The sequence below is a fragment of the Chrysemys picta genome, chromosome 11 (assembly GCF_011386835.1).
Source record: "Chrysemys picta bellii isolate R12L10 chromosome 11, ASM1138683v2, whole genome shotgun sequence".
In the NCBI taxonomy this organism is placed as follows: Eukaryota; Metazoa; Chordata; order Testudines; family Emydidae; genus Chrysemys; species Chrysemys picta.
The window spans coordinates 59,058,922-59,180,534 of record NC_088801.1 but is presented as its reverse complement, the minus strand read 5'-3'; the positions used below and the strand labels follow the sequence as shown (position 1 = coordinate 59,180,534).

The window sequence follows — 121,613 nt, the reverse complement described above, 5'->3', positions numbered from 1 at the left end:
CAAAAGAACTTCTTAGGGAGGACAGAAAGGCCATTAGCACCTGGAGAAGTGCTGGTTGGGTATACTGGGTATTCTGGCTCAAGCTGAGCTCTGCACTTAAGGCCCTTGTAAGATGGTTTTAAGATAAATGGGTTAGTTAAGCTTCGCTAAGAAAACATATGTTTTTTGTAGCTTGTGTAGTCTGTATGTGGTTAAGCAAATGTAACAGGGCCTTGAGAATAACATGTTAAGTTAGAAAGTGGCATCTAGCAAGACAAGATCTGGAGAGGATGCTGAGCTTGAAATATGGCTAAGATAAAAAGGAAGTTTCTGGAAAAGGGGCTTCTCAACTATAAGAAATTATTACAAACTGGTTCTAATAGACAAAGAGAAGTTGTCTTGTGATGTGATAAACTTATAGTAACCTCCAACATACCAGTGTTATCTTAAAATATGGGCTTGTGTAAGGAAGTGGACCTAGCTTTAAGATCCATAAATTTAAGATAATTTGAAAGAAAGAGGCCTCACTGTCATATCTTGTTTCAGCCAAGGCCAAGAAAGAGGTCAACCACAAACTGGCCAAAACCTGTTTTTTATAAAGGTCAGTAAGACATCACTTGTTTGTTACACTGTATAAAAGAACCAGGCTTGCTAGGAGTATTTATCAGATTCTTTCTGATATGCTGGAGCAAGCCAGGATAAGAGGGTTATCTCTGGGACTTACCCTTTTGTGAGTATTCTGATCAAATGCTTATGAATGTTTGTTACTGTTTGGGTGTAGTAACTGCTGATTATTTAGGCTTTTAGACATGTTCAGAGCAAGTGTATAAGTACCATTGGGGCTTTGGATTTAATAAAGGAATTGATGGTTACATTTATGTCTGGGGGTATCCTATATTACTATTATCTATAACAATAATTCCAACAGCCATATATTGACATTATATAGCACTTTTAATGCAGAAGGATCCCACAGTGCTATATAAACATTACCAATAGATTTACAAACTATATACAGGATTTTTTTCACCCAGCAGTGAAGTGGAGCAACTGTTTAACATTGCACAGCAACATTACATAACAGTTTAAGAAGTCCTTGAAGGAGATGAAACTGAAACTGCAGTTAATATCAATGGGAATTGTGTGTATATCTTGAATGCCATAGATCAGTGTTTCCCAAACTTGGGACGCTGCTTGTGTAGGGAAAGCCCCTGGCGGGCCGGGCCGGTTTGTTTACCTACCGCGTCTGCAGGTCCGGCCAATCACGGCTTCCACTGGTTCACTGCTCCAGGCCAATGGGGGCTGCTGGAAGCAGGGTGGGCTGAGGGATGTACTGGTTGCCGCTTCCTGTAGCTCCCATTAGCCTGGAGCAGCGAACCGCGGCCAGTGGGAGCCGCCATCGGCCGGACGTGTGGACGCGGCAGGTAAACAAACCGGCCCAGCCCACCAGGGGCTTTCCCTGCACAAGCGGCGTCCCAAGTTTGGGAAACACTGCCATAGATCAATGGTTTTCAAACTTTTTTTCTGGCGACCCAGTTGAAGAAAATTGTTAATGCCCGTGACCCAACAGAGCTGGGGATGAGGGGTTTAGGGTGTGGGAGGGGGTTAGGGCTGGGGCAGAGGGTTGGGGTGTGGGGGTGATGGCTGCGAGTTGGGGCTGGGAATGAGTGGTTCAGGGTGTGGGAGGGGACTCTGGGCTGGAGCAGGGGGTTGGGGTGTGGGAGGGGGTCAGGGCTCTGGGCTGAGGGTGCAGGCTCTGGGGTGGGGCCAGGGATGAGGGGTTTGGGGTGCAGGAGGGGGCTCTGGGTTTGGAGGGGGGACTCGGGCAAGGGATTGGGGCGTGAGCTTACCTCGGGCAGCTCCTGATCAGCGGCGCAGCAGGGGTGCTAAGGCAGGCTTCCTGCCTGTCCTGGCACTGCAGACAGCGCTGCACCCCAGAAGTGGCCCGCAGCAGGTCCAACTCCTAGGCAGAGGCGCGCATGCAGCTCTCACCTGCAGGCACTGATCCCCCCAGCTCCCATTGGCTGGTTCCCGGCCAATGGGAGTGCGGAGCCAGTGCTGGGGCGGGGGCAGCATGTGGAACTCTATGGACCTTCCTCCCCCACTCCGCCTAGGAGCCGGACCTGCTGCTGGCTGCTTCCATGGCACAGTGTGGTGTCAGAACAGGTAGGAACTTGCCTGCCTTAGCTGGGCAGAACCACCGATGGGACTTTTAACAGCGCAGTCGGCGGTGCTGACCAGAGCCGCCGCGACCCAGTGCCTTCCATTCTGTGACCCCAGTACTGGGTCGCGACCCGCACTTTGAAAATCACTGCCATAGAGGGCTCTAATTTGAGGAACTTTATATATTACCCTGAAAAATACTTGTTACAGGGGACCAGGACATAAAGTCCAAAAACTGAACGGTGTCCTGATCAGTGAAAAAAAAATTACAGAACAAAGCCAGTGGACAGTAATTTATTTATCAGACGCTTTTCTTTTCTTTTCTCTGGATAGCTAGAAGACTTGGTGATATCTTTTCCTTTGGGTCTTGCTGCCTAATTAAGGGCCTCTGCATACAGTCTCATTAAAGACAGTGGGACTACTCGCATGCGTGTATGTTGGCAGGGCTTTTCTAAAATGCTTATCATCATGGCTGTAGCCCATAGCCACAGAAATAATATTCTGAGATAACTTTTGTCATCAGAAGGTATGTTACAGTTTCAGTGTTGTTTTTTGAACTGTGCAAAGAAAAGTAGTTCTTAAATCTTCTACCAACTGCTCCTATAATGCAGTAGTTATAAATGTTTGAGTAACTTCTTACTAAACATTCTACTTCTAAATATTCAAATCACTATCCAGAATGTTATGGTTTATTAATATATCATTCGTAGTAACAGAATGCTGTCTTTATGTGTTTTTACTGCACTCGTCTTGTTAGGTTTTATTTGATAACAGATTTCCATGTCCTCCTGAGTTTAACTCTTTGTTTATTTTTCATAACTTAGTAGGTTACTGAACACAGATTCGCTTTCCTCTCACTAAAGGAAGAAAATTAAAATTAATTTACTCTGCAGTTGTGCATTCGCGTGGTGTCTCAACTGCATTTCAAGCTGGACAGAAACTGCTTTGCTTTGGAAAGATTATGTACACAGCCTGTGCGCTCTGTTTTATCTTGAAAAGAAAAAGCCTTCTTGAAACTTCTTTTGGGTTTTAGGAAGTGCATTTTCTGACTGTTTTCACAGATCAAATACCACATTTGTTCTTTTTCCCAAGAAATAAAATTAAAATAGAAATATGTGTTAATTAATTTTAAAATGCATCTGTACTGGAATACTGTATCCTGGCCCTGTTCCTGGAACTCAGGAAGTTTGAATTATGACCCTGGTGTATGAGTTGAATGTATCGCTACAATGAGTTAATTAGAACACTGATTTCAAATATCATGATATAACTGCATCCATACCAAGGGGATATAGTAATTATACTAGCATAGTTAAAGTGTCACAGTTTTTGTATGTAGACAAAGGCCTTGTCTACACTACGAGAGTAGTTCGATTTTACTTGCATCGAATTTTTGTAATCGATATTGCAAAGTCGAACGTGTGTGTCCACACTAAGGACAGTAATTCGACTTTGTGCGTCCACACTAACGGTGATAGCGTCGACATTCGAAGCGGTGCACTGTGGTCAGCTATCCCACAGTTCCCGCAGTCCCCTCTGCCCATTGGAATTCTGGGTGTAGCCGGCAATGCCTTCTGGGTAACAAAATGAGTCGAGGGTGCTTTTGGGAAACTGTCGTCATCCGTCCATCACTCCCGCCCTCCCTCCCTGAAAGCGCCGGCGGGAAAACAGTTCGCGCGCTTTTCCAGTCATTGACAGCGCGGACGCCACTGTACTCCGAGCATGGAGCCCGCTGCGACCATCGCTGCAGTTGTGGCCGCTCTCAACGTCTCGCAGCTTATCATAAAGGTTTCCCTGAGGCAGATGCAGAAAAGTCAGGCAAGGAGGCTACGGCACCGCGGTGATGTCCTGAAGTCTGAGAGTAGCACAGACCTGTCAGAAAGCAGGCGACCCAGCGCCGAGGACATCACAGTGGCAATGGGTCATGTTGATGCCGTGGAACGGCGATTCTGGGCACGGGAAACAAGCACTGAGTGGTGGGACCGCATAGTGCTGCAGGTCTGGGATGAATCCCAGTGGCTGCGAAACTTTCGCATGCGGAAGGGAACTTTCCTGGAACTTTGTGAGTTGCTGTCCCCTGCCCTGAAGCGCAGTGACACCCGGTTGCGAGCTGCACTGAGTGTACAGAAGCGAGTGGCCATAGCCCTGTGGAAGCTTGCAACGCCAGACAGCTACCGGTCAGTCGCGAACCAGTTTGGGGTGGGCAAATCTACCGTGGGGGTTGTTGTGATGCAAGTAGCGAAGGCAATCGTTGATGTACTGCTGCCAAAGGTAGTGACCCTGGGAAACGTGGAGGCGATCATAGATGGCTTCGCAGCGATGGGATTCCCAAACTGCGGTGGGGCCATAGATGGAACTCACATCCCTATCCTGGCACCGGACCACCAGGCCACCCAGTACATTAACCGAAAGGGATACTTTTCCATGGTGCTGCAAGCACTGGTGGACCACAGGGGACGTTTTACCAACATCTACGTGGGATGGCCGGGCAAGGTTCATGACGCTCGTGTTTTCAGGAACTCTGGTCTGTTTAGACGGCTGCAACAAGGTATTTACTTCCCGGACCACAAAATAACTGTTGGGGATGTGGAGATGCCTATAGTCATCCTCGGGGACCCAGCCTACCCGCTAATGCCCTGGCTCATGAAGCCCTATACTGGCGCCCTGGACACTGAAAAAGAACTCTTCAACTACCGGCTGAGCAAGTGCAGAATGGTGGTGGAGTGTGCTTTTGGCCGTCTCAAGGGGAGATGGAGAAGCTTACTGACTCGCTGTGATCTCAGCGAAACCAATATCCCCATTGTTATAGCAGCTTGCTGTGTGCTCCACAATCTCTGTGAGAGCAAGGGGGAGACCTTTATGGCGGGGTGGGAGGTTGAGGAAAATAGCCTTGCTGGTGATTACTCACAGCCAGACAGCCGGGCGATTAGAAGAGACCAGCGGGAAGCGCTGTGCATCCGGGAGGCTTTGAAAGCAAAGTTCCTGAGTGAGCAGGGTAACCTGTGATTTTATAGTTTGTGTACTGAGAAGCTAAACCTGCCCCCGTTTCTTTACCCAGGTAATGTTGACTATCCTATCCAGTTACATACCCCCTTCACCCCCCCTCCAACACACGTGTCGAAATAAAAATAGTTCTACTTTGTTAAAGCACACCGTTTTCTTTAATACTGTTTTAGCGGGAATTTTTTAAAACTGGGACGCAGACTGTGGTGCGGGGCGGGTCTAGTGTTGTGATGCGAATGCAGCTTCTAAACTCAAGGATTGACAGGCTCCGCTGCGGTGGGATGCTTGTTTCAACGGAGCCTGTCACCCCTCCTGATCGGGACTGTGTGTATGGGAGGTCTATTTGACTTTGTGGCAGGGGGAGGACGGTTACAGATCCCATGCTGTGTGGCTCTGTGATCCTGTCTAAGGACCGGCGCTTAAGATCTGTAACTGCCCTCCCCCGCCACAAAGTCACAGAGCAACCCACCCCCCCCAACATTACATCAAAACAACCTCCCAGACTAACCGGGGCAACTAGTCACTGCATCACTGCACTGTGTATGTGCCCTGCTGCTGTGCCTGCCCCCGACTATGTACCCTGCCAAAGGAGACTGTCCTGTCCAATTTCCAACCCCCTTTCCCCTCCTCCTCCAAAAGAACATGATTGAAACAGTAGTTAACAGAAACGAATTTTTTATTATCAACTACACATGGCATTGGGAGGTGAAACTTGGACGTGGGCTTGTGTCAGGCGGGAAGGAAAGAACTTTTCAAATTTTGGGAAATGAGAGCCTTCTGCTACTAGAGCTCTCTGCAGGGGTGGAGTGAGAGTTAGCAGGGACTCTGCCGCCTCTCCTTCTTTGCACTTTGGGTGAGGTGGGTATGGGACTTGGTGGCGGGGGAGGGCGGTTAGAGATGGACTGCAGCGGGGCTCTGTCCTCCTGCCTCCGTTCCTGCAGAACATCCACAAGGCGCCGGAGTGTGTCCGTTTGCTCCCTCAGTAGTCCAAGCAGCGTTAGAGTCGCCTGCTGGTCTTCCTGCCGCCACCTCTCCTCCCGATCCATGTTGGCTTGGTGCATTCGGGTCAAGTTCTCCCGCCACTGGGTCTGCTGTGCTGCCTGGGCTTGGGAAGAGGCCATAAGCTCAGAGAACATGTCCTCCCGTGTCCTCTTCTTCCTACGCCTAATCCGCGCTAGCCTCTGGGAGTGTGATTCCAGGCTAGGTTGTGAGACAGTCGCAGACGGGGCTGTGGAAATGGGAAAAAGGGAGTGAATTCCTCTGAAAGATAAATGTAGTTGTGAACAAAGAACATAGTCTTTCTCTGTGAACAAGACCATGCACAGCACCTTTCACATGCGCACTCAGCACAAGGTCGAATTCTCGGCCTTCGCATTCTGTGCCTGGGGTCTTGAACAGCACATTTGAGAAGCGAGGCAGCACAACGGAATTTCTGTTGCAGGCAGACATGGTAAGCCGTACACTTGTGGCAGTTTAAAACTTTTATATTACCACTGGCCTCATTTCACATTTAAATCAATGTCAGTCCCTGCTGCCAGCAATCCGGCAAGCGGGAACTCTGCCCCTGTCCCACCCCCTCGCGGCTGTCCCCGGGAACGATCCCTTTCGGCTGCCCCTCTCCCGCCTCCACCGCGTGGCTGCAAACCAGCGGTGACAGTTCTGTAAAGGAACGGGAAAGCAGTCCCAACACTAACATTCCCCTACCTAATTAAAAGCAGGTCACCATGGCCGACATCACCCTGATGAGGATCTCCGAGAGCGACAAAGAGAGAATGCTCCGGGAAAGCCTCCAAAGACCAGGGCCGTATGCCGCCCTGCTGTGCAGAGCAATGATCCCCGAGTACCTGATAATCTCGTGGCGCGGCAACGTGTCGTACTTCGGAGGACCCAATAAGGCCGCTCTCCCCAAGAACCTCATGCAACGGCTTTCAAGTTACCTCCAGGAGAGCTTCATCGAGATGTCCCAGGAGGATTACTGCTCTATCCCCGCACATATAGACCGCATTTTACTGTAGCTGCAGTAGCAGGGAATACACAGTAGAGCGGCTTGTGCAGGACAATCACTGAAAACCGGACATTGCTAGATTTCTTTTCAAAACTTGCACTGCCCCTTACTAAACCGTTAAGCGCCTAGGGCACACTAATCATGAACAACCCATTCTTTTAATTGTTAATATTCCTGTTTTGTTAAAAATAAATGTTTAGATGTTTACAACACTTACTGGCTGATCCTTCACCAGATTCTGTGTCCGGGGTAATGGCTGGGGACGCTTCGTAGGGGATCTCTGTAAGGGTGATGAAGAGATCCTGGCTGTCGGGGAAATCAGCGTTGTGAGAGCTGCCAACTGCCTCGCCCTCCTCATCTCCTTCCTCATCTTCCCCGTCCCCTAACATGTCTGAGGAACCGGCCGTGGACAGTATCCCATCCTCAGAGTCCACGGTCACTGGTGGGGTAGTGGTGGCGGCAGCACCGAGGATGGAATGCAGTGCCTCGTAGAAACGGGATGTCTGGGGATGGGATCCGGAGCGTCCGTTTGCCTCTTTGGTCTTCTGGTAGCCTTGTCTCAGCTCCTTGATTTTCACGCGGCACTGCGTTGCATCCCGGCTGTATCCTCTCTCTGCCATGTCTTTAGAGATCTTCTCGTAGATCTTTGCATTCCTTCTTTTGGATCGCAGCTCGGAAAGCACGGACTCATCGCCCCACACAGCGATGAGATCCAAGACTTCACGATCAGTCCATGCTGGGGCTCTCTTTCTATTCACAGACTGCATGGCCATCACTGCTGGAGAGCTCTGCATCGTTGCCAGTGCTGCTGTGCTCGCCACGATGTCCAGACAGGAAATGAGATTCAAACTGGCCAGACAGGAAAAGGAATTCAAATTCAAATTTTCCCGGGGCTTTTCCTGTGTGGCTGGTCAGAGCATCCGAGCTCGCACTGCTGTCCAGAGCGTCAACAGAGTGGTGCACTGTGGGATAGCTCCCGGAGCTATTAGCGTCGATTTCCATCCACACCTAGCCTAATTCGACATGGCCATGTCGAATTTAGCGCTACTCCCCTCGTCGGGGAGGAGTACAGAAGTCGAATTAAAGAGACCTCTATGTCGAACTAAATAGCATCGCAGTGTGGACGGGTGCAGGGTTAATTCGATTTAACGGCGCTAACTTCGACATAAACGCCTAGTGTAGACCAGGCCAAAGACTAAAGGAGAATCAGCCCCCCTGAATCTATCTCTAATTTAAATTATTTCGTGGAAGTACTAAGTTCTTAGATCATTTACTTAATTGCATGTGTACTAGAAAAGCTTTTTCATTCTTTGTTAAATATGTTAAATTTATATGTGTGTATTAATATTGTTTATTGATTATTTGTAAAATCATAATTAGGGCCCTACCAAATTCATGGTCTATTTTGGTCAATTTCATGATCATGGGATTTAAAAAATCGCAAATGTAATGATTTCAGTTATTTAAATCTGAAATTTCATGGTGGTGTAACTGTAGGGGTCCTGACCCAAAAAGGAGTTGTAGGGTGGGGGGGGTTGCAGTACTGCTACCCTTACTTCTGCACTGCTGCTGGCAGCGGCGCTACCTTCAGAGCTGGACAGCTGGAGAGCGGTGGCTGCTGGCCGGGAGTCCAGCCCTGAAGGCAGGGCCGCTGCCAGCAGCAGCAGCGCAGAAGTAAGGATGGCATGGCATGGTATTGTCGCCCTTACTTCTGTGCTGCTGCTTGCAGAGCTGGGTGCTCGGCCAACAGCCGCTGCTCTCTAGCCACCCAGCTCTGCAGGCAGCAGTGCAGAAGTAATGGTGGCATGGTATGGTATGTTATTGCCATCCTTCTGCACTGCTGCTGGTGGGGTGCTGCTTAGAGCTGGGCACCTAGCCAACATCTGCCTTTCTCTAGCCGCCTAGCTCTGAAGGCAGTGCAGAAGAAAGGATGGCAATACCGTGACCCTTTGCAGCTCCCTTTTTGGTCAGGACCCCCAATTTGAGATACGCTGGTCTCTCCTGTGAAATCTGTAGGGGGAGACCAGATTTCACTGTCTGAGATGCATTTTTCATGGCTATGAATTTGGTAGGACCTTAATCATAATGCTTTTTCAAAATAAGGAAGTTTGCCAGACGTGACTGGTTTAAAACATTTGTGTGTGTCACCTACTGGCTTCTTGAGAAAGTGCACCCTCACTCTGCATGATTGCATTTGACCTACTTTCATCTATATTTTGAATAACTGAAAGGCTGAAAATTAAATAAGAGATAAGGGGCCCAAGCCTACAGTCTTTTCTCAGACAAAACTCCCATTGACTTCAGATAGACTATTACCTGAGTAAGGAATGCAGGATTGGGTTCAAGGTAGGAATTAAAAAAGAAGGGGAAAGAGAGGTTCCAAGTGATGCCTATGCCTAATAAATTGTCAGACACTCACTACTCCATCTAAGGGGGTTTGTGTAATCCAGAACTCGATCTGAGTCAGCCACTATTTGAATTCTTATTTCCTGTTTCTTGAATAAGGAATACATGGTGGGGCCAATAGCCAGAAATCCGGTCAAATTCTGCATAAATAAGGGTCTGCTTCTGCAGTCATTCCATGGAAATTTTGTATGTGAAAAGACTTTGGCATTGGCTCCTCAAGATTAACAGTTTTCCTTTATATTTTAGTACCTTTAAAAAAAAAATTACCTGAATTAAACGGTGACACATTTAAATAAAAGAGGCAGGTGCTCAGCCTTTACAAAGATCAGGCCCCATAGACAAGTGTGTTTGTGAAGCTAAGATAATTGATGTTTGTAAGGCACTTTGAGATTCACAGATGGAAGCTGCTACAGAAGAGCAAAATATTATGTTAATTTATATTTTTCAGAGAAAAAATGATAGTATTTGAGAGTTTTGATCGCAATCTGACCCAAATTTTGACCCAGATCTGTTTACTTTATTCATACAGGTAATGCCACTGAAGGTAATGCAAGCTCTCTAATTACTAAAGTGATCATGATTTGTATCTTGATCATGATTTTTAATCACTCTAGCTAGGTTTAATTAGCACTGTGAATCAAGCAATATAGATTTATGGGGGAGAGCAAAAATAACTAATTAACTAATATATGTAAAAAAAAAACCCTCTAAAATTATCTACAATGGCTTCTAAAAAATAGTTAATGCCATGATTTTAAAATCCAGTATCTGACAGTCATCTAAGTCTACAAAAGAAGTTTCATTCCACTGAGAAGAGCATTCCACTGGTATAAAAAAGCAGTTTCTAGGCTTTCTGGTTCAAAAGGTTTTGACTATAACGGTGACCCTGGTTCAGCACTGAATATCACTCATCTTCTCTATCTATGTCAGGTTTTGTATGGGTGCCCACCACTATATTAGTATCTAAGCACCGTCCAGCTTTACAGGTTGGTATTGTGAGCTTTCTAGTGGGTCCCATACTAAAGATGAGAGGAACTGTGTGATGGAGTAAAGGGGCCAACACAGAGACAGGCAGGGAAGTAGTTAAAAGCCTTTCCCAAACAGTCATTAATTAGCCTTTGAATTCTGTAAATAAGGATAGGTTACTTGCTCATTGCATGAATGGTGATTAATCTTATTGGAATCAGGCAGCTGAATTCCCTACAAGATGGGGAGGAATAAGAATAAGAAGGAAAGATTATATATAGTACCTGGGAATGAACTGAAAGAGGGTAGAAGTGAGCTTACAGAAGAGGTGAGGTGCTGGTTGTGATTGTGCCAGCAAGGATTACTGTGGACATGGCTGAGAGAAACTGTTGGTTTGTATATTTGGTCCCTAAAAGACAGGGTACTTTTTGTTGTATTTTAGCTTTAAATGAAGTACGTGTTGAAGGTGCTTGAGCTCTAGCTGAGGTGTACATTGTGTAATTTGCCTTGATGTATTATTATCATTGTTCTTGGAGGCTCAGCTAATATCAAGACTCCATTGTGCTAGGCACGGTACAAACACATAGTAAGAAATGGTTTTTGCTGTAAAGAATTAATTTGTAAACAAGACGGGGCAAAAATATGTATTATTATTGCCATTTTAATGGACTTGCTCAAAGTCACACAGGAAGTGTATGGTAGAGCTGAAAATTGAACACACATCTAAATCCTAATCTAGTCCCATAGTCACAAAATAATCTGTTACAACTGTATTCATGGTGATTCTAAGTAATAGAACTTGGAACATGATTTGGTATCTGCTATTTTCTGTTAGTGTTATCTGGGTTAGTTTAAAGTATCCATATAGTTCAATTTTTGTTTATGGATTCTTGAGTCTCTTCTGTTCATTATGAGCTTTTACCTTTAGCTCTCATGTTGGATTGCTGCTTTTGGCTTTGCAGTCCAAGAAAGCTTTTCTAAAAAGGAAGAAAATGCATTTTTGTAGTTGAGTACGTGGGTCCATGTTGAACTTTTGTTTCTTTCAGACGCTTTTTGTTTTTTAATGCCACAACTAAATAGTAATTCCTTCTCCATTGATTTCATTCCATGAATTGTCATATAAACACTTTCTCAGAATTGTAGTAATGCACCCCCCAGTTGGTTGATGCAAGTCTGCCCCTTGATGCAGTGTTATTTCAAATAGACCTCAGTTGATTATGAAACACAGCAATGCAGATTTAAAGTCACATTCTGTTGTTCACCTTGTCTGTTCATTTATACTTGTGCAAAGTGAGTGTAAAAGACTACCACTCCGAGTTGGTAGGGTTTTGCACCAGGATAAAGGACTATAGAAGGGGCATGATGAATCCAGTCCCTTGTTATCAGAACTCATGTCCCTGGGAAGTGTGATTTCCCTGTTCAATAAATAGCTGTTTCAATCAAGTTAAAAGCCTGGCTAGGTAAAGGAGTTCAAGTAGGATTCTCATCTTTCATCGGGACCAAATTCCAGTGATTATATCCAATTTATCTGAAGAAGTACTTCCACCACCCCTTGCCAGTCAGCTCTTATTACATGTATTTTTACATGTAGTTAGTACTTAAAACAAAATATATATTTACCAATATAGTCTTCTCCACAGTGAGCATGTTCAGAAGACAAAATGGAACTGGAGTACTACTTTCATTTTTTTTTTTAAATATCTGGCATAAAAATACTAGTAAGTATTGCAGTCCAACCCACCAATGCTGTAGGTCAGTCTACATTAGAAGAATTTTCACCAATATCGCTACTGATGCATACCTCTACCATGGCTGTGCAGCACTGCCGCAAACCAGGGCTTGCATTGCAGTGGTTCAACATGTCTACATCCGAGATTTGCACTGGTGCAATGTAGACAGATCCTATTATTTACATAGCATTATATCTTTTTTTTTCTACACCTGTATACCAAACCTACTGTTACCTGAAACATTTTTAAAAGCCCATTGCCAAATATATATATTTGTTAAAATTTTAGTGAGCATAATGAAAGAATATTCAATAAAATTAATGTTTTTTTTTAATAGCAGAGTCATATGATCTTCAATCTAGTGGGTGGGACAATTATACAACTAACTGCTTTGTAAACCCTCATGATTCAGGTCATAAGCCAACCTCTAATTAGTGGTGGTCAGAATGAAACTTTTCTTGTGGATGCTTTATTCAGCAATTGCTTACTTCTTGCACCTGTCTCTGAAGCAGCTGGTACTGGCTGCTGTGGGAGACAGAATACAAGACTAGATGGACTTCTGGTCATTTGTTATGGCAATTCCTATGTTAATTAACAAGAGCTATGAAAGGCAACCTATTTAGAGACAAACTGTCTTGTCTGTCTTGATCTTGGTGTTAGAGTTCTTCTGTTCCTGCTGTTTTTTTTCATTGGTTAAATTAATGTTAGTGACATTTTCATTGAGCTCAATTGCCATGTAAAACAGATGAATAACCTTCTAGTGGGAAATAAGCGGCAAGGTTTATATATATATATATATATATATAATTAGTTGTATACAGAGTGCCACATTTATTATAAACCAAGTCACTTTGAGAGAAACTGCCTTGAAATGATGTCCTGCAGAAAGTTTGATGTAAGCTAGTGAGTGTATCAGATCAGTTTGGGCTGTTCCCTAGATCCCTGCGAATCTGCAGATACCTGCTTTATATCTGCTGACCATGTTTGTGGATCAGACGTGGATACAAATTTTTGATCTGTGTATGGCTCTTCTGCCCCCTGTGCCTTGATAGGATGTAGCTGTAGGGATTTGGGCCTTCATCCTGCACATACCTGTGCCAAGTTGTACCTGTATGATGGGCCTGCTGCTCCCCTGAGTACAGCTACACCTGGTTCCAAGTCCTTCAGGTGATGGTATTACTGCTTTGCTGTAAGGGTACACAAGTCAGCAAGAGACCAACTTGCATGAACACAGGTGTGGGTGTAGGCTGACCAGATGTTCCGATTTTATGGAGACAGCCCTGAAATTTGGGGCTTTTTCTTATATAGTAGCCTATTACCTCCCACCCCATCCTGATTTTTCACACTTGCTGTCTGGTCACCCTAACCTAAGGCAACTTTGACCGAACTTTGACCTGTAGGCCTGCCACTTAGTGGGCCCAGGGCCTGTGGTGAATGGGGGTGCGCGTTTGGAGCCTGTGTTCCAACTCGGAGCTGGCTCCGCAGAGGCTAGTGGGGAGATGGGTGCGGTACCCCGCTGGTCCCTGCAGCCGGGCTCCGAGGCCAGGCCGCGGGGCTGTGGGTTTAGTTTCCCGACGCTGAACTTGGCTCAGGGCGGAAAAACCCGGCACGGCTGACAAGGCCAGAAACCACTGTCCGCTCGGCTGGGGGCAGAGCGCAGCAGCGCCCCGCCGCCCCCCGGAGCTGCCGCCGCCGCCTTCACCCCGCAGGGCTGCCCCGGGAAGGACGAAGGGAGGGAGGGAGGCTGCCACGCCGGGCGGGCGGGAAGTGAGCTCAGCGCACAGGAAATCCCGCCCGCCTGGCCTGTGTTGTGCTGCCGAGGGGCAGAGAAAGGAGCCTAGCGACCGAGCGGGGCTGGCGCCGGAGACCACGGGCAAAGCCATGTCTGACCAGGTAGGGGCCCCCCGCGGCCGGCTGGCCGGGCTCAGGGGCCCGCGGCGGAGGGCGCGAGGTTCCGGAGCCAGGCCGGCGGCCTCCCCGCCGCTTCTCCATAGCCCGCAATGGAGACTGGAGGAGAGGGGGGGGCAAGAGGCGCCGGGGTAGGGGGGCCCTGCAGGCCCTTGAGCGGCGGGGGTTGGCCCCGTCTAGTGCCCAGACGCAGCCCCCTCTACCCCGCGCCTCCTCAGCGGGGCTCCGCCTCGCACCCCCCGGGAGAAGGGCCCGGACAGCGGCCCCCCCACACTCCGCGATGCCCCCACACTCCACTGCTCCCTCTCCAGCTGGGGCTGGGGGGTCCCCTCCCGTGACTGCTTGGCCCGGCCTCCCACCCTGCCTAGGCCCCAGGTCATACAATGGAAGCCTTCCTTGGCCTGCTTTAAGGGGGGTCGTTCGCTGGTGCCCCCGGCTCTGGCCTGCCCCATGACCCCCCTGTTCGGGGCCGGAGGAGGGAGAGGCAGCCCCAGGGTTTGCAACTTGGCTCGGATCTGACAGCAGGAGACGAGGCTGATAGCTGCAGCCAGGGTTTAAGCTTCTTTCCTGTTTAGGCCTATCCTCATGTTGGGGTGTTGTTTTGATTGTTTTTAGTGCCCCTAATTCAGATCACATCCTGGCTACGTTATTTCATTCCCAAGATTTGTTCAGGAAATATTAATGACGTTCATTAAATTGTAGTGTGTGTGGATTGTGAGTGTATATATTCTGTCTTTAGATGACACTCTCAACTAGTGTTGGCATGAAAAATGTGAATTTTTCATAGAAGTTTTTTGAAACCTAACGAGCAATGTGTGGTGTGTGATGTGTTTTTTTTTTTTTAATTTGGAAATGCTCTAGAATGCTTCTGTAGTGTTGAGAAATCAAGCACTGTTGGTATATGAGAATCAGTAAGTAAAACTGGCTAGAAGGGAAAGTGAAAATTGGGCCATGACATATCTCCAGTATGGACCCCATTACAGCTATTAATGTAGGTAAGGTTTAAGAAATCCCTAGTGTGGACAGGGAAAGTCACTATTTACACTGGTGGACTTTAACCCTGAGTTCAAGCAGAAGTAGACTTAACTAGCGCAAATAATGGCATTGCCTGTTGCTGCTAAGGGTTTACACTAGTGAAGCTCTGCAGGTGTCTGGCAACCGATGGCTGTCATCAGAATAAGTCCCCCAACAAGTAGACAAGGCTTAAATAACATGCAGAAAGTAAACTAGCAGTATAAATGGAGGAGGGGGAGAGGAAACTTTGGACCAGATCCTGCAGACCTTTGCTCACATAATTGCTCTTATTGATGTAAGTAGTGCTCTTTGTCATAAATTGAACTACTTGCCTGGGTAAGGACTATTCAAGTTGTTAATAGTTTGCAGTATAATGCCCTTTTTCTAAGAACTCTTTCCATTTGACTCTAATGTGATGCTAGTAATAGAGATAAGGAGAAGTTGTTCAATGAGGTGACCGTGTTCCATAATAACTAATCAGATTCCAACTAAGTCTGTTCAGAATAGCAGTCCTGGGATAAGAGGGAATGCCCTCTCATGGATCAGTAACTTGTTGTAAGACAGGAAACAAAGGATAGGAATAAATGGTCTGTTTTCAGAATGGAGAGAGGTAAATAACGTGGTTGTCCAAGGATCTGTACTGATACCAGTGCTGTTCAACATATTCATAAATGACCTGGAAAAAGGGGTTAGCACTGCAGTGACAAAGTTTTATGCAGATGACATAAAATTACTCATGATAGTTCAATCCAAAGCAGACTGTGTAGAGTTACAAAGGGATCTCATGAAACTGGGTGATTGGGCAAGAAAATGGCACACAAAATTCAGTGTTGATAAATGCAAAGTAATGCACATTGGAAAATATAATCCCAACAATACTATAAAATGATGGGATCTAAATTAACTGTTAGCACTCAAGAAAGAGATCTTGAAGTCATTGTGGATAGTTCTCTGACAACACCGGTTGAATGTGTAGCAGCAGTCAAAAAAACTAACCGAATGTTAGGAACCATTAGGAAAGCATAGATAATAAACAGTAAATGTCATAATCCCACAACATAAATCACTGGTACACCTACACTGTGAATGCCGCATGCAGTTCTGGTCATCCCATCTCAAAAAAGATATATTAGAATTGGAAAACATACCGAGAAAGGCAACAAAAATGATTGGGAATGTGGAACAGCTTCCATATCAGGAGAGATTAAAAAGTCAGGGACTGTTCAGCTTGGAAAAGAGATGACTAAGGGGGAGTATGATGGAGGTCTATAAAATCATGAATGGTTCAGGAAAAAATGAATATGGAAGTATTATTTACCCCATCCCATAACACAAAAACCAGGGGTCACCCCATGAAATTAATAGGCAGCAGGTTTAAAACAAACAACACACAATGCACAGTCAACCTGGGGAACTTGTGGCCAGGGGATGTGGCAAAGGCCAAAAGTATAATTGGGTTCAAAAATGAATTAGGTAAGTTCATGGAGGATAGGTCCATGAATGGGTATTAGCCAAGATGGTCAGGATTATTGATAGATTCTAGGACTGGAAGTGACCTCGAGCGGTCATCTAGTCCAGTCCCCTGCCCTCATAGCAGGACCAAATACTGTCTAGGATGCAACCCCACGGTGTGGGTGTCCCTCACCCTCTGACTGCCAGATGCTGGGACTGGACAATGGGATGCACTTCTCAATGATTGCCCTGTTTTGTTCATCTCCTCTGAAGCAGGGGTTCTTAAACTGGGGGTTGGGACCCCTCAGGGCGGTCGCAAGGTTATTACATGGGGGGGTCGCGAGCTCTCAGACCTCCACCCCAAACCCCGCTTGCCTCCAGTATTTATAATGGTATTAAATATATAAAAAAGTGTTTTTAATGTATAAGGTGGGTCACACTCGGAGGCTTGCTCTGTGAAAGGGGTCACTAGTATAAAAGTCTGAGAACGTCTGTAGCATCTGGCATTGGCCACTGTCGAAAGCTAGGATACTGTGCTAGGTGGACCATTGCTCTGACCCAATATGGCCATTCTTATGTTGAATTAAGCCACATATCTCTTACAAAAAGCAGCCTTCAATAAGTAATCCTTTGTTATGCCTCAAATCTGCAAAGATTTATGCATATGCTTAGCGTTATGCACTTTGAGTAATCTCATTGACTTGAGTGGGAGCTCTTGCGACCCATAAAGTGTAGCATGCATGTAAGCTCTTGAAGATAAGGGCCTTATAGTGAAACAAACATGTAAACACACGCTTAACTTTTACTTCCACAGTTAGTTCCATTGAAGTCAATGACTAGTTGACTAGAGTTAAACATTCATAAATGATAGTGGGAATGGTATCTAAGATGATACTAGTGCTCATCTTTCTATGCAAATAAATTTTCTTGGAGTTAGCCATGTTGCATGGAAAAACTACAGATTCTTTTTCTCCTATCTTGTGCTGGAAATAGTTGTTTCAGAGGACATTGTCCTCCAGGGATATAATCATTTGTTGTTGATGGCAATTACAGCTGTTTTAATATAAACAGTGAACATAAGAACAGCCATACTGGGTCAGACCAAAGGTCCATCTAGCCCAGTATCCTGTCTTCCGACAATGGGCAATGCCAGGTGCCCCACAGGGAATGAACAGAAAAGGTAATCAGTTGATCCATCCCCTGTCGCCCATTCCCAAAGTGGGATATAATCAGTTTAGTTTTCATTAGGATGAGATAAAAAACATCTTAGTGATAATAAAGAAAAAAAGGAGGGAGATACAAAAAGCTCATGGGTCCTAGGTAACAATCCCAGAATATGGGGAACAGACAAAGTCACAGGAGGGGTAGGTGTCTAGATTGGTTTAATAAAGGGGAAATTGTAGAATCTAATAAAGCAAATTTAACTTCTAATTAAATATAGAAGAATGAATCAGCATAATATTGGCTTCATGTAGCATTTCTTTTAGCTAAAATATTGCAAACTGTTAAGAGAATAGGCAGAATACATAAATTAGCACCACTTGTTTGCTAAATGTCAGCACTAATGGTTTGTGTACGAATCATCTTATAATCCTGATTCTAAAATCTTATTGCGTATTATGTTCTTGAAAATTGAAGCTCAAAATCTATAAAAAATTAGGTAACTAATTTATTGTTATAAGCAAATTACAATGCAGCATTTGGAGTGTTTTGTTTTGTGGTTCCGTTAGTTGCAGTAATAAATACTTGGCCCTTTCAGCACCTTTCATCCAAGGACTTCAAAGTGTTTTACAAGCACTAATTAATTAAACCTCATGACATAAGTGTGAGATAGGTATTGGAGAACATGTTTTATGCTGCTTTCTGTAAAACAGTGGCTGTAGGAACTTTTTATGGCCCTAATGAAAAGTCAGACTCTGATTCAGAAGCGGTTTTGTTTAAAATTTTTCTTTTTAACCGCTAAGTAAAAAAAACTTTATTTTCCTAGTATGATAGTAAATACCAGTCTTTTAACTGCATGTTAAGTGGTAGGGACTTGCACATGATCTGTTTGTGAAATGTTTAATTTAAAAATGAGTGATTGTAACTTAGTTGCCATCAAGTCTACCTAACTCTGTGCATTTGTTCTTTAACTTCTTCTGGTGGCTTTCCCATCCACCCATATTTTTTTTTCCTTAAACCTGCAATAGGGGGATCTCTTTCAGTTTTGCCTGCCCTTGTTTGGAGCCAGATTACTGGGATTTTACTTTTTAAACTTCAGTTGTTGGCAATGCCATTCTTGACTCTAACCCATTTCAGTCCCTCTCCCCCTTCCCCTCCCCTCCCCCCCCCAAAAAAACAAATTCCAGCTCTGCTTTTGCTCCAGTTTGGTGTATAGTGGGGTTACCTAAGGCCTTAATCTTCATCTTTGAGACATACTGATATTTTGATCCCAGTAATTCCCTTTTTATCTTCCTACTATCCCCCTTTCTCATTGCATTTGGCTTGCACTGCCTGAGTTTCGTGGAATTGAGGACAGGAATCAAGCCCCCTATGGGTCATTGCTTTCCACTCATATCCAACCAAGGAGGGCTGTCATAGTAGTGATGCTCTGCTTTAGACTCAAGAGCATGAACTCTGTGATACCCCACACAAGCTCAGAAACTCAGGTGAGGACAGCTAGATGGATAGAACAATGACAAGAGTTAGTCAGAATCCTCTGCATGGTAGTGAAGTCTTCTCTTATGAGGACAGCAGGCTGGCTTGCAAATTGGTTCTCTTGCATAGTGAACAGAGATGGTGACTACATACACTTAGAATTTAAATACCCCTTGTAGTGATGGATTTCGCATGTGTTAGCAAAGCAAATGACTAATCAGCATGAAGTTATGTTATACTTCAGTGGGTGTGCAGAAATTAGTCTCTCTCCTCTTTTGGAGAATTATTCTATCCAGTGCGCAAATGCTAAAAATGTTCTTTTTGCAAACCCTTTCTATAGTCACAGAAGAGCAATCGGCCATTAGATGAAAGAGGTCCATGATCTAGGTCTCCAGAAAATGTCTGTTTTTTGGTCCTTTTCTAGCCAAGAATGTGATCCAAACTATCCTCTCACTTCTACAAGTGGTCTCTTGAGATTTGGGTTGAGGCATGTTAATATGGCAGGACAGTGGAGGGGGAATGGCAGGGAGGGTGTAAGTCTTTATTGTGAAGAAGAAATTCTGGCATTGGGGAGCTATAACAGCTTTGATGATCTTGCCTATCTTGCTGGGCAACGGGATGCTGAAGAAAGGTGATTGAAACATGGCCTGTAGTTTGGTGAGATCCTCCTCTCTGAAGACTTTTTTTAAAGATTTCTCTATCCAGCATCTGCTTGAATTTATGCAGTGATTAGAGGTTAGGTGTAACCTTGTTCAATGCCATAATACACCACATCCATCAAAATGTACAAAACTGTAAGTCTAACCCAAAATATGCAATGACAGGTAGATGGGGCTAGATGTAACCAAATCTTTGACTTGTGTCTAATCTATCAGTAATTAATATGAAAGCTCTTCTGTTTAATGCTCTCAGTTCATGTATTATTCAGCGTATTTCACTCCTGTAGAAGACCTTATTGCTCAAGAGTTCATACATCAAACTTGCCTATAAAATGTATCCTGATCTAGTTAAGGTAGACATTACAATTCTTAACCATAACATATTTATACAGTAGTTTTAAAATTATAAAAGTTACTTAGTCCCACACAGTGTTTTATAAAATGGTTTATATCTAAGGCAACGTTTTAGTCACAGGTATTTTTAGTAAAAGTCACGGACCAGTCATGGGCAGTAAACAAATTCACGCCTGTGACCTGTCCATGACTTTTACTAAAATACCAGTGAATAAAACTTGGGGGGAGGGGGACTTCCCGGGGGCCCCGCTGGTGCTGGGGAAGGGCGACCCGGCTGCTTGGAGGGCGGGCGTGGGCGGCAGTATGCAGCCCAGGACCCCCGCTGGTGCTGGGGGGCGGGGGGAGGTTGGTGGGGAGGTTGGTGGGGCCGGGAGGCTCTCTACCTGGCTCCGTGCCTCCCCCGCAGGCAGCAGCAGAGTTTGGATGTGGGAGGGTGCAGGGGGTCGGGGCATGGGATGGGGTGAGGCGGGCTCTGCGTGGTGCTTACCTGAGTGGTTCCCCGGAAGCGGCGACAGCAGCAGAATTTGGGTGTGGGAGGGGGTAGGGGCACCAGATAGGGTGGTGCTTACCCAGGGATCTCCCCAGAAGCAGCGACATCCCCTTCACTCAGCTGCTAGGCAGAGGTGTGGCCAGGCAGCTCTGCGGGCTGCCTCCGCCTGCAGGCACCGCCCCCGCAGCTTCCATTGGCCGTAGTTTCCAGCCAATGAGAGCTGCAAAGCCAGTGCTCTGGGCGAAGGCAGCCTGCAGAGCTGCCTGGCCATGCTTCTGCCTAACAGCTGAGTGAGGGGGATGTCACTGCTTCTGGGGAGAGCACCAGGTAAGCGCCACCCCGTCTGGTGCCCCTACCCCCTCCCACACCCAAACTCTGCTGCTGGGGTGGGAGGGTGTGGGGGCCCAAGAGACTGCCCCAGCAGCAGCTTGGCACAGGGGCTGCCTGAGCTGCCCCTAAGCCAGGCGACCGGCCGCTGCAGAAGTCGCGGAAAGTCACGGAATCCATGACCTCTGTGACAAACTCGCAGCCTTACTTATAACAAACATACCATGACACAAGCTATTAATTGGGGATGCTGTTTACACATGGGAGTGAGGGGTCTGCTCATTCTTTGAAAGTGGTAGTGACTTGTGGTGCATCTTTACACACTGATGCTATTACACACAACAAAATCTGTTTACTTCTGCTGCTATCCTACCACATAGGACAGAGTACGATCTAGTACTGCTTTCTCCATATTTCTATTTTTGAGCTTATTTCAATGGAGTTAAACTGGTGTAAAATTGCATTCTTTGTTTTTATATCTATCTTCTAATTCATCCCTTCTCTCATCTGTTCCTCTTTCAAAGATGCTGTTAGTCACTGGTATAGTGCTGAATCACTGGTGTAGTGCTGATTCATTGTAGTAAGGGAGAAGTTGTACTGTCCAATGAAAGTTAAGTGGGATTTATCAATATCCCTGTGGAATGTTTTTATTTCAGGAAGCAAAACCTTCAGCTGAGGACTTGGGAGATAAGAAAGAGGGAGAATACATTAAACTCAAAGTCATTGGGCAGGTGAGTTCTTTTACATAATCAGTTACTGGTGGATATTTCATAGTTGTCCATATATATAGCTTGCAGATGGATCATTTCTCTTAATTACACACATGAACAGTTGAATTCTGGTACCCTAACAATTCTTTGGTCTGGAGTTTTCACCCCCAAATTACCCTCCTATTTACCAGTTGCCAATGGTGGTTCTCAGTACAGCTCTAGGTGTCTCAAAATATTAATTGTTATCCTTTCAACTCCTTTGTGAGGAGGGATGAAGGATTGATGAACAGAGAGACTAAGTGACTTGCTTGCGGTCATACCGGAAGTCTGTAACAGCTGGTTTTAGATAGCCTGAGTCCCTATCCAGCATTAAGCAAAATACCATCTTTCCTCCTAGACAGGAATGGGGTGAAGGTGCCATTGGTTGTTTACTTAACAATTTGTGGAGGGGAGCCCAATTCAGACTGTAGCCATCAACTTCTCTTTGGAGATAAAGGCTATAATTTTCAGTAGTGCAGGGAATGAACTTCAAGGCCTTCCTTCATGAGCTGAAGTAATTCTGTGTAGAACCACAGAGTACTGCGGGAGCTACTGGTTCACTTGCACTCTTAACATTAGGAATGTTAATACTTTATTAGCCTGGCAATTTGGTGCTGGTTGGAATCTGGGGACCAAATTCAGTCTAGGCATAAGATGGTGCAATTCCAATTAGATATTGTAATCACTTAGATAAGGGCTGAATGTGGCCCAGTGACACAGAAGCTATTTCAAACACTTGCATTTCTAATCATTTTGTCACCTCTTGCAGTAATGTATCTTTTTGTAGGACAAGGGACAAGTCCTTTACAGCTTCACTTTAACTTACCATTGTATTGCTGAGACAGCATGTCTACAATGATAGACACTCTCTAATGAGCAGGATTTTATTATGTATTTTGAAGTGTGAGCTTAACTTGCCTCTTCTGGAACTTGAGACCAGAGATTTGCTGTGTATGATGATATTTTTATTAGGCAGATAAGAGGATAAAGATGGAGAGACAGACTATTAATAATTTTTAAATTCAAAATGTCTTTAGCAAACCACAAACCATATCATACCATCTATTTTTAAGCAGAACTCTCCATGGAAGTGAATGGTGAGTTCTGCTTAATGTGTTGTAATATGAATCTCTAGTAGGATAACTTATCAAACATTACTGTAAGCACATCAATGGTCCAGCTGTCCGGTAAAGCTGGTGTTGGATACACTTTGTAATAATAAAGTGTAAAAATTAAAACCTGCTTCAAACAAAACAAATAGTTATTACAAAGAGGGGTAACTTCTTCCTGTTCTGTTCTTAGGACAGCAGTGAAATTCACTTCAAGGTGAAAATGACAACACATCTCAAGAAACTCAAAGAATCATACTGTCAAAGACAGGTTTGTGAAACAATGGCACTATCCTATTGCAAAAGCACTTTAACCTCTTCTTCCTCCCTTTCTCAAGTAAAGGGATCTGCTTGGACAGGTGAACTCATGTCAAATCTCTGTTCACCAGAGGGATAGGCCCAACAACCACAGAACAAGTACAGTGGACCTCCTAATTGAGTTTGACAGTCATTAGCATTTATGCTGGATTGCATGGTGTGGACCTTGTCCTGTTATAATGTGTTCAAATTATTGGTTGAAATTACAAGGTAGCTGTTAAAAGCAAATGCTCCCTTTTTTTAATATGCTCATGCACGTACTTATGGGTACTGTAAAAGACGCTTTACCTCTTACAGCTCAAAGTGAAATGCACTTAGAATTGTGGAATACTTTCACTATTGTGTGGGAGCAGAATTAGACTTACAACTGCCAATACTGTTAATATGGTGGTAAATTGACAATATGTGACTACTAAATTCATTGTATTAACACTTTGGTAGAAGGGCTAAACAGTGAGGTGGCAAAGTTGGGGATGATACAAAATTACTCAAGGTAATTAAGTCCAAAGCAGACTGCAGAGAGTTACAAAGGGATCTCACAAAACAGGGTGACTGGCAAGAAAATGGCAGATGAAATTCAGTGTTGATAAATGCAAAGTAATACACATTGGAAAACATAGTCACAGTGTTACATACAAAATGATGGGGTCTAAATTAGCTTTTAGCGTTCAAGAAAGAGATCTTGGAGTCATCGTGGATAATTGGGAAGCATTACTAGAGGACCGTGCAAGAAGGTCTTCCTTTCCTATGAATTTGCCTGCCTGGTTAACTTGCAAGCCATTTGTCTTTGAGGTACAATACACTACAGATTTTGGGTGCTTCAGAATAACTCCTCTTAAAAATGACACTGCAAGTTATTTAGTTTAGAAAAGTTTACTGTAAGTGACAGTAGCTGTGTATGCAGACAATTTAATATGGATTTAATAACCTGGAACTACTTACCTTTTGCTGATGGCATAAAACAAGATGAGAGTATGGGTTTGGTTATCTGGTGTAGCTATATTGGCAAATTTAGAGAGCAGCAGTATTAACTGCACAATTAAGCTTGGGTCTTATTTTGCACTTGAAGTGGGAGTTGAACCTGTAATGTATGAAAGATACAGTACATCTGGCCCAAATTTTCAAGCAGATTATCAAATATATCTGTTAATTAGACTGAATTCTAATCACTTTAAATTGGCATTTAAAAGTTCTTATTCTGTCTCTTGGTGGTTGCTGTGGAGTGGTGTGTTTCCCCCCCCCCCTCCTTTTCTAGCTTAACTCCAAACTACAGAATGTCAAAAACACATACATAGTGAGTGTTTGAGGTCTCTTTGGAGTAATGTAATTCTTTTTTTTTCTTTTAAATGTTAGTATTATTCACCATAACTGATCCCATGTGTGCTGCAGGTAGCAGATGAATAACATTTATGTCAACGACTTCCATTCTTCAACATGGGGTGCAAAAGCCTTTTTGAATGGTTCAGGAATGAATACAACACGGCCTTCTAATGCATGCCCCCAGTAATTTCCTTGCATCCATAATTGTGGCTAACGTGGTGCATAGGGAATGAATTTTGCTAATCTAAGTGTGTTTGGGGAGTCAGAGAAGATCTTTGACAAAGAACATTGTCACTTTGTTGAAGACTGGATCTTGGCAAAGCTGTTCAGTTGATTCAGGAGTAAAATTGAACAGTTTAGTGAAAAAAAACAGGATCTTCAACAAAGCAACGAGTGTTGAGGAGCCTGTTTTTTGAACCCAATCAGCTGGGTTAGGAGTTCTGCCACTCAACTAGTAGAACAATTCATGGAGATTCTGGTCTGTGAGAAAATTCAGTAGGTTCAGGAGTGGCACTCTTGAACCAGTGGAATAGTTTCACCAAGAATATAGCACCTTTGACAAATCGACGGCTTCTGACAAATATCAAGGTCTTTGTGCATGGAGCTGTTGTATTGGAGATCTCTTCTTAGGCTTTTAGTGTTGTTTGTCATTACTGAAGCTTTTGAGCAATGGTTAGCTGATGAAAAGCCAAAAAGTCTGTTGAAAAGGAAAATATAGTTCTGACCAGCCCTACTTTAGGGGAGCAGTACATTGCCTATTGTCACGTGCCCCCACTTATGTCCCAAAGTGGTCCTAATGGAAGAGCAGCAGGTTTTTCTAGTACAAGCAGCATTTATGTTGTGTAGTAGATGAAGACCTTTGGCAAAGCAGTGGCTATGAAATACATCTTTGTGAAGCATCGGTGGATAGGTCTTCTGTGAAAGCCCTCGGTAAAATTCCTGAGCCAGCTGGACTCTTTCACAAAAATCCTGTTCTTAATTAAGTCAGACATTGCTGTGTCAGAGATCCTCTTTAATCTGAAAAAAGCTGGGAAATTAATACACAAAACCACCGTGTTGTGTTTGTTAAAGCAGGCCCACACACATACCTAACCCAAATTCACAAAACCAGGAAAATAAAAGTTACGGTGTCTAACTGTTCATACCCTCTTTCTCCCCTCAGATACGTACCTAACCACTAGCACAACCACCATACACCACAGACAAAGCATCACCATTTTCTCATCCCCGTTAGAGATGCCAGCCTTCCAGCACCCCTTTTCCCAGACATGAGTGATTCCCCTGCCCCTCCAACTTGTGCAGAAAGGATAGTGGGGGAAGGAGTCTGGTCAGTTTGTGGTGATGCTGGGTGTGGGAGTGTTGAGAAAGGGGGTGCCGGAATACATATCATTGACAGAAACATTACCCAATTTCTGAGAACAAAAATCGTATTACTGTCGATTTGCAAGTCAGAAAGAACCCAGCTTGACTTTCAGATACTAGGTAGAGTTTGCAGGGTGGAGAGGCGTCAAAAAAACAAACTCTTTTCTTGTAAACTGAACAGACTTCATGTGGTGGTGGTTGACGACAAATACACAACTACAGTCTGCTTTCAGAATAAAATTGTACTTCAAGTTAAAATTCGCTTAACTATTTTAGTGCACTAGGTGCGGAATAAAATACACACAGCTTAGATGCCTGCACATCAGGGGCGAGTACCTAATCTTCAGTTTTCAAATTCTTTGCTTATATTGAAAATGTAATATTATTTGTGTATCAATTTTTAAAAGCTTACATGTGCTTTACTAAACATTTCTGTGGCTTGTTTTAGGGAGTTCCAATGAATTCGCTCAGGTTCCTCTTCGAGGGTCAGAGAATTACTGATAATCATACCCCCAAAGAGGTGAGTTTCTTTCCTTAATAGAAGGCAAGTGGCAGCTTAAACAATGCACCCTGGGACAACTAAAAAAATAGTCAGACTGTGCTTTGCATGTTAGGGATTTCACTGTGCAGTCAAAACCTCCGTTATCTGCTTGAAAACGTTTTTTTATACAAGTATATGTACTCATCTTTACCAGAGAGAGGTGGGAAAACACAAGTAGCTTGTTTTCTGTTTACCATCTATATCATGATTATACTTAACTGTTGCATAAATTTCTTCCTGGTATTGCAGAAGTTATAAAGACTGACCTTTTGGACTCAGGATGTGAATTATGCAGTGTTGATGTAATCATCTTTTGGTCTTAAACTTTCAGCTGTCTAGAATAACCTGTGTAAGGGGAGAATTGAAAACTTTAGATATCAGTTGTAGTTTCTGAGATGAAAGTCCTTTGTTATAACCAAGTAAGCTACATGATCTATAATTTGCATAGTCATTATGCCATTGGGACACAATTGCATGACAATCATGCAACAGCTGCACAAGAATAAAGTTAGAGAAGTTTTTTTTTAAATAGCCAATGATTTTTTGAGATCTGGAAAAGGATTTGGACTCCTCACAGAATATTGCCAGTTCTGAACTAGATGTGCTGCAAAGATGAAACAAGTGACTTGGGGGGTGGGAGAGCGGACTAAATAAAGTTGTTAGTGTTGACTAATAAGGCAGTGACAGAGGAGTATTTTTCCACCGCTTTGTCCTTTTGAGGAAATATGGCTGGGGAGAGGAAGAAAACCTTTAGCTCCCTTGCTTGTCCAGGAGCTGCTGTGCATTCAAAACATCTGATTTATAACAATTTTGTGTGTTTTTTGTTTTTGTTTTTTTTCCCTGTTCTCACAGCTGGGGATGGAGGAGGAAGATGTGATTGAAGTTTATCAGGAACAGACAGGGGGTCACTCGACAGTTTAGATCCTTCCGTTTGTTTTTTCTTTCCCCTTAATCCTTTTTTATTTTTAAATAATAGTTCTTTTGTAATGTGGCGTTCAACACTGAACTGAAACTGGCACCCCATCTCTGGGAACTTATTTTCAAACATTTGGTATCTTGAATTCTCGTGCTCATTATACACTATAATTTCTGTTTTCATTGTGCTGAACTCTTGTGATCCAGCTGCAGCCCTGCTCCTTTTCCCCCTCCCCTTTAAAATTACGTGTACACACATGCATTTGTATGTTCACTAGGATCGTGCATTTCAGGCACGAAGGTTGTAAGATCTGCCAGGTGGGCAAGTGTTCCTAATGACTTCCAAATCAGCCCTGAAGTTTTGATGTGTGACTGTTTCACTCCTGGACTATAACTTTCAGTGGGAGATGAAGTTTTTCAGAGAACTAAACAATGGAGAAATTGTGTGTCCATAATTGAGAGCTGTTTTCCTTAAGTTGTGCTGGGGGCCCAGGAAAGAAGATTGTCCAGTTGCAAATGAAAAAGATAGAACTGGTGTCATCTGTACTTTCCTCCAGAGATGGCTACACAGAAGACATAAAATTGAAAACCCTGTTGATTCTTAAATTTTGGCAGAAGAGCCCAGAAAAGTTCTTTCATATAGCAATTAATACACAGATATTCATGCAAGAATGTACACAGCAGACACTTGTAGTATTCTGACATTCTTGTTTGTACCTTTTGGCCTGGGACATGGGTTTTGAATGGACGTTGTCTGTACCAGCTTCATTAAAATAAACAAGAAAAACAATTTTATAAACATTAACAATTTGTATTTTCTTTTCAAATATTTGGAGATGAAAAAGCAAGAGATGTGCTTATTTAGTAAATATTGATCAGAGCCAGCAAATATTATACTCTTAAAATATACTCTGTAAACTAGAATTCTATTGTTCCCTGCTTACTCCAAGTGTTGAATACTCATTGATTTTTATTTTTTTAATAGTAATGTGCATTCCTTTCTCTTGAAACTATCAGCTGTTTCTGGTACCTGTTGAATGATGATATGTACTTGGAGCTTCAGTTTGGATTCTAAAACTAGAGGTTAGATTGAAACCTGTAACTTGGAAGGGAGAGTTGGAAGGAAATCGTTTTTTTTTAACCCTCCTGCCCCTCACCCCCCCCCCCCAAAAGTTAACCTTTTCCCTCTAGATCAGGGGTGGGCAAACTTTTTGGGCAGAGGGTCACAGCTGGGTGGGGAAATTGTATGCAGGGCAAGGGGTGGGGGGCTGGAGGTAGTGCGGGGTGTGGGAGGGGGTGCGGTGTGCTGTAAGGGACTCAGGGCAAGGGATTGGGGCAGAGGAGGGGTGCAGGCTGTATGAGGGGGCTTAGGGAAGAGGGTTGGAGTGCAGGAGGGGGCTCGGCAAGGGTGCAGGAGGGGTGTGGACTGCAGGAGAGGGCTCAGGGCAGGGTTGGGGTGCAAGGTGCAGGCAGGGGGCTTAGGGCAGGGAGTTGGGGGGCAGGGTGCAGGCAGGGTTCGGGCTCCGGCCTGGCACTGCTTACCTAAAGCGGCTCTGGGGTGGCGCCAGGGCAGGCTCCCTGCACGCCTGCCCTGTCCCCGGCCCCGCGCTGCTCCAGGAAACGCTGCGGCCCCTGTGGGGGAGGTGGGCTCTGCGTGCGCTGCCCTTGTCGCACCTCCAGGTACCTCCCCCGAAGCTCCCATTGGCCACAACCAAAGGGAGCTGTGGGGGGCGGTGTCTGGAGGCAAGGGCAATGTACAGAGCCCTTCCCCCTCCTCTTCCCCCACCCCCCCCAGGGACTGCAGGGACGTGGTGCCCGCCGCTTCTGAGAGCGGTGCGGGGCCCACGGCATCATGGGGGGGCAATCCCATGGGCTGGATCCAAAACCCTGAGGGGCCAGATCCGGCCCGCGGGCCAAAGTTTGCCCACCTCTGCTCTAGATCACTGCATCACATATGGTCCAGGTCAGTAGTGCCCCAAACTAATTACCATCTGATGGTTGAATGGTGTCCTATCTAAAATGAGTTGTGGGCTCATTGCAATTCCTAACCAGGTATCCGCATCTCAAGAGGTACCACCATTGTGGGTACCTGCCTGGGCCATCTCAACAGTGCATCACACAGTTATGAATGGGTCATACTCAATGTCACACTCAAATGGGTCTTACAGCTCAGGTAGGAGGTGGATTGGGAGGATGGTGTAGAAAAATGCATTGCTCTGCCTCTGCTTCACGTGACGTGCAAATAAACAGGACTTGCGTTTGCAGGTTTTTACATCAAGCACTTCTCATGAAAACTCAATTTACATTGCCATTTTGCTAAAATATGTTTTATGCTTTCACAGATAGGTTTTGAGGGTTTTTTATGGAGCTCACTGTACAGTTATAAATGCATTTCCTTTCATGCTTGTGGTTTGTGTCCCTTTTCCGATCTGGTAGTACACTTCTTTTGTACTCCTAGCTGCACTAAACAATTCTTTTAAAATTATTAAAATTTTGATTTAAAAGAGTCAGAGAATATGGAATTTTTTAAGTGTTATGTCTATCCAAATGATTCCTAGAAGAAAAATGCCCTTCAAAAGAACAAATCACTATTATAACACATGGTGGAGCAAAATACTGTTTCCTTGAGGTGTTCCCTATATGCTTTCCAAAATACCAAAGATTGCTATATCTTAAGTACTCACATGCCTCTGTAACAGCAGTATCTGAGCACATCTCCATTTTTCTAATAAATACATGCTCACAACATCTCAGTGCGGTAGGAAAATTACCACTATTCCGGCTTTACAGAGGAGGAACTGAGGCAGAGAGAGACTGTAGCACAGCTGGGAATTGTACCCAGATCTCTTGACTTCCAGGCTAGCATACCAACTGCTGGACCTTTTTCCTCCCAATCTACGTTTTATATGCTGATTTACCTTAACTTCTCAGGTGAGGAGGGACTGCATAGAACCCTCTTTTGAGACTACTAGAGAGTTTTAGCTAGGTGGAGAGCTTGCTGCACATGGCCTTCTCTCACCCCAGTGAAGATGAAATGGTGAGGTCTTTTCTATACTAGACTTTTTTTTGCTCTTCTTTCAGCTGCATACATATGATGCTGTTGGGCAGCCATGTTTTATCTGGACTTGCTGTGAGCAGTTAAATAACCTATAGTTAACACTCCTCTACCATTGTGACCATCAGTGGAGCTGCACTGTTGGGAAGATTTAGGGGAGTGTACACTATAGTCTTTCTCATCCCCCTCCCCAAGACTAATCTTGGAAACTCAACCCAGGCTTCATGTAGGAAGATACTAAACACTGTTCCGGTGTTTCTTTAATCTATGGTTCTTAGTATCTAGCAAAGTTACAAATCAAAGGTCCCAGGCTCATCTGTGCTAAACAATCTGTTACACCTTGGATTTAGCTGTGACACGGAGTACGTTTCACAGAGCTCTCTGTAAGCTCAAACGTTCGTCCTCTCACCAACAGAAGTTGATCCAAAAAAGATAATCACCCATCTTGTCTCTCCCACCTAATCACATGCAGATACCTGTTTTGTGGTTTTGACATGTTTTTCCATGGTCCCTTGCTCCCTGGAAGGAGTTAAGGGGCGTGTGGAAGGAGCATTTCTGGCTGAAAATGGAGTTCTGTAGGAACAGAATTCATAAGTTCTTATGCAAGCTGCATCCAGGTCTCTTTTACCTGGAGAGGGGGACTGGGCTTTGCTTGCATGTTGCTGGTAAGGGGAGGAATCAAAGTGAAAAGAAATTATCTAAATTCTGCCCTTCCACTCAAAATCTCTCTTGATATTGTATGCCAGGCACAAAATGTAATACATTGTTTTAAAAAGCCTATAACACACACTGCATCTATGTAAAATAAGGATATTATTCATTAAGAGGTCTTCTAACATTCAGATATGATGAAAAAGCTTGCAGGTGGATACTGTTTTATTATAAGAACGCAGAAAGGGAAAATTATTTTTGTATATGGAATATTTTAAAAAATCTGTGCTGTGTATATCCACTGAGTGCAAACTATGCATGGCTGGTGCACAGCCAGACATGCTTATTAAGGATCAGCCACAGGCAATATATACAGAGGGCTAAAGGAGCTACATACATTAAAAGACACCACTCAGTACCATTTTTTTTTTTTTTTACACAGGAAAGCTCAAGTACTGTAAATCAATTTATTTTGCTTCTAACACTAGTAGTTAATGCACATTTAATTAAAATGAAGTCCAGCTCCAATTCAGCAAGAGCATAAAAATATTTGACAGAGTTTTAAATCTATTGAAAATGTGTAGTATGGTTTGCACATATAAATTTAACTTTGTTACATGCTATAAAAGAAAACAATGCAGAAGAAAACACGATTAACCTGATTTTGGGAAATAAGAATTGTTCTCTTAGTGGTAGCAGTCTTTATTTGACATCTTTGTTGGCTTCTTGGGATTGTATGATGCTAATATGCATAAAATCTAGGTGTTTCTGGATCTGATGAGCATAGGTAAGTCAGTTGGCCGGAGGATCCTTCTGCCAGTCGGAGAGGCCCTCATACCCTCCACAAGATTGTGGAAAGCTACTGCCCTGCTTCTACAGAATGGTCCTGAGAATCTGGGAGGGGAGCACAGGGTAGGAGAAGTCTGCTCTTATAAGGTCCACAAGAGACTGTAAGGCTAACTCAGGCTGGTAATTAGGTTGTCTATTGGTTAACTATAGCATCTTGAATGCTTGATTTCCCACCTATTGGATGAGCATATAAAAAGTGTACTTATCTACTGGGGAAGTGGATTTAGAAGAGAAAATGTCTCCCCAAGAAGGAATAGGGAAGTCTTAGGCCATGTTTTGTACTTCCCATTGGGTCAGACGAGTTCAAGGGAACTCTTAATTGGATTCAATGAATTGGAAGCGTCCACTGCAATAACCCCGATCCGTTCAGTATCCTCACATTTATTTGTTTTCATTTGCTGTCTCCAGGCCTAGCATTTGGAGCAGCTGAAAATAAGAATAAACCCATGGCCGTGAAATTTGCTGTGTATGTTCCAGTCCACTTGCTTCCACTAGCAACTCCTGCTGGAATCGCAGGTGCTGCTCCAGAGCTTCTCTTTGCCTGCAAACAAACAGTGCTAATTAAAATAGTTAGAGAGAAATGAAAGGAAGGCAGCTAGTATTCCTCAATTCACTAGGAGGGGGCTAGGTCAATATTTTTTTGGTAATAATTATAAACTCAGCAATTTAAATTCATTGCTGGTGTAACTTTTTACTTCAGCCATACTATAATTTCAGCTGTATTGGGAAACTGGGCATTATGCACCACTTTGTAGTATAGATGGGATATTTGCTGTGTCCCTGAACTATTCAAAAACCTGGGAGCCATGTAAAGCTTTAGCACACAGTTTGGGGACGTAATGAAAACATGGTTGAGTTTTGTCTACACCACAAAGAATCATTTTGTAATTTGGAGTTCTAGAGTATAGAGGACCCAACGTTAGAATTTGAGGTTCGTTACTGGAATTCCAGTAGTGTGAACCAGTGAAGATATTTTCACTGAAATAGTTCCAGCCCTAGTAGTGATTTTGTTTAGGTTGGCCCCAAGTGACTGATGTTAACTACTGATGTGTTACTAGTCAGCAGGAATAATTTCCTTTTGTGAATAAGTCTGTTTACCTGGCTAGAAGTTGTGCTTGTGTCTTTGCTTCCTCCAAAGCTAATCTAGCTGCCTCTTCCGCTTTCTTCCTCCTTTCCTCGGCCTCACGCCTTGCCTGTTCCTCCTCCTCCAGTTTCCTTCTCTCATACTCCAAGCGTTGTTCTTCTGCCATCTCTGCTAGCCGTTGTCGTTCCACCTCTAGCCACATTTCCCTTTCTTTCTGTCTGCGTTTTTCTGCCTCTAGGGGGTGGATGACCAGATAATTAGTAGCTGCCAAGATTGCCTATTTAGGAAATGGTTGTTTTACTGTATTGAAAACACAAAATGATATTGCTGTTGCAGTATTGTCAACCCCAAGTGTTTAAAAACCCCAGGCTCCTAAAATTGAGGAGTTTTGCTTTTTTTTAATTTAACTTCTCATTCAGCACATTTTCAAGTATTTGTTTTCAGCTATTAGTGCTAAACTATTACTTACTTTTTTAAGGCAAACAAATTCTGATGTAGTTATATGGCTCCAGGGAGCGTGGGTGGGCGGGAGGCATCGGTGGCGGTGGCAGGGCTGAAATAGCCCCAGCCCGTAGCTTCCCAGGTGGCGGGGGGACTTGAGTCCCGAGCCCCGCCCTGTTCCAGGCTGCAACCCAGAGCCCTGCATCGCACCTCGAGAGGGGATGAAGCCCCATGCCCTAAGAGCATCTGAAGCCCTGAGCAGGACTGAAGCCTCAAACCCGCAGCCCTGACCCAATATATAGAACCCTCCCCAAAATATTTAAATAAATGGTATTCTAATATTAACAGTGTGATTAAAACAGCAACTAATCACAACGTTTTAAATCTCATGATTAATTTTTTTAAATTGCTTGACAGCTCTATTTTTTCATTCTCTGCTCTTGCCTGAGGGCCAGGGCATCAAACCCAACCTTTGTATTTCTACAGGGCCTTTCTTCCAAGCATCTCACAGTGCTTTACAAACTTTAATTGAGCTATTAATTATCACAAGACACCTGTGAGTAATGAAGTATTAATTTCCCCTATCTGTAAAATAGGGGTAATGAGGCACACTGAGGTTAAGTGACTTGCATAAGATTATGGGTGCAAATCACTGGCAAAGCTGGGAATAGAACCCAGAAACTAACCACTCCCTCTTACAGTAGCGCTAATATCAAGCAAATGGACTGGAGTGCATCATGGTTGATTATGTTTAATTAAACAAGATGAGATGTTTCCCGAAAACTTTACTATAAACTGAATTTCACTGTAACCGGAGAGGGCCAATATGGCAAAGCTCCCCTTTTCAGCTGTGGCTGGGGGAGGGTCTGTCTTCCACCCACCCCCCTGCCAGAGGGGGCACTAGCAGCTACACAAGTGCCTCTCAAAAGCCATGTTTTCACTTCCAGCAGCTGCAGCCAAAGCAGAAGGTAAGGATTCCTTTGCCTCTCACCCACCCACACAGTAGTGGCAGCTTCTTTTCAGTCAGAACAGGGATGGTAAGAGTGTCCTTGGAATGAAATATTCCTAGAGGATTTAGAACAATGGACCCACCGCTGGTGGCATGAAATTCACTCCAACTGCGCTGATGCAATTTGGGATTTTCACTCCACTATAAGCAGATTCTCCTGTATTATGATCAAAGGGGACTGCTTGAGAAACGTCTCTGCTGCCTCATTGGATACTAGGCCACCTGTGGTGAATTTCTCTGGATCCCTTATTACTAGAGCCATGGAGGAATTTAATAAAGAAACTCCTATCTAGGTTCTTACATAGATGGCCCTTATCTCTGTAGTATCTGGGTGCCTTATAGACATTCATTAATTCACTCTTTCAACACTCCATGAAGAGGGAGTATTATTATCATCATCATCACCATTGTACAGATGATGAGGAACTAAGAGACTTGCCATAGGTGTCTCAGGAATTCCAGGGCAAAGCCAGGAGCTCCTGAGTCTGAGTCCTGTGCCTTCACCAGAAAACCACCCTTCTGGGTGAATTATCTGCAGATACAGTAAGTTTTAGTCCTTCTTTAGAGCACCTGCACGTTCTTGTTCCTCCTGCTGTCTCTTCTTCTGCAGCTCCAGAAGTTTTCTACGATATTCCTCCTGCTGCTGTCGGATACGTTCCTGTGCTGCTTTCTCGTGTTGTAGCTTCCTCGCTGCCTCTTCCTCCTGGCGTTGGTGCTGTTCTTCTAGCTCCTGTTTCCGTAAACTGAAACATAAATTATTAATTGATAGAGCACCGAGGGCATGCTGAGCACTCTTTACAGATCATAAGAAGAGCAGGTTCCTGGCCCAAAGATCTACAAATGAATACAATGTAGAAGAAGGGATGGTTAAAACAGGACAAAGTGGCTGATTAGTGATGGGTCATTTTGGTTCCACAAATTTGTTTAGATTTTTTAAAAATACATAGTTTCTACTGTCTCATTTAATCTTCCTTTGAGGAGTGGACGAGGGTTTTTAAGCCTCCTAGAAGAAGTCTGTTTTAAAGAGGGAGATGAGGGAGACAGGACCAAGGAGTGGGGGGTTCCAAGTGCCTGGGCCACATGGAATGGAAGAAGGCATTGAGACAAGAGTGGGAGGAGGACACCAAGGGAGGGCTAGCATGGAAAATGTAAAGGGAGCAAGAGGTGGGGAGCAAATGGAAATGAACAAAGAGGAGACAAGCCAAGTTGTGCAGGGTCTTGGAGGTGGGGACAAGGGCTTTAAATGTGATGTGGAAGGCAGTGCAGGGATTTGTGGTCAGAGTGGTGGGCAAGGTAGGCAGTTGTTGCAACAGGATTTGGGTGAACGTGAGAAGACTGAGAAGAAAGTCCAGGAGGCAGTAGAAGAAGAAGAAAAAAATGCAACAGTCAAGGTGACAGGTGATCAGGACTTGAGCAAGGACTTTTGAAGTAGGAGTGGACATGGAGATAAATGGTTAGGGGCCAAAGAAAACTATGAGAAACCAATAGCAATTCCCCTTAGGGAAGAGAGCAGTGGTCTAGTTAGTCTGGTACTGTATCATGTTTCTGACAATGGTCAGTTCTACAGTCTGAGGAAAGGGTAGGACCCATACTAATACACCTAGCTGTGCTGAAATGTATTATTGGGACTGGGGGAAGGTAGCAGAAGGGGCTTTCTTCTTGAACTCAACTGATAATCAGCTTATGTTCTGATGTATAAAGATTGATAGCTCTGTAGTTTTCACCTTGCTTCCTATAACTGTAGATGTTACTTTAATTCAAGCATCTAATCAATGTAAACTTATTTGCCTCCAAAATATCCTACTGCAGTGAGTTCCACAGGTTAATCATATAGTGAATTTAAAAGGTTCCCTTTTTTCTGCTTTAATGTAATTGTGTTCTCTTGTTCTTGTATTACAATTTTTGGGAACAGGTGAACTGGGGGAACAAATTGCAGGGCCTTGCGTACAGTTATTTCTCACCGTGCCTCCTCCCCCATTGCTTATGGAGACCCTATTTTTTCCTCTAACATCCTTGTTGTGCCCCATGCTGCAGTTGAGGGTCAGAGAAAGTTGGCTTTGGAGCACAGTAGCAATGCAGAGCAGGACCCATTTACATGTCTGACAACCAACTATGTTTAAGTATGGTTTAAAAGTGACTGTGACCAAACTAGATTGTAAAATTCAGTGTGGGACCAAGCACTGTTAGAATTAGAATAGCTCAGGCCCAAGTTGAGACCTTGGCTGGACCATGTCTTTTAAACCAGATTTTAACACAGCTGTGCCTCTTCCACACTGGCCAGCTCGACCAGGTTAGAACACTGTACAACCACAAACAAGTTGAAACTATGCAAAGCAATCTAAGGCATTCAGATTTGATAGCATTTTTACCCTATTAGCACTCGTTTTGCACTGGTGAGAATGACTATGTGGCGGGGCAAGGCAGTGGCAAATCAGACATGCCGTTTCTTTGGCTAACAACAGAGATTTCCAGTTTAGGCTCACCTATGTTATCAGAGCTTACTCCTGTCTGTCAGTAGGCCCTTTCAATGTGGGAGAGAGAAACAGCTGCAGGCCATGCTGTAGCTGACTGCTGTAGGTTGCCTGCCTTTCCCTTCTAACTGGTATTGTGCCTCTTGAATTTCCCCTTCATTCCTGAGGTCTAGGGGACACAGTTTGTATGATATTTACTAAACATATGAAATAGCTGTAAAACACCCAGCTAAAGTATCTTCCCTCTCCAATAACTGCAATAACCCAGAGTCTTCCCAATCCTCCCCCACCTATAGCTTCTGAAGTGCAGTCAGGGGAAGGAATTATTTCCCTTCTATCAACTGTTTAAAAGAAGGGAGTAACTTCAGGCTTCCTCTGGCCCTTCCAAAATGCTACCATATCAGTCTCTACCACCATCTATATTATTTAAGTATGTGTCTACATAGGGATAAAAGACCTGGGGGCATGGCTGTTGGTGGCCTGTGTCAGCTGACTCAGGCTGGTGGGGCTTGGACTGTGGGACTGAAAAATCACTGTGTAGACCTTTCGGCTGGAGCCTGAGCTCTGGGACCCTCCTCCCACTCAAGGTACCAGCCTGGGCCTGACTGTCTACTCAGCAATTTTTCAGCCCCAGCCCATGAGCCCTTCAACCTGAGCTAGTTGACCCGAGCCAGCTGCAGGTTTTTTATCCCTGTGTAGATGGTGGCCTTGTCCTCATGGGAAAACCTATGGAGAAGTGCTGGGAGGTGTCCCACTAGCAATAAGTGATACAGCAAGCAGGCAGAATTGAATGAAATGGGGTTGGGGGCTCTGGAGTGGAGATGAGGGGGTTGGGGTGCAGGAGGGGGCTCACGCTGGGAGGTGGGGCTGAGGAATGTGGGAGGGGGCTGTGAGTTGAGGAAGGGAGTTGGGGTGTGGGAGGGGGTACAGGCTCTGGGCTGGGGATGAGGGATTTTAGGGTGCAGAAGGGGGCTCTGGGCTGGGGGGGAGTGGGGCCGAGGCATTCGGAGTGCGGGAGGGGGCTGTAGGTTGAGGCAGAGGGTTGGGGTGCAGGAGGGGGTATGGGCTCTGGGCTGGGAATGAGGGGTTTGGGGTGCAGGAGAGGGCTTGAGGGTTGGGGGGACTCAGGGCTGGGGTAGGGAGTTGGAGCGCAGGCTTACTTCGGGTGGCTCCTGGTCAGCAGTGCAGCGGGGCTAAGGCAGGCTCCCTGCCTGTCCTGGCTCCACGCTGTGCCCCAGAATCAGCTAGCAGGTCTGGCTCCTAGGCAGGGAGGGCCAGGAGGCTCTGCGCGCTGCTCTCAGTGCAATTAATTGCAATTAATTTCTTTAATCACATGATTAATCGTGAATAATTGTTTTAATTGTTTGACAGCCCTGCTTTTTATTTATATACTTATATTTTATATATATATATATATAAAATAAGGTTCCAGAATATATCTGTGCTGCCTTGTTCTACTGTTTGGAAATGCAGTCAGGGAGTATTGGTATAAGAGGACGCCCAACCCTGAGATGTCTTACTGAGTTCCTGGTGTGAGCAGTGGGATATTTGGAGAGGTGTATTTCCCGATGTATTGGTAGATGGAGTTTGGGGGTTTAAGTGCTTGATGTGTTCCTTAAATAGCAAAGAACAATCATGCTTTTTATGTTGCCATTCAACCCAAATATTTCCTTTCCCATCCGGAACCTTATCCCCACTAACCGCATCTCCTCTGCCCTTCTCTTCTGCTCCCGTTCCAGTTCTTCTTTCATTTTTTCCATACGCTCCTGCTGCTCTTGCTGTTTCCATTTCTGTTCCTCCTGTTCCCTTCTTTTCCTCTCTACCTCTAGCCGTCTTCTCTCTGCCTTCTCTGCTCGCATTCTGTCCCGGGATAATTTCTCCTCCTGCTGATTTCCAGGGAGATCCTGAATGGATATAAGGAAAAGACACCTACTAAATAAAGTTTGCACTCTGCTAATTGCGGATTGGTTCATTTGTTCTATTGTTAACGATGGGATTCACAGCCCCTGAAATGGATGCACTTTATATGAGATTTACATATCCTAGGGTACATTTGCCTTACCTGGGACGCTCATTGTTAATGTGATTGACTTTATCTGCGCCGTTTACTCTGTACAATAAATATACCTCTCGTTCCATGGATGACTCCTAGCAGGTGCCTTGCATGATGACATCTGATAACTATCACAAGGCTCCCCCATAGTTTACGTTCCCCTGATTTTTCACTGTTGTAAACCCAATTCTATGAAGCCCGGCTCAAGTTCAGATTTCTGATACCACCTCCTCTCTATTTCTTTGGAAACGCTTTGCCTGTCCAAAAATCGGTTGGGGAGGAGGAGGAAAAAGGGTTGGGTTTACTCCAAAACACTGAAGCCAGTTGTCTTGCATTGTCGGGAAATGGATATGAATGATGTGTCTCATATTTGCAAGGCAAAATACTGGTTATAATGAAAACAAAGCTAAAAATACTACAACAGAAATGGAAGGATATGAAAGGTCTCAGCATTGAAGTCTGAGGATACAGAGTTTCTAAACTGGGACCAGGCTCTGAATAAATTGAACACTCATCAATAACACAGGATTGTAAGATTTGCAATGCCAGATTGGACCACTGGCGTATCAAGGCCACTATCCAATTTCTGGCAGTAGCTGATGCTTTAGGGAGACTCCACTGTCTCCATAAGGCACACCCGGTGCAGCACTGTACATGGGTTAGGGAAAGGGAATCTTTTCTGACCCTATGATGATATCTTCAACATGGGTGTAAACCGGCGTGGGCAAACTTTTTGGCCCGAGGGCCACATCAGGGAATAGAAATTGTATGGTGAGCCATGAATCCTCACAAAATTGGGGTTGGGGTGTGAGCTCTGGAGTGGGGCTAGGGATGAGGAGTTTGGGGATGGGATTGAGGGATTTGGAGAGCAGGAGGGGGATCAGGGCTGGGGGTTGGGGCATGGGGAGAGGCTCAGGGGGTGCAGGCTCCAAGCAGCGCTTACCTCAAGCTGCTCCTGGAAGCAGTGGTATGTCCCTTCTCTGGCTCCTATGCGAAGGCGCGGCCAGGCGGCTCTGCACGCTGCCCCATCTGCAGGCACTGCCCCTGCAGCTCCCATTAGAGCACGTAGGAGCCAGAGCAGGGTCATGCCGTGGCTTCTGGGAGCTGTGTGGTGTGCACCCCGGCTGGAGCACCGGAGCAGCCCCCAACCCAGTGCCCCCACCAGAGCGGGGCTGAGCCATGTGGTGTGGCCCCTGACCCAGCACCTTGGCCTGAGTGGGGCCGAGCTGTGTGGTGCAGCCCCATCCCAGAGCCCCGGCCGGAGTACGGGGCCGAGCAGCATGGTGTGGCTTGCAGGCTGGCTTAAAATGGCTTGCCGGCCGGATCTGGCCCACGGGCCATAGTTTGCCCACCCCTGGTGTAGACAGCTGGGGGCTCAGTGCGGCTGAGGGATTGCATTAATAAATAAAGGAAACACTGAATTTGGAACAGAAGCTTGTTCATCTCTCTCTGTTAAAAGTGGACAAATTTAGTTATGGTACAAACTACTCATTGAAGTGATAGAGAACAGCTATTATTTTTTAACTCTAGCCTCTCCAAATAAAAAATGTTGTCTGCACCCCTGTTGAAGCACAAGATTCAGTTATTCTTCACAATCACATGATCTACTATCCCTTTAAGGACAGGCCTGAGCCTGCCCATCCCCTCTCTGAGTTCTGTCTCTTGAAAGACTGGCATTCTGAAAACTCTAGTGTCTCCCTAGAATTATAGGGCTGTAGGCTACTGCAAAGCATGCTAGGAAGTGGGAAGGAGAGGCAAGGAACATAAGCAACACTCAGATGTGTGAGTCAGTGAGGTTGATCGATAGATATCGGACGTGAAACCTAGTGCAGGGTTTTCCACTAAGAGATCCTGGGGGGCTGTGGAAAAGGCCCATCAAGAAATAGAAAATAGAAGAAGCTGCGAGGGGTGAAACAAGAGAAGGAGAAAGCCTGGGACAATACAGTCTGGGCTAGACTCAAGGCTCAGTGTTGACCTGTTTAGAGGTCCCATGTCAGGGCTTCCAGAGAGGGTAGAACTCTCATCAAGGGGGCAGATCACAGCTGACACTGGGGAAAGGACAAATGAGCCTGCTTGACCCAGAAGGAGAGGATTAATTGATTTCCTATCCTTCCATTTTCTCTCCTACCAAACTGAGGATGACTGTTTTTGAAGAGCAGCCGAGGCAGTGCTCTCCTCCCCATAGCAGGAAGGTAAAGTATCGGTTATATTTACTGCAGCAAACATAATTACACATTATTGGTTATAATATTAATCAGCCTTTTTAATTCCTTAGTTACAGTAGTTAATGCTCTGGTGGCAGTGAGGCCCACAAAGCTGACTATACTGCTGTATTTCCTTTTGTTTGTTCTAAGTTCACCAGCCATAAATCTCATCAAGTGATTCGCTTGAGACGGGATTGCCGGGGGGTGAATAACCTGCTGACCTGCAATAACCAAAAGGTAGCAATGAGCTGGCTCTCTAAGGGGTTTGGGCTGAGGAGCACGGTGCTAGAGAGCTGGCCTCTCCAAGTAGAGGAATGAGCAAAGTCACATGAGGGGGCAGCCTGTGGCTAAGAGCAGGCCTGCAGGAAAATGAGCAGCTGGCCATTCAGTCAAATGGGGAGCCAAACAGGGAAAACAGCCTTGGGAGTCAGCACTCTATTAGGAGCGGATGGGCTAGTGAATGGGCAGGAGGGTTGGCTCTCAGAATAAGCCTTTGGAAGGAGAGTCAGAGTAGTTGAGGTGATGGACGGGCAGTAAGCCCAGTTGTTTTGGGTTCCCAGACCAGGGAGCCCGTAGAAGAGGATGGGTGTGATTGTGGGTTCCCTCAGCTACTACAGGGGACTAAGAAACAGTCTGCACTGCCACCTAGTGAGGTGACACTGTGATCAAGAGGACGCTGGAGGGACTCAGCAGAGCCCCAGAGGGCTGGAGCTGAGCCCAGAGTTGGAACAGAAGAGCAATTGTGGAAGAGAAGACAGGTGTTCTGTAAGGCAGGGCTGGGTCCACCTTGAGACTGGGGCAGAAGATTTTTGTTTTGTGTCTGGACTTGATACACAGGAAGGGGTGGGCTTGTTGTGATCTGGCCAGAGGGCTAAGTCACCTCAGTAGCCGAACTGCGTTGAGGGCGAGAGAGTCATGGAAGATGAAGCGGGCCCTGAGCCAGACCAGGTAGGTCCCTATTGCGATCCTAGAATGTAAGATGCAGTTCAGTGAATCATTCTTCCCTATCTCTGACCATAAAGGAAAACCCCAGTTCTTACCTCTGAGACCTCATTGCTTATGCCTGCGTCCAATTCCGTACCACTGACTGTGGTGATTATTGGGCGAGCCTGAGTAAGTTTTTCGTGAACGGGAACTGGACTAGACCCAGAAGGACTGTCATAATGTTCAAAACAAAACTGAGGGCTCTCAGGAGGGAGCAAATGGTCCTTAATAGGAGAGCTGGAGGGAGAAGGGCTCCTGTCATCATGTAACTCTTCATCTCCAGCAGCTGCACTGCTCTGATCGGCTTCTTCTGCTTCCTGCCCTCCTTCCTTATGCTTTGGTTCTTGGATGGTCTCTGGTCTTTTGACTCCAGTAGTCTTTTTCCTGAGAGAGGATGTTCTTTTCTCATCAGCCTTTTTCTCTTTTGGTTTTCCTGTAAGAACACAATTAATTCCAAATTTTGATTTGTGTCAGCCACGGGCATGCACAAGGGGGGGCAAGCAGGTGCATGCACAAGGGGGGGCAAGCAGGTGCATGGGCCCCTCCAATAATCAGCAGGGGCCCACAACTGCTCCAGCCCTGAGGTGGTGGCAGGGGCCGAGAACGTGCCCCTCCAAAAGCAGTCAAACTTTTATTCCCACGCACATCCCCTGGTGTCAGCTGATATAGCCAACCCACTGTAACCTGATCTCTAATCAAGATGCAGAATGTTTTCCAGATGTCATCAATATTGCAGTTAGTTGTCTATGTGCCCATCTACAATGCAAGTACTTAAATCCATAGGCAAATCTATTCCATATTTTTATTATAGGGAGCTGGTGTTAGTTTATTGTCAGGCAGTGTAAATATTAGGTATGATACATAACTTTTTTCTAAACACTCATTTTAGACATGAACATTTCCCTCTTGCACAGAATTTAGTGATTTTTGAAAAGAAGAATTTGGTGCTCTTGTTTTTCTGGTTTTGTCATGTTTCCTGCTCAGCTTAGGTCAATTTAAAGAGCCAAAACATTATACCTTTTCTGACTACTATGATGAAATTAAAAATAAGGAAGTTAGCTCTGTCAATGTTTAGAGATGAATCTCAGAACAATTATCCAGAAATTCTTCATTAGATTTTTTTTGAGACAGCCAACTGTAATTTACTATCTAATTATTATTCTTATATCAAACACCAATCATAATTACTGCATTAGTTGTATTTTTCTCTTCTTATGGTGTTGCTTGAGGCCTTCTTTCTCTAGACAAAAATGATTATGAAATGCTGATGTTAACATTTTTAGGTGTGTTCTCTCTTGTGAACAAATGGTAAAAGAGTGTGATCTAATGGATGGGGCATCGGACTGGGATCCAGTAGACTTAGCTCTGCCACTGACCTGCTATATAACCTTGGACAAGTCACTTCCTCTTTCTGTCCCGCCCCCACTCCTTTGTCTATTTGCAGTGTAAGCCTTTCAGGCAGGAGGCTAATCTGTGTACAGTGAATAGCAAAATGGGAACCTCAGTCCCTAGGTGCTACTGCAATACAAATAAGTAATAATGTAGAAATAACATGAAAAAGGAAGAGCAGCTACTATGTATGTGCACCTCTCAGTATGCATGTTTCTTTTCTGCTACACTGCAAACACCCTTGGAGGAAAAACCTAGCTACAAACCCTGTCTATTTGCATAACTACATACAATTATTTGCTTCTGGCAAAACAGAAAATATTTCCTTCTAGGTATGCATGGTTACAACACAGCTATTTGCTGCTGCAGTGACTGCTAGCCTTTAGCTGATTCAATGCTAAATAGCAAGAATTAATCTTAATAAAAACTGATCACACATCTAAAAATAAGAACTGAATGCCAGAATCTTCCTTGGACCTTTTGAGCTACAGGACAGAGAGCAAAACAAAAACATCATAAAAATATTATCTTCTCAGTTCTGCGTGGCAGATCTTGGTTCTAATATTCTGCTCCTGGTGATATTTCTTCCAGATCTCTTATTTGTGTGTGTGTGTGTATGTGTGTGTGTGTTTTTTAAATAAATAAATAATAATTTTTTTAAAAGGTAGGATACTGAAGCTGAAATTTTTTCTTTTCATGTGTGTTCTTACCTACAACAAATTCTTCTCTGCTGTGTCGTTTGTCTTTGTTACTGCTTTTTTTCTGTGCTTTGGATACTGGATCCATCTTGGTCAATTCATTTCTCTGCCTTTTCATGGTTTTGTTCTCTGCAACTTCTGTGTCCTGGAACTAGAAATGACAGTAATAGTGTTTATCTGAAACATACTGATAAGTTATATTGATTTAGTTAAGAACAAGAATATATGTTTTTTTTGTACCAAGCAGCCCAGCCTCAAACACTGTTCAGAATGAAATGATAAAGAAGAGTATCTTTTTTTTTATAGGCACAATGGAACTTCACCACACCTGCAGCAATAACATGTATTGTTTTCAGAGCATCCCACATTAAAGGCTTTCCTATGGTACCACTTCTGAAAATCACACTTTGGAATCAGTCTAGTAATTGCCTTGGCACTTTGGAATTACCCATATTCTCAGGACCACTGACAAGTGACTTTCTGGCATATAGAGGGAAATAGTTTTCCTCTATAAGAGGTTTTGTACCCAGGCTACAAGAAAAGCTTATGTTTATTACTCAGGGGTCAAAGCTGTAAAACAAAATGGAGGGCAGCTTTACTCTTGATAGGTCACTCACTGTGCCCACAATCACTCATAATGTACCATCCATCATTCCCTTCCCTCTGTTCCCACAGCTCCACCTCATTCTGAATCAATCCACAGGTTTCTGGACCAAAAACAGACCACAAGGAAGGATGGGATTGTCCTTGGAAACATTGATTCATAACATTCCTCTTCTCTTCTCTGTTGCTGGTGTGTCCATCAGGGCTACTGGCCCCAAAGAGGCAGCGCAGCTGGGGGAATAGTGGTGGAGTGCCATTCTGCCCACTTGGTGTCAGTCCTGTACAGTATTTATTATTTGGCCTTTGGTAGCACTAGACTTATTCTGTGCTTTCCTAATTCTGTCCTTTTGGTATAGAACTGAGTCTGACTTGGTAACATGAACCAAAGGCTACTTCTTTATTGCACTGTGTTCTGTGTCTGAGGTAGGCTGTAAGTGATGAAGTCAGTGTCTGTTTCGTTCTAATGTAAATAACCAGTATGAATAATGTTAACTCTCTTCTCAAAACCCTTCCAGGAGGAGGACGCAATAGGCATTTTGCTACTGGAGATGTGTCCTGTGATACTTACAGCATTGATGCTGGCAGTAGTTTGCTTGCAGAGCTCCTCTGGCAGGGTGGTCTTTTCTCCCTCTGTCACATGCTGCTTTTCCGAATCACTCATGGCTACTCCAACATTCTCTTGTAACATCGCCCTGTGACTGGAAGGTCCCAGGAGATAGTTACCAGATTCAGAGTCTTGACCCCTTTAAAATTAAAGCAATACAAATAACTAGACCAAGATTTTGGTGAAGTCTTAGAGCTCCAGAGATAGTCTCTCCTTATGAAGGAGTAGGGAAAGCTGATGTGTTTTCTTTTTTCCCTTGCAAGTCCTGAAACATTTTGGAGTGATCTGTCAGTATCATACAGTGAACAACTTATGTAATTGTAATGGCCCCAGCAGGTAGCTGCTTTTTCTGCTTGGAGGTCTCTTGTCTGCTCATTACTGAGGAAAGCAAGTACTGTAACATTCTCTCTTGTGCTGTAAAAAAGATCCAAAGACTGATTGGCGGGTGCCTTGGCCATTTAATAACAAAATCATATATATTAAAATACTTTTCACTCCTGTAAAACTTGTCATCTTAAGATCTAGAAAATGTTACAAAATTCAATGTCGTGGCTCTCAGAAGTGCTGAATACTCACAGCTTCCACTGAAGTTAATGCGAACTACAAGTGCTCAGGTGATGAAATCTCACACCACCTCTGATAAGCAGGTATTGTACATATTTTTGAGTATGAAACCTTGTTGTATTCAGTGCATCTATCTGCCATGCAGGTAAGTAATGCTGTATACAAATTAATAAAATAACTGATTATAATAAACTGAGACAAAGAGTAAGAATTTTGCTGAAAGTCTCACAGTGAGTCAGTATCAGAGCTGGGAATAGAATCCAAAAGGCGTGACCTTCATCCATGCTCTAAATTAAACACCTTCATTTAATGCAAGTTACTGCTCTTCTAGCAGTCAAAGCAATACCAGAGCTAAGAGACATAATACCACATTATACTCAAAGAAAGAAATAATGATAATTCCTAGCAGGGGGTGTAGCAGTTCTAGCTCAAGCTAGAACTTCCATATAACAAATCAGTTTAATAAAAGTGAGGGGCTGTGATTTATCTGATGATAAACTATAGTACTAATAGGAAAAAAAATTATTGTTAAGGACAAATTCTGTCCTGATGTACACCCAACACAATCTCATTGAGGTCTGTTCCTTCAACTAGACACTGTGACTTCTCATCCCTCGGTTAGTCTAAGATCTTATCTTTACCTTTTCCTTTTGGAGCAGATTCTCTAGTAGGTTCCAGGTACTTTGCACCACTTCACTGATGCAAAGCAACCACAGATTTGGCTTAAATGGCTGGCTGCTGTGTGTCACCGGCTGCTTTGCATCACCGGAGTAGTGCAAAGCGGACAGAACATACTGAAGAATTTAGCGCAGTGTTATCCAAACCTCTTAGTTAGTTTTCAGTAATGGATTTTCTGCATAATGCACCACTGTTTGTTTTCCTTCTTACTTTGGGGTTTGTCTAGACAAGAGTCTGTGGTTCTGTTTTAACTCAAGTTAATTGATTGCCTCTGGGCAAAAGTGACTGGTCTGGAGAGGGGAAAGATGAGAGGTGCAGAGACCAGAGAGGAAGAGGAGGCTACAGTAGTCCATTTCCCTGCCTATAATTTAATTTACAGTAGGAAACCATATTTTTGTCCAGAAAGATCTGTTATTCTCTGACTGCTCTGCTTAAGAGAGTTAGTGCCTCAAAGGCATTTTTCCAAAGTGTGCTCATTATCAATGGATCAGTTTGCTCCTTGCTTTCTGGGACACACAGAGTGCTTGATTTGAAGCTCTAGCACTGTGTGTGTGTGTGGGGGGGGGGGGGAGGAGGGGCATTTATTTTAAATTAATGAAAGCAAGGGAGTTTGCACCACTGTGATGTAACCTTGAATGTCCATTAGTTTTACAGGTGTGTCACAGGGGCGAGGGGTAAGATAAGTAGGAGAGACAGGTGATTCCATCTGAAGTATTTCCAAATCTCCTATCACTTTAGTATCAAAGTGCCTAAACACTACTACTATCTGGCGGTCTTGGGTTTCCTCTTGTGCCCAATACTGTACCATCTAAGCACTTCTGAGGTAAATAAGATCTTCACAGGGAGGCCCTGAGCAGACTTCGCGGAGTCGCCTCCTCTTCTCCCAACCCTGGTTATAGGAGAGTCTCGCATCATGCCCTAAAGACGATTAGACTCTGGAGCATGATGCACGACCCGTCACCATAGTTCTACAGTCATATCCCCTCATCCGAGGAGAACTGTATTTCTGCCTCAGTATAACAAGAGTGTGTGGGTGCCCTCTGTCCTTTTGGAATGTAATTCTCACTACCTAATATGCTTAAGTCACAATCACTCAGAGAGAAATCCTACTCTGATGTTTCAGTGCTCACTAGAAAGTAATTCAACCAAGAGTCAAAGCCCCTGGCTCCAGATCAATTTCAGCTTCCTGCATTTCTACTTTCCAATAGAAATGAAATGTAATTGAAAACCAAGGTAGGATGCAAAAAAGGAAACTTTTTAATTAAAAGAAAAAAGCACCTATTACTCACATTTCTTCAGTAGGGCTCGCTGTATGGCCCCCATAGGATCCCAGGTGTGAAATACTATGGGATCCAGGTGCTCCATCCATTTGCTTACCTGGATCTGTAAAAGGAAAAACATTATTCTTATTCTCCAAGTCAGGGTTATAACTGGTGAAACTACTCAGTATCATTGTAATACCTGTATCTGTGCTTTTGTTTTAAAGCCAGGCTTAACATAGTTTAAAGCGAGCAGCATTGGTGGCATGTAACCATTCCCTGTGGACAAGTGTCCAAAAACAAGATGTGGGAGAAATAATTTTTGCCAGATTTAGAACCCACTTAAATCTAGAATTTAGATTTAAACCTGGAATCTAGATTTAGACTAGAGCTTGAACAGAACTCAGTTTTGAAGGCTGAGGTCCCGTTTCATTCAAGGGTGCTGCCTGTTTTCTCAGACGTTATTCCCTGTCCATTCTAGAAACAGGCCAAGAATGTAGTTCAGATGAAAACCGTTATTGTGTAAATTACACATTCCATGTAATTAGAAAGTGAGGGTTACATTCTGCTCTCGTTCACGGACAGTAGTATAACTCAAAAGTAACGCCACTGACTTTGGTTTGGAACTGAGGGTTTTTGTTTTGGCCAGAAGCAAAATTAATATCAAAATTTTGGAATTCCCCCAACGTTGGGGTGTGTGTGTGTGTTGGGGTAGGAGGAGGGTGGTTTGGATACGAGGGTTTTGGATCAGACCCATCTCTAGATTTTATTAAATATTTTTGAGTTTTGAAACTCTACAAGGTTTCATGAAATCTAGAGGCCAGTAATCTGGGATCAGCCCCAGTCTTTGAGGTGGGTATTGTTTTCAAAAATAGATATGAATTTTGCAGGCGACCCTTGTTGCTCTCTAACAGGCTGAACCCAAAGCACTGGATCCACATTGTGAATTCTGAGGCCAGTTCTAATGAAATCCAGAATGTTTATAAAAAATAAACATGAAGGGACTTCACAGCAGTAGGATCTTCTCCCGCTGCCAAAAACTACCACTTCTTTTGGCAGGTTTGATGGTATCTCAGCAGAAAGCCCAAGGACTGAATGGGACATAGAGATGAAAGTAACCTTTGTGCCTAGAGGTGGGCCCTCCACTTCGGGGTTGATGCCCATAAACAGGATAGGGTTGGGAAGCATTCACTGCAGGGGGGGCTCTGAATCTGCAGAGGAGGGTGTAAGATTTACTCTTAAAGGAATAAGTTGTCATGTCAGACCACTACTTTTCTCTGTAGAGTTTGCCTGTGATACAGGATGTTAAGGCACCAGTAGAGAGAGCCCTTGTTCCAAGCATGCATAAAAAGTCAGACAGTGTTGACTGCTCTCAGTGATTTATACCATTCCAAGAGGCTGTGTTATTCCAAAAACTCACTTGTTTTTAAATTAAATCAAGTCTTTTATGGAAGGACCCTTCCCTGTTACTTTGTACAGAAATACCTGGACAAAGTCACATGAGGAGCCAAGAAAGCAGGTATGGTTTCTGTAGCTCTGTGCCTTTGCTTTTCTACACTTGTTTTTGCAACATGTGGCCTTTAAGTAACATATTTTTTTACATAAATAGACAGCTTCTGGGAGGGTGGACAGTACACGGCCAGTCTCAAAATAGTCCAGTGGGCCAATCTCACATGTCACAAATGATGGCATAAATGATATATTGGGTATAAAAAGGTTGTAAATGGCTAAGTTGCTTAAACTTTTATCAATCTGACATTCAGTAAGAGTGTGTCTTGTGTAACTTGCATCAGAATCTGTGGGAAGCAAATTCAGCCTTAGTGGCAGTAGGTGCAGTGCCCACTGAACTTAACCCACTCGTGCCAAGTGCATTATGTCCCCAGGAGTGCTAGGGATGGTGCAGTTGAGTCTAAACTAAAGTAGAAAATCTGGCCTGGTTTAATTTATACCTTCCTGTTACTCCTCCCTCTTCAACTGTTTCAGCATGCAAGTTACACTCATTTTGCACACCCAACCCACTAAATGCCAAATGGGAGCAAATTATGCTTTGGCACTTACACGAGTCTCCTGATCAGTTTACACTCCAAGTGTAACTTACAGGAGTGACAGAAAGAATGGAGTATGTGGCACAGAAACTTGCATGGGAGTTGCACTGCTTACTCTAAGCTGCATTTGGCTAAATTTGCCCTTGAGTCTGCTGAAGATGAAAGTGTCAAGTTCCCAGCTCTCCTGTACCTTGTGCCCATCTCTAGGACTGAAAACTTTGATGGTTTCATTTTGCTGGGGTCTGGAGTGTCATTTCTCTGATTTGGTTTTGTGAGCTTGAATGAACTAAAAATCCCAAACCAGAATTCAGCCAAACCTGAGTCTCCTCTCACTTTACATTGAAAACTTCCAAACCATGAATGTTACATGACCAGTACTGGGTTTACAATGGCGCCATGGAGCTGGGGTCCTGGCCTGCTCCACTTGCACTGCAACCCGAGACCCCGCCTGCCCACTGGCTCCCCCCCACCCATCATTTGTTCCTCTCCGCCGGCCAGCCGAGGGCTCCCTGGACTCACGTGCCAGTTCCTCCCTGCCCCCTGGCTGGAGCACAGTGCACCTCTGGCTGGCAGCTGTGGTGGGGCTGTGGGTAGGGGGGCACTGGGCAGGGGTGGTGTTGTGCAGGTCGCTGTGCATTTGTAGGGGTGGTCAGAGGGGGTGCTGGGTATAGCTGGTCCAGGGGGTCTCTGGCCATAGGGAGTTGAGGGAGTGTGGCAGAGGTGTCGACTTTCTGATTTCCCCAGGGGTGCTTGACCCCCGCTCCACCCCAGGCCCCACCCCCACTCCACCCTTTCCCCAAAGGCCCCACCCTGGCCCCGCCTCTTCCTGCCCCGTTGCGCACCCTCCCCCGATCAGCCCCCACCCTCACTCTGCCTCTTCCTGCCCCTGTTCCTCCCCACCCAGCACCTCCTGCCCACTGCTGACCAGCGACGGGTGGGAGGCGCTGGGGGAGAGTGGGAGGAACTGAATAGCGGGGCTGCTGGTGGGTGCTCAGCACACACTATTTTTAGCACCCATGGAGTCAGCACCTATGGGGTGTTGGGTGGGGGGGGGGGGCTGTGTGGTGTGGCATGAGCCCGCCACCAAGAGGAAGGGGCAGGATGGTAGCACAGGGCTGGGTGGCCACTGTGCGTCTGGCAACTGCCGGTTTGTAAATAGTGCCTTTGCACTGGGCTGCCCCTGCCATGCCATGCACCATTGCCCCTGGCTGGCCCCTCGCTCTGGGGACTGACTTCCCCATTTCATGCTCCATTGCCTCCATGGGGGCCCACAAATATGTTTGGTGCTGGGCCCACAAAAGGTTAATCTGGCCCTGCCCATGACTCTGATACAAAACCATCAACTGGGCCCAGTTCTCTCACACCCTAGCTAACCTTTCAGTTAGCTTGGTGATGAAATGTGAAACCAAATAAGATTTGCACATGTTAAGATTTCATCATATGCATTTCACACAGCCTTAGAGAGGTAAACTCCCATTGTCTTTCTGCCTGTAAGGAAAGGCAACACCTGCACAGCTCCCTCCTGTTGGCTGATGTATTGATTTAGGTCTACACAGCAAAAACTGCATAGGCGAGTGTGACGTTGTGCAGTCTATATGGTTTTATAAAAACTTGATAATAAGTCAATATAATGTAACTGAGATAGTTTTAGAGAAAATACGTTAATAAGTGAATGTAAGTAACTGGGATATGCCTCATGCAAAAGGTCTCTTGTAAGGTATCATTACAAAGCTTATAATCTACTGAGTGTGATCATCTGATTTGTATAAATGTACCACTCTTGTATCTAAAACTAGAAATATAAAATGTAACTCTGAGGGCCTATTGTAATTGTGTAAAGTGTGGACCATTAATGATGGTTTGGAATCTTGATGACTCCCATTGTCTGCAGATGGCTGTATTTACCTGTGAGTCTTCCTGTATATGTGTGTGCTGGCAAGTGAGTAATGAAGTCTTGCAGTGACATGTGATCATGTCACCTGAACTGGAATCCATCTTTAACCTGGTGCTTTTCCAGTGAGGGGGGGTGGAAAACCAGAGAGACAAAGAGTTCCCGCCTTATGCAAAAGATATATAAAGGGGTGGAAGAGAACAGAGAGGGAGAGAAGCCATCATGAAGAATCCCCTAGCTACCACCTGAGCTGCAACAAGAGCTGTACCAGGGGAAAGAATTGTGCCCAGGCCTGGAAGGTGTCCAGTCTGAGAAAAACTTACTGAAACATCTCTGAGGGTGAGATTATCTGTATTTAGTTTGATTAGGCATAGATTTGCGCATTTTATTTTACTTTGCTTGGTGACTTACTTTGTTCTGTCTGTTACTACTTTGAACCACTTAAATCCTACTGTCTGTATTTAATAAAATCACTTTCTATTTAGTAATTCACTCAGAGTATGTATTAATACCTGGGGGAGCAAACAACTGTGCATATCTCTCTATCAGTGTTATAGAGGGCGAACAATTTATGAGTTTGCCCTGTATAAGCTTTATACAGGGTAAAACGGATTTATCTGGGTTTAGACCCCATTGGGAGTTGGGCATCTGAGTGCTAAAGACAAGCGCACTTCTGTACGCTGTTTTCAGGTAAACTTGCAGCTTTGGGACAAGTGATTCAGACCCTGGGTCTGTGTCTGGAGCCAAACAGGAGTGTCTAATTCAGCAAGACAGGGTGCTGGAGTCCTGAGCTGGCAGGGAAAACAGAAGCAGGGGTAGTCTTTGCACATCTGTTGGCAGCTCCCAAGGGGGTTTCTGTGATCCAACCCATCACAGCGAGGCTACCCAAGCTGGCTTGAATGGAGATAGCACAGGTAACAGTAGCAGCGAAGACAGTGCAGGTAATACAAGGCTGGCACGGACTCTGGCTACGTACTTGGCTCACCCAGCCCATGCTGTGCTGTCTGCACACTGCTATTGTGACCTGTGCTGTGCTAGCCGGATTCAAGCTAACGTAGGTAGGCTAGCCTGTGCACGGCTTTTGCTGTTTAGACATGCCCTTAGTCACAGGTGAGGAGTGAGCCGCATAGCACCCTATCTGTATGTGATACTTGTGTAATACCCAGCAAAACCTAGGGACAGCCCTGAGGAGACGTGATGCCAGCAGGAAAAGCACACCTTTACTGACAACAGTCACAGCTTTCACTATCAAAGCTTCAAACAAAAAATCCAGGTGCAGAGTGAGAGAAATCCACCCTGCCAAACACAGCCCTGCTTGTCAAATAATAATGAAGTGCTGATTTTAGAAGATGCAAGTGAGGCATCTGGGAGTAGCAGAAAAGCCTGGATCACTTGACTTAAGGGGTGGGGGGGAGCTTAGAAGGAAGGGATATCACATGTCTGTTGGCACTAACTCTTCCAGAGCACTTCTGTTTTTTCCCAAAATTCTGAGAGAAGTCCCAGAACAGTAAAAAGACCAAGTCTCAAAGGCCTGGGCTACGCTAGCGGGGGCAGGGGTTCGAACTAAGATACGCAACTTCAGCTATGCTATTCACGTAGCTGACGTCGAAGTATCTTAGTTCGACTTACCTGGCCGTCCTCACAGCGGCAAGTCAACTGCCGCGGCTGCCCTGTCAACTCCACTTACTCCTCCTGCCGAGGTGGAGTACGGGCGTCGATTTGCAGATCGATTTATCGCGTCCAAATGAGATGCGATAAATCAATCCCCCATGCATCGAACGCTGAGTATAGACGTACCCTCAGTAATGTTCAATACTTTCCATTTCTATAAGACCATCCTTCAGAGGATCTCAAAACACTTTACAAACATTAAGAAATTCTCACATCACCTCTGTGCAGTAGGCAGGCATCCCCATTTGATAGTTTGAGACACAGAGAGCTTAAGTGATTTAATATAAATTACTGCAAACTAGTTACAGAGCCACATGAATAAAACCAAGAAGTCCTGATACTCCACTCCCCTGCTCTAACTGCTAGAGTGCTACACGGCTCTTGCCTTAGAATCATAGAATATCAGGGTTGGAAGGGACCTCAGGAGGTCATCTAGTCCAACCCCCTGCTCAAACCAGGACCAATTCCCAACTAAATCATCCCAGCCAGGGCTTTGTCAAGCCTGTCCTTAAAAACCTCTAAGGAAGGAGATTCCACCACCTTCCTACGTAATCCATTCCAGTGCTTCACCACCCTCCTAGTGAAAAAGTTTTTCCTAATATCCAACCTAAACCTCTCCCACTGCAACTTGAGACCATTGCTCCTTGTTCTGTCATCAGGTATCACTGAGAACAGTCTAGTTCCATCCTCTTTGGAACCCCCTTTCAGGTAGTTGAAAGCAGCTATCAAATCCCCCTTCATTCTTCTCTTCTGCAGACTAAACAATCCCAGTTCCCTCAGCCTCTTCTCATAAGTCATGTGCTCCAGCCCCCTAATCATTTTTGTTGCTCTCCGCTGGACTCTTTCCAATTTTTCCACATCCTTCTTGTAGTGTGGGGCCCAAAACTGGGCACAGTACTCCAGATGAAGCCTCACCAATGTCAAATAGAGGGGAATGATCACGTCCCTCGATCTGCTGGCAATGCCCCTACTTATACAGCCCAAAATGCCGTTAGCCTTCTTGGCAACAAGGGCACATGGTTGACTCATATCCAGCTTCTCGTCCACTGTAACCCCTAGGTCCTTTTCTGCAGAACTGCTTCCTAGCCATTCGGTCCCTAGTCTGTAACAGTGAATGGGATTCTTCTGTCCTAAGTGCAGGACTCTGCACTTGTCCTTGTTGAACCTCATCAGGTTTCTTTTGGCCCAATCCTCTAATTTGTGCAGGTCCCTCTGTATCCTATCCATACCCACCAGCATATATACCACTCCTCCCAGATTAGTGTCATCTGCAAACTTGCTGAGAGTGCAGTTCACACCATCCTCCAGATCATTAATGAAGATATTGAACAAAACCGGTCCCAGGACTGACCCTTGGGGCACTCCGCTTGAAACCGGCTGCCAACTAGACATGGAGCCATTGATCACTACCCGTTGAGCCCGACAATCTAGCCAGCATTCTATCCACCTTATAGTCCATTCATCCAGCCCATACTTCTTTAACTTGCTGGCAAGAATACTGTGAGAGACCTTATCAAAAGCTTTGCTAAAGTCAAGAAATAACACATCCACTGCTTTCCCCTCATCACAGACCCCGTTGGGGTTAGTCAGGCATGACTTGCCCTTGGTGAATCCATGCTGACTGTTCCTGATCACTTTCCTCTCCTCTAAGTGCTTCAGAATTGATTCCTTGAGGACCTGCTCTATGATTTTTCCAGGGACTGAGGTGAGGCTGACTGGCCTGTAGTTCCCCGGATCCTCCTTCTTCCCTTTTTTAAAGATGGGCACTACATTAGCCTTTTTCCAGTCATCCGGGACCTCCCCCGATCGCCATGAGTTTTCAAAGATAATGGCCAATGGCTCTGCAATCACATCCGCCAACTCCTTTAGCACTCTCGGATGCAGCGCATCCGGCCCCGTGGACTTGTGCTCGTCTAGTTTTTCTAAATAGTCCCGAACCACTTCTTTCTCCACAGAGGGCTGGTTACCTCCTCCCCATGGTGTGCTGCCCAGTGCAGCAGTCTGAGAGCTGACCTTGTTTGTGAAGACAGAGGCAAAAAAAGCATTGCTTACATTAGCTTTTTCCACATCCTCTGCCAATGCCTCCCTCATTCAGTAAGGGGCCCACACTTTCCTTGACTTTCTTCTTGTTGCTAACATCCCTGAAGAAGCCCTTCTTGTTACTCTTAACATCTCTTGCTAGCTGCAACTCCAAGTGTGATTTGGCCTTCCTGATTTCACTCTTGCATGCCTGAGCAATAGGTTTGTACTCCTCCCTGATCATTTGTCCAATCTTCCACTTCTTGTAAGCTTCTTTTTTGCATTTAAAATACAGCCAGCTCTCCTGGACTCCTTTCTCCCTCATGTTATTCTCCCAGGGGATCCTGCCCATCAGTTCCCTGAGGGAGTCAAAGTCTGCTTTTCTGAAGTCCAGGGTCCGTATTCTGCTGCTCTCCTTTCTTCCTTGTGTCAGGATCCTGAACTCGACCATCTCATGGTCACTGCCGCCCAGGTTCCCATCCACTTTTGCTTCCCCTACTAATTCTTCCTGGTTTGTGAGCAGCAGGTCTAGAAGAGCTCTGCCCCTAGTTGGTTCCTCCAGCACTTGCACCAGGAAATTGTCCCCTACACTTTCCAAAAACTTCCTGGATTGTCTGTGCACCGCTGTATTGCTCTCCCAGCAGATATCAGGGTGATTAAAGTCTCCCATGAGAACCATGGCCTGCGATCTAGTAACTTCTGCTAGTTGTTAGCTGCTGCTTCTCCCCACTTTGCCCATTCTGTTTCTCTCCCTTACCAAACAATACAATTTTTTTAAAAGGCCTGTGATAGCTTTATTTAAAACGAGAAGCTAATTAACTTGTAATTGATGTTTAAGGCCAGTTGGCATTCTCCTCCCAAACTAACATTGCTGATAATGTTGTCTTGGCAGCTTCCACCACTGGGCCTGTACCGCCTGATCTGCACACATCACTCCCTGCTGCATATGTGTGGTGTGCAGATCACACGCAGCACTGTGGGGCAATCCTGGTACTTGAGGAGTGCCGGGGGTGCTTGCAATGCTAAGGCTATATTAAGCATAGTGCGGAGTACACTATAGTTGTGTCTACACTGAACCTTTTTGGGGAAGTCTCCCACCATTGTAATTCAGCGACATTAACAGCAAGAGCGCTAGTGCAGAGAGGAGACCAGCATCCTTAATACTGGGTCATCTAGCCCTGCTTAAAGCAGTGGTTCAACCTTTTTTTACCCAGAGACCCCTAAAGTAAAATAGACAAACCTGTGGACTCCCAACGAGGGGTGATCCATGTGGGGAGCACAGAGAGGGTCATGTGACCCCCAGATTTCTGCCTTCCATTTGGTCCTGCTCCATGAAGTGCTGATGTAGCAGGGCAGAGCAGTGGAGTGTCTCCATGGCTAGCTGCTGCCTGCTCGTAGAGTCAATGGCTGTGAGGCAACCCCTTCTGATGATGGGGAGATCTCTCTTCTGCAGTGACGCTACCATTTTTGTTTCCCCCAGAACACAGACAGGCTGAGTAGCCAACTGAGGTGAGTCAGAGGGTGGAGGTGACACTCCCTCCCCCCACCCCACCACCTGGGACTGAAGACTGAGCCCGAGCCCTAGCCCTGCCACCTCAGGCTGAAACCCAGTCCTTGGCGAACCCCCTGAAACCTGCTTGTGGCTCCCTGAGAACCAGTGGCTTAGAGCATTCTGGTAAAAACTTGGCAGCCAGTCTACACTAGTGCTTTTGCTGTTGCTAACGATGGTGGACCAGCACCAATGGTATTATGATGGGAACTTTCCCCAAGGTAAGACAATGGGTCACAACGAACCAGGCAAACATATAGGGATATTTGGGGAAAAAAAATGACACACCTTCATTTAATCACAGGTACTGTAGTATGTCTCAAGCTTCCTAAGACCTGAGATATAGCCGCATCTTCTCCCCTCTTCCCCTCCCCTCTCAGTGGCCTTTGAAAATGATTTCACCTAGACCCTCCTGTATGACCATATTGATTTGAGATTTAAAACCTCCAGCAAATTCAGCTTCTTGTCTTTGCATCCGCGCTGCAGGAAGCACCACTATGCAGTGAAAGATCTAGGGATTTTTGGTGGCTTGTTGTCTGGAGGAGAAAAGAAACTAACCTTAAAAAATGAGTTCTTTGGATACAGCTCTAGAGGGAGTCTTCAGAAGTGGGATTGTATAGCCGTTATGGGCTTACTAGCAAGAAATTCCATGTGTGTGGAGTTCAGAAGGAGAAATCAACTAAGAGATAAAACTCATGCTGTGTGAAAAGGTGTGCTTTAAGAACTTCCCTGTTGTGAGTAATGGATAGCTGGGGGAGTTAAGAGGTTTAGCTAACAAATGCTGGAGAATCACAGATAAGCGAATGAAACTCCCCTGCTTATGCACTGCCCTGTTTTCTTTAATGTTATAGACAGCAGGAGAGAAGTGAGATTACTCAGTTGTAGTGGTTATAGTCTGATATATGTTTGGAAGTCCTGTATCTGTAAAATACAGGAAAGAAAATCAATGTCAATTCACTTCTCCTCCTCCTAAACCTGTTCACTTTTCCCCAAGAGTATTCCATATCGCTGATAGAGTCCTAAGGATCTCCTTCATTTCCCTCTGCTTTATTCCACTCAGACTTCAGACCCAATATCGCAGTCACTATCTTTCTGGCTTTGAAGGACTGGGCAAGACACCCACAGGATACTATTAGGGTGGAGGAATTGCTATAAAGTAACACATCAAGCATCCGTTCCCTCCAGGTGCTGAATTTGCTACCTTCTGTAGCACTCCCAGCCTTTTCTGGCTTAGGGCCTGAAGGAATGGACCAGTGAATGGAGCTTCCCAATGCCTTTGCTTGCAATGTGACATACCAAGTACAAGATTATGTCCTTAACTTTCCAACACGGGTGGCCACAGTCAATGGGAGCTGCAGCTGCTGAGCCCCTGTGAAAAGCAGGACACTCAATATAGATTTAGGGGCCCAATTTGAGGCTTTCAGGTATGAAAATTTGACTTAAGTTACTTGGGCCAGCTCCTGGGTTTTAGCCACTAGCCCCATTCTAGGGGCTGAGAGAGAATCATACCACAGTGCAGGTCACTGGAAGAAATTTGTCCGACTGCCAGAATTCCTCCAAAGGCTCAGGGAAAGCAGGTGCTGTACTGAAGTGTTACGGTGGCACTATAGGTATGTCTACACTGGAATAAAAGCCCCCCGGCATGGTTGTGGCTGGCTCGGGTCAGCTGACTCAGGCTTGCAGAGCTAGGCTGCAGGGCTAAAAATTACCGTGTAGACGTTTGGGACCCTTGTGGAGTCTCAGAGCTCAGGCCCAAGCCTGAACATCTACACAGCAGTTTTACAGCCCCGCAGCCTAAGCCCAGCGAGCCTGAGTCAGCCAGCCACAGGTGTTTAATTGCAGTGTAGACATATTAGTGCTGTCCACTGTACCAGCTTGGCTCTGCTTGACAATGCAAAGGAGAACTAGGGCCGTGGCTCTGGTTACATCCTACCACTTTTGGGGAGGCTACAGTCACCAATGACACCAGTCTAATGCAATCCTTGCACTCTGCGTCCTGATTGCGGCTGGCCCTTGTATGTGTGGGACTGCTCCTTGTGGCCTCTCGCTCCCTTGTAACCCATGCAGAGCCAGCTGGCACTTTAATAACCTGAATCAGTCTCATTCACTTAATCTTCTGTCCGATTATCATTAACCTGTCAAGCCCCTGATATCTTTTTCTCCCTGCCCCGAGTCTCTGCTGGCTGGTGTAGTCACTGAAACCTGTGCCAAGTGTGTGTAAAGCACTCCCACATCAGAAGGGTAGCTCTTTACATTCCCTTTGCACATGATTAAAGGGCTCCACAAGCTGGAGGCCAGTGAAAAATCAGGCCCAGATTTCCTTGCCACACTTCCCATTGATGAACTGTGAACAAATGACAAGTCATAAGTGCCTCCCAGCAGGGCATATCTGTAATGCCTCTACTCTGTGCCTAGTGATAGGTTCCATACTACAATCCTGGATCTGTTCCAGAGAAAAATAATGGTGCCTGACAGTTCCTCAGTTTTCATGACTGGGAGACATTGAAAGGGTGATGAGGAAGGATATGTCCAGATTTCAGTTCACTCTTGCTATGTGGTCGGTCTAAAAGCAGCTGGCAATCTAACAACCCCCCATAGTGAACTTGGACAACTATTAGAAGCACAGCCCCGGTCAGATTTGCCCATGTAATGTTTGCCACATTCTCCAATTGCTTTCTCCAGCCAACCATCGTCACCTCATTCTTATCCAGACTGAGCTTTCACAAACTTGTCCCCATGCAAGACCTGATCTCTACCAGACACAGACACTTGAAGCACCCTCTGTGTTGGATGAAATGGTGATATAAAGCTGTCTGTGATGAAGTGGGAATTTTCTGTAATATTTTTATGATGCCGGTGCATGCCTCAGTTTCCATCTGTACTCTGCATTGCTACCCAGAGCGTGAAAAAGGGTTAAAGCCACTCTTGGGGCAGAGAAAGATTTATGAGGTGTTGTGTTGTAACTGTCTGGGGTGAATGAATGGGTCAGGTTATTAAAGGACTGACTGAAATTGACTATATCAATGGAGGGTCCAGAAAAGAAAATGGGAACTCCTAGGACTGAACAATGAAGACCTAACAATGGGAAACTCCAGCAGACGGAGCATGGGAGCTCAGCGTGCCTCTGCAGCAAGGCAGTGGAAGAGGAAGTGTCAGGATACTGGGATAAGAGTTGGCTTTTGGAGGGACTCAGCAGCTCTCACCTTGGACTGAAAAACAGATAACAGGAGACGGCCAAAAGTGGATTCAATGGCAGCTTGGCAGGGTGGGGAGAGTTGGCTTGGCCAGACTGGACTATGTCTTCACCTTTATTTCTCTGTTAACCTAACGGCTAGTCGACACTAGAAGCGCTACATCGGCGCAGCCACAGTGCGTCTGGTGAAGATGCTCTATGCCGATGACAGAGAGCTCTCCCATTGGCATAATTACTCCACCTCTGCAAGAGGCAGAAGGTATGTCAGTGGGAGAGCGTCTCCCACCAACATAGCGTCGGTGTGGACAGAACTTAGGTCACTGTAACTTGCGTCGCTCAGGGGGGTGGCTTTTTCACACCCCTGAGCGACATAAATTAGCTCAACTTAAGCGGCATTATAAGCCTTAAGGATTTCCCGATGCTGTGTTCAGGGGTGGCTCTAGCTTTTTTGCCGCCCCAAGCACAGCAGGCAGGCCGCCTTCGGCGGCTTGCCTGTTGGAGGTCCCCTGTCCCGTGGATTTGGTGGCATGCCTGCGGGAGGTCCGCCATTGCCGCTGAATCTGCAGGACCGGCGGACCTCCCACAGACATGCCGCCGAAGGCTGGCTGACTGCCACCCTCACAGGGACTGGCAGGGCGTCCCCCGTGGCTTGCCGCCCCAGGCACGTGCTTGGAGCGCTGGTGCCTGGAGCCGCCACTGGCTGTGTTCCAGTTGACTAATAAATCCAACTCTTTTGGAGAGGCTGCCTGGTGTCACTGTGAAAACTCGCTGAGGTGCATTGGGCCCTGAAGAATATAAAAGTCTCGGACCAGGTGTGTATCTCAGTTGGACCCATTGGACATAGCCCATGGTGTGAAGCAAGAGTGCTAGAGCCTGGAGGCTCAGTCTTGGAGGCACTGAGGCTGCGTAGCCTACCCTTAGGGAAGAGTGAAACCACTTGAGGGACTGCCACATCGAAGCAGTTCCTCCAAGGGACTGTTTAAAAGCTGGGGCCCTGTCACATTGCCATAACAACTTAATAAGGGTCAGGACAGAACGTTTATTGAAACAGTTGGCAGGGCCAGTTCGGACCGGCTGCAGAAACTGCAGTTGCAATAGTCATTCTGTTCCCTCCTCCTCCAAACTGTGTAAAGAAGAGAGCAGGCTGTGCTGCTGGCTACCTCTTGGAGACAGAAAGTGTCCCAGTGCTTGGTCACTCCAGCCTCCATCAACCAGCAAGGATGTTCAAGAGCTGCTAGGTGGCAACATGTAAACCCTGCCGCCCAACCTTGTGAGATACCACTTCTGATGAAGACACTCTAAGCCAATGAGAGAGAGCTCTCCATCGGCTTAATAACTCCATCTCCGCAAGAGCTTCTCCCGCTGACATAGCACTGTCTACGCCAGCGCTTAGGTCAGTGTAACTATGTCGCTCAGGGGGTGTGGATTATTATACAGGGCCTCTCCTAACACTGCCATCACCTACTCTCTCTAACCTGCGGCTGTTCCAGGACTACATGCCCCTGGCTGATGCCCACTTGAATGGTGCTGTTTTTTCCTCTTGCTTCCTGTTCTGACTCAGCGCTCCTTTCAATTGAATAATTACAGAGTGGGCTCAAATTAATGGGTCTGCAGGGGCTTGGACCAGTTCTTATTACTGATTCTTTACTGTTAACCAGTGGAGCTTCGAATCAGACTTCAGTCTAATCAGTTCACATTCCTTTGGGAGTTTTTACTGTTGTCACATGACAGGCTTTATATTATAAGGCTGCACAGTTATGAGACTCAGGTTACTGGCAGTGAACAATTAAGAGTAAAGCACTGTGCCGCATCTGAGGCCAGGGCTACACTACAAACTTACATTGGTATAACTACATGGCCCAGGGGTGTGAAAAATCCCCATCCCTGAGTGATGTAGTTATACTGACCTAACCCCTGGTGTAGACAGTGCTACGTTGATGGGAGGCCTTCTCCCATGGACATAGCTACCGCCTCTCACGGAGGTGGATTAACTACGCCAACGGGAGATGCTCTCCCCTGAGCGTAGCAGCATCTTCACTGAAGCACGACAGTGGTGCATAGCTGCGCCGGTGCAGCTGCACTGCTGCAGTATTTTAAGTGTAGACCTGCCCTTAGTTAGGTAACTCCCCTTGAAATAAATGGGAATTAATTCCTGTGTAACACCAAAAAAGCTTTCTGGGAATTTTGCTAGGCTCCTGCCTATGGTTTGTCTTTTCAATCCAGTCCACAGCAGTGCAGAAATAGGGAGAATGAAGCAGCTTTCTCTGGCTTGTCTATAAAACCTGAGATAGTAAATGGAGACTGGGACCAAAATCAGACCTGGTGTAAGTGTGTGGTAATCCAGGGACTAAAGGGAAGTTACGCCTACCTACTCCAGGTCTGAATTTTTGAGCTGGGCCTATGAAATTCAAGGAATCTAGGGGGGAAAGATGAGAGAGAATTAGAAGGTACTGTTTTGAAAGGGTCATATGTGGAGGGGATAAACTACACTCCCTTATGATCCAAGATCTAAGAACCAGGGAAATGATTCAAGTATTAAAATAGACCTGTAATGTCAGTCTCTTCAGACATACATGAGTGTTACTAGGCTCGAGAAGAAAAAGCACAGGAGCAGAGTGACAGTTTCTCACTGACTCAACAGGACCTGTCAAGCTATTTGCACATTTCTTGCACTTGCTCATTAATGACCTCCTGCTCTATAAAAAGAACACCCCAAATATTCTAAGCCCTTAGGAGAACATTTCATATGGTCTATCAGATATTAAATGGTCTGTTAGCAGCAAGGAAAGAATTTCCTGAAACTCTGGTCAGCATTTCCACCTCACCTACACGCCTTAACAAGAAGTTATGCATGATTAAATTGGCCATTACAAGATAAAACAAATGCAGGTGACATATTTAGCCCCAATCATTGACATCTACACTTCATGTCAGACCAAACCCCAAATCAGTTTCAAAGCAATGAAGTCATAGGTGTAAGTAACTCAGAAAGAAGATAAAGCTGTCAAACTCTCCATGAATGCCCCCAGAAGTGAGTGAACTGTCTGGAAGGAAAACATCTTTGTCATTGACTGACCCATGGTTTTGAAAAATAAAATAAAACTGTACTGGAAGTTAAACAAAGCAATGTAGACCAAACGATTCTTTCTTTCATGTGCAGGCTACAAACTAGTCAAGGGAAAAATGCATTCTTTTGAGTCGGAAACTGAACAACTTCTGGCATACAAAACCAATTGGCAAATGACATCAAAGTCCACTTTGTTAGCTTGGGACTCAATTCTGCAACCTTTATGCTGAATTGTACCAAGTAGTAGCAATGGCGCTATTCAGGTAAATGCTGCTCAGTATCATAAGAGTTGCAAAACCAGGTCCTCTGCTTTTAACACAATGGTTTAAGTTTAATCCACGTGTAACTTCACTGAGTTCAATGGAATCACACCAGGGATGAACTGGCCCATGGCTATCATACATGAGATCTGGGTTCAAGAGTAACTTTGGGATTAGAGCTGTGTGAAATGTTTGCAGTGAAATCCCAGAATCATATACAACTTTCTTGTTCTGGCATTTCATTTGAAATTCAAAACTTGGTAAATTTTACTGAAAGGATCATCAAGACTCTCAAACTTCTGAGTTGGACCTTGGCTCTGTTTTAAGTTGGCTCAGATTCACATATGGTAGTGCCTCTGTTTTGAGTGTATTTTGCTTTAAGTTTTTGGCTTGTTTGAACCTGGAATGCAAGGAGCCAAATTCTGCTGTTATACCTTGGGCCAAGTGGTGTAGACCCATCCAGATTGAAACCAAAGTAAATGTCCACACAACCCCTCCTCTGAAATGAAATCAATGACTCAGCTTGAGTCAGAATCCCCATCTCCTAACAGAAAGTTTGTATAAGTAAGGGAAATTGTGCTTAATAATATTAGGCCAAATCCTGATTTAACTGGAGTGTCATCTGAATAAGGGCTGAGTTAGAACATTAGGCTTGATTCCAGAGCAATAATAAATATATAATTTTTATTTATTGTGCACCCAAACCTGAAGACTCCCAGATGCCTATTAGCTAGAGGATGGTTGCTGATTAATAAGGTACCAACTCACTGTTGGCTAAAAAAATGACGAAGTTCCCACGCATGTTAAAATTAAAAAAAAAATACAGAGGAGTAAAATTTTCAGAAGCTTCTATATCCCATTTTCAAAAGTCCCTATGGCACTTAGGATCCTAAATCTCATTGGGACTTAGGAATTCTGTGTAAAATTTTCAAGAGTTCCTGTTATGCAAACTTTGTGTTTTCCCAGAGACCTGAATATTGGAGAAGCTTTGAATATGGACTATTACCTAGGAAGAAAATAGCACAGCAATGATTCTCAAACAATCACGTCACAGAAATTATTGGTTTCTAATCCAATGCATTTTCAAATGATAGAAAAATCCTTCTCTCACATTGCTGTAAACAGGTATCAGCCTTGTATGAAAAAGAGATGATCATGGATTTCTCACCTTTCACAAAGTTACTGGCCTCCTGCTGCTTTGCTCCAGGTGTCTGTGTTACACCGTTGGAATGCATCGGTGAGTCAGAGCACAACTTAGTGTGTTGACCCTGTGTCAACCTGAGGTGTCCAGAGAGACTATCTTGGCTCTCCTCTTCGAATTCAGGAACAGAGCCTCCATTTCCTACCAGCAAAATGGAGGAAGAATTAGCAATAGTGTTTGCTCGTAGATCAAATGATGCAGTAAAAATTAAAATGAATGAACAAGCACCAACTAACTTTACCTTTATGTTCGTTTTCTATGCAGTGTCTATATCCTTGCTGTGTTCTAATTTCCTGTTTGTTTTTTTTTAAAAAGAGAAGCACCTTTTTAATATGAACAGTCAGTGTAGATGGGGGCAAGTAAAATGCAACATTGTGGCAGCTGGTCATAAAAATCCTGGCCCCAATAAGGTTTACCCAAGACCATCTGACACAAGGAACTTGACTTGTCCTTGTCTATGGTGACTGCAAAGTTCTGGTCAACAATCTGTTGGTTAACTACTGCTTAGGGTCATGTTCTAACTCACTGTCCAGTGAAGAGCAGCCCCATTGCTCCTGCCACAGCTGCAGAATAGGTTGCTGCAATAGTATTCATAGAGCAGTCTGGGAGAAAGATTCCTTCTATCCCCTGGAACCTTCCCTGTGCTGAACCTGGCTACTTGGGATTAGTGCAGGAGGGAGGAAGATTTTGCTTTCAGAAAATCATGGAGGGAGTTTGTGTTAGACTGAGCTCCTGGCTCTCAATTCTGTCACTAAACCAGGTCTCTCCACTGAAGTTGAATTAATTTTCATATTGCATCACATGTCCTCCCTCAAGTAATAACGTCTATGAAAAGAAAATGAACAAACAAGGTAGTGATAGACAAGGCAGTGAGAGACATTGGAAAGTGAAGACAGAAATGTCTGGGAGCAACAGTAGCACCGCTCCCGTATTAATGATGATTAATAAGTTACTTATTCAAGAGCAGATCCCCTTCTGACTGCTGGAGCTGCACATAGTGAAGATGATTGTAGACTAAAAAAAATTGAGACAGTGCAGGAAAGTATAAACTGAACAATAGCATGAGATGTATTGTTGTCTGTGGCACATGAGGCTCAATGCTATGAAGTGCAGTCCAGTGAGAAGCAGAGTGCCCTCAACTCCCACCTTGCAGGTTTGAGCCTATCTGAAACAGTCATATCTAGGGTAGCTGGGCAAAGAGAGCTTAACAAATTCCAAAGAGAGTGATTTTCCAGACCATAGACAGGCAAAATTCCCATTAATTTCAATAGGTTTGCCTATGACAGGACAGCAGAATCAGGCCCTTTGTTTCTAATTTAACTCAAAATCTGCTGTTCTTTACACCCAAGCAAATCTGGAGTGAACTCCACTGACTTCAGTGGCCCTATTAATCTTCTCATATTTGTTTTCTTCAGATTCTGTCTCTGTTTGTTAGTTCCTCTTACCTCAGTTGCTCTTCCTCAGTTGTGAGGTTAGTTGGTGTCCATAACCAACACCATGTTCTATCTGGCACAGGCAATTGACGGCGGCTGATTGGTACATGGGGTTAATTAGCTTGCTTCCTTTTTCTGCATCACTAGTCATTGAACAGATCTAGCCTCAGGTAGAATTCCTGAGTTCTCATGCCACTGTTCTCACTATTGTGCAAGATAGAGCTCTAGTCTTGCCATGGTAAATTTGAGAGAAAATCAGAGATTTGTCATGGCAAAATTCATGGGTTTTGGTTAAAGCTAGTAAAAAGTCACACCCAAGTGCTTTTTTAAATGTGTGTAATGTACATTGCACAAAAGAGAAGTGTGGGTGATACGTGCCTCCTTTGAGCCTTGCTTAGTTTTATCTGGTTTAATTATTTTTAAACTTCTTTAGTGGGGAAGAAGGGGTCACCTCTTTTCACCTCCCCTCTGACTTGCTTATAACTTCACACACCTGCCTTCTTCATCCTAAATTGCCACTAGAATTCTTTATATTTTGGGGTTTTATACCCATTAACTTTAAGCACATTTAAACAGTGATGTGACAGAGCAAGCAGTCATGGAGAAAAGGAAGGTGCCTCAGTAGGGAGACAGTCGATGCTATTTAAGAAGTGGGGATAAATCTCCCTGATTGTTGGGGTTCCCATTTTCTCCACTGTTACCTGGCTTTTTTGTCAGGGGGAGGGAGGGAAAGTAGGGCCTGGGAAGTTTGTCCCTACCTCAGAAGTAAACTCAGGGCATGCTGTAGAGCAGCCTTGGTTCATGAAAGAGTAGGGGGAGAGGAGGCCTGTCTGTGAATATCCTTTTAACAGGGCACACTGGGAAGGAGAAGAGTCTGTGTTGCTACCCCAGCGCAGGCACTCCTACCTCTTGGTCAGTGCTGGAGAAGCAGTGCTAGAGAAGGAGTTGTTCCGAGAGCTTGAGATATAGTTTATTGGAGACCTACAGGCAAAGGTTCTGTGGAACCAATAATATTCTGACTATTGTGTATTCTTGGATTTTGTATGTGTACGGAACTTTGTGTTTCTATTGATGCTATTCAGTACTTTTATGTCTGCAGTGGCCTAAGCGTATAACCTGGTGTCTGTCTGTGAGCAGTTCAGCACGCTGTCTCCACAGTGTACAAGACACGCTAACCATGTTTGTCTAACTGGTTTGGCCAATCCTCCTTTCTCCCAGCTCTGTGAGAAACAGGACATCCCAGAGTGCATTGCCCCATGTGCTGCTTATGCCATGCTAATGCCATGTGCTTTAGGCACTCTGTTCCCTACTGCCCAGAATACTGATACAAATATGGCTGTGATGGTGGAAGAGCTTCTGTGCGGGATGGACACAAACTGAACCATATTACTTGTAACTGGTTAAAGTCGCCATGCTGGTAACTGCTTCCAAATCACAGTTTAAAAACTCTAGAGAGAGACTAAGAAAACAAAACTAACTTGACACAGGCTACTGAACAGCAGTTGGGTGGTAAAGGCTTTCTCCAATATCTAAACGTTTCATTTTCATGGCAAATTTCAAACCTTATGCATAGTGGGCCAAGTCTTTTGGCCCCATTTGTGGATGCTCCAAGGCTTAAATGCAGCATTTGGACTATGTTCAGGTAAGGGGCACAAAGTAGGGTTCTGTGCAGGAGGATTCTGCAACTCCGCTTCTTCCCCGCACATGATAGGGAGCTGAATTGTTCTGCAGCTGAGGAGGGTGGATTGTGTAGCTTTGGTGACTGGCAGTGTAGCCAGGGAGCTCATACACAGCTAAAATCCACAGGATGATTACCCCACTAGGGTACAGCAGGCTACATCACTGTTCCTCTCCACAGCTGCTAGTTCAGGCTATGGGGCCACTTTCCTCAGCTCTACGTGCATTTTCCTGAATGTACGGCCCAGTCACTTGGGTTGTGTGTTCTGTCCAAGGGTTTCCTTCCATCCATTTAAATACATTTGGTGAATTTCTATTTTGAACATACCAGCCCTTTAGCTGTACATGCCCCAGAATCTCCTTTCTTCAGGGCAACTGCTTCCAAGGGCAGGGTGACTTCCTGTGAAGATAAATCCCGTCAGAGGCATGACAATTATAGTTAGTACTACTTAAACAACTCCCATATCTATTGATTTCATGCCTCATGACATCCACCGCTGAAATAAGAACAAACACTAAAGAAAGGAAAAGCTATCCTATAGTATATGAGATTAGGGACATCTGTTGTTTGCTTACACAGCATCACAAATATGCATTGTGTCTTACAGACAAGTAAATTCTCCCACAAAGACGTTATAGGCAAAGGCCACAATGGTGAAACCGGATCAGAATGGGCAGGTCTCTGCACCATGTAGAGCCCCAAGTGAAGGACTGCAGCCAAAGTTTCATGGCAAGCAGCTATTATAAATGCTAAGGGATTGTGGGGAAAGGAGGTTGAGGGAAACAGCAATAAAATCATTGGGTTGTTTTGGCTGGTAATGTGTGTGTCATGGAGGTTCTGAGAGCTCTCCTTAATCTGTGTGGCTGTGCAGTACTGCGTATTTCAGGGAAGGGCATGGTTTGTACTGTTCACAGAAGAGGGTGTTATAGGAGGAAAGAGCAGAGCCATGATGGACCAGGTCAGGAAGATGGGTCCAGAGCATGTTGTCGATGCTTAATAAACAATGAAAAGGAAACATTATTTATTATGGTCAAACTCAAAGGACAGGAGGTGTAACATCTTGTAGAGTAACCTGGCTTTAGAATTTACCCCTTTGCCACAGAATTATGCTCCAGAATCAGATGTAATGATTTAAAAATGTTTCTAGACTTCGTGGTTGTGAAGAAAATCTTAGCAATGTGAACCAGGTGTAAAGTGTAACAAGATGAAGTGATGTCTCTGTTAATCTGGCAGACAGCCTGAAACCAAAACTTGTAAACTGCCCCATTCCTCTCAATGGTGTGTTAATTTTGTAACCTATTTATTAACCAATTTAAATGTAAACGCTGATCACTTCAGCCAAAACATCCCAGGGACAGGACTGGACTGGGACTCTGAAGTGGTGCAGGGACTTGAGAGATCAGACTCGCCTCACTGTGACTCTGTTTCCCCACCTGTAAATCAGGAATACTGATCAGGTGCTTGTACTAGATAATCTAGTGGCTGGTCCCTGTTGGCCTTAAAAACTATGATACCTTTTGCAACGCACTTTGAGATGCAAAGCACTGACTGTACAATTGAAAAACATTGTTTTGGGTCAAACAAAATGCTTAGTTTCTGGGCATTTAGCACTTTATTTTAAAAGAAGCAAAGGAAATGAAAGGTGACCGTTTTGTGACTAACGGGCAAACTCTCAGCTGGTGTAAGGTGTTGTAGCTTTGTTAAAGCCAATGGAGAGACACTGTTTCATCCCAGCTAAGCATCTGACTGAATGTCTGTGGATTATAAATTTTAGAGATGATTTAAAATTAGTATTTCTGGTTTTAGATTTTAACCAATAAAACTGCCCCAAGGCCATCTTTTACCATTCCATTTTTAAATGCGCACCGAAAATACCTGGTTTAACTATTTTGAAATGTCTTTTTTTAAAACTTTGTCTCCTTTGCTGGATTCTATTCCCAATTTTGTTACTGAGAAGTTAAATAATCTAGAAGATATTCTTTGCAATGTAACTAAAATCTTTTCTAAAATTTTAGTCCTACGTGTGGCATAAAGGGCTGTAATGACATATTATACATGACTTATGTAATTTTTTCCTGTTTTAACATACCAGCTTTTTAGTTATAAAACTCTGAGGCTCTCCTTTCTTCAGGACAGCTGCTCCCAAGGACTCTGAGCCTTTCTGTGAAGATAAACAAGAACTGCAGAGGTTTGACTTGCAATGAATGCTATTTAATATCACAAATATTTTCAGAACTGGCTTTCATAACAGAAAATATTAACTCCTGAGAGCAGCCTGAAACTAGCACAAACTGATTTATGGTTAACACATCTCCCTGCTCTAAATAGCTGTGCAGTGTTGCTGCACACTGTTAAACAGCTGCTGTGTTACAGAGCAGAGGTGGGCGTATTTCAATGGTGGGCGAAGTGATTCCTGTACATTCTATTTTCGACCAGGGTGTTGTCCTAAGCAATGTTTATAAAGTGTTCCTGAGACCTTTGAATGAAATGTGTTACAAAAAGCAAATTATTGTTAGGATGTTAACCTCTGAGGACTTACGCAGCTTGTCTGTGCTGGAGAATTGAACGGGTCAGATTGCACCACTGTGTGCCCACAGTGTGGTGTGTCCACACTAGATTGTAGTTAACTAAAAGAATCTGCTGCTGTTTTCTCTCTCCTCACACTAGCTCTGCAGTACACCACCAGTGCAATGTCAACTGGATATTTATCCCATTGATCCTGGCACAGCCCCTAGAAGCAGTAGATTCTGGGAAATTTTGAAAGGCCTTGTGGGATACTTCAGGAAGCGTTTTACAGGAGTGCTGAAGGATGTGGTTAGTATGCTTGTCTAGTGTCAATGAGGCCACAGAAGAAGCTTCATGTCTTCTGTTATGCTTCACACTGTGCTCGGACCAGCCTCCCACTTCTTAGTCACTATGTGCTCTTTTTCTTCAGCTCTAATCAACCTACACTGTTTTCCTCCTCATTGTTGTATCCGCATTCTCTCATTCCTGAGCTGTTGCCCTGAACTAGTGTAAGCTCTTCTAACTTGCAGAGAGATACTGTCTCTAGTTTGTGTGTTATAAAATGCGGGGTACATTTATGGTGTGTTGCATAAATAATTAACTATAAATACAGTGGTGCTCACTAGGATTACATATTGTTAAGTGGATCACAGTGGATAGGCAGTAACTTGCAGAAAGGTAATTTTGCTGCCAGCTGATGCTTTCACATAACAATCATCACTATTTATCAGTGTTTAAAAATGCTTAATCACAAAACCATCACACAATTTCGAGGCATAGTTCATTCACATTGACTGGCAGCCTTTGCTCTAAACAGGCCCAGGACTGGAATAGCTAGGTTGTTGCAGGTCAGGATTGAGCCTGAATTGGCATAGATGTGTGGGAAGCTTGTTTAATACAAGTTGCAGCTGGTGGTATTGGTACCTCATTTTCATGAGCACGCAGGTCAATTTATCTGCCAGTTGGCAACTTCCCATTGTGTTACTGGGATCATGAAACAGAGCTGCAAGATTGCATTGACTATGCATTTATTTCCCATACCTTTTATAGCCTATCTCTTGTCTTTTCTTTGTTCAGTCATAAAACACTTTTTAACACTTGTCCTGCTTTTAAGAGCTAGTAAGGGCATAGCAGTTGATAGCCAGTACCCTCCCAAAACAGCACTTCTCAGCTGTGAAATGTGTTGCCTACTTGAGAATTTCAGGAACTGATTCCTGGCTTTTATAACATGAAACAAGATGAATCAGATACCAGGAGACTGGCCAAGTAACAATTGTTTAGTCTCTGGTGTTGATTACTTAAACTACAGCCAAGAACTTCAGAAGTGACTAGTGTCTTAGGGTGCCCGACTTGAGACGCTGTTAAGGTTCCTGATTTACAGAAAGTGTTGAGCACCTGCCATCTGAAAACAAGGCCCCATCAAGGTGTATGTAATTTGGTCTTCAGAGATTTCTAAATGCCCAATATAGCCTCTGAGCCTTGATTTGGCCTGATCAGCTGTTCCAATCATGTAATCATAGTATCAGTTGTGGTACAATAAGATCTGTTTGTATGTTGTAAATAATACTTCTAATAAAAAGGGTTCAGTCTGTAAATGTCTTTTTCCCCAGCCCCTCATTACAGCGCCTGAATAGCCGCAATCCTACCACAAGTACAAATAATCTAAAACATGACCCCAGGCCTTTTCCTTCTATCACAGGGTAAAATCTAGAAGACTTGACTTGGTTTTTAAATCAGTCCTCACTCAGGCAAAACTTTCACTGAAGGCGGTGAGATAATTGTCTGAGTAAGGATTGAGTGGAGAGAGGCCTAAGAATTGGGCCCAGCAGACTGTGCAATTCCACTGTCACAGAGCTTGCAGCAGAATTCACCCCGCCCCCGCCCCAGAATTGTGCTCTAGAATCCTGTCTTAAATGTTAATTTTAAAAAAATGATTCTTATGGTCGTGGAGAAAACCACAAATCTGAACAGAGTGTAAACTGAGGCAGCATCTAATGCCTGTGTCTGCAAAGAGGCTGAAACAATAGCTCCAAGTGATGTGAATTGCTCCGTTTATCTCCTATTGATGTGTTCCATGTTTTATTATGGTGGGTGGGCCAGGGTATAGACTTTGAGGACTCCATACTCCCCTCAATCCCCAGCAACCTCCCACTGATGTCACTGTCTTGCGGAGGTAGAGTGCCTATGCTGATGGGAGAAGCCCTCCCATCGCTGTAGGTAGAGTCTTTGCTGCAGCAGTGCAGCTACGCCAGTTAGGGTGACCAGACGTCCCGATAAAATCGGGACCGTCCCGATTTTTCAGTGTTTGTCCCGCGTCCCGACCGATCTCTGGTCGGGATGCAATTTGTCTCGATATTTTGCTCTGCTGATGGGTTTTTTTCCTTCCGCCGGCAACACTCGGCTTTTTTTTTTTTTGCTGTGCCGGCGACCCCCTCCCCGGTGTCCTGATATTTTCTTCCTCTCATCTGGTCACCCTAACGCCAGTGCACCGTTTAAGTGTAGACCTGTCCTGAGGCGTAGCTGTGCTGAGTAACAGAACTCAGTACTGTCAACACCAAGTGTTCAAAAACCATGTCAGGCCTTTCAAAAAGGCTTAAAAATAAAGTGTTAAAAATGTGGGGTTCTTTCTATTTGCCTTCTGGAAAGGGGAGCAAGCTATGGGTGAAATGAAGGGCACAGAGAGGGACCTTAAAAAGGAATCAAAACTCCCACACTTGATATGCTCCATATGATTATTAATAAACAAAAATGCATTCATAAATACTTAGAATCATAGGACTGGAAAGGCCCTCGAGAGGTCATCTAGTCCAGTCCCCTGAACTCATGGCAGGACTAAGTATTATCTAGATGAGGGGTGGGCAAACTACGGCCCGTGGGCTGGATCCGGCCTGTGAGTCATTTTAAGCCAGCCCGGGAGCTCCTGCTGGGGAGTGGGTTCTAGGGCTTGCCCCCCTCTGGTGCTCCAGCCAGGGCACTGGGTCAGGGGCCACACCACGTGGCTCGGCCCCGCTCCAGCCGGGGCACTGAGTCTGGGGCCGCACCACATCGCTTGGTCCTTCTCCAGCACTCCAGCTGGGACGCAGTGTTGGGGGCTGCTCCACGCAGCTCCCGGAAGCCGTGGCATGGCCCCATTCTGGCTCCTACTTGCTCCAATGACCCCCTCTGGCGCTCCAATGGGAGCTGCAGGGGTGGTGCCTGCAGATGGGACAGCGTGCAGAGCCGCCTGGCCGCACCTCCGCGTAGGAGCCGGAGAAAAGACATGCCACTGCTTCAGGGAGCCGCTTGAGGTAAGCGCCACTCAGAGCCTGCACCCCAAACCTCTCCCCACGCCTTGCCCCTGCCCTGATCCCCCTCCTGCTCTCCAAACCCCTCTATCCCAGCCCAGAGCATCCTCCTGCACCCCAAACTTCTCATCCCCAGCCCACCCCAGAACCTGCACCCCCAGCCAGAACCTGCACCCTTCTAGAGTGACCAGACAGCAAATGTGAAAAATCAGGACGGGGGTAGGGGGTAATAGGAGCCTATATAAGAAAAAGACCCCAAAATCGGGACTGTCCCTATAAAATCGGGGCATCTGGTCACTCTAACCCCTTCTTGCACCCCTGCCCCAGCCCTGATCCCCCTTCCCCTCTCTAAACCCCTCGGTATCAGTCCAGAGCACCCTCCTACACCCCAAACTCCTCATCCCCAGCCCCACCCCAGAGCCTGCACCCCCAACCAGAGCCCTCATCCCCTCTCGCACCCCAACCCCAATTTTGTGAGCATTCATGGCCCGCCATACAATTTCTATTCCCCAATGTGGTCCTCAGGCCAAAAAGTTTGCCCACCCCTGCTCTACCACTTAAGTTAGCAGCTGTGAGGCCAATCAAGTAACTGCTTTTTTTCCCTCCTGCTGGTGATCCAGCTAAAATGCGATTTGCTGAATTGGATACAGTACTTGCCATCAGCCCTCATACACCTGAGTTCTCTACTTTGCCAAAAGACCAGTGTTCCTAAAATCAGTGTCTTGCTGTCTTTCTGGCCTTAAGATTTATGGTTTGCTTCTCTTTATGCTAGAGATGGGTTGAACCAAAACCCTAGATTTTGGTGTTTAAAATCTGGATCCAAATTCTGCAATTCTCACCCCGTTCTGGGTTTCCCGGGACTTAAAATAAAAGGTAGCTAATCGAAATGCACTTTCCTCTGTTAACATCATCCTCTAGTTTACTAAGCAGTCAAGAAGAGGACAAGTGAGGTACAACAGGGAAAGGATGTGGTTTAAAAGCTGAGAGTGAAAAAGCTTCCTTTTTTAAAATGTCTACTAGTAGTGTCCCACCTTTACATTGTAGGTCAGAGGATCGAAGGATTAGAAACTCTACAGTAAAACAGAGGTAGCCCAGTTGATTTTCAAAGCTCGATATATTAAAAAAATCTTTTTTGTTGAAAGTATGTGAGGGAGAGGGAAGTAAATGCAAAATGAGGCTGGGAGATAAACTCTAACTGGAGCACACTGGAGCTATCTTTGGGGCCTCTGTTAGCCACACAGTAAATTAAAGGTCCAGTCTCTTTTCAGACTTGCCTAAGGCAGAGAGACCCTCGGTCTTGACGTTTCCACTTAAACGATGTCATCAATTTTTATTCCTCTATTGTCAAATGACGTTGATAATTTTTCAAATCAACTTCTTTCTTTCTAATATTTACTCTTCCTAAATACTGTTCCACAGGTTACTTAAGAAAGGATTGCTCTACCAGATTAGATCACTGCTCCATCTAGTCCTGCCTCCAGCGATGGCCAGTATGGGATTTTTCAGAAGAAGGTGAACCCCCAGACAAATTATAGGTATACTTAACCTGAATAGCTGCACAAATTGTGGAGAAAATCACCAAGAGATGCTAGAAAGAAACACATCTAATTCTTTCCTCACTTGATGCAAAGCAAGCTTATACTGGGCCTTTCCTTAAATATTTTATGTGCACTACTTCCATCTTGCCTCTGTATTGAACTTACAAAACGTAGTCATATATCGCACCTTGTCATTCATCTCTTGACTCAAAGGGGAGGTTTCATGTGGATTTATATGAAGACTGGTTCCTGTTTCAAGGGATAATCCACAGTCTCCTGCAATGAAAATGAGAACATGTGGATCAGGATATATATAACATTTTCTATATATTTTTATAGAATGATTTTAATGCTCCTCTAAAACATGCTAGATCGACAGTCCTGGAGACTGAAGTTGTCTCTCTGTTACAGAAATGTTACAACATAAGCAGTGCAAGCTTCCCCACAAGACCCTGCAAATATGTCCCTATCTGAACCCTTTAGTGGTGAGAGGATGCAAGAGGCTCCATGCACATCCAATCCTGGGTTTCACTGATAAAAGTGCTGGAAAGGTGCCAACTGTGTTGGTAGATTCAATGATGCAAAATGCCTGAACACTGGAAAATTGGCTAATTTAGCACTGGAGGATTAAAAACTGCATAGCAGGAGTTTACTCTGTTTAGGGTCTCCCCCAGCATTGGTCCCGTGTGTTTCAGCAGCATGGTGAGGTAGGATTTTTGTCTTTTGTGTGTCAGTGTTGGGAGGCAGAACCAAGGAATCGAGTTATCAGGTGAATGAAAACAGCTGTCTCTTGTCCTGACTTCTGTCAGTGCCTGTGTAAATGGGCTTAGACAGGGACACTCCAGGGTTAAAACACTGTGCTACATCCAGAGCAGGGTCACAGTCACGGCCTCTTGTAGAAATGACCTAAAAATGTAATGGACCAATCTGAATGTGACATTCCACAGTCGAAAGCCGACCCTCTCCCCTGAGAACTCCTCACTTCTCAACTTCTTGTTTAACCTCATCTGTGGGATCTTGTGCGATTAAACTTGAAGGGCCACTGTGAAATCCCAGAAACAACTCAAAAAACACACTGTTTGCTTTCTTGCCAGTAAATAGCTCCACATAAGCATGGCAGCTTTTCAAGGAGTAGACAGAGGCAGTCTGGCTTTCTACTACTTGCTCTTCCAAACAGGATGCTGTAGGGTTTTTATACCAATTAAGTTCAAATAACATCAAATATAGTTGGGATCTTTTCATGTGATTACTTTTCCACAATCTCTTTTTGTGGGACCATTTTGTGTGTTTTTTCCTTTCTCATTTATATCGAAAGACCCCCTCCAATCCAATTATAAACATTTTTTACCTTGAAATCTCCATGAAGAAAATGACTGACTGCTAGAAATACTTTATGTGCTTTTGCTCAAACATCCAAGAGGGTCCTATAGGATCTTGTCCTCTAACAGTAAAGCGCAAGCCTTTACCCCCATGCTATAGGAGAGAAATCTTTTATGATGTTCTTGTAGACAGTAGTGTTTAGATTTTTTGTAACAAAGGGACCAACTTGACCTTCGTGATCTCATGTGTTTTAAAACTTCTCTTGAATCCCTTTGGCTAGAATGGAAAATAGCTATAGTGAGATGTAATGAAGGCTGTGTCTGAATGCTTAAAAAGTTTTGTGTAGAGGCCTTTCTAGTCCAGCCTAATAAAGACTTAGACTGAGTAGCTTGCAGACCAGTTGGCACACAAGCCATCAACTCATCCCAGCCTGTCACTAATCCTTGGTGAACGTGTGGTGACTCAGTTGTTCCTGCTGAAATCCTGACACAAGTATTACTTTATCAAAAACAACAATTTTACATCTCTTTTAAACTGAATGTGAATTTAAAAAAAATGGATTCCCCTCCCTATCCCCCACATATTTAACAAAAGTGTCAAGGAACCATCTCATGCATGAAAGTCTTCCCAGAGCTGGGATATGTTCAGAGATATTTTCTGTGTGGAAAAACTCTTCTCTGTGGCTGGATCTTAGAATGAGAAAATGCCACCTGTCCAAGTGTACTAATTCTTAAATTAGTGTTCTGATGTGCCTTCCCTTTAGGGAATGATGTTCCTCCTCCCTGTGGAACCTTTCCAGTAGAAAAGTCTTCTCCAATTGAAGGAGCTTTGCACCCTTGGAAAAATAATATCACTTTTTTGCAGATGAGTTGATGGATCCTATTATTCAAATAGCCTCTTACTGCTGAACACAGTGTGGGAGAACTTCAACTTTACCTGCCTGAATGTGCCAAACACCTGACCGCGGTTCCTCATGGCTGATATCTGAATACAAAGACAAGGTGGATGAGGTAATATCTTAAGAATAGCCATACTGGGTCAGACCAAATGGTCCATCTAGCCCAGTATCCTGTCTTCCAATGGTAGCCGGTGCCAGATATTTCAGAGGAAATTAACAGAACAGCGCAATTATCCATCGCTTGTTATCCAGGCTCAGCTTCTGGCAGTTAAAGATATATGGATACCCAGAACACTGAGTTGCCAGTTGTGTCCCGGACCATGTCAGCTAATAGCTATTGATTGATCTATTCTCCATGAACATCTCCTGGCAATGAGTTCCACAGGTTGACTGTATGTTATGTGAAGTAGTATTTCCTTTCATTTGTTTTAAATCTGCTCCTATTAATTGTGACCTCCTTGTTCTTGTATTATGTGAAGAGTTAAATAATACTTTCCTATTCGCTTTCTCCACACCAGTCATGATTTTCTAGACCTCTCTCATATCCCCCCTTAGTTGTCTCTTTTCTAAACTGAAGAGACTGTCTTTTTAATCTCTCCTTATATGGAAGCTGTTCCATACTCCTAATTTTGTTGCCCTTCTCTGTACCTTTTCCGTTTCTAATAGATCTTTCTTTTTCAGTTGGAGCAACCAGAACTTCATGCAGTATTCAAGGTTTTATATAGTGACATTATGATAGTTTGTGTCTTATTATCTACCCTCTTCCTACTGGTTCCTAACTTTGTTAGGTTTTTTGACTGCTGCTGCGTTTTGAACAGACATTCTCAGAGAACTATTCACAATGATTTCAAGATCTCTTTCTTGAGTGGTAACAGCTAATTTAGACCCATCATTTTGTATGTATAGTTGCAATTATGTTTTCCAGTGTGCATCACTTTCCACTTAGCAACATTTGAATTTCATCTGCCATTTTGTTGCCCAGTCACCCAGTTTGTGAGATCCCTTGGTAAATCTTCGCAGTCAGCTTTGGACTTAACAATTTTGAGTAATTTTGTATCATCTGCAAACTTTGCCACCTCACTGTTTACTCCCTTTTCCAGATCACTTCTGAATAGGCTCAACAGCACTGGTCCAAGTACAGATCCTTGGAGAATCTCACTATTTACCACTTTCAGATGGAGCAAGAACATTAAAATGACAGATGCTGGAGTCTAGGTGTGGGGGGGTGCACAGAGTATTAGTGATGACTAGAGGTTATGTCTTGTAGGCAGCTTGATAGCTGCCTATCAGTGTTATAATTTCAACAGAGTAAGTGTGTACAGATTGAAAATATACATTGGCTGATTAGTCTAGAGGTGGAAAGAGGCTGATTTGTGCATATTGTAGCACCTAAATTACATCTCGGTTACAGCTAGAGCTGGGCTGGAAATATTTTTCCAGTCCTGTGAGAGTTTTGGAGATTTCAACATTTTTCCTGATCCCAAATCATGATGAAGAGTCAATCTTGAATTTTCACAAACCAATAAACTGAAAAAATTCCTGGGCAGATCAATGAAAACATTTAGTTTTGATGTCTACCTTTTATATTTTTAAACTTTTAAAATAATAATATGGAAATATGGTCACCCTGCAGCTCCCAGCTGCCGTGGGTAGAGGGGGAACCCCACAGCTCCCAGCCACTACAGTGGTGGGGGAAACCATAGAGCCGCAGACAGGTCACAGCTTCTGTGAATTTTTGTTTATTGCCTGTGGCCTGTCCATGACTTTTACTAAAAATAACCATGACAAAATCTTAGCCTTAATCATGAATACCAGCCCATGTGCCCATTGCACCCTGTGAGTACCAGGTTCCCCTCTCTACAGCCAGGGCCGGCTCCAGGCACCAGCCCACCAAGCTTGTGGTTGGGGCGGCACCTCTGCCAGGGAGAGCAGAGCCGCAGTGGGCTCGCTGCTCCCCCCGGCGCTCTGGCCCCCGGGGAGAGCGGAGCCCCGGCCGGGCTCTCCGCCCTCCCCCCGGTGCTCTGGCCCCCGGGGAGAGCGGAGCCCCGGTCGGGCTCTCCGCCCTCCCCCCGGCGCTCTGGCCCCCGGGGAGAGCGGAGCCCCGGCCAGGCTTGCCGCCCTCCCCCCTGCTCTCCGGCTGGTCGGGGAGAGCGGCCCGCGGCCGGGCTCGGCGCCCTCCCCTGCTGCGCTCTGGGGGGGGGGGGGGGGCTGCAGGAGGCTTTTTTGCCTGGGGCGGCAAAAAAGCCGGAGCTGGCCCTGTCTACAGCCCATTGGCTTTCATTTTTTATTGATTTTTTTTTCACCCATTTTGTAAATTTTGGAATAAACACCAATAAATTCCTGGGAAATGAAAATAATAAGAATTAATAATAAATAAACCCTTGAAAACAAAGGGCCTTAGCAATACTGTATTATAGGCAGTATAGGTAACAATACCTTCAGTTAGGCTCTTTTAATGCACAGTGCCAGGCAACCTAGTTTTTACTTGCTTATAACTTTGCCAAGCTTGAATTGTTTGGGATTAAATTTTCCACCCTGAGTCTCTGCCTCAGGCTGAGTGTATGGTTCTGTTTTTCCTTTAATTTCTTTGAAAGGTTCAGCCATCTCCAAGAATGAAGTTAGGGAAAAATATGTCCTTTGCCCATGTTAAAAATAAAATACAAAAATTCTTAAAACCAGTTAGTCGGGAAGCTCTAGTGTCTACGTGCTTTGGAGCAGGGTCTCGGAATTTGGCAGGAGGATGGCTTTTGTGTCAGGGATGTGCTTGTGGCTATTCCTGTGAAATTTCCCCCCACCTTAAGCTAAGTTATAAGCCTTTAAAAAAAATCTGTTTGCATGGTCCAAATAGTCCAGTGAACCTTGTAAGGGTGGAGGTAGGGGGGAGGGAATATCTAATAAACATAAATGCCTTTTTTTCTGCTGTTCTGAATACGTCACTTTCCCTGTTCTGTCTGGTCTTCTTAGTCGGAATTATTTCTCATAGAAGGATACTTTAGTAACTCTGCCCTCTGACCCCGCACAAGATTTTTTTAAAATGAACAATAAGCCACTCCAGGGTGTGCATGAGCAGGCTACCTGTGAGGGTATTCTACTTCTTGTGCCTCAGTGGGCACCCCAGGCTTGACACAGTGCCCACTGAAGTCCACAGGAGTCCTTCCACTGGGGATCATGCTAGTCATGTAGATTTTCTTGTGGCTTATTTGGTAGCCTCTATCATTGTCCTGTAGTGTAAAGCGTCATTGGCTGTAAAGCATGGGAATTATCAAAGAAGTAACATATATTCAGACAACCACCATTCTGAAGCATGGTTTAAAAGCCAGTGCAGATGGGGCCTTAGGGGAGTTAACTATCCCTGAAACTATTTTTAAACACGCTTTAAAAAAAAAAAAAAGAGTATCATGGTTAACACAGTTTGCATCCATAGTTAACACGATTATAAAATGTGTCACACATGATAAGGGCTTCTTCGGGGGGATACTTTAGCACTGCTTGGGCTAGAACAGTTCTTAAAATTAAAAAAGCCCTGTCTATAATGAACAGGAATAACTGGAAAAAAGGCTATTGCCTGCACAATTCTGGAGATGTGTTTGACAATCATTTCTGTTCAGAGCTATTTCTAGCCAGGTTAAAATTATAGTTTATAGAAGGCCCTATTCGTTCTACAAAGATGATCAAATTCATACATGGTTCTGAAACATGACCATGCTCCTAAGTCTCTTGACCTAGGCTAAAACCCTTTCCCCTAACACCACTTTGAAATGATATTTGTTCGTCCCACACTGCCAAGAGTGGCTGGGTGGGTTCTATGATCAGGCAGAGGTACAAGCACGTTTCCCGACTGTGTGTGTCACTGCTGTTGTGTAGGCATGATAAGGTAGGTTGAGAACAACGTCTTAGCCTTTATTCTGAACTCCCTTGCTCTAGTGGGTTTAAATGGGATCCTTGATATCGTCAGAAAATATCTCTCTGGGTTTATATGGATTAAGGTTAATTTTGTGTCTGACATCGAGCACCCAGACCGAATGTCAGGAAGGTTCAGTTCATCCCAGACCATAGAAAAAACCCACAGGAGGAGGTGCTGGGGGAGGAAATATTTGCAATGGTTCTCTCACAGAGATCCCTCTATATCCTCCTGTTTATAGCTGGAGGGTGTATTGTCTTCTCAGGGGATCTCTGTAGGACCAGAGTGGGAATGGTGGGCATTGCACCTGCCTGCCAAGCCCCCATGCCCTGCCTCTGCAAAGATCCAGGACCCTGTGGAGAGGCCTACACAGGATCCAAAGGGGATGTAGGAAGGTACCATGGAGGTGACGGTCTCCCTTGCATATGGGAGGACAGATCTGGGCATAGCTGGCACTTTTCATGTACAGTTCTAGGGGGCATAAATCCTGGGTGCTGATCAGTTAATGGTAATAGGTGACCTTATAAAACCTAGATTCTGCCACTGGCTGCAGAACTTTGTTTGAAGATAGTAAAGATAGTTAGAAAACTAACTTTTGAAAGATGAAATCTAGATGTTCTACATCTCTTCTTCATCAGTAAAACAGGTTAAAGCAATCTAATTGCAAGCTCACCCTGAGCTCTGAAAGTTAAGCTGTGCACTTTTCTTCTTTCATCATCAGCCACCACCAAGATTATGGAATCAAATCTCAAAGTGCAGCTGTGCTCTCAAGCGAGACTGTTAAAAAGGCATCTTTGTAATCAGCAGTCCTATCTCCTGTGTATAGCCATAGCTTACTTCAGTGATCCAGTCTGTGCTGCTCATAGACTTTAAGGGGGGGAGGGATAGCTCAGTAGTTTGAGCACTGGCCTGCTAAACCCAGGGTTGTAAATTCAATCCAATCCAATCCTTGAGGGGGCCATTTAGGGATCTAGGGCAAAAATCTGTCTGGGGATTGGTCCTGCTTTGAGCAGGGGGTTGGACTAGATGACCTCCTGAGGTCCCTTCCAACCCTGATATTCTATGATTCTATGAAGGCCAGCAGGGACCACTGTGATCATCTACTCTGGCCTCCTGCACATCTCAGGTCACAGAACCTCGGCCACCCACTCCTGGAATAGACCCATAACCTAGGGCTGAGTTTTACTGAAGTCTCAAATCATGATTTAAAGACTTCAGGTTACACAAACTCTACCATTTACTCTAGTTCAAACCACCAAGTGACCCATGCCCGAGGCTGCAGAGGAAGGTGAAAAACCCTCAGGGTTTCTGCCAATCTGACTGTGGGGTGGGGGAAGTGGGATTCCTTCTTGACCCCAAATATGGCAGTCTTGCTCATGCAAGACTCAGCCTAGCTAAGAAGAATGAGCTGGATTCTATTCCTTCTTGTGTATCAACATAATGGTCTACCTTTTATATCTGTCCAAAGCCACTGAAGACAATGGGGTTTGCATAGGTGTCGCTGCGGGCAGACTCTGAACATACTGGAGCAGCACAGGTGTAACTGAACCCCTAACTCGGCCTTCAGGATCTCTGTTACCAGTGGTGATGCCAGAGAATGAAAACCCATCTCTCTGACACCAGAGTGAGTTGGGCACTTAGAAGAAGCATCCACTTACTTACAAGCTTGTAGCCGTATTGACTCTGGGGTGCTGTCAGTAACAAACACTTGCTTTAACCACAAAAAGAACAGGAGTACTTGTGGCACCTTAGAGACTAACAAATTTATTAGAGCATAAGCTTTCGTGGACTACAGCCCACTTCTTCGGAAGTGGGCTGTAGTCCACGAAAGCTTATGCTCTAATAAGTGGGCTGTAGTCCACGAAAGCTTATGCTCTAATAAATTTGTTAGTCTCTAAGGTGCCACAAGTACTCCTGTTCTTTTTGCGGATACAGACTAACACGGCTGCTACTCTGAAACCTTGCTTTAACCAGTAAACTATGTAAATAATGCAAAGAAAACACTTAGATACAGTAACAAGATGGTGCAAATGGGGTGTGTGTGTGTGTGTGGGAATATGGTGCAAAGAGGATGGAGTAAGGTGGCTTTGTGTCCCCTTTGCTCTTTCCCTGATCTGGTCTGAGCAGGAGCTGCTTTGGCTCCTGACGCTACTTAGGGCAACGTGTGTCCAGCTGCCTACAGCCACTCGTGGGAATAGCTGGAGTGCAGTAGCGCTCTGAGAACGCCCTGACTTCTGTGGACAGTGGTGTAGAACTAGTTGGGGAGGGATACTATGTCTGGGGAATTCCCAATTAATGGCCGGCCCCTTCACTCCAGTGGAGCTGGCACAAAGGGACCATAGTTGCAGTGATGAATTATATCATTACTGTAAAATACTGTGGTCAGGGCCGGCTCTAGGCACCAGCAAAACAAGCTGGTGTTTGGGGCGGCACATTTTTAGGGGCGGCATGACCAGCGCCAGAATGCCACCCCGGCCGCCCTAGCTCACCTCCGCTGTTGCTGCCACGGCGCGCGAAACAGCTGATTCACGCGCCGCTACTCGCCCTCCCTCCCAGGCTCTCAAACCTGGGAGGGAGGGGGAGACTCCGAGTGGCCGGGGCGCGGGCACCGCTTCTCCCCCTCCCTCCCTCCCTCCTAGGCTTGAGAGCCTGGGGGGAGGAGGCAGGGCTGGGGATTTGGGGAAGGGGCGGAGTTGAGGCGGGGCCAGGGGTGGGGTAATTAAAGAACGGGGGGGGGGGGGAGCGGCCAAAATTGTTTTTGCTTTGGGCGGCAAAAATCCTAGAGCTGGCCCTGACTGTGGTACTTTCAGTGAGAGATAATGTCTTCACTGGGGAGCAGAAGCATCTCTCCCCTTTGAAAAGATCTGGGTTTTGAGCCAGAAATTAAAGCAGCAGACCAAAGGCTGTTGTGCTGTGGGGTTCTTTGGTCAAATGGCCTGGCTATTCTCTAATGATATAAGCCAGCTGCTTCTGTAGTAACCCATCATTTAAACCTCCTCATGCAAATTGTATTGACCTTATCATGAATCACACCTTCCTTGCAGCAGCTCTCTAGCTCATCAGCACACATCTTGGTTATTCTTGGGGAAACAAACCCTACCGTCTATTGGCTGCTTGGCACTAGCCACTCTCAGGCTTCTTTTCTTGTGAGACGGCCCTTTCTCAGAACAAACCATTTTCTATTCCCACCAGCTCGTATCCCTGTCGGTTTTTGGAGATTGCATGACGTGTCTGTCAGAAGATGACTCACACTGGCTGTCTGAGGCACATAGCACAAATACCCGAGCAGATTATAAATTAGCCATCTCCTCTTTTTGAGGTTCACCTTAAAGGAGAGAAGGACATTGTTTATAGTGGGCAAATTCCACAGCAGTTTTGTAACCCCTTTTTAAACTCAGCTACACAATCCAGCATCCCTTTTAATAGCCATTCCATGATCTTGCCTATCCTAGAGCACAAGTAAACTTGCTGTGAAAACATTAGCTGTGGTGGTTGAGTTGGCAGAAGTTACCCTGTCTCAGTGAAAAGAGCAACACTGATCTGGGTCTGATTTTTATTTATTCAGTTTGTCTGAAACTTTGGAGAGCCATGCATGCCATTTCTTCCTCTTGGAAAAGAAACTTCTTCAAATTATGTGGCCTTACCTTTATCTGGAACGAAGCTAAACTGAGCAGGAACTTCTGCATCTTGGACAGATCCCAAGAGGGACAGACAGACAATTTCTCCATCAGGGCCCATTATGAGGCTGCCTAGTGAAGTACCATTATAACACTCTTGAAAACATAAAGATGAACATTGTTACTAATACACAGCGTCAACAAGGATACCTGGAGACCTACTGCACTGCTGTTCATTGCATGAAAATATCCTTCTCAGTAGCTCTGTGCATGCATCCACATTATCATGTCAGAATTAAAAACAAGGTTACTCTAAGAAAGCTCTGTACATTACAGGAGATGGGTTCTGAACACAACATTCAGTAGCAGATTTTGAAAGCCACCCCCAAAGCTCATGAGTGTTTTATTTGAGGTTTTCGTTCTGTCCAGTATGACCTTCAGATCAGGTCAGTTCTGAACCCCATTTCTCCTAAGCTTGAGGGGCCTGGAAATCCAGCGCTTTTGTTACAGTTTTCTTATTTCTAAACATGACTCTTCTGAGTCTGAAAAGCGCACTTCATGTCATTCAAGTATTTGGCATTTTCCTTTCCATCTCCCCCTCATGCCACTCCCCACCCACCATCTGCAAATGAAGTTCCAGTTTGGTAATTACCCATTATCTTTTTTTCTTTCTGATACGGTGGCAACTTCAGGTGCTGACACTAACTAATCCCTGCTTTCGGCTGGCTGATGTTATCTGGCATAGAGGCAGAACTGTGGATTTGCAAGAGCACCTGTTTAATAAACATGGGACGAAATAACTCCCTGGTGTAAATGGGCACAATTCCATTGACTTTAACTGAATTATACTTTCTTACTGTAGGCTTTTGGAGTTTAGTTCCATCACTGGCTTCTCCCCGTGAATTACTGACTTTGTATTTAACCGGCATGCCTGTGTGCATGCCAGTGGTGTGTGCTGGCTTGGTCATGTCTGTTTGCAGCATAGGGTAGCTATCTCCTTCCTGCTGGAAGTATTGCCCCTGCCCCTTCTCAGGTCCTAAGAATCCATGTAATGGGCATGTTTTTTCAGTAGCATCTTATCTCAGGAACTAACTTTTCTAGAAACATGCACACACTGAATATTAAACAATTCCTGGAATTCCCAGGGCTGCTGTCAAAACCAGCATGTTAGTTTCTCCTGGAGCTTTAAAAACAAAAGTATTGTGTCCCTCCAGCATGTACAGTACAAACAGATCAACATAATTACAGACTCCATGCACAGTACAAACATGTTACCTCTCAGCTCTTCTGGTAGGGTGCCACGAGTGATTCCTACAGGGAGAGTCTTAGAAGTGCTGCTGCTCATCGTTTTGAAGTTTGTCTTGCTACTCTGGTTCCCTGGACCCTTCTTTCCGTATATAGGGGGCAGCAGCTCTAATCCTGGGACTGCATTCCGGGTGAATAAATCACCATCTTGGAAAAAGCATATAAGGAACAATACTAAAGAGCTGCATAAAACAATACATTTCTGAGGGGGAAATAGAGACCTAGGCAGAAGGAGGGAATGCACAAAAGGGTCACAATTAATCAGTGACTTACTGGTGTGTGGTTTGTCTATCCTGCTAAACTACCCCATCTAATTAATCTTTATTCTCACTGCCAATGTTATAAAGTGCTGCGTGGTCTACAAAGTGCTGCGCAAAACTGATGAGCAATTGTATCAACCTAAAGAAAACATGAAATGTTCCATCAACATATTGTTGTTATTGAACTATGAGCTGTGGTACAGAATTAGAGTGATGGGTCTGATACCAGAATCACAGTAGTTGCCTTTGAAAAAAAGACTCATTTTCCTATAGTAACTCTATGATATCTGAGATACAACAGTTTCTCCCTCTACTTGGAATAGAAAATAACTGCTGTATCTTAGATTCCACTGGGTAATTGTGGGTAATGTGTAAATGTTGAATTTTTATTGGTGATCACTATAGTTTATAGAAAATAACTGCTGCCTTGATGACTTTAATACCCTTAAGATATTAAGTGCACAGCAGTGGTTTCTGTTCTGTACAATTATTTGCAGCCAGTGCTTGGGTTCCAAGAGCTCCAAGGAAAATCTAGCTGCTGCAGGAAGGTGGTGGTGATGATTCATGGGGAGCATTCTTGAGACAGGCTCTGTATTGATGCTAGAGTGGTGCTGTGCTGCTGGAGGTGCCATCTTTCAAATGACATGTAAGGTGTAGGTTATGACGAAGTGTAGTTATTAAAGATCCCACTTTCATTACTTTGGTATTCAGGCTAAATTCCAGTTTAATCAATGAATTCCGTCCACCTAAAATTCCCCTGTAGTTTCGACTGACATAGACGTTCTTTAATTTCTCTACTGGACTATTGTGTAGTGGACTGTCTGATATCTTCCATAGCAAAAGCGGCTGCATTTCAATAACAAATGAAGTAAAACCTAATATGTCTTGTAACTGGTTTATAAAATTTGTTAAACCTCTTGGGGTCGTTGGATGAAAAGTGTTATAGAATGTCAGTTGTTATGAATTAACAAAATTCCGTTATAACAGGCCCCTTAGAGTGTTATCTTAATGCAAAGCTTAGATGCAACACATACTCCTGACACAATTCAATGTGAAATAAATTCCTTTAGAGTGACCATCGGATTGGCTAATGTGGCCAATCACCATGTGATTGGCTAATATCGCCACAAAGATGAGCTGTAGTAGGTGAATAGCTAGAAGCTGAATTAGTTTTATAGCGGAGATGGTGTTAGTCTAGCTACAACTGAGGCAAAAGCTGAATCTCTGATTTGTATTGACTGACCTCTTTTATAGTGGCCCTCCTTTCCAGCATTCACCCCTCTTATTCCTGCCTTCCTCCCCTCCAGAGTGAACTTTCGATTGGTTATTGGAGGTAGGAAGAAGCTACCTTGATGTATCTCTGGGTTTTCGCCAATGACCATTTGGTGCTGTTCAGTTGGACCCTCTGGCCCAGAAATGAGATCATTTGGTGAAGGAGCCAACAACTTCTCACCGTCGTCATCAGCCTCTGATCTGGATTTGTCACAAGAAGCTGCTGGAATGAAAGAGGAACATGAAATGGAGATACTAGCCACCGCTTCTTTTCCAATAAACTGGTGAAAGTTTATTGGAAAAGAAGTTTCTGAACCTCTGTGTGTTTTCCTGTTGTTTGTCTTGTATTGTGAAATCAGACTTGGTGAAATCAGGACACACAGCAGCCGCAAGCAGCATCTTTAAACTCTTATTCATGTCAAGAAATTGACGAACTGACTAACATAACTTGCTGTCTCAGCCAGAAAGAGTGGTGCAATCCTGGAATGGGAGAAATCAAACTACGTGGTGGGCGAACCAGATTAGTGTTCCTAACCCGAGTACATTTGATAATTGAGCTTAACAGCTTCTTCGTTCAACACCTGGCCTTGAAGAAACATGGAATCCACCTCCATGATGCAAATATTCTCCTATAATTCAATATCGGGGTTCTACACACGGGTTCTCTTAACTTTTTTGAACAACCTCTGTTTAGTGCACAGTTCTGAGTATCTCACTGAAGCCAGACTCTAGATTTGTGGGACTGATGTTACATTCTGTTCTACAGTCAGATACTGGTATAATTATGCAACTACCAGTGACTTCATTGGGAGTTACATGCATATATCTAAGGGCAGAACTTGGCCCTAAATGGTTACTGGCATGCTGCTTTTTTGAATAAAATAATGTACCTCTAATCATTCCTGCAGTTGTTCTGGGATACACTTTAGTTTTACCCAGGTGGTTTTTCATGAAGATCTGTTGACTGCAGTAGCAATATTTTTATATGTAGTACTATAACAATTTTGTTACCGTGATTATTGGGTTTCCCATTTTATTTAACATTTGCAAATATTGAGAAGAGCAGGAGCATCTGGACCATTTCCCCCCCTAGTTCATGTTGAGCTGTAGCAAAGTTCCTTCTGTGTGGAGGGAATACAATCAGTAGCCAGACAGAAAGGAGTTGCTGCTTCTTAGAGTGCTGAGTCAGCTTGAGCAAATATGTGCTCCCTGGGTGACGGCTGGATGATGCTGAAAAGGGCAGGGGAAGAGGAGCTGTGGGGAGATACCAAAATCCTATGGCTTGTGTTATGCAGGAGTCAGACTAGATGGTCATAGCATCCCTTCTGGCCCTAAAATCTATGGAAGTAGCGCTATGAAAAATGGGAGAGAAAGAGGTGGGTAGAGGATGAAGGGAGGGGAAATGTGGGGGGAAAGAAGAGAACACTAATGTAGAGGGAGAAGGGAACAGTGGGAAAAGGGGAGGGAAAGAAGAGAATGAGGTAGAATGGGAAAAGGTGTCCAAAGAAGGAGAAAATTGGGAAAGAGGCATAACTACTGTTATAAGTGGTAACATAGTTCTATGTGAAAGTCTTCAGATTACTTGCTTACAGAAAGCAGGGGCCTCTGACGGAATATCCGCATCCCTCCCACCCCATCCATATCATCACCCAGTTTCTAGTTTCTGGACATGTTGAAATATATCCGTCCATGTAGCACATCAGTGTGGGTTGATAATACTGTACAGAAAGTGGTGTTGCCCTTGTCCCTTTGTTCTGGATTTGCAGAGTCTGTTGATTCTGCCCAGTCTGACAGCAGTGGTTCAAGAGTCACCTTGGTGAGAGAAGATCACTGCTCAAAGCTGCTTCCTTGTCAAATACATGACAAATGGAAAAGTTGTTGAACTTCCTTTCCATTTATAATGCAAATAAACACAGAAACAGCTATAGTGCATTAGCAACTTCAGACAAACCTTTTTCATACATTTTTATAATTCTTTGATATTTTTAAAAAATACTTGTCATCTGAAGCAGGGTTTTCCAAAGGTTCTGACAATGTCGTCCTGTTTGCAGTGTTGCTGTAGCTGTGTCAGTCCCAGGACATTAGAGAGACAATGTGGGTGAAGTAGTATCTTTTATTGGACCAACTTCCGTTGGTGAGGGAGACGAGCTTTCGAGCTTACACGGAGCTCTTCTGCAGGTCTGGGAAACTAACTCAGTGTCACAGCTAAATACAAGGTGGAATGTAATCCTGAGCATTTAATATTTAGATTAATTCTTTAAGGGACCAGTCCTCAAATCTTACTCCTGCAACAGTCCCACTGAAATCAGAGGGGCTATTTAGTATGTGAGTAACAGTTGCAGGAGTTCCTTTAACTAGGACATTGCCAGTTGAAGACTGTTACGGAACATGATGTCAGGCTTAGGATCTTACATGCCCCTTGTTTTATTTTCTGGAAGGGAGAAATCAAATCAAACCATGTGTCCTCTTTCCTCACTTTACCCCAAGGATTCTCAAACCGTGGGTCGGGACCCCTCAGGGGGTCGCGAGGTTATAATATGTGGGGTCGTGAGCTGTCAACCTCCACCCCAAACCCCGCTTTGCGTCCAGCGTTTATAATGGTGTTAAATATATTAAAAAGTGTTTTTAATTCATAAGGGGGATTGCACTCAAAGACTTATGTCGAAGGGGTCACCAGTAAAAAAGTTTGAGAGCCACTGCTTTACCCATTCCTCTCTCTCTCTCTCTCTCTCTCTCTGCACTGTGGTGACTCTTTCCAGTGGAAAATGGTGGACTCAGTTATTTCTGGGACCCAGCGGCACTGCTCTTTGCATCTTTCAAGGGAGTGTCAGTATTTATCTGAGGCAATTTCTTTCTCTACTCACTAAGATTAGAGCGTTCTCTGTCTTTAGCATTCTCAGCCCTTGTTGCTTGGACAGTGCAGGTTCCAAATTTGATTTCCCCCACAGGCAGTATGTCACGCTGCAGACAAACCATGAAAGGGCCATATGTGATCTGTGAAGTTCTGCAATGCATCCTGTGGCCAGCTTCATCTATAATAAGAAGATGTAGCCTTCAGAGACTACAGGTCCCAGCATGCAGGGCTCTGTCTTGATCTGATAAGCAGGCCACTCAAATCTAGATGGTGCATTGCATGTTAGGACCTGCAGTCTATGTGAAGCACACCTCTGTGTTCAAGATAAAGGAGGCTGCAATCTGCTCCATCTAAGACAAATCAGGTGCAGCTCCTCGGCCCCCAGCCAATTCCTCCCTGTGCCTCAATTTAATGAACTGTCTTTATTTCATAGCCAATGTTCCTTGTCCTCGACTGATATTGAAATACCAGTCAATCTCCAGCCCACCTTTTTCATGCCAAAAATGTTGGCTTATTCAGATAAACTTTGGAAAAACAATTTGAGTTTGAGGGTGTTCGATCTGATCTGAATCTCCTGAAGTTTGCCCAATATTAGCAGAAACTCTGCTGCTTTTACACTGTATTGAGGCGCAAACTCATCTTTGGGATATAAACCATGTGGAATCCAAAATAAACCTGCTCTGAATATCTTCAAGAACACAAGAGCTAACACTGAAACGATGCAGTCCAGGATGGGAGAGTTCCCTTTTTCTGCAGTCCCAATCTAATCATTGTGTAACTTACAAATACCTTGAATTTAGATAGATCAGAGAATCTTTTGTCTACAGCTGATGGTACCTGTTTGATTCTTTGCTTTGGTCTCGGGCTGGGTTTGCAACTGAATAAGCAAAGGCAGGATCAGAAGCTCCTTTGGGGGATCACTGGATCTAAATTGTTTCTTGTGGAGCACTTGGGCTCTGGGTGATTCTTCTGAGATTGAAGGAAACTTCAAAGTCTCTGGCGCCTGCTGCAAGATATAAATCAAAAGTGTCAGAAACCCCAAATACTCCCATTACTTTTGACTTATATTTTTATTCCTCACTCTATAGGCTTGCTAAAGCACAACCTACTAGCACAACAAAGCCAGGCTGGTTTCACTCTTTCATTCCCCATCTCCGCTGGGCATCTTCTGTGGAACATGGGATGTTTGACCCTCCCCAATTCTGTCCCAGTCCTGGCCACCGCATCAAAGCCTTGGACTTCTCCAGAACACAGTGGAAGAAGAAGCTGGATTAGGCCTAGGATGCTTAACTTGATGGTTCTGAATTGTTTAAAGTCTTTGTTTTTCTAAAACATACATACACGTACACAGTGCAGTTAATAGGAATCTTTCTCTGGACTCCAATGGGAGTTGGATCAGATTTTAACTTAGGGCTGGTCTACAGTGAAAAGTTACACTGGCATAGCTATGTAAAAAATCCACAGATATGAAGTTAAACTGATCTAACCCCCAGTGCAAATAGAGCTAGGTCAACAGAATAATTCTTCCATCGACCTAGCTATCACCTCTCGGGGAGGTGGATTACCTACAAACCCCCCCATCCCTGTAGTAATCATCTGCACTAAAACACTGCAGTGGCGCAGCTGCAACTGTCATGTTTTAAGTGTAGACATATACTCATAAAAATGAGGCTATGAAATCAGGCATGGTTAAGGGAAGAAAGATTTGCCTCCATGTTTTGGTTTTTTAAGTGTCAAGCAACTGCGGCATCTGAAGAACCAGCATGCTTGGATACCCCAGACCCTCCCTGCAGAGGGGCACATGCATGTGTTCATGCACCCGCACAGAAGCATTCAGTCTCTCCAAGCACAGTCCTATTTATTGAGGCTTTGTGGTGGGTACCAGCATTTGGCCTTCAGACTCGCAGCTCTTTACCTGTTGGACACTCTCTTGCTCCATTTTGAACCTGACTACCCTATAAATATAGTTGTATCATGAGGCCTGGTTGCCATGTTGTGGTCCCCTGATGCAGTTACAACATGATTAAAATGTGTATTGTGGATGGTACCTGATCATGTGGTAACAAGAACTATAACCCATGACATATAATCTGTTACAATGTTGTAACCATGCCAAGGAACAACCATGCTTGTCTTTGTAGTGCTGATGTGGCCGTAAGTATTTCAGTGTCTTTTGTTGCATCACCTGCTACTTTCACACTTCAAGTGCCCTTATTCCTGTGGTATAGAGTAGCCTCAGGACTGACCTCGAGAACATTCATGTATCAGCGTCTCCAGCATTCTCTTGCATTCTCCAGTTCAAAGAGGGCAGTAGCACTTTGTTTCCCTTTATAGCTTCACTTTCACTATTTTGCATCTACTGAAATGGATAAAACTCCATTTTCACAATTACAGAAAGGGGCAGACACTTCAACAGAGAAATATTTAAAAATAAATGTGTTTTGGAGGGGATAGAAACCCATAAGCCAACCTCTAACTATTGGTGTTCAACAAGGAACTTTCCATAGGGGCAGGCTGCCCAATAACTATCCACTACTGAGTTAATTGCACCTTCCTCTAAAGCATCTCGTCCTGGCACTGTAGGACACAGGATACTGGATTAGATGGGTCACTGGTCTGATCCAATAGGGCAATTTGTCTGTGCACAAAATTGCCTATATTCATGTTATGAGCCTTGAAAGGAGACCACTTCATACGTTATTCCCAACAACTGCATATTTGTTTTTAAAAATCTGACCTTTCTGTGTTCCACCCTGACCACACCTTGCTCTGAGTCCATGGCAGACTGAATAGGAGGAAAAAAACCTGTTTCAATCAGGTGCCCTTCTTCTTTGCCATCCTGGTTATTCAGATGTCCTTGTTTAACTGAGGGGGGGGAAATGGAGACGAGATGAAAAGGGGATGAAATTTTAATATGTATTAATGGCATCAGATAAGGGTCAGTATTTACTCTATCATTGAACCTGTCAAGGACAGGAGGAGGAATAAATTTACCAGTCCCTGCACCCATGGTAATAAGGATAAGGAAAGTTTCCTCATACAACTCTTTGCCCTCTTCCCAATGAGCACTGCAACACATGACCACTGTCATTAATTAAAATACAACCTTAGAGATTCTTGCTGTGCTCATAATCCAGAGGTGACTGTTATAACAGTACACATAAAATTTACTGGACTCTCCTCATTCTTCAGAAGTCCAGTAAATTCATTACAAACACAACTATGACAAGAAATAAAGCTAAGGAGGTGTATTTCTTACCACTGTAGGGCTTTTTTCTTCCAGGGAAATAGCCTCCGTAGAAAGTCATGTAGGATCTCTCACTCAAAAGCTGAGAAGTATCAATAGTGGCATTCCCAACAGAGCTCTTGACAGTTTGGTTCAGCTTTTCACGGTGCTCTTGACTCTCTGTCTGGTGTGACTTTTCCCCATGCCATTGGCCCTCCATTGCATGCTCCACATCTTGGTGATCTTCCACCTCTGTGCCCTAGGAGATGGCAGAATGACTGGCTTTACAATAGAGCTGGATAGAAAATGGTTTTCCCCTGCAGCTAACTTCAATGAAAATGGGGGTTGGGGAGGAATCATTTTTGTCAGTTTTCCACAGAAAATTTTAAAGTTTTATCAGAAAACTTAAAAATGTCTTCAGTTTTAATGCAAAAACTCAACACTTTCTTTGGAAATCACAGAATTTTAGTAAAAAACCAATTTTCCATTAAACTATTTTTTCAACCGAAAATTTTCAACCATCTATTTTTTACAAGCCCACATTCATGAATACCATTTCAGCCTGACTTATAATGCTAAGTATTTCTCTTCTCAGTTGTCACAGGTTTCATTCTATGTGGGGTATCAACTGTTTAAATATACAACCACTTCTTTTTTGTTACATATATTATTTGTATATGTTTTTTTATATATACCATATAGTCCAAGGGACTATGCTTGCTTGCATTGAAATCAATGGCAAAACTCCCACTGATCTCAGTGGTGCAAGACTGGGGCCCCAAAAGATTGAGAACTTCTAACGGGTATCTGATGCTGGGTATTACTCTTCTGCTGTCTCTCTGAATATGTACTAATTTATGACCATTTGCATAGTAGCTCCTGTTTTGTACGTAAATTTTATCTTTTATTGTCTATTCAGCAATTCTTAAATCAGATGTTGAAAAAGATACAGTGTTGAGGAAGAGACGAATGCTAAGAGTATAACAGCTTCACTTCTGTTCTTTACGTCAGTTCAGTATACTCAGTCAGTGCTGCCAAGGCATGCTTTGGGGCTAATTATACTGCCCTCCTTTGAGATCTACTGAAGAAAAGCGTTATAGAAGAGTAAGGGTATGTCTACACTGGCAGAGTTACAACGCCGACAGTTACAGCGCCACTCAGAGAGCACTGAAGGGAAACCGCTGTTGTGTGTTCACGCTGTCAGCTGCCTGCACAATAGCGTGTTCACACTTGTGGCACTTGCAGTGGTATTCGGAGCGGTGCACTCTGGGCAGTTATCCCACAGAGCATCTCTTCCTCTTCTGCCGCTAAGAGTTATGGGAAGACGGAGGGGGTCACGGGGCATCCTGGGTCCTGTCCCAATGCCCCGTGATGCATTGCTTTGCATCCCAGCAATCCCTGTGCTTCCGTCCGCATTTGGTGCCATCTTTCAATGGTTTGTGTACTGCGTGCTCTGCCTCTTCAGTTTACAGGAATGGATCCCGCACTGTTGACCAATGTGCTGCTTGCTCTGACCAACACATCATGAGTGGCAGTGGAGTTATTCCTTAAACTACAAAGGCAAGAGGAGTTCAACATTGATCTCACCACGCGTAGTAGCTACGACACGAGATTGCTTGTGGCATTCACTGAGGTGCTGACCACAGTGGAACGCCACTTTTGGGCTCGGGAAACAAGCACTGAGTCGTGGGATCACATTGTCATGCACGTCTGGGATGACGAGCAGTGGCTGCAGAACTTTCGGATGAGGAAAGCCACATTCATGGGACTGTTTAATGAGCGCGCCCCAGCCCTGCGGCGCAAGGACATGAGAATGAGATCTGCCCTGTCATTGGAGAAGCACGTGGTGATTGCACTGTGGAAGCTGCTACTCCAGACTTCTACCGATCGGTCGCTAACCAGTTCGGAGTGGGAAAGTCAACCGTTGGACTCATGTTGATGGAAGTGTGCAGGGCCATTAATCACATCCTGCTCCGAAAGACTGTGACTCTGGGCAACGTGCGTGACATTGTGGATGGCTTTGCACAAATGGGCTTCCCTAACTGCAGCAATTTGAAGCTGAAAGCCACTAATATTTGTTGCTATTCTCAGGAGCGCAGAGCTTGTAATTCTAGGAGGTGATTGTGATTGGTGCAGATGATGCACTGTGAAGGTTTAAGAAAATTGCCTGTTGCTTTGTAGGGCTCTCTTTGCTTTCGATTAATGGAATAAAGATTGCTTTCAAACCAAAACAATTCTTTTATTAAACAACAACAACCGGAGGGGAGAGAGAAACAAAAAAACACATCAGCACTGTGGGAGATGGGGGAAGGGAGGGTCTCAGGAGGAGGTGGGGTCTTGGGACGGTTAAAGATTTGTGTATGTCCAGCTATCATGTGCAACTAGTATCTGCTGCATGTTGAAGCCAGAGCTCATACTAGCAAAACTTTGCTGTAAGAATAACCACCCTGGTAGTACAGCATCAAGGGGAACTGAGGGGATTCTGATCTGTATGAAGACCGAGATCATCTTTGATAATGAAGAAGTGGTACCTGTGGGACCTTTGTGCATGCTGCATTCTGACTCCAGGTGGCCTCCTTTGCAGGTGGAGGTCTGAGTTCTAGACTCAATCTTCTCACTGAAACCCGAACAGGTACTCGAGCTCTTCTCTGGCCACGTGTTTCTACTTCATCTCCTTCCACCCGGTATTCTCTGTTCTCGGCCTCCTTCTGAGCTGAGTAACTTTGGCCTGCAAGACAGGTGTGTCAGGACTGGATCACAAAGTGAACTATTACACTTCAGAGAGGTTCTAGTTATTTAGGGCCAAATTGTGGCATTTAGCCACTGATCCCCGTTGGGAGCTGTACCACCCCAGCAGGAGAGCCGGGCCAGGTTGTGCCACAGGGACATGCTCCTTTCCTGAATGGCCTGGGGACATGTGATTAATGCAGGTTGAACCATCCTTTAGGAATGGGCTGATATGGAGGAGGGTAGCGCCACGGCCACCTGAGCTCAGGGACCGCAATTGTGAGCGGCCCTTCTACAGGGCATGAAAAGGGGAGAAAGCTCCTTGCATGCTCTCCCATGTACCTGGGAACAGGTGAATCACAATGTGTCTCAGAATTGATACTATATTCAAGAAAGTGGGGGTTCACTTCAATGATTGGATTTCTTTAGGGTGTTTCCCAGTGCTTTGGAAATTAAAACTATGCATCCTGAAGAAAGGATTGAAACGTAACTTGAATGCAACCTGCATTAATAATTCACATCCTGTATCCTAGCAGGGACGGTACTAAACAGGGGAGGTATTCATTGAACCAAGAGCAAAGCAACATCAAGTTGAAAAGGAAATTACTATGGAAATTAACTTTCAAGCCTCAGGCAGATGTGGGAGAGGTTCATTGTACAGGGGATTTTCCTTGTACTATATTTTATATTGGGTTTCCACTACTACTTTGACAGCTGTATGCTCCAAGCCTGCTCTGTGGTCAGCAAGGCCTTGGCTTGCAACAAATTTTTCAGCAGCATTATGGTCTGTTCAGTACATTTATTCTGTGGGAATTTTCTTATTAGCAAAGGGTTTGCATCAACACATGTCTTCTGCAAAGTGAACAAATCTTTCAGTAATGTTTTAGAGCAGTCACAGCCAACCTGTGCCCTGAGGCCACTTGTGGTTTCCGAGGATGAATGCGTTAAGAAAAAAACTGTGCCTTTTATTATGAATTGAAAACGTGTCCCCTGAGCTGCTACCTGCAATTTTTAAACTGACGTGTTTGAGTCATGTCTGTTGCTGTGGAGGAGTTGGGGGTTCACTTCTTCTCACATCTTGCCCTGCAGCTGCGGTGTGGCCAGGAACACTGGGACCCTTTCCTATTCCTAGCCTCTCTATGTGCTTAGCAGCCCTTCCCTCCTTCCCACACCCTCCGGTGGCCACCTGCTGCCTCGCAGGGGAGAAAGAGCAGAGTAGTCTTGGTTGCTCCATAACTGTTGGCCCATTGTAATAGCTTTCCGTGGGCCCAACAGACGAGGTACACACTGATTTGGATTTGCTCATGTAGCTCCTTGAAGCAGTCTGGCTGCACTGGAAGTACATTTAATTTGTTTTAGATTCATAATGCTTCCTTCACATAATCCTTGGGGGCAAATTCAAAATTACTGAAACAATGCACTGACCAGTCAACAGACAGAAAGCAACGGAACTGGTGCAATATAAAGGGTGGGTGGTTTATTTATTATTACTTCGCACAGAACAAACTGTGTATACAGGGCCGGCTCCAGCTTTTTTGCCGCCCCAAGCGGCAAAGAAAAAAAAAAGAAAAGAAAAAAAGGAAAAACCCGATTGAGCTGCCACCGAAGTGCCGCTGAAGAGGAAGACAGGGAGTGAAGGACCTGCCGCCGAATTGCCGCCAAAGACCTGGACGTGACGCCCCAATAACAAATGGTCGTGCCACCCCTTTCTATTGGCCACCCCAGGCACCTACTTCCTTTGCTGCTGCCTGGAGCCGGCCCTGTATGTCACCACCCTGCAAGCAAAAGCTTGAGAGGAGATGAGAGACTGACACCATGCCCTGAAATGATTATTCTGGCTTTGTTGGATCAGGGGTTCCTCTGCTGAGGAACAATCTTTCTTAGATGTCCAAATCTAATGACTGTTAGTTAGAGTACATCTCGTGGTCTCTGCTTTTCCTGCTGGTGTATAAGGAATACGGAGATCTCTCTGATAGCCAGGGCTCAAACTGTGGGCTGGGCTGGCCTAGAAGGATCCACATATGCTTTTATTGCATGGAAGGGAAGGGAGCTGGGTTACTAAATGGTACCATCCCACCCTTTCCATGTAGCAGGCTTCATGGGCTCCAGCATCCTTGTATCAGAAAGGGAAAGGTACACGCCATTTCCCTCCTTCCTCCAACCCCAAGGGGAATCCACTCAGAGTTCATGCAGCCTGAGGCTGTACAGTATAACTTTTCTGAGGGGAACTTCTTCCATGTAGCGGAAGCCTCACCTCTTTAAAGGGAGGCTCCAGGAGCAGTAACTGTCTAAGCCTAGAGTTGTGTAGAGAAAGCAGCAGGGGATTGAGAAGCAAAGTGAAACCACAGGGCCTGCAGCAGATCCCCCAGTTGGGGAGGCTAGACAAACTCCTGCCTACCCCCAGGAAACAATTAGAGGGTAACTCAGCACGGGGACCTGTGACAATTCCCACTCTCTCCCAGACACCTCTTGTGTGGCTTTTTTGAGGGGGATTTTGACTGATCTATAGGGGCTTCTGACACTGATCTATTTGTGTAGTGGAAACACATAGGCAATCAGTGCAGTCATTGGAGAACTGGGCCTAGATCCTGGGATGTATCAAACCTGTGCCCAGCTGCCCACCGCCCCAAGGGTTCACTCTGGCCGTCAGGAATCACCAAGGTATATCGATGCCCCATTCATACCTCCTGTGCTGGGGACTAGGTAGAGAGATGGTACAGGACCAGCAGCTATGTAGATGTTTTGTATTCCTGGAGCAGAGGCCAGGGCGTGGCTCTTGGTATGATGTGCTCATTTCAGCTAACATCCCCAAGCAGGCAGGCAGCTAGCTGCATTTGGAACCAGCTGTGTGGTTCTTGAGTGATCTTCATGGATAGCCCCATATAGAGGACAGTAGGTATGTCTACACTGCAGCAGGGAGCATGCCTCCCAGCGTGGGCAGACAGAGTTGCGCTAGCAGGGCTCGAGCTAGCACACTCCAAATAGCTGTGTGGGTGTTTCTGCACCAGCAGAGGCTTGGGCTAGCCATCCGAGCTCAGACCTGTTCAACCTCCTGGATCTAGCTCGGGTGCCTAGCCCTGAGCCTCCACTGGTGCAGCCATGTCTCCATTTTTAGTGTGCTACCTCAAGCCCTGCTAGTGTGAATCTGTCTACCTGGGCTGGGAGGGTTACTCCCAGCTACAGTGTAAACACACCCATTGTGACCTCCAGATGGGATTAGAGGTCTGTCGCATCTTACGCGGATTTAACATGCACGAATTCAGCTTTACGCGGCCGGCAAAAACAAAAAAAAGAGAGAAAAATAACTATTTAAATTCTGTACCTGCCTGGTTTTTTGTTTGTTTCGATGATGACTTTCAGTGCACCACTGGAGGGGGCGGCGGCGCGGAGGAGGGGAGCGGCTGTGCCCTGCTGGGAGCGGGCTGCATGCTCCGTCTGCCCCAGCCGGTGCCAGGTCTGCAGCAAGCCCAGCAGCCCACGTCCTTCCCTCCCCGCCGACCACTGACTTTCAATTCACCTGCAGGCGGGAGTGGCGCAGAGCCCTCCCAGCAGGCGGCACAGCGGGAGGGCCCGAGTGGCGAGCACCCCGGCTGAAGGAAGCCCTGGTCGCCCCCCTTCTCTTTCTCCCCCCCACTAGCCGGGGCGTGCACTCCGCTGCCCGGGGCATGTCTGCAGCGCAGGACATGCTAGCCAGAGTGCAGCCGCTGCCCGCCCAGAGGCTCGCCAGTGTGGCCGGGGGAGGCAGCCGCGAGCTGCCAAGTAAGTGGCACCGAAAGTTTGCACCCTGGGTTTTTTTTTGTTTTTGTTTCTTTTGTTCCCTGCTCCGGCCGCTCTGCACCCTGTTTTTTGTTTGTTTGTTTGTTTTGTTTTTTTGTTATTGTTGTTGCTTCGCCGCTCCGGCTACCCCTTTTTTTTTTGGCTTGGGGCGGCAAAAAAGCCAGAGCCGGCCCTGTCTGTCATGCGGGCGATTCCGCCCGCCATTACACGCAATGTAATTTTGACTATATGCGATTTTCGCTTTATGCACTGACTGCAGAACTTAACCCCAGCGTAAGATGAGACAGACCTGTAATGCGAAGGCAGCAGGTGACTGAGGCAAGGTCCACATCAGAGAGCAATGGTCACAGCTGCCTTCCCAGGTGTGCATGAGAAAAGATGCTTTTGGCTATTGACACCACTTGGAAATATAGGTATGAACCTGTGTCCTGGAGTAGCAGCAATGAATCCATTAAATGGGCTAAAGGAGAGCTGGGAAGGCTGGTAATGGGATGCAGAGCTCTTCACCTAGGTCACTGGGTTTGAATCCAGACCGTTCAGTAATGAGTCCTTACCGTCTGAGGGCTGTTCAGTCACCTATGTAAAATGACTTGGTAGTCCAGTTTCCAGTGGACAAGTATTCACACAACCAAATGTACCTGACAGGTTTGTGGCGAAGCTTGCTCTGCTGCTGTTCACGCTGTTCCTGTGGATAAAGGCAGCACTCCGCTCTTGGTGCGTGCACCCTTTTGAAGCACTACATTCACTTCAAAAATCCACTTATTACAAAAAGATGTTTACATTTATGGAATTGTCAGTCCTGGCTCCAGAGCTGAGGGAGACCATTGTGCACAAACCAGGGAATGGCTGGGCCAATGCATGAGCAGGCAGAGTACAGGGTTACCCTTGAAATGTTCCAGTGACGTGCTGAGGTTCTCAGCCCCCATTGCCTGCGATGGGAGTTGAGGGCACTATAGCGCCTCTTGGGATCAGACCTAAATGAGTTTTGGAGGCATTGGTCATGTCTGAGTGGTGCCAGCAGCATCACAGATAACCTTGGAGGCAGTGTTATGGAAGAAAGAGCACTATCATGGCGCTTTTCTACACCTACTGTAAAATGAAGGACATGCTAAGTAGAGAAATGCTGGGTTCTTGTGTTTGCAGTTTGTGGCTGTGGTGCAGGAATAATGGCATGAAGTAGAAACCTAAGGATGTAAACTATAAGTGCACAACTCCTTTAACTTTAACAGAGGATTGTATATGTGTAGATCCTCGTTCCTTGCCCTTAGCTGTACTGCTTACTCACTCTTTTATCTTATCTGGAGAGCTCACTGAAGGGTTCAATAGGTTTTGTTCTAATCCCAAACATTCCCTTACTAATTTTTGAAGTACACCTTTTCTATGAAATGTTTCCTTATTGAGAGCTATCTCGTAAGATGATAACTTAGTAATAATACATTCCTTCAAAGAAGACTTTATTATGCACATGATCTGCCCACAGGCATAAACACTGAATCAAATATTAAATCTTACCCAGGGTGGATTTTTTTCTATTAAAAAATAATACCTGCTATTATACCTGGATGGAGGTGTTGGCTTAGCTCAGCCCAGAAAGATGGGAACACAGGCAGGAGGTGATATTTTTTGGGTACAGCTGACAGGTCCTGTTGTCCTATTCTGTGATTTGGTGTGTTTAGGGAAATCTCCTGAAGCAATAAAGGGTCCCTGATATATCCTGGAAAGCATATATTGCAAAGCAAAGATATGTTACTTGAGATAAGACAGGAGAGAATGTTACATGTATTGGCTAGACCTAACTGAAAAATGGAGGGAAGGGGAAATACTGAAAAATCTTGAAGCCATTTTTCTTCCATGGGTTTTGAAAAGGATGAGTTTCTGTCTATTCAACAATTTTGGTTGTGAAACTTCTAATTTTTTCTGTTTTCAATTTGGCTTTCCCTTCCCCCCGCCCCCCATTCTCATTTTCTTTTTGTTCTCTCACTGAAAAGGGGGAGGGAGAAAGGAAAGGGGGGGAAAAACCCAATAAAATAAAAACTGGAAAAGATAATTTTTTTAATTTCCAATAATGTTGAAAAATAAAGTTTGAAAAATGGAAATAAAAACATGGCCTTATTTAACAAAATTGAACATTTTCATGAATATTCATTTTTCAAAAAAAAAAAATTCAACCAGTTCTGATATTGACAGGAATGTGTCTAGTACAGTATATTGGCTCAGATTGTAAACTACGCCATATATTACCTGTAGTTTGCAGGTTATTCAATTATGTACAGACTGAAGAATTAAAAATACATATGGACCATGAATAAAGCTTCATCTGTGGAAGATGCTGAAAGTTAGAGATTGGCCCAAACCAAAACCTCAGAGCTGAACTCCCCTGAAGTCCGGTAACATTTGAATCCAGATCCAAACTTTGTGATTATCCTCTGTTGCTATAGTGGACTAAACCAACACCCCCAAATTTGGGGGAAGTTTAGGTCTGACTCAGGATACAAATTTTGCAGTTTGGGCCCACCTCCGTTTTGATAGATTTGGAGAGTTTGAGAAGGGAAACTTCCACATCAGTAAGTACAGAACGTGGATCTTTTCCATGTTACATCTCACTTGTATTTAAATTATGAGCATATCAGATTCTAGTATTCAATACTGTAGCTTTCATAAACATTAAGTAAACATAACAAGGGGGTCCAATGCAAATCTTGTTGAAATCTATGTGTCTTTCCATTGATTTCAAAGGAAATTGGATTAGGCATCTAGAATTGAAGTCTATTCCTTCTGTTTATCATCAAGAAAGGGCTTGGTCTTTTAATTCCACTTGTAACACACAATCGCCCAAATGTTAGCTTAGAAATAGTTGCACAAACCTTGCATAACTTTAGGTTCTACTGACCTGCACACTGGAGCCTGTATATAATGCTAGGATCCCAGGTCTGAGAGAGTCTGAAGAGGTACCTCTTGGCTGAATAGCCTGGGCGAATCTGTCGGTCAATCTGGTTATCCGGCTTTTTCAGGAAATGGAGGTGTGGATGCCAAGCTGTCCCTTTCTGATCCTTCTGCAGCAATAATATGCATGGCAAGACTTCAGTTGCTTTAAATTTTGTTTCTCACTGCAGCTGGTGAGTTGACGTTAACAGATTCTAATCAATAACTCAGGGGAAAAAAACCCTCAAGTTGCCTGCAGGCATAGTAGAACAGGCATCTCAAGACAGTAGACTATGATGGGGAAATCACATGATGGTGAGTTTAAAGCAAACAGGTTGGGAGTGCGAGTCTGGAAATTGCCAAAAAAAAACCCCAAGGGAACAATTCAGATCTTCAGTTAAAATTAAATACCAGTGAAGGATAAAGATAATCTGTCAAGAAAATAAATGTTATACTCTGGACATCAGGGACTTACTCCTACTACTTTTGATGTTCATGGCTATGCTCCAACTGATTTTATCGAGAGCAGGACCAGGCCATGGATTTTTTTTTTTAAATCTCTCTACCCATGTGGAAAATGAGAGTGGATTAAATAAAAATTGATCTGGACCTTAACTGAAATTCCCAACCAAACCCAAACCCTGACAGGATGCTGAAGCTTGAAAAAGTTTAGTCAGCTTTCTGATGCTTTATAATTTTATCAGAGCTCTCATTAATACCATTAATGCAACCAACTCACTGGGCTTCAAGAACTACCGTATTTTCCAATCAAATCTAGTTAAATCAAAGTGTAAGAATGGTTGAAACAAATACCTTTGTTAAAGTCCCGAAATGCAGACTTAGTTTAAATTTAAATGAGACCACACTGTTCAATAGAATTAGATACTGATTGTTTAAAAGTCTTGATGGGTCTAGACCAGAGACCAAGCTGCACTATATGCTGCCATGTGGGAAACCCAGGTTTAATTCTCTTTTTGTTGGGTTGTGCACCTATCTAGACTAGTCAGATGGGATAAACTCCACTCTCGTAATGTTTGTAAAGTTTATGCTGTGATGCTGGGACTTGGTGTCCTTGTGCTATGGCTCAGTGTAGCGAAGTTGCTTTCAAAGATCGTGATATTGTATTATGGTGTTTTTATACCACACTGCAAAGTGATGCTTCACATGCCCTGGAAATGATTCTGAGAACTTTTTGTTCCTTGCAAGCATGATACTATGAATTGCAGGCCTACAGAATCCCTAGGGGGCATCACACTTAGTCCCTGATTAGGCAGGGAAGGAGCTCTTCATACTGCCCTACCGTAACTTTTCTGGCTAGTTAGAAGTAGCATTGAGACATTCCACCAAAGGGAGACCTGTCACTCTTCTTCAGCTAGAAAGACTTGGATCCTGCACATCACAGCCAGCAGGAGTGAAAGTGCTCAAAACAGAGGAGCAACTCAGTGACACACTTGGGAGAGAAAAGCAGTTCTATAACAGATACACTAGAACCTCAGAGTTATGAACACCAGAGTTATGAACTGACCAGTCAATCACACACCACATTTGGAAGCAGAAGTGCGCAATCGGGTAGCAGCAGAGACGGAGCCAAAAACAAAAAGAAAGAAAGAAAGCAATTACAGTACAGTAGTGTGTTAAATGTAAACTACTAAAAAAAAGGGAAAGTAGCATTTTTCTTCTGCATAGTAAAGTTTCAAAGCTGTATTAAGTCAGTGTTCAGTTGCAAACTTTTGAAAGGACAACCATTTCGTCTTGTTCAGAGTTACGAACATTTCAGAGTTATGAACAACTTCCATTCCTGAGCTGTTTGTAACTCTGAGGTTCTACTGTACATATTCATCTCAGTAACATTAAGGATGAAATCCTGGTCCTGTTGAAGTCAATGGCAAAACTCCCATTGACTTAAATAAAGCTGGATTCCACTCATGTTTATATATTTTAGAATATAATTATTTAATGGATTTATCATTTACATTAAAGTAAACTAACTCACCGTTTTCTAATCTTATTTTAAAGCTTTAACAAATCTACCATTCAGATGCCACTAGGGTGGGCAAATTAAAAATACCCAGAAACGTATCTTTCCCGTTAAGCCATCAGGAGGATACAGTACTTGGGTTTTATAAGAACATTTTTTTCTATTGGAAGAAAGAAATGGAAAGTAAATACAGGAAATTATACTAACTCTACAAAGGGCAAGTGCAATGTTGGGAGCGGGGATGAGAGGTGAAGGGCAGCATGAGAGGGAAATGACTTAAGGGGCCCATAACTGCAGTGTAAGAGCTCAGGATATAGGGTGATAATTGAACGGATTAAAATACAATATGCTGCTGCTATTCACGGGTGTGGCAGATGTAATGTAACTATCCCAAACTATGGGATACAGGAATCTTCAGCTTCCTCTAAAGCATCACCATAGATGTGGAATATTATTTTTGTGTTGGAGGGATGAGGTATGACAAGTTTGTATGTGAGCTCCCTAGAGCTTTGTGTCTCTTGACAATCCTAAATTGCAAGGAACCAGTCTGTCAGATCTGGAAGACTGTAAAACTGTGACAGGAGCCTAGAAAGGAGAGAGACAACTAGAACCTTGATCCTGCTCCCATTTAAAGGCTATGTTAAAATTCCCATTAGCTTCAGGGAGGCAGGGTTGGGTTCTAATTCAGAAGAATTGACATCTAATAGTGCTATAGCAAAATTTGCCAGTTAGCCTCAGTTTCTAGTTGACTTAGATTCTGTTGATCTGAACTATTAGCATGTACAGAGTGCCCTGTTAATGAAAATTGCCACCGTGCTTCATATAATAGCAGCAGGCATGTTGAGACTCGTCCATTTTCTTTGGTGCCACAGCCAGTTACTGTATGTAATCACTCTGCTCCTAGGTCCCCGTTTACACTTTTCTCATCGACTACTTGTGTAGGCATTTCTGGCTTCAGTAAATTTCTTCTACCAAGAGTTTTTTTTTCCAAATAGGACCTGTTTTGTATTGAAGAATTACACCGCGCCCAGTTGCCTCGCTTAATAACATATTTAAGCCTAAATTTTCAAGCATCCACTAATTTTGAGTGTCTCAAATTGAAGGCCCTTCTTGATGCACTTAGAGTCCGACTTTCACCCACAACTCCAGTTGAAGTCAGGTCCTGTGTTGGGCATGTGGAAACTGAGGCACCTGTGTGTATGAATTGTTGAAAATGTGAACCTTAGCTTTTACTGAACACAGGGAAAGTTTCCGATTAAAGAGAGAGAAAAAACAGTCTAACTCTCCCTTTGGAAACTGCTCCCTTGCACAGCTCTGCCTCCAGGCTAAATAAACTAAATGCATCTGCAGGCTAGAACCTCACTTGTAGCATTTTGAAATTTCACAGTGTTGTAATTGTAGGGGTCCTGACCCAACAAGGAGTTGTGTGTGTGTGTGTGTGTGTGTGTTGGGGGGCTGCAAGGTTTATGTAGGGGAAGTTGTGCTACTGCTACTCTTACTTCTGTGCTGCTGCTGAGAGTGGTGGCTGCTGGCCAGGAGCCTAGCTCTGAAGGCAGAGCTGCCGCCAGCAGCAGCGCAGAAGTAAGGATGGCCTGGTATGGTATTGCCACCCTTACTTCTGCGCTGCTGCCTGCGCAGTAGCCGCCACTCTCTGGTTGCCCAGCTCTGCAGGCAGCAATGCAGAAGTAAGGGTGGCATGGTATGGTATTGCCACTCTCTGGCCACCCAGCTCTGCAGGCAGCAATGCAGAAGTAAGGGTGGCATGGTATGGTATTGCCACTCTCTGGTTGCCCAGCTCTGCAGGTAGCAATGCAGAAGTAAGGGTGGCATGGTATGGTATTGCCACTCTCTGGCCGCCCAGCTCTGCAGGCAGCAATGCAGAAGTAAGGGTGGCATGGTATGGTATTGCCACTCTCTGGTTGCCCAGCTCTGCAGGTAGCAATGCAGAAGTAAGGGTGGCATGGTATGGTATTGCCACTCTCCAGCCACCCAGCTCTGAAGGCAGTGCAGAAGTGAGGGTGGCAATACTGTAACTCCCCTAAAATAACCTTGTGACTCCCTGGCAACTCCGTTTTGGGTCAGGACCCCCAATTTGAGAAATGGTGGTCTCCCCCATGAAATCTGTATAGTATAGGGTAAAAGCACACAAAAGACCAGATTTCACGGTCCTTGACCCATTTTTCATGGCTGTGAATTTGGTAGGGCCCTAGTTATAGTAAGTGCTGGTTGGGAATGTCTTGATGAAATGTTTTTTGTTGGAAAATGCCAGTTCATCAAAACCAAAACTTTTTGTGAAAACATGTCAGTTGGGAGACCCCAGAATAGCCAGTAACGTGATGTTTGAGGGCACTCACCTGGGATGTGGGAGATCCAGGTTTAAGTCCCTGCTCTGCCTGATTCAGTTTGCACAGGAATTCTCCACGTGCTCCTAGAGCTCTGAGGACAACTATTAACCACCCACAAACTCTACTTTTTTGGTGACCTACCTTCTGGATAAAGAGGGCAGGATGGACCTCCCTTTGGAGTCCAACAGTGCTGTCTCCTTCAACACCACTCCTACGTTGTCCAGAAGGATTGTGGCAGACTGATATGAGGTGCCCCCTTCCTCAAAGGGACTAAACATGTGGCCTCCACACTGTTCTTATCTCTTGCTGGTTTGGTGAAGGAAAGATTTTATCCATGTCTCCCATATTATAGAGCAAAGCATTAACCACAAGATGCTGGCTGGCTCCTTAATTTACAACAGAAAAAAATTAAATCTGTCTCAAGGGTAGTTACAAAAATTAGCAATTTTTACAACTAGGATGGCTCATAACTCTGTTTCAATAGCAGAGTGTTGTTATGGCTGAAGATAGCATAATGGGTTAATCCCAGCCCCATTTCCTCGGACCTCCTGTGGCCACATGATTTGCAAATGCCTGAAAATATCTCTGCTCAATTCTAATTGTTTGCGGCAGTCAGCACACGATTTCACGTGTTTGGTCACAGCAGTATTCGTTTTCTCTTCTTTTAATCTTTGAATGTCGTGCCTGGTTTCACTGATGTAGATCATGATGACACAGTAGGCAGTGATTTCATTTCAGATGTTTTGCCTTGACTCCAGAAGTGTGGATTCCTTGTGGGATGGCCAATATTTATTAATGGTATCCTAGGGTTTTAAAGGGAAAGCTATATCACAGACCATTACAACCAGTTTAATCTATTCCAAAATGCTGGATGCATTAGGCAAGAGCTACCTCGATTGGACTGAGGTCTTCCTCATTAGTTCAGATGCTGGTTCAGAAGATTTATTGAAGGCTGTCTCTTTTAAAGAGCTCACTTTTGATCCCTAAAGGATATCTTCACTCTGATGTGATGGAGCTGAGATAGGGCTGTTCTTCTGACATAAATGCTGCTACTGAAGTAATTTAAAAAAAAAAACAACCAGTCCCATAATTAGGAGTGTGCAAAATGTTCATTCCTGAATATGCATGGGTTGAATTTCTTGGGACTTTTCCAAATATTTAATTGGGATCATCAGTATGCACTCTTATATCTAAAGTTAAATTCTCATATCATAAGCAGAGAAGTTGGATTAATATTTTAACTGTAAATTTGGGGTTGGAGGGGTCATTACTGGGGATTATTTCCAGGGTTCTGAATGTATTTTGTACAGAATTCTTTGTATCTGAGATCATTTTAATATTTTACTCAGACAAATTGTTTAAATAATTGTTCTTACTATTTACACTTTGCTACTGCGGTAGGGCTGAAGTATTTGAGGTGTCTCCTAAAGTTTTACTTACTTAAGTTATTAAGCTTTGGCATTTGGCTTTTTAGAGACTATGTGTATGTGTGTTGCATATAGTGAAAATGACAATTTCTTAAATACCTGTTATATAAAACTAGATTATACAAGCATACAGTCTTTGGGGGGCAGGAACTGTGTTTTTATCATGTGTTTGTACAGTGCCTTTACAATGGGAATACAGACTGTAAATGCTACTGCAATTCAGATAATTAATAAAGCAGGATTTGTCAAAAACAAATTCTAGACGTCCATGAGGCAACTATTGAAGCAACTAAACATTTTTTGCAAAATGTGATTAATAATTTGGAGCCTACACTTTTTTCTCTTTGTGCATTATAATTACGTTAACGTTGGAATGGCTGTACACATTTGTTGTATATTTGTGGTAGCTATAGATTTAAAATGGAATGTAATAGTGGACTGGATGGCAGTCATGATACTGGTAAATGGGATCTGGATCTCCCCACATGTAGGTTGCTGGTTTGAATCTGGGTCAGAAAGATAGTGACTGAAAGTTGCTACTAACTGATGGCTATTCAGTTGTGTGTGTGAAATGAATTGGTGTTCTTGGTCCAGTACCTAGTGTACAGTAGATCATTTACATAATTGTTGACAGACACAGCAGAGAGTTCAAGCTTGGAATAAGAGTGAACACTAAACACTACTCTCTCCAGAGCTACCCTGCAAGCCCCGGCATTGACTTTTTTGGGGGGAGAGGGATGGGGAGCAGGAGCAGGAGATCCTTTAAATGGCAAGGCTAATAATCTCAGATTTAATTTTGCAACTGAGAAGTTTCTAGCTGTTCTAACCATGAAAATCTCATGGCTGAAAGGTTAGTGGCAGTGATCTTTCCTGTTCATGACTATCCTCACCATAACTGCCGTGAGGTGCTTGTTGGAGTCTATAAAGCCAGTGGCCATGGGTCCCGTGGAATTTTGGGAGAATTCCTGGGCTGGTGTGTGTTTGGGGATGGGGCGCCTGAGTTGCCACAAATGATGCTAGAACTTCTGTGAGTTCCCTCCTGCTTCCTCCTGAGCTGCTGGCGCGACTCTGGCTATAAACTGAAGGGAAAGATTGGATTTGTGCTTAAGGCACTGGATTGGGACTCGGGAGGTCTGGGTTTAATGCCCAGCTCTGCCACTGACTCCCTGTGTGACCTTGGGCAAGCCACTTGGCCTTTCTGGGCCATCTGTTCCTCATCTGTATAAAATGACAATAACACTTCCTTTCTCTCTGTCTTGACTGTTTAGACTGGAAGATTTTTGGGGCAGAGACAGTCTCAGTTTGGGTTTGTACAGTGCCTGGCAGAGCTGGGCCCTGATTTTGGTTGGGGCTTCTAGGTGCTACCTAATACAAACAATAATAAACAGTGGGGTAGGCCACAGGCACAGAATGGCTGAAGACAAGACTCTGACCCCTTATGTATGGCCTATACACACTCATTTGTGTCTTGCTTTGTGAGTGCTCCCTCCAAGGACTTCTGTCATTCACCTCCTGAGGCCTGTCCTTATCCTCTTGCTCCTGGTTGCTTGCAGGGCTGGTGCGACCATTAAGGCAAACTAGGAAGTTGCCTAGGGCGCCAAGATTTGGGGGCGCCAAAAAGCGGTACCCCCAATTTTTTTTTTACAGCATTCCTACACTCCCACCCCGAGCGCACGGTCACTGCTCCACTTCTCCCGCCTCCCAGGCTTGTGGCGCCAATCAGCTGTTTGGCGCCACAAGTCTGGGAGGGGAGGAGAATTAGAAAGGGGGTGGCGTGCTCGAGGAGGAGGCGGAGCAGAAGTGAGCTGGGGTGGGGAGCTGCTGCACGGCTCCCCGGGGGGAAGCTGCCACGGGGGGAGGAGGGGCACCTCAGGGCAGGAGTGGGGGAGGCACCTCAGGGAAGAGGGGGGCTGGGGAGCTGCCGCAGGGCTGGGGGGGGCGCAAGGTGGAAGTTTTGCCTAGGGCGTGAAACTTCCTTGCACCGGCCCTGGTTGCTTGACAGCAATGTTGAGGGATATTAGTGGCAATGGAGTGGTGTGAGGAAGCTTTCTCCACTGACCAACATGTGCTTGATTTGCAGATACACAGCGAATTATGTTTTTCAGTGCTGTCCAGTCGCCACCTTTCCATTAGCACTAAGTTCATGTTATTAAAAGGTACAAGTTATTATAAAACAAAAGTCAATAAATCTGTGGGTAGACTGAAAATCAGGGAGGAAAGGGCTCAGAAGAAGAACTTGAGGATACTGGGTCTGACACACCGGCTAGGTAAATGCAGTGACATGATCTTCTTGGAGAAGTAGTTCTCTTAAGTATTTCATTTCCCAACTAAGGATTAAATGCTGCCTTCTGATGCTGTTTTGCAGGAAATATTTACTAATCAGCGCCTGATTTTTTTCAGAAGTGCGGAATACCTGCAGCTCCCATTGACTTTTTAGAGGGAGAAGCGAGAACTCAACACTTCTTAACATCAGGCCTAACTGTGTGGTAGCCATTGTGAAGGCTGGATTCTGTGCTGTTATTACTGATGGTAGATGGAATGTATGGAACTGGCCCTGCAAGGTGCTGTCTCTTCTTTTTCCTCCCCACCATTCTTGACACTCAGGGCACCCTTCCAAAATCTGTTCAACAAGCCTCCACCCACACATCATTCCTGTCTCCCTAAAAATGCACTTCTGCAGCATTGTCTACTGACACTTTTTATTAAACGAATTGTGAACTAGATCCCTCGCCCCACTCTGGCCTGTTTGCACCCAGCAGCAGAAAGGGGTGCAAAGCCAGTTTAATAGGCCTCCTGAGGATTCTCCCACTAGAGGGGAAGGCCCTGATGGTATAGAGCCAGACTAGGGTTTAATGGGAATAGGCGGGGGAAAGAGGCCATGGCTAGAGAGCTCCTTCACTCCAGCAGTTTTCAGCTGCTAGAATGACCCCTTGGGGTCACAGGCAGCCAAGTGCAACTTGCAGCAGCCCCAACCTGCATTAAGTTATTCCGGGGCTGAGCAGTCCTCTGGTGACCCCAGGATCAGGGAACCACAAAGATGGCACAAAGTCCTATTTTCACAGAACCCTCACAGCTGCACCAGATGCTGCTCTGGCCCAGCTGAGGATCTGGCCCAGCATGTATTAAGTGGGCAACCATGTAATAGAGTCATAGTTCATGTCTCATGTCAGGAGTGCACAGACCAGGATGGTGTCGGTCCCTGAGCGGAGGCACAGATGTAGAGGACAGGCTCTTTTTGCCTTCACTGCCCGTGCCTTGGGTGCCCACGGGCACAATCGAACCCCATATATGAAACTTTCAGTCTCTGACACTGATCTTTATAGCAGAATATATGACAGTGAAATGCACAACCACTGCATGGGCTTGGCTCTTAAAACATTTAGTCAGCTCTGACTCTTCTTATAATGATATTTATGTATTTGACAGACAGTATGAGAATACATGATGTTGGGTGACGATCCCTGATGTTTGATATTCACCCTCACTTACTAAGAAGCTGTGTCATCAGCAAAGTAATACATCAGATGTGAGTTAAATTTGAGGACTTATTGTCATACACACACATCTCTCCATATACAGATCATTGTGTGTGTGTATATATATGGAATATGTGGTGATGAGGGATGTTGTAAAAAAAATTGCTACAAATCTGGGATGAGCTCATTACTTCATGAGCAGTGGAGCCAAGATAGAGTTATGCAAGTCTTCCCAGACAAGTGGCAGCAACAACTATATGGTACCTCACACCATCATGTGTTTTGTTGTGGTTAGATGTCTTTGTCTTTGTCTATGTCTTTGTCTTCTTAAAAATCTCACTCCATGTTTTCCCCTTTGAAGTAGGGTTTTAGTTACTACAACATAGAAAGAATCATGTCATGAGTATGGGTGGAGCTTAGTGACAAGTAGAGTATAAAATAATATCATATAATAGTTTGAGATTTATACCATAGCTTGGGAAATGTAAGAGTTTATGTGATTGTGATCATGTGGCATGAGAATGGCTGGCTGACAGATGAGCAACACTTTCTTTTTGTGGTCAAGAATGAAAAATGTCATTTTAGCATGAAAATTTCCCCACTTTTATATAAACAGGGGAGACTTGATCCTCACCAAGGCTGTTTGGGACCAACCCCAGGAGTGAAATCCTGGCTCCATTAAAGTCCAATGGCAAAACTCCAGCTGACTTTAATGGAGCCAGGATTTCACCCCATGTTGGCTGCAGGGAAAGGGCTACCGCTGCCTTCTATATTGAGTTATAGAAGGGTGAGATTCACCCTGTATAGAGGGCCCACACAGGGCCTAGCGATCACTTAAGCCCCTTTTAAGTAGGGTTACCATACGTCCGGATTTTCCCGGACATGTCCGGCTTTTGGGGGCTCAAATCCCCGTCCGGGGGGAAATCCCCAAAAGCCGGGCATGTCCGGGAAAATCGGGAGGCTCGGCCGGGGCCTCTTTGTCCGGGGCCGGGGGCATGGTGCAGGGGGCCGGGCGCCGGGGGGCGCGGGGCCGGTCCGGGCCCGCGGAGCCGGGTCGGGGAGCCGGGCCGGGCCCGCGGAGCCGGGAGCCGGGGTCGGGGTGTGCGCCGGGCCCGCGGGGCTGGGAGCCGGGGGGTGCGCCGGGCCGGGAGCCCGGGTCGGGGAGCCAGGGGGTGCGCCGGGGTCGGGGGGTCGGGGAGCCGGGCTGGGAGCCGGGGTCGGGGAGCCGGGGCCGGGAGCCGGGGCGTGCGCCGGGGTCGGGGAGCCGGGCTGGGAGCCGGGGTCGGGGAGCCGGGGAGTGCGCCGGGGTCGGGGAGCCGGGGGGTGCGCCGGGGTCGGGGAGCCGGGGCCGGGAGCCGGGGAGTGCGCCGGGGTCGGGGAGCCGGAGCTGGGGTCGGGGTCCCGGGGCCGGGAGCCGGGGAGTGCGCCAGGGTCGGGGAGCCGGGCTGGGAGCCGGGGTCCGGGAGCCGGGGAGTGCGCCGGGGTCCGGGAGCCGGGGTCGGGGAGCCGGGGGGTGCGCCGGGCCGGGAGCCGGGGTCGGGGAGCCGGGGGGTGCGCCGGGCCCGCGGGGCTGGGAGCCGGGGGGTGGTCGGTCGGGGCCGGCACCCCAGGGCCCGAGCCGACCCAGGCTGGAGCCGTGGGGGGACCAGCCTGGGCCGCGCCTCCTCCCCCCCCCCCCCTTACCTGCTTCAGGCTTCCCGCGAATTAAATGTTCGCGGGAAGCAGGGGAGGGGGCGGAGACTTTGGGAGGGGGCGGAGTTGGGGCGTGGGCGGGGCTGGGGGCGGGGCCGGGCCCCCGGGGAGTGTCCTCCATTTGGAGGCACAAAATATGGTAACCCTACTTTTAAGCCCTCAAAACTGGAGCACGTAAAATTGCAACCCATATGTAAATATACCAGAAAGCGCTTAAAGGGAAGAGGAGAAGAACAAGATGTTGCTTGTGTGTTTGCTTGAATACAGAATCCGGTTTTATCTAATTAGGAGCTTGCTTTCTTCAGTAAAAAAATACATTATCAGGACTCCCGAATCCCCTGGTGTTCAAGTCCAGAAGAGCAGGATTAGCATTTTAAGAGATCTCGCGCAGTCTCAATTCTGGTAGTGAAAGAACCATCCTGTGCGCTCTTACCTGTCTGCCGCCGTATGCCAAAATGGCTCTTGTCAAATCTTGGAGCGTGTGCAATTCAATCTGTAGCTTATTCCTTCTGTGTCTGAGGCCTTGCTGGCCACTCCTCCGTCCTCTTTGTTTCCATGATGGCTCTGCTAAATCTTCAGAGTAGAGAACCAGCGCACCAGTTTTTGTGCTGTAGGTTTTAGGAAGATACAGATCCCAGCAGCCCTTCATAAGCTGCCTCTCATTCAGTAATCTGCTGACATGGCAATAACCTTCACGAGACTTCCAGTTCAGATAGTCCTAGCATGGAAAAAATCAAAACATAGGATAGACTTTGCAGGGGGAAATAATCTTTCTCAGCCTGCAGTTGAGAGTATGTGGCTTACCAGATACACAGGAAATTATTCTTTGCTTATATGCTTACACCACTCTGGCCTTACTTAGTGAATTTAGGATTTGACCCAATGTGAACACTGAATTGTTTGCTAAGGTTTTACTCTATTCTTAAGGTACCTATACACTTACGGCAATGTGTAGTGTACAGACACTGCACGCCCAGCTAGTTTGGGTATAAATAGCAGTGCAGACAGTGAGTCATAGCTTAGACAAGTAGAGTAGAATAGAGTGCCCTATATGCCTGAACCCCCAGGACATATACCCTACACAGCTCTCTACATGCCCAAGCAGTGCCTCCCACGTCTACACTGTTATTTTTAGCAGTGTGGTGTCCTGCTGTCTCCTTGCTGCTGGAGCCTTTCACTGCCGTGTGTAGCTACACATGCTCTACACACCGCTGCAAGCATAGACAAGGCTTTACTGGGGCTGGACTATCACTGACGTTAGTGAGCACTTTCATTGACTTCTCATTGCCTGTATGAGGATTTGAGGACCAAAGCTCAGTCTTTTGTAGATGAAAAGTTAATAGAAATTTCCCTTTCGAAATGTGTGGGAACATTTTATGACACTTATTTTAGGACAAATCTTTAGGTGACAAATCTGAGGAACTGTCCCAGATTGAGGTGTCATTAGAGGAGGTTTTGGAACAAATTGATAAATTAAACAATAATAAATCACCAGGAATAGATGGTATTCACCCAAGAGTTCTGCAATTTCACATTTGAATTATTTCAGAACTACTAACTGTGATCTGTAACCTATCATTTAAATCAGCTTCTGTACCAAATGACTGGAGGATAGTTAATGTGATGCCAATTTTAAAAACGGCTCCAGAGGTGATCCTGGCAATTACAGGCCAGTGAGCCTTACTTCAGTACCAGCAAATTGGTTGAAATCATAGTAAAGAACAGAATTGTCAGACACATAGATGAACATAATTTGTTGGGGAAGAGTCAACATGGTTTTTGTAAAGGGGAATCATGCCTCACCAATCTACTAGAATTCTTTGAGGGGTCAACAAGCATGTGGACAAGGGGGATCCAGTGGATATAGTGTACTTAGATTTTCAGAAACTCTTTGACAAGGTCCCTCACCCAAAGGCTTTTAAGCAAAGTAAGATGTCATGGGATAAGAGGGAAGGTCCTCTCATGGATTGGTAACTGGTTAAAAGATAGGAAATAAAGGTTAGGAATAAATGGTCAGTTTTCAGAATGGAGAGAGGTAAATAGTGGTTTCCCCCAGGGGTCTGTACTGGGACCAGTGCTGTTCAACATATTCATAAATGATCTGGAAGAAGGGGTAAACAGTGAGGTGGCAAAATTTGCAGATGATACAAAACTACTAAGATAATTAAATCCAAAGCAGACTGCAAAGAGCTATAAAGGGATCTCTCAAAACCGGGTGACTGGACAACAAAATGGCAGATGAAATTCAGTGTTGATAAATGCAAAGTCCTTCACGTTGGAAAACATAATCCCAACTATACATATGAAATGATGGGGTCTAAATTAGCTGTTACCACTCAAGAGAGTGATCTTTAAGTCATTGTGGATAGTTCTCTGAAAACATCCACCCAATGTGCAGCAGCCGTCAAAAAAGTTAACAGAATGTTGGGAATCATTAAGAAAAGAATAGATAATAAGACAGAAAATATCATATTGCCGCTGTATAAATCCATGGTACGCCCACATCTTGAATACTGTGTGCAGATGTGGTCATCCCATCTCAAAAAAGATATATTGGAATTGGAAAAGGTTCAGAAAAGGGCAACAAAAATGATTAGGGGTATGGAACAGCTTCCATATGAAGAGAGATTAATAAGATTGGGACTTTTTACCTTAGAAAAGAGACAACTAAGAAGGGATATGATAGAGGTCTATAAAATCATGGAGAAAGTAAATTAAGAAGTATTATTTATTCCTCAGAACACAAGAACTAGGGGTCACCAAATTAAATTAAGAGGCAGCAGGTTTAATACAAACAATGCACAGGTCACACAATGCACAGTCAACCTGTGGAACTCCTTGCCAGAGCGTGTTGTGAAGGCCAAGACTATAACAGGGTTCAAAAAAGAACTAGATAATTTAATGGAAGATAGGTCCATCAATGGCTATTAGTGTCCCTAGCGTCTATTTGCCAGAAGCTGGGAATGGGAGACAGGGAATGGATCACTTTATGATTACCTGTTCTGTTCATTCCCTCTGGGGCACCTGGCATTGGCCACTGTCGGAAGACAGGATACTGGGCTGGATGGACCTTTGATCTGACCCAGTATGGCTGTTCCTATGTTCTTATGACCAACAGATCTAGTGGGCTGTGGAATGGGCTCAAGCAATGGTAATCCATAGCTTCAGATATTTCATACCAGATTAGACACTAACCCTAGCAAATGTAGAGGACTATCCTGTATTGGCAAGGAGCTTGGGCTGGATGAACTATTATCACTTTTTCATCTCTACTTTCTATGATTCAGCATAAAAAGTTTTTCTTAGAGTGTTTACATACCTTAAACAGTGATATTTATAGCAGAGTACTTATTGTGCTAAGAAAAGTGATGGGTATCAGTTGATAATCCTAAATTCTAAAGTCAGTGTTCACATTGATCCTTAATATAACATACCATCTCATTTTTTAAAGACGCTCCAAAATGAGAATCTGGATTAAAACCATATTGTGAACTATGTTAATTTTACTAGATCAGAACTCCAAATCCATTAGGATGAGAAGGCAGTTTCTTATACCAAAACAGTTTTTTTTCCAGTAGTAAATTGATGGTTTTGAAATGTAAAAACTACCTTACCAGTAATTAAAAACAATTGCAATTCATTACCTATTTATATTCTTAATGCCTTCCCTTTCTGTATTATCATTAAAATAATAACATCATTTCTTTGGGGCATGGGCTGTTTTAGCATTTTGTGTGTCTAGCATTCTGAATGTCTAGCACAATGGGGCTCTGATCCCATGCTAGTAAGATGACTTAACATACAAACAAGGCCAATTCTCCCCTCCTACACTCTGGTCCAAATCTACTGATGTAAATGGAATTGTGATGATGTAAATGAGATGAGATGAGAATTTGGGACAGATTTTGATTTCCATTACACTGGTGCAAACCTTGAGTAACTCAACTGCTTTCAGTGGAATTACCCCAGTGTAACTGAAATTAGATTATGACCCACACTCCTTAAAAAAATATTTTTCTGATTTGTAGTTGGTCACACTAAGGTAATTCTGAAGTCGAAGTGGCATAAGATCGGTGATAGGAATTCACTGTTTTAACTATAACTTTAATGTATATATTTTTAGCAAAGTGAATCTATGATTTTAGCTGCTGTAAAATTGCTTTGGATTGCGCAATTTCTGTAAGCTAAACAAAATATTATTTAAAAGCAGCACAGTAAACTTCAGCTATATGATTCTGATTCAGAACAACTCCATGCATATCCCAGAATTGACGTGTATGCCTAGTAACCGATTAGTCTAATATTCAACAAAAAAACAAAAACAAACAATAAGGATATTCCCTAAAGAATCTATTTCTTTATATTTAGGTTTCTTTCTCTGGATTTCTCAGTGCAAGTTTCTGTTTCTTTAACTTGCTTGCCAAGCATTCTGGTTCAGGATTCTCCAGTTTTAATTACAGCAGGCATACATACTTCTTAGGTTACTAAGGCATATTAATTTCAACAACAAATAAGATATCACTGAAAAAAATTCTGTCTCATTAACAGTTATTTCAATATTAGTTAAAATCACAGAACAGAAAATAACCATACAATCCATAATGGTTTGTTTGCTGCATTTTTGTAACCAGGACTCACCTCTGGTTCAAAGTGCACCTCCAATTTCTCCTGGGTTTTTTTGACCACCTGTCCAGTACCACGGCTTAATAGGGAGAGATTGGGCATTTTTCCTTAGTGACCTTTCATCTTGCCTCTAAAACTGTAAACTTGTTATCAGAGCAGTCTGCAAGAGAGCTTTGTAAACATGATCTTTGTTATGAAATATGATAATTTATAGATCAGCTCTTCCTTAATGTGCAGCTCCGAATAGCAAAAAAGCCTCCCTGGGTTTCCGGAGTCCTCAGTCTCCTTCACAGTTCTAAGTGGAGTCAAGTTACTTTTCTCCTGCCTGTTCTGTGCACTTGTTGTTCCTTCTGTTCTGGTTGCTTTGGTACATCTAGGGATTTGTGAAACACAACCATCCTTTTTATTGTGATCAGAGGTTGTTTGTCTGTCGCTATGGCAGCAAAAGGAAATTAAGTTCCTTAAACCAGCAAGAGAGAGAGTGTGAAAGAGCAGAGATATTCAAAGGCTCGGATTTCAAGGATGTGCTGCCGTGCAATAATCACCCCTAGCTGAAGGAATGACATTATCCTTCCAACAGCTTCTTTATTTTTTCTTCCCAGCAACCCCCAAACCTCCATTATTTGTAACCCTGGTGTTAATAGAGACAAAGAATTGTTAGAGCTGAAAGAGACCAATACCTGGGTCATTTAGTGTAACACTCATTACCCCCATGCTTGTGTCTGTGCAGGGCTCTGATGACTCTACACATCTCTGGTTCTCAGCCTTTTCCATACAGTGATCCTGTATTACAACAGGAAAACGTTTCAGGATCAACCTCCCAACTAGCCATAAAACAGAGAGGAGTTATGTGCCTCCCAGATCTGTTCATGACCCCAGGTTGAGAATCCAATCTCTCAATCAAAACTGAGATGACATTTTCCCTGCTCTGTGATCTGTCTGGGGTGTGTGTGTGTGTGCGTGTGCGCTCGCGAGCGAATCCTTAACCTCTTTATCTTTCATACAGGTGCAAGTTTCTGTTTCTTTAACTTGCTTGCTAAACTACCTAATTTGCCGTGAGCATTCAGGAGGAACAAGAGGGAAGGGAGTAACCATTTGATAAAAACATTTTCTGTTTGTACTAATGGGACATGCACTCTGGATAACCCAGTTAGTCCTGAAACCAGTATATTCTGTCAACTGCACTTCAGCATCAGTCTTGTAGAAGTGCTCCCTGCTGCCATGTGCAAAGATTTACAGCTGGCTACAGCCCTTCTACTTTCACCTTCATTTTATATAGTGCCTTTCATGCAACATATGGTCAAAGTGCTTTACACTATACAAACAGCAATAGAAAGTGTACAAATCAAATAAGCCTTCAAACAGAAGATCAGCTTTCCTGAACAGGCAGAAGTGGACCATTCCATGGCTGAATGGTAATAGACACAAATCTGCACTGGAACACCAGATCCAAATCCTCCCAAACTTGAGGTAAATTTGGTTCTAGATCCAGATGTGGTTCCATACTTCAGGACACAAAATATGTTGGGAAAATTCAGAGTTGGATCAGAATCTGTATCTGAATTCAAATCCAAACCTTGTGATTAATTTCCTACTTTGTCCTTCTATAGTAGTTTTCATCCATGGTTCTCCCAAGTGCTTTATAAACATCAATTAATGAAGTAAGATGGGTTTATATATACCTAACCTCTGGTATCAAAAGTCTTTGTGTCTGTGATTGGAATTTTTCTAATAGACATTGATGGTCACCTTAAATCTAAAAGGAATTTTTTTTTAAATTAAAGATGGGACTCTCCAATGTGTTATACCAGTTTTATGCCAGTGTAATTCCATTTATTTAAACTCTATTAAGTTACAGCAATAGAGATTCAGAGTAATGCAATGGTGTAGCAGATTCACAATCTGTAGCTCTACAGAGCTCTGAGTATCTTTTTAATTTATACCTGATTGCCTCTATCTCACTGAGGGTATGTCTACACTACGGGATTACTCCGAATTTACAGAGTTCGATTTTAGGCAACTGATTGTGTAAACTCGAGTGCATGCGGCCACACTAAGCACATTAATTCGGCGGTGTGCATCCATGTACCGATGCTAGTGTCGACTTCCGGAGCGTTGCACTGTGGGTAGCTATCCCATAGTTCCTGCAGTCTCCCCCGCCCATTGGAATTCTGGGTTGAGATCCCAATGCCTGATGGGGCAAAAAACATTGTCACTGGTGGTTCTCGGTACTGCCTCACCCCGCCCTCCATGAAAGCAACGGCAGACAACCGTTTCGCGCCTTTTTTCCTGGGTGAACTGTGCGGATGCCATACCACGGCAAGCATGGAGCCCGCTCAGCTCAAGACAGCAGTCATGAACATTGTAAACACCTCGTGCATTATCATGCAGTTTATGCTGAACCAGAACCTGAAAAAACAGGCGAGGAGGAGGCTGCGAGTGCAGCGCGGCGATGAGAGTGATGAGGACATGGACATGGACACAGAATTCTCTCAAACCGCGGGCTCCGGTGCTTTGGAGATCATGCTGTTAATGGGACAGGTTATAGCCCTGGAATGCCGATTCTGGGCCCAGGAAACAAGCACAGACTGGTGGGACCGCATAGTGTTGCAGGTGTGGGACGATTCCCAGTGGCTGCAAAACTTTCGCATGTGTA

General features: G+C 44.7%; 3 protein-coding genes across 7 annotated transcripts; 1 reads left to right on the top strand and 2 right to left on the bottom strand.

The window, feature by feature from the left end:
• Window positions 1–5,803: 5,803 nt before the first annotated feature.
• LOC135974152 (uncharacterized) lies at window positions 5,804–8,089 on the bottom strand. The gene is made up of 2 exons (XM_065560936.1): window positions 7,368–8,089; window positions 5,804–6,373 (listed from the first exon to the last, which is right to left on the bottom strand). Exons 1-2 carry the CDS (start codon window positions 7,942–7,944, stop codon window positions 5,898–5,900), a joined length of 1,053 nt encoding a protein of 350 aa, XP_065417008.1. The 5' UTR covers window positions 7,945–8,089; the 3' UTR covers window positions 5,804–5,897.
• A 2,659-nt stretch (window positions 8,090–10,748) lies between these two features.
• Window positions 10,749–28,572, top strand: SUMO1 (small ubiquitin like modifier 1). Of its 3 annotated transcripts, none has more exons than XM_065560947.1 (5): window positions 10,749–10,850; window positions 21,750–21,824; window positions 23,145–23,222; window positions 26,400–26,471; window positions 27,345–28,572. In XM_065560947.1, exons 1-5 carry the CDS (start codon window positions 10,764–10,766, stop codon window positions 27,411–27,413), a joined length of 381 nt encoding a protein of 126 aa, XP_065417019.1. In that variant the 5' UTR covers window positions 10,749–10,763; the 3' UTR covers window positions 27,414–28,572. The 3 variants fall into 3 exon arrangements, with proteins under 3 accessions (XP_065417019.1, XP_005306285.1, XP_065417021.1); XM_005306228.5 differs by lacking the exon at window positions 10,749–10,850 and adding an exon at window positions 13,668–14,145; XM_065560949.1 differs by lacking the exon at window positions 10,749–10,850 and adding an exon at window positions 17,153–20,275.
• A 2,994-nt stretch (window positions 28,573–31,566) lies between these two features.
• KIAA2012 (KIAA2012 ortholog) lies at window positions 31,567–119,332 on the bottom strand. Of its 3 annotated transcripts, none has more exons than XM_005306231.5 (24): window positions 118,973–119,332; window positions 114,768–115,052; window positions 103,385–103,547; window positions 102,053–102,208; window positions 96,522–96,718; window positions 94,024–94,249; window positions 93,502–93,629; window positions 91,602–91,770; window positions 87,882–88,133; window positions 86,349–86,525; window positions 85,101–85,229; window positions 75,525–75,613; window positions 70,100–70,171; window positions 68,338–68,409; window positions 65,141–65,192; window positions 64,867–65,040; window positions 48,034–48,127; window positions 45,467–45,641; window positions 44,308–44,446; window positions 42,265–42,641; window positions 38,669–38,871; window positions 35,067–35,239; window positions 33,061–33,280; window positions 31,567–32,503 (listed from the first exon to the last, which is right to left on the bottom strand). In XM_005306231.5, exons 1-24 carry the CDS (start codon window positions 119,057–119,059, stop codon window positions 32,344–32,346), a joined length of 3,969 nt encoding a protein of 1,322 aa, XP_005306288.3. In that variant the 5' UTR covers window positions 119,060–119,332; the 3' UTR covers window positions 31,567–32,343. The 3 variants fall into 3 exon arrangements, with proteins under 3 accessions (XP_005306288.3, XP_008165087.2, XP_008165086.2); XM_008166865.4 differs by having other exon boundaries at window positions 87,987–88,133; XM_008166864.4 differs by having other exon boundaries at window positions 87,882–88,130.
• Between the last annotated feature and the right edge of the window lie 2,281 nt (window positions 119,333–121,613).

Bases quoted from the DNA above. Each gene is read 5' to 3' on its own strand.
- KIAA2012 (XM_005306231.5), bottom strand. From the start codon at position 119,059: ATGCCCAATCTCTCCCTATTAAGCCGTGGTACTGGACAGGTGGTCAAA. The intron at 96,719-102,052 runs GTATAATAGCAG...CCTGTCTTGCAG, and splicing joins AAGCCAACACCTCCATCCAG to GCCAAAGTTACTCAGCTCAG. The intron at 48,128-64,866 runs GTGAGAAATCCA...TTCCTTTTACAG, and splicing joins GGCCAGTAACTTTGTGAAAG to ATCCAGGTAAGCAAATGGAT.
- SUMO1 (XM_065560947.1), top strand. From the start codon at position 10,764: ATGGGGAGGAATAAGAATAAGAAGGAAAGATTATATATAGTACCTGGG. The intron at 10,851-21,749 runs GTGAGGTGCTGG...TTTTTATTTCAG, and splicing joins GAAGTGAGCTTACAGAAGAG to GAAGCAAAACCTTCAGCTGA. The intron at 21,825-23,144 runs GTGAGTTCTTTT...TTCTGTTCTTAG, and splicing joins AACTCAAAGTCATTGGGCAG to GACAGCAGTGAAATTCACTT.
- LOC135974152 (XM_065560936.1), bottom strand. From the start codon at position 7,944: ATGCAGAGCTCTCCAGCAGTGATGGCCATGCAGTCTGTGAATAGAAAG. The intron at 6,374-7,367 runs GTAAGTGTTGTA...CCATTTCCACAG, and splicing joins ATCTGGTGAAGGATCAGCCA to CCCCGTCTGCGACTGTCTCA.